Source organism: Achroia grisella, unplaced genomic scaffold, assembly GCF_030625045.1.
Source record: "Achroia grisella isolate CSIRO2021 unplaced genomic scaffold, CSIRO_AGI_Agris_v1 utg2671, whole genome shotgun sequence".
Classification (NCBI taxonomy): Eukaryota; Metazoa; Arthropoda; class Insecta; order Lepidoptera; family Pyralidae; genus Achroia; species Achroia grisella.
Genome location: NW_026712758.1, coordinates 864,211 through 993,649, shown reverse-complemented (window position 1 = coordinate 993,649; position 129,439 = coordinate 864,211). Strand labels below are relative to the sequence as shown.

Sequence of the window (129,439 nt, the reverse complement as noted above, 5' to 3'; positions counted from 1 at the left end):
TTAAGATAGTTAGGAGTAACAGGATTAAAAAGAATGGAGTAAAGAAGAGAGAGTATATGCCAGTCACGGCGAAGGCGAACAGGGAGCCACTTGAGCTGTGAACGATAATGTGAAACGTGGTCATATTTGCGTAGTCCAAATATAAACCTGATGCAGAAATTTTGAAGACGCTCAAGTTTGTTTAATTGGTCTTCGGTGAGGTCCAGATAGCAGATGTCAGCGTAATCAAGGATAGGAAGGAGTAGGGTATGCGCAAGCGTAATTTTGGTGCTGACCGGCAAAAGGTTGCCTAACCTCCTGAGTGATCCCGCGGCAGCAAAAATCTTGCGACTAACTTCAGCAATCTGAACAGACCAAGACAATGTCCTATCAAAGTAAATGCCTAGGTATTTAACACTATCACTATATTCAATGTAGGTACCATCTAACACTATTCGAGGTAGGGTGCACCAATTGATTCTACCAATATACCGTGGACTACCAATAATAATGGCCTGTGTTTTTGAGGCGTTCAGTGTTAAACTGAAGTTTTTGCACCAGTTGGATATGAGTTCCAGATCTGCAGTAATCGTATCTATGGCAATGTCAATATCATCTAATGAAGATTGCGAATAGATCTGGAGGTCATCTGCGTAAAGGTGGTAGGAGGAATGAAGTTGCATAGTAATGGAGTTAATAAATAACGCAAAAAGAAGCGGGGATAAGACGCCACCCTGAGGTACGCCGGCAGAAGTTTGTCACCACGAGGAATGGGTATTCTCAACGCGTATACGCTGCCGACGCCCATACAGGTAATTATGAAACCAGTCAGTTACCGTTGGAGATATGTTGATTGAACGCATGCGAGCCAATAGGACATCGATATCAACGGTGTTAAATGCATTACTCAAATCTAGGAATGCCAAAACTGTCACTTGCGAATTTTCCATACCATATCTAATATCGTCGGTGATTTTAAGTAGAGCGGTAGTCGTACTATGGCCAGCCCGAAAACCTGACTGGAAAGGGTTTAGGAGGTCATTTATGGAAAGGAATTTGTTCAGTTGATTATGAACAATTCTTTCAAGGGCTTTTGAAAGGAAAGGAAGAATGGAGATAGGTCGGTAATCAGAAAAGGAAGAAGGTTTACATTTTTTTGGAAGAGGAATAATATCAGCATCTTTCCATATAGAAGGGAAAACACTTGAAGACAATGAGTTATTGAAAATGAAGGTCATTGTTGGAAGGATCACATCAAGGATAGGAAGGACCATAGCACGACCAATGCCGTCAGTACCTAAAGCATCAGAATGTATTGATAGTAAGCTCTTCTCAACATCACAATCGGTAACTGGACTAAAATTGAAACATGGAATATTAAGGGTTGGTATGGTAGAAAGGAGATTTAGAGTATTTGTTTTAGTGTTGTTGTCAAAAACAGCGGAAGAACAGAAATGCCTATTAAGGTGGTCTATATCAATATTGAAAAAAATTGAATTGGAACTGTGACTTTTACCAACCCCTAGAGATTTAAGAAATTTCCAGACTTTAGCCGGATCACTATTTTCAACAGATGTATGAATGTGGCGACGTTGTGCCTCTCTACACACCTTATTACAGTAGTTTCTAGCCTTTATATATTGGTCACGGTATTTGTCAGGATCGGATTTATACTTTGCCCTAGCCTTGTTTTTCTTGGCTTGTATATCCTTTATTTCTTTCGTTAACCAAGGCGCAGGCAAGTGTTTTACACGAACAGGTCGAACAGGAGCATGGAGGTCATATAGCTCTGTGATTTTTTTATTAAATAAATTAATCTGCTCGTCTACAGAAGTCGCATTGTAAACGGAATCCCAATCAGCAGCCAGGGTATCTCTACGCAAGGAATCCAGGTCGATAGCGCCAAAATTACGCTGCATAATAATTTTATGTCTGTATTTGGGAGGGCGGATTTTAAATGAAAGGAAAATTAGGTCGTGAAAAGAAAACGCATCTGCAGTGTGCTGCCCATGACTCGCGACGTGATCAGGAGATGAAACAAGGATAAGATCAAGTAGTGACGGTTTGCAACTGGGAAAGTAGTGCGTAGCATGAAGAGGTAAAATGCTGAGGTTCCAAGCCTTAGTCACTGACCGGAGACTATTATTAATTTCATTTGTTTCTTTAGATGTGGATCATTGTGGAGTGGAAATCACTTCCGGGAGGGTATTTTGTATTTCAATGGCATCATTTGTGTCATCTGTACAGTGGCAATCTGTAATTTTATCTGAATATTTCTTCTCCGTTTGTTACAATTTTTACAAAATTTTTGTAACCGGCTGCGTTTTATTGACCGGCTTAAACAAGACGTATTGGTTTCCATACCCGATTCGCATGAAATTCTAACATAGTTAGAAGCCGGAGGGAGGAATCCCCCCGGGTCGGGGGAATCGTCCATAAAAATAAAAAAACGAAAAACTTACCAATAAAACAGCTAAGTATATATACATCATCATCTGCTTCATCCTTATCCCATTTATTTGGGGTCGGCGTAATATGTTTTTCGTTTCCATTCATCTCTGTTCGCAGTCATCGCGTTATTTACTTCCTTTCTTACCATATCATCTTTCACACAGTCCATCCATCTCTTTTTTGGCCTTCCTCTGCCCTTATAACCATCCACATTCATTTGTAACATCTTTCTTAAAATATTATCCTCGTTCCTACGCATTACATGTCCATACCATGATAGACGATTACTCTTCAACCTCTCTGACACCGGTGCCACTTTCATACTTCCTCTAATGTATTCATTCTTTATCTTATCCATTCTTGTCACACCACACATCCACCTCAACATTCTCATTTCAGTTGCATGCAGTCGTCTTTCATCCGTCGCCTTTACGGGCCAGCACTCTGATCCATACAAGACAGCAGGCCGGATCATGGTCTTGTAAATATATACAAACTATAATAAACAAATTAAATAATAGATATTCAACGTTCAATGTTTCCCGCCGCTGTTGCAATTAAATTAATATAATGAAATGTCATTGAGCCAAAGCGACATACCTTGTTCTACCCCACAATGAAAATCCTGAGATTTGTAGATTCATGGTAACACAAAACTACAGGGAATTATTGTACCTACATACTCATATTTGACAGAAATCACAGATCGAATATAATCGTAATTCAAAAAGAATTTTTATATTTTAAAATAAGAAAATTTTGATTTTTATTTTATTTAATATATTTTACGGCTCTGGATACAAGTCCTTTTTAGCCCAACTTATTACGTTATCTGGGTCACTATAGCTACCCTTCTTGTATGTATTAGATACTGCGTTGGGTGTTAGAAAACAAGCTAATTTGCCCTCAGATTTAACCATAGACTAAGGAAAAGTACTAAAATTGGAATACGTGAGTACGACAGTGTCATTTTGACGCATATACATTTTTTAGTTCATAATAAATTTAAACAGAAAATTTTGAGTAAAAATTTTACGAATATGGCAAGAGCTGCGAGAATAGCTCTTGACTTAGCGCTTGGTATGTAATAACGTAATTAAAAGAAACTGTAGCAAAACAAAAGTAGACCAACAGAAACTTTCGTCGTTTTAATTTTTTTTGCTGTAATTACAATTAGAAAAATTGAATTCGTAACCGAATTAATCTGATCTCCTTTGCGTTGTTGCAGTTTCTTTGAATATAGTACGGCCAACAGTTTCCAAAATATGGGATGTTGCTAAATCAGCGATCACAAATACATCAGCTAAACCATTAGTATGCAACAAAGTCGTTACACAGATTGAAATATCACTCGACAAAATAACAAGCACACTACTTTTTAAAATGAGGGCACTCAGAGACAGACAACTGCCAAAAGAAGAAAAATACTTGAAAGAAGAGTTAGAAAAAGTTAGAAGAAAAATTAATGGTGATAGTGACAATAGTTCACAGGGTGATGGAAGACGATACTGAAGCTCAAAGAGTGGAATTATCTGTTTTAATCTTTCAATACTTTCTATAATTTAAATTTAATTTTAAATAAAATTTCTTAAACATAAATTTTCTATATGTTTTAGCATCCAGTAAGGCACTGAGACCCACTTTGGGATATATTTGGCAATATGCTAAAACTGAAGTAGTGCCCCCAATGACCCTTAATTTCTTTCACGGTTCTGGGGGAAAATCTTTGGAAAATACCATATCAAAATTCGCGAACGGATTTATAGCCGGTATAGAGCGAAAAATTAAAGAAACGGATGCAGAACAATTGAGAGTTATAAAAGGAAGGGAGGCGGCTATTAAAGCACAACAGGATAAAACAAAAGCCGCAGCAAAAAGAAAAGAAGAAAAAAGGAAACGACAAGAGAAACAGAAAAAGAAAGAATTAGAAATAGCAGCACAAGTAAAGGCAAGAGAAGAAAACAAAACTAAACCAGAAAAAGAAACCCCAAAAAAAAACGACAAAAGAAGCTGAGAAGAGGGAACCTGTAAGGAACAAGAAGCCAAAAAAACATAGACGTGTTGAGAAAAAAAGGTCGTTTCCAATAAAAAATCACAAATGATACCATGTATTGTGATGTATGTTTATAAAATTGTGAGTTAAGCTACCTTGTCGGCGTCATCGAGGTTAAAAAAAATGTATATAAAATTAAATACCTATACTTATACTTTTTTTTATATTCGGTCACAATTTATACATAATATAAGCAAATCACGGCGTCTTACCACGATTTATTTATTTTTATTGAGTTCCCGATACTTCGTCAGTGGTAACTGCCGCCGTGGTCACGGGAAAACCGAAGTATCGGGAACTGAATAAAAATTAATATAACGTGGTAAGACCCTGTAATTTTCATAATTTTACTTTTAAAATATCTATTTGTCCTTTTCCAAAGCATTTCGTTACTTTTAATATAGAATCTCAAATTTATAACTTCTATCCGATTTCGTTAGCGTGATTATGATTAGCTGGAATAAAACACGGCATTGTGTTGTCGAAAGTTTACATATGTGACATTTCATTTGACGACCTTGGTGGTCCAGCTGTCTAGTACCGCTTTACGACGATGATCGCGGGTTCGATTCCTCGCACGGCACAAACATTTGTATTCATGAGTATGATTGTTTATATCGGTCTGGGTGTTTTCTATGTATAATATGTATGTATTTACAAAAAAAAATATCTATGTATATGTATCAGTTATCTAGTGCCCATAACACAAGCTTTTGCTAGCTTAACTTGGGTCTTGATGGCGCTGTGTGAATTGTCCTGACATTATTATTATTATTATATTGGTTGAGATGTTGATATCCATGAAATATATAATTTTTGGCATTTTTTTGGATCTAGAGGTATAAGTAGCAAACAAATCTTGCAAAAGCTATTGTACAATACAAGAGCGTGACATAGATACCTATATAGTAATTTTAGGACAATTCACACAGCGCCATCTAGACCCAGTTAAGCTAGCTAAAGCTTGTATTATGGGTACCAGATAACTGATACAAATACAGATATTTTTCTTAAATACATACACATTAGATATACATAGAAATATATAATACCAATACAAACAATCATACTCATGAATACAAATGTTTGTGCCGTGCTAGGAATCGAATCCGCGACCATCGGAAGTAAGGCGGTGTGGTAAACCACTAGGCCACCGATGTCATCACTTATGTTATTCTACCATTCTATTATTACGAGCAGATATAAATGTACTACATTATCGATATAGAGTGATCGTTCAAGATTGATAAATTCATTTTTCCATTTAAATTTTATTATCTCTATGTAGTCTTAAATAACAAGATAAGGATATTAACTAAAAACACTTTATTATTGTCGCCAAAGAAAATATAATTACAAGTACATAAAGTATTATATAAAAATTATATATAAAAAAAGATGTAAAGTTTCTTTACAATAACCAAGTTTCAAACTTCCATTACTTTAATATTCCAAACTAATAGCACTCGCATTAAGAAGGACTTTTAATCCCCTTGTCCGAAGAAGGAGAGTAAGTATTTATACTGCATAAAATGTCCCTTTTCGTTTACTCAAACTGTCGCATTCTGGATCTAGAATTCCAGAATGCGACAGTTTGAGTAAAGATAAATAATTGACGAGGTTATACCACTTTCTTTATATAGCTTCCTATATAACTCAATAACTGAGTACCTACATTATATTTTGTAACTTTGATGCAAGTGATAATATAGTTATCTAATCTTATTATTGTTTTTAAAGCATATCTACTATACCTACTCATAAATGAGTTCCTATTTTCATAAGTGCATAGTATATGTACTATGCACTTATGAAAATAGGAATTATTTATTATTTATATCTAAAAGTATAATTACATATGAGTGACTTATTTAATTTGACGTATACATAGGCATACCTACAAATGCATGAAATTATGTCTATGGTACCTGTGTGCAGAAAGGTACCGAATACGTCAAATTAAATTAGTCACTCATATGTAATTATACTTTTAGATATAAATAATAAATAATTGCGAAACAACATAAATAATATGAATAATGCTAAGCTATTGACTAATATGATACGTACGTATATTTCAATTAGGTACTCCGTTATAAATATTTTATACAATGTTAGATATCTACATTAATCGCGATTTCCAAAGACTTCATTACAATAAAATATATTAATATATAAATAATTTATTCAGTCTAGTAATACCATGGTTGAACCAATATAATCTGAAATACTGGTTTCAAGAAGATACCTAATATCTTGAGTTTTGTCATTTATTTGCAAAGGCTCAATCATGCTGTCATTCTGTCACGGAACTTTCTATTTGCTTATAGGATCTAGATCTGGAATATTTCAAAATATTAGCAAAATCTACCAAATTACTTTAACAAGGAAAGAGAAGATTGTAGATATAATAAAAGGTAATAAGGAATTAAATATATATATAGATATTTAGTCCATTGATAGTAATGGAGACTGTAATATTGCTAGGACATTCCTACAACCAAGCCTTCAGGCGGTATGCCCTGAAAACCATTGTGAATTTATTACATGTAAATTTATTAGGTACGCAGGGGAAACTAAATTCATGCTATTATTTTCTACTGGTATCACGCCAGCGTGCAGATACGCATGTATCCGTCAGGCAGGAGTTGACCTTCAGCCGCTCCATAAGTCCTTCCGCGGATTTGGAGTGCCATTTGCACTCGCCCCCTATCGTTCGGTGAAGCTGTACCGCCGGCCAGTTGCGAACAACAGCATTAGAGTAGTCTGAAAAAAAAACTGCGGATACGTCATTGCGGCTGCGTCGCAGACGCAAATACCCACGATTTTTTTAATAAGTAGGTATGGCAGGTGCCTTGATTATTCTCCAAGTGATAACATAAATCGGCCGATTCCCTGTCCCATTCTAACGGGGATCGAAATTAGAACGTCGTCACCCATAAGGCCTACCTCAATTTTAAACTTAATTTGAGAATAGTTAAAAAACAAGTGATACACTGATATTAAAAATAAATGAGTGATACTATTCGATACTGGAGTTACTAATTACAAGACATTGTCATATTTAATAGATATTAGCTACTTCTATTCATTGCCCTTTCTCTTATTGTGCTGTTTAGACAAAGCTGCACGGGCTTCCAAATCCAAATTGGCCAAAAAGATTCGGGTAGCCAAAGGATACTATAGTTTAGAAATGGCTCCACCAACGTTTAACGAAATACAGGTATTTCTTGTAATAAATAATTATTCCTATTCTCGTTTAGGGATGGCGTATGAGACTAAATGACGGAAGCACAATAGTACCGCATTTATTTTCCATTTCTTGCTCCGAGGTAGAGTTTGTATGAAGTCGTATTCTTGTACCTCTGTATTCCCTACTTCAGCTGCCAAGCAGTTTCGTCACTACATAGTATAAAACAAAGTCGCTGTCGCTATCTGTCCCTATATGTATGCTTAAATCTTTAAAACTACGCAACGGATTTTGAAGCGGTTTTTTAATAGATAGAGTGATTCAAGAAGGTTTATATATATATAATACACCTGTGCGAAGCCGGGGCGACTAGCTAGTACTTTATAAGATGTGTTTTCTTTGATGGAGAAGATATGTTAGTGAAATGACAGAACGCAGAGATATAACAATTAGTCCTCCAGAATTGAAATTCACGACGTCCACGAGTAGTCTCATGAGATAATTTTATTCAGTGCCTTTTTACAATATAAAAAAAAGATAAGATAAAAAAATATACCTGTATTTTTTTATGAATGATAATGAAATGGTGCAGTCGTCTGCGCTAACGGTTTAAGCTGTTGGGGCACCAGTGGAGGACGATAAGACGAATATGAGGTCAGGTCACTTAGCACATCGGACTAAATTACCGGCAATTTATCAAAATAGTTTCCAGGGGAACCGCGTGGAGGTCAACCTGACTGTACCATACATTGCTAGCAATAGCTTTATCAGTCCACATTACTAGCAATCCCTTTCCCTATACATCTATATTATCAAATCATAAGCATCTAATTTTTGCAAAAAGCATAAATCTTAAATAACCATTTCATTACAGAAACTGCGGACAGACTTGGCTGTGGTAAAAGAATTTCTTCAATCGGGTTGCTACAAATTCCTTACGGTGAAGCAGGCGTGGTTACTTACCCTAATCACCATTGAAGTGGCGTTATGGTTTTATTTGGGCGAAACTATTGGGAAAATGCATATTGTGGGTTATAAAGTATGAAAATAACTCACACTACTTATTTCTAAAATGACTAAATAATATATATAATTATATATATACATTCATTGTCAAATAAAAATATTCACTGATACTATTATAGAATACTTATCAAGATCTGTCTATTTTTTAACTTAGTAGCTTCAAATTAATTCAAAAATACAAAATTGTATTCAACGAAGTTTATTTATTTATTATTTAATTATTTTAAAATGCTTATTAAATTGTTGTAACAAATAAAAATTGTAAGTTACTTAACTACCCATTCTTACTCACTAATGCTTATTATGAATGCTAAACTAAAATGCTGGTCTGTCTGTTTGTACCAAACCCTTTTACGTCTAAGCGACTGAAGAATATTTGATGCGAAATTAGGTTTTATATTTGATACCGGACTTAGACTTTATCTAAAAAAATGGTTATAGGCGTGTATCTAAAAAAACAGACAAAGCCGCGGCAAACACCTAGTTTTATATAGATAATCAAGCAATAAGTGGTAGGTATTTCCATAGTAACAAGATGTGTAAAAATATGCATTCTAAATCATGCGTGTTATGAAGGAAGTATTTAACATTGAAGGTTGTAGCAACCCTGACCAAGTCTGATGAATTGTGTTTTTTATAAGTAACATGACGGCATTATATGTTGATAGGCAACTGTTGTAAGTAGTAGACATTATGGTAGTAATAAGCACATAGTGTAATAACTACGTATAACGCTTATTTTTTTTATGTACTTGGACTGCGCCAAACAGGCTGACATGTCCACCTAATTGTAAGCAGTGACAGTCGCCTATGTGAAAATTACGACGGATATTACGTTATCATGTGATACCACTCAAGTGATACTATTCTAGAGGACTTTGAAATAAGTAGGTACTTCTCGGTTCTGTGTGTGATCTACGATGTCCGAAACATATTTTACAAAGCTGCTGTTATCGCTACAGTACAGTAATTTCGAAGGTGTTTGGTAACAAACATCGCAATATGAGAGTTTAATGTATTAGATATATCCCTGGACATTTCACACAACGCCCTCTGATTCAAAGTTAGTGATTGACTGATATAAATATGTACTTAGATTTTTTTGTAAATAGACATAGAAAACACCCAGACCGACACAAACAACTCATGAGTAGGTACAAATGATTGTACCGTGCGAGGAATCGAAGTCGCGACCATCGGAAGAAAAAAGGATGTGCTAATCCGATGTACGAGGCCGTCCGTCGAAGAATTTGAGATTTAACGCCAAACTAATCTGTATAAAAGATAAAAATTATCAAATAAATACTTCTCTACGTACCTAATTACCATTCTTCATTTTATTTTTATTGATAATTATGCTTCATTTCAATTATAGGTGTTCAATGTTACAGACGTGTATTAATATTTTTCGCAATCAATTACTTATTTGTAATTTATCTGGCTAGTATTACATAAAAATACGTACAATTGCAAACTCAGACATCTTTTTTACCCTCAGTTTTGTTTCCTCATGCCGTACTTATATTTATTGAGTGACGAAATTAAAAAAATAAAATTTGACAACTCGTTCAATATGGCGGCAAAGGTGCAATGCGGTGTTTCCGCGGAAACACGAACCAAAGAATTATGATTCAAATGCCGTCAAAAACTTTTAAAAAATGATAGTGTGTGTATCTTGGTGGTGCTCGTAATAAATTAATTATTCCAATTTTTAACAGTGATTGTTTTAATAGTGTTTGTATCGTAATGTTGCGGCGAGTCAATTTTTATTCAATATGTTTCGCGTTCGGTCTCAGTGTTCTCTTAATCCTAGCTGGAAGTCGGTATACAGATAACACAATTTATCGTCCATCCTCTGAGAGCAGAAGGAATATAAAAAATTTTTTGAAAGTCGAGGATGGAGAAGACCATTTACTGCCTGTACCTACGAATCAATATGATGGATTAGCGGACACAGAAAAGTTGTTAGAAAACACTCGAAACAAAATCAAAACAGCGCTCATAAATTACAATTTCTCTTATTCTGGTGTACAAAAATTGGAAGATTTACTCATGGAACAAAATGGACAACCGCTTAGAAGTGTAATCGTTTCAACTTGGAGGTCAGGAACAACATTTCTTGGAGAAGTATTAAATGCTATGCCAGGTAATTATTACCATTATGAACCTCTTTTAAAATATGAGATTATACAGATAAGAGGTCCTCCTCATGCCGAAAAAGCTGTGAGCACTATCAAGAATATGTTAAAATGCAACTATGATGACATGGAGGACTACTTCAGCTATGGCAAAGGACATGTTTTTCAATTTAGCCATAACACAAGACTATGGGGCCACTGTAGATATAAGAGAGAGCTGTGTTTAGATTCAGAATTCACAGGAAGGTTTTGTAAATTGTTTCCCTTCCAGAGTATGAAACTTGTACGTTTGAGATTACGTCTCATTGAAGAGATTTTGGAGGACAAAGAGTGAGTATACTATAATTAAAGTTGATTCTTGACAGTCAATCCTAATAATCTAAATCTCTTTAAAGTTTAATTTTAATGTAATCATTTTCAATAATTATGGTATTATGATTCTTATTTTCTATAGAGTACACTCCTGAAAAACCTAATCTATGCAATGGTAATGGAAAGTTATATTTTATACATTTTGTTTAGAAAATAAATAATAATAATGTTCTATAAAATTTATTGTTCCACCAAGTTTGTATCAAGATTAAAGATGAGTAAATATTCAATTACTGCCTGCGACTCAGAAAAAAAAATCTTTTGGCACTTTCACATAGTAATAGAATCATATCCTATACTATCAATTTACTATCTTTATATGACATCTTAGATCACTATCTTTTAAAGAAAATAGTGATGTTATGAAATACATCCATAATAAATGATTATTTTTTAATTGTAATATACTAGATTACTTAGTGAACTTCTACTCTTTTTCTGTAACTGAAATTACCATGATACCCTTTGTATATTGCCATCCAAGAGAACAAAGACATTATGCCCCTGTACTGGGTAATATAATGGCCCTATCTTACTCTTCAAACAAACACTTAACCAAACAAGTTGCTTGGCAGCAGAATTATGTGGGACAGAGGTATATCACACAGGTGACTTAGTAGGAAGTTAATCATAGTATTCTATGTACTATAATAGACATGCGTATGATCATACACCCATACATTTAAATTATCTGAAACAATTAAAGATCTAAGAACACTGTTTGACCACAAGTAGAATATTAAAAGGTTTTCTTTAATTTTTTTCAGCGGTACTTAAAATTACTAGTTTACTTAGTGTTTTTTAGGGTGTTTTAACCCTTGTGTTATTGTAAACAAAAAAATAATCCAATTCGTGGTTTTTGAGTTTCAGTGAGACTAATAAACACCAATAGATTTTTGAAAATTAGGAATATTATATGATTATAAATTAGGATTATTATTTAATTATAGTTTAATCATGATTTATATCATTATAATCTAAATAAGATAACTACTAATTAATTGTATATCCTATCTAAAATGCAATATATAATGTATTTAGATAATACACATATATGAATATTTTATAGGTGCACTTGATTTTACTTTATCATATACCATTATCTAAATTAAAAATGGTAAGGTATGATATAAGTTTGATTGATATGATGTATAATATATGGTATTATATATGATACATAGATATATAATATGAATATGATATAAGTCCTCTGCGCTGGTACCTCGGTCTCATCTGTTTCGGCTGTCAATCTGCTTGCTTTTTGAGACAAGGCTGTCCAATCACCGGCAGGACATTTTAAGAGGCATGAAATTAGTTGTTATTATCGCAAACACTACTTGATAAAGTAATATTTGTAGTGCTAAGTAATATTTAGTGTTCATGTATGGAAGTGAGTGTTACCACTTACCGTCAAATGGGTCATTTGCCTGTTTGGTTTTATATAAAGTAACTTGTAACCTGACTTATTATTGTGGATTTATGTAATGGTTTTGTTAAATCCAATAATTGGATATTTGAATTTTTGCAGTAGATTAGTATAGTAAGTTCATGGTTTTTTTGATATGACGTGTAACCAGACAGAATGAGGTAAACATTCCACTCTATTAACAATCCTCTTCCCCCCTTAAATTCTTATTATGAAGGATCACTAAACCTTAGTTAGGTTAACTCAACCTTAAGATATAGATAAACTAATATATTGGTCTCCAATTTCAGACTTAATGTTAAAGTGATATTATTGATCCGCGATCCTCGTGGTGTGATGCAATCAAGACAACATCGTGACTTTTGTCAGCCCGCTCCAGACTGCTGGCGGCCGGAGCTCCTATGTGCTGACATGATTAGTGATTATGTAGCTGCTGGTAGGCTGCTTCCAAAGTATCCCGACAGACTAACGTGAGTTGTAATCCGAACTAAAATTATAAATGCGAATGTGAGTTTATTTCTAATCTGCTGAATTGATTATCATGATTTTTGGTATAGAGATATTGGATACTGGAAAAGAATTATAATTTTAAAATATTGGTGGTCGATTGGGGGCAATGTTTTAATATAAATTGCAAAAATCTTATATTATATAATCTTATCTAATATTAAAAGTCAACATGGAGTTTATAGTTTTATAATTATACAAAGTTATTTGATATTGAATTGAATTTATTAAATTTAAGTCAAAGTGTATCACTATCAAATCACTATATTATCATAAAAATGATTAATGTCTTCAATGTCCCTAAGTCATGCATTAATATGCAGAATAATATAAATGTAGTAGTAATATAAGTAGACAGATAGATTATCTAGAAAATTGGTAAGGCCAAGATGCCTTTCATATTAAAACTCTTTGGCGTGGACAGAAGTATTCAATAGAAAACTTACTGAACCTATTTGAACGAAATATTTATTTCGGCTGTTCTTTTAGGGTCCTACTATATTACATTGTAAATATATAAGTAAGTACATAGCATTAAGTATGTACCTACTTAAGGGGGTCTTCCTATGTGACGGCCTGTTTTTTAGGGATATTTTAGGATTTTTTTTTTTCTACGACCAGTAAATATTTAGAGCTTCAAGTTTTTTATCATTTATTAACACATATTTGGACAGTATAAATATAAAATTTCAGCTAAAAATATTCAGTCAAACTAGAGTTACAGCGCTCTGAACACCCCCGCCTCGAAAAAAAGAGCTCCCACTTCCTCCACGATTCCGGCTGATCGGCTTATCTGAAAAAAAAAAAACGGCGTTTTAATTTGTAGGCTTAAAAGCACGGAATGACCTATAATCAAATGAATATAAAAAAAATTGGATTTTTGATAGACATTTGAAATAAAAGTTGCAAATTAGGCGTTTTTTTTTTTGTTTTTTGCTATAAAAAAATCGAAGTTTTGAAAATTTTCGATTGATAATAGTTCATTCCATGCGTTTACATATATTGAGTGTGCCCTGTAAATTTCAAGTAATTCGGTCCAGCCGTTTCTGAGATACAATGGAGGAAAGTTTGAAAAACACAGTTTTGAGAAAAACGCGTTTAAAGTTTCAAGTCCGTTAAAAACTATTAAAATATCAACTTACTCTCAATCGGCGATGCCTGGTCCATAGAGTATTCCTTCCTCTTCCTCGTGAAACTCTTTTAAAGCAGATTGTTCAGCTCTTGAGTCAATCCTGGCTTGTTTAATGACATCACTTACGCGCCGCTCAGAGCGTAAGATTCGCTTTTCATCCCGTTTCTCAACATACGCTTGGGCTTCACGACCAACAGGGCATCCCATAATCGACATAACTTTTAAAATACCTTGAAAACCTTCATTAAAGATAATAACTGCTAAGTAGCTAACAATTTCAACAACTTTGGGACCAGAATGAAGATGTTTAGGAGCGAAAGTCCAAATCAAAGAATTCAAAGATTCGTTATTGTTTTGTGTCTCTGCTCCTAAACAACGAATAAATAATTCGTCTTTCGATAAATCTTCGAAAACCGGTTTGATAGCTTCTACTTGCGGAATTAGAGGTGGTTTATCGTGATGAAATTGGAACATTCATGTTCATGTTATTTTTAAGTTTTTTGGCCGAAGCTGATGTAAATACCGTATCATTTTGGTGGGTAAAACGGTTTCCACTAAACTTTCTTTTTTTACTACGACCAGGATGAACATTTCCACTCGTACTTCCTTTCCGTCCACTCATTATGAAAAAAAATAATTTGTAGCTGTTGCTCTCTTCGAAGTTCAACCAAGACTAAAATAACTTCGGTAAAATATTATAACAATAGAAATTTCTGTTTAAGTCTGTAGAAACGTGTCTAAACTTGTATAAACAAATATATTAATAAAAGGGAGGCCAGGTATAAAGCCGACGGTACACAATAGGCCCGGTCTCTAACTGCCAACTCACCGCTCCGAACCGCTATTTTTTACCCGCTGTATCTTTAAAACGACTTCGAATTTTCTAAAATCGCTTTACTACCGTATTCTAGACATGTTAAGGGAGCAATTTATGAAAAAAAAAATCGATTTTTTCAACCCATCACATAGGAAGACCCCCTTAAGATGCCTGTCATAATAAAAGTACTTTAGGAAGGCCAGAAGTATACAATAGAAAAATTACTGAACATATTTATAATTAAGTAATTATTAGTTCCACATAATAACTATAAAATATTTAATTAAAATTAGTTAAATAAAAACAGATAACAAGTTACAACTTGGACTCTCTCTTGTGAATAAATGACTTACTTACTTACTTACTTGTATGTAGGCACATAGAACTTAAAGGTGTTTCTAAATTGGATATACAACTGAGATTGGAGTTGGAATGCTATTAATAAAATAGTATTAGTTTTAGTTTGTAAACTAATAGAGATTTTGTATTTCTAGTGTGCAAAGGTATGAAGAGCTGGCGCTGAATCCGAACATGACCTCGTACAAACTGCTCAACTTCCTAGGTCTGAGTGTAAATCCGTCAATAGAAGAATTCCTGCACTCCCATACTAATGTAGAGGCGGGTGGTGTTAGTTCCACCTTTAGGGTTTCCCGTGATGTGCCTTTCAAATGGAAAAACGTGTTGGATTTTGATTATGTTGAAGAGATACAAGTGAGTTACTTTCTATTTTCTATGGTAAAGTATAGTCTACTACTTTATAGTTCATTCCTATAGAATATAACTTAGTAAAAAGGTAAACAAATAGGTGACTGACCTGCCCATAGACGATTAGTTTATTTGTTTATTTTGTTTGCAGATGTCGTGCAAGGAAGCGATGGACTTATGGGGTTACGAGTTGGCACAGAATGCTACACAAATGGCAAGCAAAGAATTTAATCCTCTGAAATCATACGAGATCATCCCGTGATATCACACCCTGTAGAAACAAATTTTATACTCGCAATGAAAAATGCGTGCTAATGCATTATGCATATACGGTACGTATAATAATATTGGAAGCCTTTATATTTACTTCGTTGGTTGGTAAAATTCTAAGTTACGTCACTGTTTTATCTGTTCGTTACAAAGTAGAAAATCTACTTATAATAAGTATTATATAAATCCTTGAAAAAAGTAAAAGGGTTTAATAACCGCGTTGTTTGATTATAACTACAACGGAAATAATGATTTCGGAATCCTTTGTTTTCTCCTCAAAAATCTGGACTAATCTGAATTATTTCTCCGGAAATATTAATATTTGATTTCAACATTTACATATACATATCAATACAACACAGCTGTGATACATTGGATCCGCACTTGACTTGGCGAACCTGTATCGCGGAAGTCCACAAAAGGAATGCTATTACAGATCAGAGAGTTACTATTCGAGTTCATTTGTACATTATATATGAGAATGGCTGTAATACAGAATGGCATTTGGCTATGGCTTTCTTTATTTATATTTTTAAATGTGTTTAGGAAACATGATTTTAACAGTTTGAACTAAGTAAATTTTGTGATATTGAAAATTATTAAAATAAACTACATAGGTATAAAAGAAAGTAACAACATTGGGCAATGCATTTTAATTTTTATGGAAAAAATATTCTAATGTTATTGTCCAGTGTGAAATAGGATATATACAAATGAGTATATCAAATACACAGGGTATGTTTCCACTTAAGCGACCATTCTTTAGTATCTAATCGAGTTATTAATTCAGTATATAATAGTCGACAATATATTTCTATTTTTATTGTTTCAGATGTTCCATAGTCTTACTTTATCGCATTGAAGATTCGTTGCCTTCTATGTAGAGTAAGTGATGCATTGCTATTGCAAGAATCAACACGGTACTTCCTGGAAAGTATTTATGATTTATTTTCATTTAATTTATGTATAAATTGAATTTACATTTATTATATATTTATTATATTAATAATTTATTAGTTAATAAGTTATCTTACATTGTAATTCTTTGAAGTAGTTGCTATGATTACTAATGTATGAATATTATTTATTTTACATTATAGTTATCGACAGGTGTACTTAAATTATGAAATTTCTCGGTATACGGTAAATATATTTACCGAACACAATGTATATATCTATGTATTTTAATATACATACAAAAGGGTGAGAAAACGTATACTTCAATATTAGTAAAAAATGCTATATGCTAATGAGATAAGAGTAAAAATATGCAGTCATTTTTCAAATTTTTACTCTTATCTCGCCCCAGATACTACTTCAAATAATTACAAAATTCAACCCTAATGAATGTGTATATTAATATATTGATTTAGTATTGTTGCTATGATTCTCCTTAGTAATTTGAGTACTTTTAGCCAAAGTAAGCCATGTTAAGGCTCACTATGAAATAATTGTATATTGTTCTAGGACTAGTAATTTGTTTCGACTGTTGACTTTATTTGACTTTCTGAAGACTGATCACAACTCCTGTTTAATAATTATTCTTCCATTAAATAAAGTATAAAAGTATTACAATAAACAAACACAAATGTTCGAATAAATTGTATGAGCTCGGGTTGTGCACTGCACCGGGAGTGTGTTAATATATCACATTGTAAAAGATGGACCATTAATTAGGTTAAATATGGGAATTGCTTGAGATAATAGAAATTATGCATAATCTAAAACGACGTGAAAGCGTTTATATATGCAATTCTCATTTTTATCGCTTGCGTTTTAATTATTAAGCTTAGGCAATTAATATTTTTAGCACTCACGGAATTGACGAATTGTTGATGCTTCCATTGTAAACGCGTTGATTGTAGTTGTACTGATTGTAATTTCAAATTTCAGAAATGTAACCAATTTTATCATTTGAATTGGGTCGTCACTTTTCAGCTAAATTCTTGAAAATCTTTTCTCTTCCATTTCAATTTTCATAGCACGACAATACATGTTTATGCGACAAATAAATGTTTTGTACTTGTATACCAATACTAATAACTAATATGTTTTATACATATCTATATAATTACACGTATGTAGGAAAAGTGGTATAAAGTAAAAATTGTAACTGTATAGTCACCTTATTTGACTTTAAAAATTAAAGACGTTTTCAATTTTATTCTATTTGTGTTATCTAGTGAGATATGTGAAATTCAGTATTTTTATTGATTCTAAAATTTTTATGATTTATATATTATATAATACTCTTGATCTGTAAGAATTTTATGACGACATAAGTATTTTTTTAAATTTCTAACCAAATATTAAATGTTATAGGAACATGTATTTTTTGGTTGTTCGTTTTTATTACACAACATGTATATATCAAGTGGATTATATAGTTGCCGATGGAAGTATCGAACGCTGATATATAATCCAATACGATAAATCAATACCCTTATCTGTGCAATAAAGAAGTAAATAGTTCTGCATTGCAATTACATAAACATAGAGCTCTCCATAGTTTGCAACTAGATGGCCTTCTGTGAATTGTACCGGGTGATTATTATTGGGGACTATATTCGGTAGGAATAGATATTACGAGTTGTATATATGCCCTACAATTACAACGGGCTATTCACTTGGTATATACTATTGTAGGTGGCTTAAAAGCTACAATTTTGCCTATTATTAGCAAATGCTATTGTAGTGCAATTAATCGGGGTGCTATATATGCACTATAGCCATATAAATATCTAATCGTCACATTAATACGAGTACAGGCCTAATTTTAGATAGATTACAGAATTCGAAGCTATTGCTCGATTTTGCACTAATTGGCATTGGAATGAAATTATAAAATAGAATAGTATTAGATATTGTACATTGAACAAACGTGCTCATTTTATGTTAAGTTTCAGATATAGGTAAAACAAATTGATTTTGTCACTCCGTCTTTACTTATTTGTAAAGCAACACATCACAGTATGCTGTGCATGTTTCCAATTGCTATAATACATGTAATTCACCTTTAATTGAATGCTATAGATGATTAATTCATATGATAAATGTATTTGAAATGTATCTAAATACCTGGGAGCACAGAAGCAAATATTATTTATTGAATATTTTGTCAAGTTACTTCGATCAATTATACTAGTAGATATCAGTCGACTAAGTGAACATTGAACTCTTTTTTTAAACAGATACAGTAAATAAGTAGGTCATTATAGTGGTTTGTATTTTTTGATTAATTATTTTTATTCTATTTTAATGCACTAGGCTTATTTTGACAACAAAAGAACACTATATTTTGTAGTTAAGGTTATATTGATACCGATGAATTGTTGTTTTGATAAGTTTCGTTATTTACAGTAAGTTCCTACAGTGAAATATTTAATGATGTTCCTTTGATGCCTTTTATTTATCTAATTGGTATTTTTGATCGAAGACTTTCTACAAATAAAACACCAAATCGAACACCAATTTATATATAAAAATAAGGTTTATAAGGTATCATTGAAATATATTTAATTGTTATTAAAATGTTGTACTTATAATAGTTCACGTGTCGCAAATTAAACATAATCGTGTTAGAAAGGAATAACTGTTAGGCAAATTGTTCTAGCTCCGTCCATAAGAATGTGCGATCTCGATATTTTAATATCTAAATATCGTAATAAGTGACAAGTTCCTGAAATGATATGTTTATTATAATTTATATGAAACAAACACAACAACACCTGCCGCTGACATTGCAAGCGCGTTTTTTATATTATTTTGTCATAATCTAATTCATCTATAACTACCATATGCAACCTGTAACAAAGTTCTATGCTAATATGCTATAGAGACTGAATTTTGTTATGATGAAGGTAAACTTCGCAACTACCGGTTAGATTTGAGAAATTCTTTTACTGTTAATTATATATACTAATATAATTAACAGCTCATAACAGTGAGTTTTGTATATGGTACTACTACCATATACAATACTCACTGTTATAAGCACCTCAAAATAGGGTAAGCTTCCGGGGCGAGCCTCTAAATAAATTAGAAAATATAGCTTATTTGCATGTTACGAAAAAAATACTTTAAATAAATAACTTTTACATTATTGCCGAAATATTTCTCGTAATTTTGCGTAAAAGGCGCTAGGAAAAGTATTATTTAAACAGCATTATCATTTTAGTGGCAGAATATTTGATTTTAAATTGTTGATACAGAACAGACTGCTCTTATAATTTAATAAAGTGCAATTCGCAAGTTTAGACTAAATGGCGTTACTCTAGTTTGGCCTAACTGGACTTCTTAATTTATGTTTAGAGCTGTGTAACGATTTGAGATAAAACATTCATTGATGTTGTTGTGGCTTCGCGTTCGTATAAAGGGCGGATTATTAAAACAATTTCCTTGTAACCACAAATTTACAAGTTTTGTAAACATTGAATGTTCTAATATCTACCATAATACATGGTTAAATTGAGCTTATAACTGCAATATAATACTAGATATAAGATAAACTTCCGCACAAGGGTGAGATTACATACAATATTGTATCTAATATATAAAAATAGATATATACTGTATATAAATAATTTCTTTTTCACGGCAGAAGATATTATGTTGAATAATAATTGCTTCGCGTTATTAAAATTGTATGTTATATTTGAAAGTCAATTCATGCTCAGTAAGGTAATGATATCATATCTTGACTAAAAGTGTATGCCTACATGCGTATACGTGAATGTATTGAAAAACAACGAATGCCCCATGTATATATAAAATTAGCATTTTTTCTAATAGTACAGGCAAAAGCTAGTTAGAGGATTACCTACTCTTTTAACAGCAAGATGAATGAAAGAGTTAGTTTACTTTATTGTCTATGATAAAAAAAATACGATGTATGTTATTTATTATGTAATGAGTGATCATTATTATGAAATTATGAAATTTCTGTATTCATATAAGAAATCAACGTAAATTGAATGTTTTCATTCGCTCTATTCAAATTGCCATTTTTTTTTTTGTTCCGTTTTCCCTTTTCAGGGAAAGGCAAAAGGTTTCAGCTCATACAGCCTCAAATTGCCATTCTTATACAATTCAACAGTCATTAAAATGACTGACATTTACTCATCTGTAAATGTTGTAACCAGAAAATAATGGCGGTACTTGACATACCTATATTAGGATTTATTATTTTGTCGTATGGGGCATTCATATTTGTAGATGTAAGTAGCCTAATCATAATTATTATAACCAATGGAACTATTAATGTAGTGAGAAATTAAGTGCACTTGATTCTAAGGTAGATTGGTAGGGGTAATGGTAAATACGATAATATAAGTATTTGAATGTATTAATTTTCTCGAAACTTCCAGTGGTGTTTGGTTTTGTAGTGTAGATAACTTCTTCAATACTTCAGTCACTCCTAGTGACTATAAAATGATATATACTCCGTAGGTTAAAATCTTATACTTTGAAAAAGTCATGCCATTGTATAATAACAGTTTCATGACTAACATATATTTATTAATTATATATTAAGTTATTAACCTATATTTATACAATGTAATCTTTTATTTGGACTCATAAAATATAGTCTTATTTATATAGTTAAATCATAAAAATAAATAATAATTTGGACTTTGTCTCTCTTTCTATAGATTAATTAGTTTTAACGTAACTATACAATGATGTCATTTACACATTAACGCAACATGGTAACTACCGTAAACTAATATTATTATTTTCAAATAGCCATCTCAAAGCTAACAATAACTGACACTGCAAATGTTATTATTTTCATTAAACAGCCAACTAACAACTAACAATTTCACAAAATTATTTTTATTTATGCGTCTACAGTAAACGATAATTTAGTTTTAATTAAATTATCTTAGAAAATTTAAAAACAACTATTTGTATTCGGTATTTTACTGCAATCAATTGTTAGCAGCAAATATTCCTATTGTACGTAAAAAAATGCCCTAACTTAATAGTGTTAGTTTAATTTCGTACATGCATTTTAGATTGAACGGATCTAGTCTATTTTTCATAAGAAACTTCCTAAACGGAAGAATAATAGTAAATAAAGAATAATAAAGCTATTATTATTCATGGTTCAATACGTAAATAAAAAAATTAACGGTCAATGTACTTGCGGGTATATTTTTTAAAACCGCTCTAGTCATTCGAAATACATATAACTGTGTTGCATTAGTGTGTAAGAATATAATTGAAAGCTTACAATGTACACGTATGTCAATAAAGCCATCAATTATTAATTATTAAGATAACATGCTTCCTGATAGATCGGACAATATAATATATTCAGTTATGCCTTAAAGTAATACTGGTAGTGATATAGGTAAGATTTATTATTGAATTGCATGTTAGTTATACATACATAATAATTATTTATACGTACTGGTGGCTGGCTGGACCCAGTGTAGATTTTTTATCATATCATAGCATATCATAAGTTATACACTATTGTAAGGTGTTTATTGAAAGCGTTATATTATAATAAAGTGCCAGAGGTTCCTATGAATGGGATTCATATATAATAATGAGATATAACAGACAACGAACGTCGAGAACTGGACGTCATATTATGACATTGACGAAAGGTTTTATTTGATCAAGTGTTTATTGTAATAATCCATCAAATACGTGCATAGCGTTCCTTTAAAGATGTTTTACCGTCACTTACACTATGCGGGTTCTAATGCGGGAAAGCTATGCACGAAATTGACAGAAAATTCATATTGTTCACGATCCTGAGATTAACCTTGTAAAAATAGATTTTTTTTCATAAAAATAAGTGTAGCAGATGTATTGTGTTTACGGATATGTCTTGTTATAAGTATTTTAGTGGAAAAAAATAACATTTTTGCATACATAAATATATTTTTACATGTCTCACAACATGTGTAGGAGAACAAAAAGATTTTTGGTAGTATTATGGCGTTAGACCTCGTTAAGTGAGACGCGGAACTTATTTCGAAACGCACATCGGACAAATTAAATATAATTATTGACTGCACGTAAAAAAGCGTTGACACGCTTTTAATTTTCGCGCATATTTTTTGTTTGCCGCGGATTTTATCTACAATAAGTAGATATAACGTTACACCAATGTCTCCGTGAACGAGGCCTTTTAAATTTCCATGCATTCTTCAACTGTTGTGCTTAAAAATACATTATATATACAGCTATATTTTATTTTTTGTTCTATGTGATATTTTTGCTATTGTTATTTTAGAAAACAAGTAGTTTTATTGTGTTATCGATCATATCAATTATTTATTTTCATCTATTTTATATGTACGTAGACATAGATTGTAGAAGTTTATTTTAAAATGTGACATATATAGTTTAAGTATTGATTTCAAATTTCTTAACGCCAAACACTTGTTAAAACGATTATTATTTAATAAGCCAAACACGAACAATATTTATGAGCAATATGTAATGTAATTCGCATTGGCCCATACATACGAATGACGTGGTAGAATTTAAGGGTAGCCTTACTAGTATAAGAGTTACGATTGAGCTAAAAGGAATGTTGAAACTTTACTTAGTCGATCATAGCACAGCCACCGTTATTATTGCAAACATTGTATCATCATTTTTTATTTGAAGTTGAATAAAGTTACAATAAATAAGCTGTGTTTATATTATACTATAATAATAATAATATTACGCTTACCGACGACCTACGTAGATCTTATTATATTTATTGTATATCTTTCGCATAATAAAATATGTACATTTAATTCTTCAAAGCTGATACTTGTCTCCTCAAGTAGCTACTTGGCTCATGTAGATTATTGTACTTCGCGATCAAATTTCGTCTACATAGGTCTTAACCTTAATTATAAAAATCACAACAATGCTCCACTATAAAAAAATATATATTGTATCCACATTATCATAAGACTATGATGTTTACAGATGATGTAATTATACATAAGTTATATAAACAACCATCAATTAATGGATTCATAGCTTACTCTTCCTAAATTGCAAATAGTAGGTTAGGGTAAGTAGAGTGGAAATATAAAAAAATACAAATAGCTTAAATATTGTCACTTACATTTTTTATTTAAGTTTATTTTAAATAAACTATATCTATAAAAGAAACCTAATATTCTCGTATTTGATAGTGCTATAACGGAAAAAGTAGGTACCTATGGTTCTGTCGAAATAACCTGCGTTGAGCAGTTTAAAATTTTTACCTATATATATTTTACTCAAGTACAGTTACTTGATTTTTAAATATACATAGAATTTTTTTTAATATGGTACATATATGTTATTAGTATTTGTTATTACATATCTAAGGAAATACAATTAATAAATTTTTACAAATATTGCAAACACAACAACAATGAAAATGCATACGCATATCGTCATAATAGACATATTGAAAATATTTCGTACGATACTGGAGTAATCTGGAGCAGAGTTAGTTGTTCGCCACGTGTCTGTACTAATCTCTTCGGGCAAGTTAGACTGAAATGCTGCAAAACACATTCAATATTATTTTAAAATATTTCCAGCCCAGTTTCTAGGATCACAAAAATTAAAAAAATAACAGGCCTATTTATACATGCTCTGTAGATAATTGAATAGTATAATAATCTAAATTACGCCTGCAGCCTGAACCGAGATTCATCTTTCTACTCCTAGCCGTACCCTCAGACTAAAGTCGTTTCCGTGAGGCTAGAGACCTTCAGCCGCTCCATAAGTCCTTCCGCGGGTTTGTAGTGCTATCTGCAGGGGGAAGGGGATTGTTAGTAAAGTGGACTCATGCCCACATTACTAGCAATGTACCATGCCAGGTTGACCTCCACGCGGTACCCCCTGGAAACCATCGTGATAAATTTCTGGTGAATTTGTCACGATGGGCTGACTGACCTGACCTCATGCTCATCTTATCATCCTCCATTGGTGCCCCGCCAGCGTAAACCGTTATCGCAGGCGGTGCAACAATACATTATCATCCTTAAAAAAAAAAGTGCTATCTGCATTCGCCCCCTATCTTTCGGTAAAGCTATAAATGTCAGCAGCGGCAAACGACATTAGAGTAATTCGAAAATTAAATTATGAAGGTAGACTTTACAAAAAGTTATCAGCTGTATAAATTGGGCGAAAGAAAAATGGTACGGAATCATGACATTGTTATCCTCCGTCCAGAAGTGTCAAATAATGATGTAATTGTATATATAGGCGACGATTATCACTTACTATTATATAGACCATCAACTTGCTTACCGTTCCATTTAAAAAAATAATCCATAAAACAAAATCAGTATCTATTATTAAAATTGACAATTAAAATTTTTGACCATTTAGATCAAAATATAAACATGAAAAGCTTTTTGTATAGACAACATAAACCGAATTTAATAAAATACAAACAGTTAACTAACCACCATTATTGGCGATGACCACTAAAATAACGAGCCATTGTAGTCTTTTCATTATTAATTGTGAGATATAATATTCCAACAGATACAATGCAATAAACCACAGATAAATGTGAAGTCTTGATAAATTATGATGGGAATTGGCACTAGACTGAGTTTTATCATTTTTATTAAGCTTATCAGCAGTTCTGTTATTGTTTTGTTTGTTATTTAAACCTGTAGCTTAGTAGTTATCAATAATACGGGAAAGTGGTACGGAAGTGAAGAGTTCGTCCGATATACGCAGATACGTAGGTATAACAGACTGATATTTCCCGCGCAGAACCATGGATCTTTCGTATCAGATTTTTTTTATTATAAATTATTACTTCACCGCTGGAGTTCGTACAAGTTTTCAGGTGTTTTAATCTCAACCTTTTACTAAGTTTCTTCATAGACAAACATTTTTTAAAGTATAATATATGTCGTAAAAAATATAATTTACTTTTATTTAGTACAAAAGACCTTATATTTCATAGAAATAAAACGTAAGTGACAAGGTTAGCCAACCTTTCGTCTCTTATTTCTGGGAAAAGAGGGTACTCCAAAAACAAATCGGGAATACTTACATCTTTGGTGACTAGCGATTTGGCGTGAAGATATTCTCCACAAAAAATCCTAAACTCATATTGGACTCGTATTTTCAGTAGTTATCGGCTTTGCCGCTAGTGGTAGGTACATCAGTCGTTAAATTAAGAAATTTAGAAATAAAATAACTTTTTTAAATAATGTTACTTTTACTTAAACATTATCATTGTATCGTAATCGTCCGAAATCCTTAAGGATATGTTTTTATATTTGTTAAAATAATCTAGTAATACTGGAGATATATTTGGCTCAGGAAATATAACATCTGAAAATATTTTAGACAATAAATTATTTCATTATATATATACTCTACCATTCTATAATAGGTACAATGATGAATTCAAGCTGATTGTGTTTTGATTAAAAAGGTGGGAGATAGGTAATGAAATTACTGGGTAGCTAATACTAGTTAAACTCAGGATGTCAATGAGCGATGCTACTGGCGTTTCGGCATATTTTCTATGTCGCAAGAACAGACATAGCAGAAATATAAAATATGTATGATAGAAGTTCTATTTTTAAAACCTTACGAGTTAGGACAATTCAAATAAACTGGTTTTATTGTAGTGTGCCTATACAAAGAAGTTCTAGAAATACATAATACTCTTCAGAGTATCAACTGAGGTGCATTTCACAGACGGTTGAACAAATTTGATGTCGTGATTTTTTGATAATTATACCGACATTGTTAATTAGAAAAATATAATATTATAAATTTATAAAGTTTATATTTTTGAACGAATTATGGATGGGATATAAATACACTATCATAATTCATTAGACCTGATCTTATTCTATGTCCGCCTTTTCATTCTTGGCATTTTGATCTTTTTATTTACCTTATTTTTTAATTGTACATTATTTTTGCTGTTTCCCCCATTTTATTGTAATAAATGTACAATAAAATGGGTAATTCTATGCAAATCGCTTCGCTTAAACATATTTTCATAAATAAATGATAATAAATTTACTTCCTTTTATGTATTATTAATTGTCATAATAATATTAACTAACTTAGAGCCCATAGGATGAGGGTCATCATAGTCAATATACATGCGATTACTCCAAGTATGTTTAATGCTAATAATATGTATGTCCGTAGTGAGCAGGCGCCTTCATTGCTGAAATAAAAATACTCTTTATATAATTTTAAACTTTCGTCCGGGTCTTAACATGAATTATTTTATGGCAAATAAAGGTATTTACCTCTCGTGAACTTTCGTTAAACAATCTAGTGACGGTAGATGACGAAAAAACTGCTGTCACCTATCTACATTGACATCGCTGTTACTCCAGTCATTAAGATATATCTTTATATAATTGTCTAAAATCCACGGTTCCACCGAGAATATTAAATATTCTCGTGGAAATATCATACTTGTGATATTATCACTTGTATGTCTTAGGTACATATTTCTTACCTTGTATAAAACTTATTATGAAAGCTTTAAATGTTAAAGTATTTTATAATTTTCTTTTGGTGAAAATAAACGAGATCGATATATTTGCCGTTTACTTAGTTTTGTGGTGCTCAAGAAAACCAAATTTAATATTAACAATATCAGTAACGACCCACAGGAAATAAAAAATAAAACTTATCAAAATCGATTAAGAATTGAAGCTCTTCAAGTCGATTTATAAAAAAAATATGCCTATAGTTTTAAATCTCCCACTATATGACATAGTATTCGGCCCGTTTAAAATAACAAGTTGCGGTTCATAGTTCACTATAAAATTTTACCAATGCAAAACTTTGGAATTTTAGTAGCCAGACTAGTAGGTACAATGTTTTCTTTTATTCTATTACATAAAATATATTAATAGGACGTCTAACATTCAAAGTAGGGTTTCAGTTAGGTTTACAAGGTCCAATCAATTTACTGGCCGATTCGTTTAGGTAGAGGTGATACACGTGTCAATGCATGTGACGGTAAAGGACTAATAGTTATTATTAATTTTGGGTCGGTGAGTATACCACTTATATGTCAAAGTGGTCTACTCTAGTTTCGTTAATGTGGTAAATGGCTCAGAGTATGCGCGATCCCATGTGCACGTTTCGTAAAAAATAATATTTATATCGTTAATATCCTCAGCGCGGCGCAAGTCGTGCTAGTCGATATTAAAACCATGTGTCCAACGTCAACGAGGACGACATCGCAAAGGCAAAAGTGCTGCTCTTCAAGTCCATTAACAAAGGCATTAGATGGTGTCTCGCAGACGTGACGGTAAACAGACCAGCTTGCAGAAAATAATAAGGCAGTTGACGACGTGCGTGCGTGACTCTGACGACGTGCCGACTTCTGCGGCAAGGAACCTAAATGAACTTCCTCCCGTCATATATCGAAAATGTCGAATATGACAGGAAAGAATGGCCGACGTGACGTTTCAATGCGTCCAAAGAAATTATTCGTGAGTTGCGCAAGGAGACACTGACGTCAACCGATTTCGTGTCACAGCGGGTCACTCGCAGCCCGCGAACTCTTGCATCGTTTCGCTTAAATGAACCAAAAACGGCATTGAATATTGATTTTATGCGTGCTGCCACTAGTATTCGCGAAGATGATGGCTTCATCGTGGTGCAAAAGAAGAGGGGCACAAAAAAGCCAATCGGAACCACTAGGGCACTGCACCCATTGGGCCCAACCTCTTGTTGCTTGATGCAACACCGACCACGGCAATGTACCTGTTCCGCCTATAGGCGGACGGCGTACATTATAGGAGGTGGATGGGACACCAGGATATTGTCGACTATATATGAGTAACCTGACATTGAGAGTGATGCAGCTGGAGTCGAATCACAACGAGAGTTTCGAGGCATGTATGGACCGGGTGTCCATCAACATATCTTCATGAAGGAGAACTACTGGCTAAAGGGGGTGGTATATAGGCGGTGTATTGAATTACAGATTATATTAAGCGTTTATTTTATTAGATAATAAAAATTATAAGAAACCAACTAATAAATAACGATCATATTGTATTTGCAGAATAAAAGATATTTATTAACCTCGTTACGATAGCTTGTTCCATTAGCGATGAAATTTATTAATATCCTTTACCCACATATACTTTACAATTTTTTTTGTTGTTTTTCTTTGTAATATTACTGATATTATTGGAAATACAATTATTAATTTCTTTAAAGAACACTATTTTTTATGGTCCTTTTTTATTTATTATGTTTTACGTCTCTGGACACAAGGCCTTTTGAAAACCTTATGAGTAAGTGGGTAATAAGTATGTCAATATAAACAACGTCTTTCTATTTATTGACGTGTATTCCATAAATAAATCCGTGCACATAATATTAATAATATTGAATAGCTATAAATATAATTAGTAATGAGACTAATGAGCTATTTAAACTAAATAATTTTCCATCTAAATTGTGTGAAGTACCTATGCTTATCTCTTAGAAATATGATTGACATATATTTAAGGTGTAAGATTTCAGGCCAATAAAATTAGGTACATGAAGTCTTTAAGTAATCTATCTTACAGTCAAAATTAATATACTTTTCCCCGTTTAAGTATGAAGAACTAACAAACAAAAAGACTTTCGAATTTGAATTCATCGTTATACCATATTAGGTGAGATCGTCAATAATACCATAACATAATACTGCCATCTGTAGAAATTAACGTCAGTTAGACGAGTCATCATCGTTGTCTTGCCTATTGTTTATTTAATTATACTTGTCTTCGAGCATTTGTAAAAATTAAATGGACTATAGGAAACTAAGGGTTTAATACGCAGCGGTAATAAATATAGCGAAATACAAAAGTAAAATACGTATATAATTGGAAAATTGAAAATTTACAAACTATAGAAGACACCGAATACATTTTCTAAATATAAAATTCTAATCACAATGTCTTCTATGTGACCAGTTATAAATTTATCAATAAAAGTTCTAGTAGAAACAGAGATATGAAGCAAATTAATTCATTACTAGTATAGTTTTTTTTATATTACAATCATCTCTCAGTACCACAAGTGTGTTTTTGCCGTACAAAATTGTGGAGCCAACCCCCTCTCATCCCCCAATCACCCCGTCGTTACTGTATGAAATAATTTTCATTGCCCAATTGTATATATTGTAAAAGTGTGGTTCTAAGTAGAGCTTTCTCAAGTAGCAGGAGATTTGAGTGGAGGCATGAGTGTTCATTAGCTTTTGTACTGATTTCGTTTCTGAAGATATAAGCAAGTACGTACTTGACCAGGTTAAAGAGCGGTTTGGATATGAAATGGACAATTCTGTGACAACAATCACTCGAAATTGGAAAATACTACTATGTAATAATAATACTAAGCTTATATAAATAGTTTGTATACCTTAACTTACACACATATTTACAAAAAAATGTACCTATGTTGTGATATAAACATAATTATTTTTATATAGGGTTCTGACTTTAAATTTCTTTAAAATAACAAACAATCCATAAACCGTTTATGCATAATCATATTTTAACAACATAATTTTGTTTAATAATTTTATATATAGTTAATACGATCACCTACTTTATATCCTTGCCTATGTTGAATTCTTGCGAAACATACTATAAATACAATATGTGTGTGCAGTAAATGTACCTTCATATAAGTCTAAATCTACAAAATGATTATGTCCTCGTACTTCGGACCGAAAGCTATGACATGACAAGAAATCTCGAAATATTATAACATCCCTACACTTAGCAGTTATGATACACCAATTATACTAGATGTAAATCATAATAGCAACTCGTCCATGACACTAGAAATAATATTCAGTAATATATTATAATCTGTTATAAATATGTCGGTCCCATTGTTCATTAACATATCATAATTTATATTGTACAAACACCTTATCAGTTATCATTAAAATTATACTCAACTAACACACCACTGGCCTTGCAGTATTACTAACCGATATGCTATGCTTAGCTAGAATGCTGTAAATAATAATCCCCAAGACAAATTCACATAAGGCTATATAATCTGTTTTGAGAGTCGATAGTCTAGAATAAGTTGTAAAAGGAGTTGGTACAACACTAGTCATGTCACAGACACTAGATTCACATTTCTAATCACGTCACAAGAACATAATAAATATAGAGTATCAATCATTAAGTATATAATTTATATTGGTCAAACCAATACATGATATCAGGTTTGGAGTCAAAATTAAACAGAGCTGCAAAAAAAAAATCAGAAAACACCCACTCCACAAAGAATCATAGTCATGATTGTATGGTGCGAGAATCGAACCCACAACCACTTTCAATATTATAGACATTCGTATTTCTATCATTTGTCACCACATCATTGTATATCACATCAAATACTCCAACCTACAATGGCCACACCAACCATGTAGATATTGGTCTATTAAAGACAGCACAAAATTATGAAAACAAAAATGTAAAACTTTCCTTATTTTGAACCAGATGGTGCTGTGTGAATTCTCATACAAGAAACAAAAAATATTAATGTAAAGAAGGAAAACTTGAAATAAAACCCAATATCTACATGGTTGGTGTGGCCATTGTAGGTTGGAGTATTTGAGGTGAGACCTGTATGAAAATGGGTCATCAAAAATTCCGAATGAACGATGTAGTGTTTACCATGACTGTAGTGTTAGGTTATGAATATACCTCTACAAGGTTTAGGTATCGACCAATATGTGACGAACTTATGACGAACACTGAATTTGTATAAATATGACAGTCGGCAGTACAATATTTACATATATTGTCACTGTAACAGTTGTAAAAATATAATTAGCTGTATATTTTTTGTATTAAACAAAACTAAATATTGTAATTGACGATTTTTTTAATCAACTATTCTTATGTTGTTGAGTATAGCTGGCCTTTGACCTACCTTGAACGAAAATGCAGATTGATATCCAAAGCCGCGGTTGATTACAAGGAGTGCCTAAAGACCAACTTATTCAGACGTAAGATACAACTTTGATCATAGAGCACCCGCTAGGAATTCGAATATCCCCTTAGGCTGCCGTAATTTTGATAGCAGTTAGTAAGGACACAGATAAGATAATATTACATATGATGGATTAGGGCATAAAAGTTCTACGCTTTTGAGACTTGGGTTAAGTTTACGTATTTACGTTTGAAACTGTATTATTACATACCTACTGTTAGTATTTGCTAACAATTTACAATTGTAACAGGTTTCAATTGAAAGATTTTTCGATTCTGTATGAATTTGAGAATCGCAGTCATAAGCCATTTTGAGCTGTTAAGTCTAAAATTAATTACAGGTATATAGTTTTTAATAGTAACTATTTTAATCAGCGACTAAAAAGTCGTACACGAATAAATGATTATTGATTTTTTTATGTTTCGAATGTTATTTATGTTAGGCATTAAGTTTTGGTTACCTACTTGATAGTTGGAACGTGTAAGAAGACACGCAGACAATAGCAGGACATAGGCTCTGTAGGATATAGGACAAATAAGGACGTTATTTGTCCGTTATTATCAAATTCTGTGTACTTACACTTAATACTAATGTAACTTAAACAATTCTCTATAAATATTTGTTATTATTTTCTGATAACATGAGAGCAATTCGATATCGATACCATGTCATTTATATCTATCTACTAATTTATATTATAGAATGTGCATGGCAATAGTATTTCATGCATGGGATTATGGATAGACACTTACATAAGTGCTAAATGTAAATAAAATGTCTTTAAAAATAATCTGTTGATTTTATCTGAACTAGACGGCAGGGAAAAAATAATAATACAAAAATTTGACGTTCATACACGGTTATAATGTCATACATGAATAAATTATTTTTGATTTGATTTGATTTGATTTGAGGAGTTTGTTTGGTTAACGCGCTAATTCTTACTAGACATTTTTTTACAGTTTACAACCCAACTCTTTAGCTTCCTCAAAAATTGAGCTTGTTGGGCTTAGAAACTATTAAACAGGCTAACCTAACCCTTAGTAACTGAAAGAAAATATCAAAAGAAATATTATGTAAAAACGAAATATGATGCTGAGAAGCGACGCATAGGACAATAGTAGTCACCATATCAATTTAATTAAACTGTAGGTAAAACCGCTACATTTGAATAGATATATCAATAATACTAAACTGACTTAAATGTGTAAACATTTGTTATTACTTGATAATATAAAAGCCATCAGTTATCCAATACCAGTTCATATTTTATATAGACTAGAACGGTCAAAGAGAACGGTCGCGCAGGCGTGATACCGTGATAGCTATAGCGCGCATTCCATTTACGAAGCACGTTACGTGCGCGCGCACGAATACGGCGCAATACTTTGTTTACAAACAAACATCTACTATTTAGTTCCATGATTGTTGTGATCATATAAAAGGTAAGTTAGACAATTTATGTGAAATCATATTTGCACTTTATAAATAATGTATGTGAATTGTTACACTATAAATTATATTACTGCATGCACTAAATACTGCATGAATTTGTCAATTCATTAAGTTACTGATGCATTGTTTACAATAACATTATTAAGAATTTTCTATTAGTTGCGTAGATTTATTGTACTTCATATTTTGTATTTTAGGAAATACGTATAACGTTATGAATTTGTTTTTATCGTCTAAATTGTTCTTCTATTTTTATCTTCTTATATAGTGTCCAGAATTAATATTTGATAGTGTAGTCTCTTTAACATTATTCAGTAATAGTTACAAAATAATTTATAAATTGTGAATAGTAAGAACTTTAATATAGTGATCGATTTAGAGTAAAAGTTTTGTTAGTCATATTTTCAAGCATAGCCAAGTTTTTGAATATAGCCCAGAACATAGAACCAGCCCACAAATTACAAGCTACCTAGACCTGCAATAGTTGAGAAGTTTGCAAGACAGCCAATCATAACAAAATTTCTTGCTAAATTAGTCCAACCAAGAATCAAACCTATCCTAGGTTTGATTCTTGGTTGGACTAATTTATCTCCGCCTCCATTCCACCGACAGCAGCAGTGGTTTTCATTGAAATTCGATATGTTAGACCGACGTAGTACCTACTTTAATTTTATTCATTTTAAGCATATTGTTACCTTATACCAGATAATTATTGTCTTTCTATTTATCATTTTGACCTTGAGATAACAATTAAGTTATTGACTCTATAATGTCGTGTTTAATTAAGTAGGTTCATTGCTATTAAAAACAAGTGCTGTTATAAATCAGCTGACGTCATTTTTATAGTTCCATGCAAGGAAATCGACTTTTCTGATAAATATAACGAAATGCAACAGAAACGCAACAGCCTTATAATAGGATTGCATACAAATAAGAATTTGTATGCAATCCTATTATTTATATTGTAAGCAAAATACAAAAATAAAGTAACAAAATATAAATATATAAATTATAAATAATTTCTCAATAAGTCTAATTCCAATTACTACAAAAGTAGTAGTACAAAATAATAATGGTTCATTAAAACCACGTTGTTTCAATCAGTCAGTTTTTATAACTACAGCTGTTAACACCATAGTATTTTATTTCAAATAACTTTATCAGAAAACAATAGAATGGAGTAGAAAAATTATTATTCAAATAAACTCAATGTAAACAGTTTTGAATAATTCTTTTTTTATATTATACCACTTACATAGGTAAGTGGTATCAATAGTGATACCATGACTATACTCCAGCTGACAAAAACTACACTAAATAAATTTTTGAAACATATTAGCTGAATTATGTAACTCTGTTATGGATGGGCTAGGGATAGGATTTGAGATTTACTAATGCAAGGTTGTACTATTCACAAATGCAACTATGAAAATGTTCATACACACCTATACAATTATAGGATTTTAAATCCCAAATGCTAAATTGTAAATATGTTTCAAATAAAATTGTTGTACTAGTATAATTAAACCTAATTAAAGTCAAAAGATTATTAAGCAGCTTCTATCACCTAGGGTACTGGCACCAGTAGTCACCTTTTAGTGGTAAGTCTCAAACCATATAAAAACAATTAAAAAAAAGAAAGTCTTTTGTATAATTTATTTGTTTATTAAAACAAAAATAACAAAAATTACAAATTTATCCTTTAATAACAGGTTTGAGATTTTCATCGGTAAAAACTTCTAACCATATATGCCACCAGTGATTATCTCTTCAATAGTTTCAAGCTAAAGATTAAGAACATTAATAAACAATTATTCCGGTCAAGGAACCTAAAAACTGTGCCCTAACAATCACATCAAATATCTATCTAACTTATATTTAAATCAGTCGAAAACTAGTAACATCAGTATTTAAAAAGATTTCAAGTTTTCTTCTTGTGTAACCGATTAACAATTTTTTTAGTTATCTTCCTTACAGGTTTCTGTGTCATTCAGTGAGATATTACTGAGATTTTTTTTATTTTGTTTTGATTTCCACCACATCTGTCTCAAATCATTCATAATTTTTCTTCTTTTAGTATCTCCTGTTTACTTTTGTAAATCTAGTCTTTTTTTTTTTTTTTGTATAAAAAACAAAAATATGGAAAATACTGGGTCTACTTTCCCAGTACTCAGCCATGTAACAAAACTGTAACTATTTAAAAATGTATTGGGTTTTTGACAAACAGCGTTAAAACCAGTAGTCAACCAGGGGTTTGATAAATAGATAATGTATATAAAAATGGAACTAATGATATTATTTAATAATGAAGAAAAAATGATACTTTTCATTGATTACAATGCCAAAACTCTTAATTAATGTAAATTTTAATACAATGTCCAAAAGGAACAAAAAAGCGAAATAAATTACCATTTCTGTGAACACTTCTCACTAATAAAAAAATGGCACGCAAGCCGCATGTCGCCTCGTCAGCCTATGACGTCGAAATAGATTTATATTTAATGTACTTCGCATCCACGTAGCTATTATGTTTGGATTTAATTCTAGCAATGAGAAGTCATAGAAGCAATTTAAAATAATTTTTTTTTTCTGTTATAGCGCTATTCCTATTGGTTTTAAACCGAAAAAGTGAGTCTGGTGCCCGACTACTGGATATCGTTATATTATAAACAACAACAAAAAAGATACTGTACGGCGCCATTTGTTATTAAAAAGGTCTCGGCATACCTTCGTAACAGGTTTGAGATATCGGTATTATGCTATTTTCTGATTATACTTATTATAAAACCAATGTAATACATTATTTTAAAAAATAATATTCTATGCTTAAACAGTCTACATAGTTCATGTTTTCGGGGTTTCCTCGTGTGTAACCGAACAGTGCTGATTTCTTGTATTGTGAGAACCGGATTGTTTTTACCACCACATCTGCTCAAATATTGGTCCTGATTTTAGTATCCTGTGTAAGCCGTCTTACCAGTTTCATGACAAAAATAGGAAAGATAGGCTGGGTATAGCAAAACTATAATATTATAAAAATATATAGGTATGTCATCTTTAATTTATGCATTCGTGATAAATATATTAAGGAGACTAATGATAGACAAATGAGAATAAAATCTGATCAGCCTAGAATCGATTACGCTAATCCAATATCCAAGAGGAATCCAAGAGGCACGCCATAAAGTCGACCTGATAGTGAACCTTCCTCCTTCTTTGGTAGGTATTCAGGAACTCGGTACCTAAGAACTGAGTTCGTGAATACTTTGCATAAAATTTTACAGCTTGTAGCAAACCAGTTTAAACAAGTTTTTTTTTACCTTGCAATAGCTCCTGCATACCGGAAGTGTCGAAACCTTGGATATCGTTATATGTAAAAAATATAATGGCTTATTATTAAATGTAAGAGGTAGACCTATTATGTATTTTCCGAAGTAATTATTATCTAATAATGAAAGATTTAGTTTTACAAAAAAAGTTCAGTTCAAACTGTAATGAATTTATATTAATATATAACAAGAGACCAAACACTAACGATTACTATGAAAAATGGTCAGCATAGTCTATATACACACGAACAGCGCCATAAGTATCGCTCCCTGAATCTTAGTAGGTATCAAGCAAAATATATTGTGACATCCGGTCTTTACTTCAAATCATATTAAAATCAGACATATCAAAACTAAATAATATTCAGATAAACGGCCATTACATTAATAAGAATAGGTAAATACAACAGGAACTTAATACGTAACTTAATACTAATCGTATAACGTATATAAACCTGAAACTTATATAAGATTCCGGTTTCATTAGGTACAGTGATAAACATTAAATTACCTACGGCTTGTTACAATTTCACGATTAAAGAGAACACGAAAACTTAAAGGATGGATTGTATATAATATTATTTTTACTAGATGTGCCCGCGGTTTCACCCGTATTACACTTCAATAAAAATATAACCTATATGTAATTCTGCATAAGGTATAAGTATTACTCTAAAGTTTCATCCGTCAAAATCAATAAAAATCCGTCCTACTGGACGTGAAATAGTAACAAACATCAAATTATTGAATTTGAAGTTGTCATCGTCGCCGTTATCGTCTACCTGTATTTTGAATTTGAAATTGATTAAGAATCATCACCTCGCATTGTTACCTTATGATATTATTAATATTATAAAAATGTGAGGTGATGATTGTGAAGTTTTAAATTAAGTCAATTGATAAAATCCAATCCATTAAATTAAATTAGTAATGTATACAATTATTATAATAATAGGTAACTCGATTAATTGATATTTATATATTACCTACTAATTAAATTCCATTAATTTGTAATTTTAAATTAATCACTATCATTCATTAATAAATTAATTCCTTTGTTATAATAAAGGTTATAGAGTGATATTTTAGCCTTATTTTCATTATTTGTCCAATTTGAATGATTTAAATTATTAGAGATGCAAAATTATCGTATACTTCGTTATTAAAATTCGTTTCTTTTTACGATATATGAATTTGTATAATTAAAAAATGTAGTATATATAGTTAATGTATAAAGATCTAACTTATATCAGCAGACATTTTCTGGAAAACGAGATGACCTTCTTATATACCTAAAGACCTTCGTATGACCTTTATGTGTGAACACAATTGTTCAATATTTTTACCCTGAAACGATTTGTACAATTCAGAAAAATAAGAACAAAAAAACTTAAATTATTCTTGACTATTGTCATTTTCTGAATTAAAGATGTAAATGGCTGTACTTAACCGCATCATTGGAATCAAGTAACCTAGTGGTTAGATATAGGGTGCGTAAAATATGAGCTGAGTTAGGTAGTATGTGGTCGTGCGTATTGCTTGATTGCTTGTACTAATAATGTATTTAGTAATACCACAGATAACATAATATTACATAGTAACTTTAATTTTTGTACAAATACATAATACAAATAGTTATACAAATTATCAACGTTATAATAACAAATCAATAAAACTTATTCGTTTTATACATCAATAAACTTGTATTTGTATACGTAATTGTTATGTGTGACGGAACTTGTTATTTATTTATGATAATAATAATGTTTGTCTTATTTACAAATTTTACATCTCCTAAGATGGCAACCTAAGTAAGAATACATATTAATACGAGTTCATTTAAATGGCGATATAAAATATTGAATTCGAATATTTTAATGATTAGAATAGGCATTAAGTTGTCCTAACAAAAAGTAGTAACCGTTGCACGTAGTCATAAGCATTATAGAGTACCTGTATTATAGTGCAAGTAAGATATTCAAACGTTTGTCATTACAGAGCACTAAACTATTATACGTCTCTATCCTGTCATATTTTGTTATTATCTACTAGGTATTATTATGTCAGTATTGGTGTAAAAATGATATACGATATATTATGTACATAATAATAAATAAATATAAGAAATTTCTCTGATGTGTGTGGTGCAGACAAGGTATTACAGTAAAATTACAGACTACGGTAAGATTACAGTGTAGTCCTTAGGATTGACCTCATGAATTAGAGACATATATTTACCAGAGGCAGAGGATGCTGTTCATGTATATAAGTTACGGTATGGTATATATACGTATAGTTGAGCCGTTAGGCAGCTTGTGATTTAAATTGCAAAAAAATCTCCGGTGTTACCAAATTAAATATTATCAGTATGATATCTACAGTTGTCAACCAGAATATTCAGCTGTGTAAAGTATAAATGACACGACCTTATTAATAGTTACTTGAATAAAATATTAAGTATGACGTTACTGTATATTTACATATTATGTACATGTATTATGTTATTACACTTACTTGTTTAATATCGAGAGATATATTATAAATATAGCTATGTTTCGATTGAAGGACTGTGAAATTACAAGATATGGATGATCATCTTCGTCCGGAAAGGCGACCCATAGGTACGGTATCACGAACATTAAGTATTACGACAGTTAGCACATACTTCACACACATAAGATGGGTCGTCATATTGTTTGCCATTCTAATTGTAAAAGAAATATTCATCATTAGACCCACTGAGTCTTCTGATGGTCATAGGCACGCCATTGGGAACAATCTTCAGCCTTTCTCTTCCAGTTTTTATCTGCAACGTATGTAACATATGGCGTCAACTCCATTTAGCCGCAGGGCGCCAACAATACGTTTTCCAATTTAAAAAAATATTGCACATTACTAAATCTGATCTTTAAATTCGTAGTAGTGAAGATTAGACGAGTATATATAACTCGTACAGGAACTGTTATTATTAGATTTAGGTAAATACGTAAGGTTGAATAGAAAAAATGCGAATAGAGTTCTTGAGTTACATACAAACCCCTCACACGCATGAAGATTCAACACTCAAACATTATTAGATCCCACAAGCTCACGAATATTCTTGATTACTAATCGAAAATAAAAGAGCTATTTGGTACTGGACGATATTGATAACAAATACGAATATAACATCAACTAACTGTTAGCTGCGACTTTGTCCACTTTTTATATAAAGGTCTTGTCTTTGTGCACGAGTTAAATATAATTCATCCATTAAGTCTCGTTTAGGCATGTAGTTGTGAAAAGGTTATAACATACAAATAGTTAGATGGAGCGATAGACACTTTAGAATTGATATGACGATATTACTTAATTATTATAGTGTAAATTACTTCTAGAAATCAAGCATCAGAGTCTCAGTAAGAAAATTATTTGTATTTTGTTTAATTTTACGTTCTGTAGAAGAGAATTAATACATTTATTATGATGTATATGTACAACTTATACGAACCAGTGCACCAATAAAATGGACCAGAAGGTATGATATTTTATTAAATATTGACTCATGTAGACTGGCACTGTCCAACAGCAGAGGTCACATTTGCCAAAATGTTGGCAAAGCGTTACTAATTCAACAAATAATATAACTGATTTAAGAAAAACAATATTGTGCCTAAAATAGATAACGTTTGACTTATATTACAGTCTATTATTAGGTTAGTAATACAGAGCTATTTATCATTGCACTGATAACCTATTATGATGTAAATGCACCCTGATACCTGATATTATAGTAATTCAGTTTAACTACTAGCATAAATATATTGATATATAATCCTTTATTTTTGTAGTTTAAAAAAAATATTGCATGGGATCATTATTTAAGTTTATAAGTGTTCGATACACTGACAAACTAGCCCTCCCCCCCCCCCCCCCTCCGTCACTGTTACCGTTGTTGATCTTGACATGTTTCCATTTTCGCTTGAAGTTGCGTTTCTCTCTGAAAACCGTCATGGTTAATTCCTAGTGAATTAACCACGATGGCCTACCTGACTTATCTTTATGTTTATCATCGTCCATATAGAAATTCAGTATCATCCTGTAATATCTCCCACATACAGATTTACTAACATCGTTATCACTTCATGCGGTGTTGGATGAGATGTGGTATAATACATAGTAATTACATGTAGCTACGTAACTATTTCTACTATAAAATAGTAAATAATTCTTTTCCTTGAGTGTTTAATAACAATAATAAATAAAATATTTTTAGCATAACAAAAATAAAATTGGTTTCTTGTATAATTAATTGTCCATCCATCCTTTGATGGAAAATATTGTTAGGTATACGCTAGATATGTTTCAAATTTTCAAAGAATTTTCCATTAATAATGGTGAAGACTAAAAAGACTAAGAAAGTGGAGACTTTTCTGCTCGTCATAATTGTATAAATCCATCGAGATCTGCAGTCAACTCATAACCAGTATGTTTACAACAGCGTCTAAATATTGGAATCTCTTATTAAATAATATTAAAATGGTAACACGTTCAAATAATGTGTACATTACATATGTAGGTACACATTTCAGTTAATATAGTTCTCCATCATCTGATTGGATACGAACAAAGAGACGTTGAATGAACTTTTGTCTAATGAATAGATCCAATAAAACTAGTAAAATCTGGTCTGCTGACAGTGTATGCTATAAAATCCGAACCAGACGATTGCACTGTCTGTTATGAAAGATAAATTAAGTTGAAAATGAAACTGTTGTTTTATTGAATTTGTATACCTTTAATTAAATATATAGGTACCTATAAATGTACATCCAATTTTAAACAAATATAGGTACCTAATAAATAAGAATAGAAATAACACCGAATGTTACCAATCTATAGATATGTTGCAGAGTTGGTTCATATACACAGAATGAAATCATGATGATTAAACTTGTTGTTTATATAAAATTAAAATGGGCCTAATTTAAAACAGCAACATTAGATACTCTCTTTACACAATAATTACGTAATAAAATTTTGATAATCGTTTTATATAATGTCAACCATAGTACAAAAGCACTAACAAAATCCTATACTATGTATCAATACCTATAAGTACTAACTTATTTCATTTGTATGAAGTTATTGTCAATAAGTACACAACAAATGCATGCGTATTTTCACATTAAGCGATTAACTTTAGAACTCCTCCCTTCCTAGTAGCAATATCTCTTTGTTTAATTAAACATATTTGCGTCCACAACGTCGACCCTCGCATACGAGTAGTTGCTCATACAATTAAGCAGAACTCAAACATTACTGTCGCGACTCTAACCCAAACCAACTTTCAATAGAAACACAAACATAGCCTTAATGATGTAACTTGGAACACAACAAAAATAGTCGAGTCAATTAAGATACAAATGAGAGAAATGTTGTATGCTATGACCCCAATGGAAATCTTTTATAATTATCACGAGTTTTAAATTTAGTAAGATTAACTATGTAAATTTGTATTTATGACTAGTCAATAGACAATGATAAATATTGTTAATAAACTCGATTAATTTTAGACCTATAGATACCTAAATGTTCTTGACTTGACTCGAAAATATTTTGATGTTTTGATATAGAAATACCCTGCATAACATGCCTTTTGCAACATTACCAAAAAACATAGTTGTAATCATATTATATTTTTAAATATAGTATGCCTCATAAGGGATAAGAAAATTGTATATGTAGATTTATTGAGGTTTTATAATAATACAAAACCTCACATTAAACCTGCTTGTTCTCAAACTTTTCAAATATTCTTCAGTATACCATATGTGACTGTTTCTTTTATACTTGCAATAATAAAAGTATACCTAAACAAAATCTAAATACGGTCGGTAGAAGTAGACGTTTTCGCTCTGCCCTCGCGCGACCCCTATGGAAACTTGAAACTACATTGTGTTATACAACCATAGAAGCTTCGTTTATAACAACTTCCTACACTTTCAGTTTTATTTTATTCTGAATCCAATAGTATACTTTATTGTAAAATTATTCTTTGGATTTTATGAAATTAGAATTGTAAACGATCTGACGGCTTCCCAAATACAAAGTGGTATGCTACACTATATACACTAGTAACACCACGTTATTTTGACTTCCGTGACTAGTCTCTGTTAACTCTCATGATTTCCTGAGGACTAAGTTTTTACTATTATAATTTCACTGTCACATATACGAAAGTCCCTACCTGACGAAAACCATCAAACATGAGTTGGATTGCAGACGCTACTTTCGCGGATTTAGATTGCCACATGCACTCGCCCCCCATCGTGACGTGTAAAGGCCAACAGCGGCCAACAGCATTAGATTAGTTAAAAAAAGCCCAATATTTCACTTCGATTCTAGAATTTCAAGCTACTTCGCGGCTGAATTAAATGACAAAGCGATATTATACTTATAACCTTAATACTCTTTACTTCAAGTGTTACTAAATATAATACAATACAAATAAACTTAACGAATCAACTTTATCAGGTACATTCGATTTCGACGGTGAATGACTTTAAAATGAATTATTAGGGTCTCCTACGTCTCTATTTGGAACGCTCTCTTTTTTATACAAATTATAAATTGTGGTAAGCAAATTATATTAAATGTTTTTTTTGCGTCGTAGTTAAGTAGATGAATTCGTAAAACATTAACTAACAGAAGAAATATTATATCAGGACTTAATTATGTATTTATAAACACGAAAACCTTTGAGGGTGGATGAATGTTTGTAGAATAATTTTCACATAAAAACTACAGTTTGTTTTTGATGGAAATTAGAACATGCTTAGATAAATTCCTCGCACGACACAAGCATTTGTATTAATGACCGTAATTGTTTTTGTTGATGAGGTTGTTTTCTATGAGTAGATTAGTGCTCATACAACAAGCTATATTTAGTTACTAGATGGCGCTGTGTAAATTATTATTATTAGGGTTAATTGTTATAATACAGGGTTATTATTGTTTTAAACTTATAAAAACTGTACATATATGCTTGTGCCACGGAACCTAAAAAACAATAAATATATCAACTGGATAATCTTGTACTAGAGAGTAGGTCGCGAAAGAAAATGTTGGAACATCAATTCCGTCACCAAAGATAAGATAACCGGAATTATATTGGTATATATGAAACAAAATGTAACTAATCGTGTTTTTAACTCTGAGTAAACAATTTGGATAGTGCTCTACATATTTACTGTTCTCACATACACTTATTAACGTTATTCAACAACTATATTTACGAATCTTTAATAATTAGAATATCAGCAATAAATTATCAAATTATAAACAAATTAATATACTGATTATTTGTACAAGAGACAATAACGAACAATGCTATTTGTGAAATTATTTAAAATTATCGTAAATAGAGTTAATATTTATTTTGACAGCATCGGAGCGATTTTGAAAATGGAAAAGGTAACTTTTTATAATTATTACTAGAGTGTGACTAATTTGCTATAAATGTTATTATTATTTATATGTGTTATTAATACATTTTTATTTTAATTATTATTTATTCGTTCAGTATCTGTAGTAGATATTTATGTTATCATAATCAGATTTAATTTTTTATCCCACGATTGGACACGAGTATCTCGGACTATTTAACCTATAGTTATTATTACTACGATCGCCAGGCGGATTGGTATGATCAATACCAAGATTAATTTTCTAGTGCGATATATTTTGTTCCCCTGGCTTATAAAAAGTAGTGAAGTGGCGTATAAAAAAGAATGGAGATATATTCTATTATGGATATTCTATTATCTTATATATAATATGGATTCACATATAGATAGCGACCTAATCATCACTTCACGGAACTGCATTTTTTAAATTTATAACACTTTTTTGCACCAATATTGAAATAATTTGAACATAAAATATTATTAAATAATAAAACTAAGTACACAAGGCAGTCTTATCGCTAATATAATCTCTTCTAGGTAAACTTTGGAAAGAGAATATTTCCAAAATGTAAAGTATGGCGCTTGGGTTGAAATAAATTAGGAAAATAAATTTAATTTAAATAAAATTAAGATACATACGTAAATAAAACAGGTATCAGTGAACGTACACAGGAATGGAATTAGAGAAATTAAGAATTAATATATAATATACACATATAAATATATTATATAATATACATAATCAAATAGTATAAATACACAGTAGAAAAAGGAACATACTATGTTAAATGTATTTTTTTGTAACCATTATAATGTAGTAACGTCACAGAACAATAGAGGATGATTGCAGGTGGCACTCCAAAACTGGAAAAATTTATGGAGCGGCTGGAAGCCAACTTATGCCAAACGGCTTTAGTCTGACGGCACCGATAGGGGTACGAACTTCCGCTTAGGCCGCCGTAATTTCGAACCCCGTTAGAATGGGACAGAAGATCAAACGAAAGAGATGGAAAACTACTACGGTTAAGACATTTACAATAGCAAGAACTAAATCAAAATACATTATTCTATAATATACATCAGTACAGAACGAAAGGCTGCAATGTCCTTTAGTCTCTTTATATTAAAAATTGAAGAGTGTAAATAATATTTCTAGTTATTTCAACAAAAAAAATAACACGTGTAAATAACATTTACTTCAGGCACCACAACTAGCAGAACAGAAGAGCAATATGTCTGATATATTGGAAACGATGGACTTTGAGAGAGAATATTCCCCCAGTATGTGGTCGGAACGATTCCCTACCGCTCAGGAGGTGCTCCGGCATCATGTACGGCGAGTAACTGAAGGTAAGTTTTTATAATATTTTTTGGTTATAACGTGTAAACTTAAAAATACTAAATCATTAAAAAAATGTTTTACACATACTATTTTTATTTGATTGGGTTGTATTTTATAATATAAAAAAATAGAGATACCTACAACTGGACCCATAATAAGTTGGAGCTGGTCTATTGGGCGTTAGCTTTACTGTAATATATACTATATTTATTATATCATTTTTTAACACTATATTTACAGTATTATAAAACTGCAAACATCAAATAAACTCGGGCTTAAAATATTGGATGAAATTTGATTTGACACAGATAGATCATAAAATTGAACTTTTATAGGTATATGTAGCTGCTAATATGCTGCTATAGCTGTAATCATTTTATTATTATTCACGTGCCTAATAATAGAATTTTGTTTACAGTTATAAAATATATTTGCTATACATATATAAAATTTCACGGATAAGTCGCATATACAAACATCTTACGTATTCAGAATACAAATAGGTACTACTTTAGTATTCAATATAAAAACATAATGAGTTTTCAAGAAAACGATGTAGCTATTAACTCATAATTTAAGTACCTATATACATATATGTGTAGATTTATTAATAATAAACACTCACCAAGAACCGTTATCGGTTAAAAACAAACTGACATAGTTGGTTTTTATATTATCAACCGTGTAAAAATAAATATATCTGTAATCATTATTTATTGATAATAATGTTATTTGACTAATACTAATAGGTAATTTCTAACAAGTGTCACTTACTGATCTTTACGTATCCGAAACTAATGAAGGTTATGTTAAGTAAATGTTAATAATTCTTAGAAGTGCAAAATGGGGTTCAATAATAATATTATATATATATATATATATATATATATATAAACACCTCTTTGGGCACTTTGTTGATCACGCCACAACCTACACACTTGCTGATTCCACCTTTTGCACTGAATAACTTGACTCCTATCGCGTATATCTCAGGCGGTATGGCAACGTCGCATTCTATTTTGCGATGCTGCCATATATATTCGTCGATAGTACGATATACTCTACACTTTTTTTACTAATAATTCGTGACTGAATGGCTCCGAACGGCTAAATTTTTGGTATACACAAAGACTTTTTGGCTCTGAATATATTCCAAAAATCAATTAATTATGTTGATCGCTTTATATACTCGTCCTTACTGCGATACTTACTTTCATCCGAATATATATAGATACCGTAACGGTCTATCAATTATGACTTTATTAATTTACTAATGTAGATATTTTATATTCGCAATGCTCCATACATGCAAGCTCAAGCAACGGTGGAGGCAGGGGGGAGCACCGTACACCGCACCCCGCGCACACAAACAAATTAGATATTTTTTGAATACACAAAGACTTTTTGGCTCTGTATATATATTTCAAAAATCAGTTAATTGTGTTGATCACTTTATATACTGGTCCTTACTGCGATACTTATTTTAATCCGAATATATATAGATACCGTAACGGTCTATCAATTATGAATTTACTAATGTAGATATTTTATATTCGCAATGCTCCATACAAGCAAAGCTCCAGCAACGGTGGAGGCAGGGGGGAGCACCGTACACCGCACCCCGCGCACATAAACAAATTAGAATAAATTAAATTCATAAGATTATTTATATATTTCGACTGCCTCGGTGGTCACACCGCTTTACATCCGATGGTCGCGGGTTCGACTTCTCGCACGATGCAAACATTTGTACTCATCGGTCATCGATTGTTTTCATCGGTCTGGGTGTTTTATATGTATATTATATATGTATTTACAAAATAAAAATATCTATTTATATCAGTTCAGTATCAGTCTGTGTTAATTGTCCAGGGTTATTTATTATATTTTTATAAACGGTTATCTTTTTCCATATATACCGCTCGCTATCGACAGTGAATTCATAGAAATGTCACTCTAAAAACAAAAATAGTTTTGTGTTTTGTATTTCAAATACTAAATGCAAAATAGGTATTTTCAAAATACTTTTTAAAAATTAAGTACCTTTTGAATTTTTGTCCAAACCTCAGATATTTTATTTATTTTAGGTATATCAATCATTACATAGTAATATAAAAACAAAGTCGCTGTCGCATCTAACAGTACATAAACAAAGAAAGAAGACTTTGGCTCTGATACCGTAACGGCCTATGAATTATGAATTTATTATACCTAATCTAGATATTTTATATTCGCAATGCTACGTACATTGTAATATCCGCCTCCATTCATTGTAACGGTGGAGGGACTAAATAGTTGAATAAAACTGAATAAGCAGTTGCTCCACTCTATAGGTACTGCGTCGTCGTCGTATGCTGTTCATTTTTTCACTCGTTTTGGCGCCAAGAGAGGGTCACATAGTCGTGGTCAAGTTAAGAACTTATAATTTAATTTTGATAACAATAGATACAAGTAAAAAGTAGGTATTATATTAATGTACGTAATACTGTACTTAAAAATATTTATTCTTTACTGTATGTACATTTGAAAAACTTAACACTTACTTGTACATATACACGTACATACTGCCATTTTCTCTTAAAGACATCCAGAGAAGCACTATTTATCAAATACGCGGGGTGCACCGACCTTTGACCTTATAACAGCTGATTCGCGCGTAACGAATTACATTGCTACTTTTTGGTATTTTATAGTGGATATGTCACTATAAAATATTATTATTTCTTTAGATTATGACATAATAACATAGTTTACATGATTTTAAGGGAAACATACGATAAAAAAAAATCCCGTAAAATGTAAAAGATAAAAAATGGTTATTGTTGGTTATCCTTAAGAGATAGACATATATATCACGGACTTTTTTGTTGACCTTATTTTGATACATCTCAAAGCACTAGACAACACGCATTTTCATTAAACAGTATTGTATTTTTTTATTTCTTTAACTTTAATGCACAAAAAAATTTGTACATGTGGCGGACTTAATATTTTGCCGCGTTATTTACCAGGCAACCATGAGTGGTGCAGCGAAAGATTATTGGCGGTGCACTAATATAAATAAGAAATGTCATTTATAAAGATAATAAAGATAAGCAAAATATACATTTCTATAAAAAAATAACAATATACATACATAAATATATATCTAAATATAACCCATAAATGTATAAATATTATATATAAGTAAATACATAATGATCCGATAATCAAATTATAAGTACAGTCTCAAATTGAAAGTAAGAAAATCAGAAAATATAGAGAGAACTATATGGATATAACAGAAAGATGTGAAAAAAGGAGAAGCACAGTAAAAAAGTTACAAATTTAAATAATGTTCCCGCAATTTCTGTTTAAATGAATTTATTACATTATTATATATATTGGGCATACGACTAGCCTTATGACTGTTACTTTTTTTTTAATCTATACATCTATACATGTAAATAAAATTGGAGTGTCTGTTTGTAATATTGAAATAACCGTTTTTTACTACTTGCATATGAATATAAATACGGTTACACCAAAATAACATATTTTACAAGTTTTGTCTGTCTGTCTGTCTGTTTGTTCCGGCTAATCTCTGAAATAGCTGGACCGATTTTGACGGGACTTTTTTTGGCAAGTAGCTGATGTAATAAGGAGTAACTTACGCTACTGTTATTTTAGAAAAATAAAATAAAATTTCACGCGGACGAAGTCGCTGGGGCCAGCTAGTCTATAGATATACCGAGAATTAATGTTTAAGTTGCTATTATGTTGTTGACAAAATTTTACTGTAATGTTATACTATTACGTTATCCTACACAATTTGTATTATTTTGGATGAATAAATAAATAAATAAATAATAATCTATACATCTATACATTTAATAAAAATTGGAGTGTCTGTTTGTAATATAGAAAAAACCGTTTTTTACTACATGCATATGAATATATATAAGGTACATATACCAAAATAACAATTTTTATAATTTTTGTCTGTCTGTCTGTCGGTCTGTTTGTTCCGGCTAATCTCTGAAATGGCTGGACCGATTTTGACGGTACTTTTTTTGGCAGGTAGCTGATTTATAAGGAGTAACTTAGGCTACTTTTATTTTAGAAAAATAAAGTTAATTCCACGCGGTCGAAGTCGCGGGGACAGCTTGTTTTTAATAAAAACTGTTTATTTGATAAAAAAACATCTTTTTTGTGGTACTTGAGAATGTTGAAGCCTGTTGTTTGTAATATTGAAATAACCGTTTTTTACTACAATATAAATACGGTACATACACCAAAATAACATATATATTTTTGTCTGTCTGTCTTCTGTTCCGGCTAATCTCTGAAATGGCTGGACCGATTTTGACGGGACTTTTTTGGCAGGTAGCTGATGTAATAAGGAGTAACTTAGGCTACTTTTATTTTAGAAAAATAAAGTTAAAAACCACGTGGACGAAGTCGCGGGAACAGCTAGAGTATAATATATTAGAGATACCTACGTGTTTTTTATTGATGACTAGCTGTACACGGGATTTCGTCCGTGTTAATTTAACTTTATTTTTCTAAAATATAAAAAATTCCACGCGGACGAAGTCGCGTGTACATTAGTCTAGCGATTTAGCTAGCACACTGCTTTGATTCCTGCTTGGTGGTCGAGGGTTCGATTCCTCGCACGCTGCAAACATTTGTATTCATGAGTATGATTGTTTGTAACGGTCTGGGTGTTTTCTATGTATAGATAATATATATGTATTTACGAAAAAAAAATCTTTGTATTTATATCAGTACCCATAACATAATCTTCAGCTAGCTTAACTTTGGTCTAGATGAAGCTGTGTGAATTGTCCTGAGATTACTATTATTACTATAATAAATCTTTTCAAATCAGCCGATGTTTATTTTTGCCATAATACGTGCTGTTACCATGTGATAATATTACGTACGTACTTATTAAACTATTAACTTATTATTAAATTGCTTGTAACGGTCTGGGTGTTTTCTATGTATAGATAATATATATGTATTTACGAAAAAAATCTTTGTATTTATATCAGTTGTCTAGTACCCATAACATAATCTTCAGCTAGCTTAACTTGGGTCTAGATGAAGCTATGTGAATTGTCCTGAGATTACTATTATTATTAATTGGTACACAGGTAAACTACTAACTAGGCCATATTGGTGTTGTTTGTTATGGTGAAAAAACTAGTAGGTATATATATAAGTTACACGTATATTTCTTGAAAACTACTGGCCATTCTGAAATAAAACTTTAGGGTTTGTATATGTAATGTTTGCATATAAAATATGATTAAAGGTGTATTTACACTTTTACTAAACAAACAGAGTTGTTTAATACTGAAAATATTGTGTGGAAGGCATCAATTACTTTCAGTGCATGTATAGCTTTTCTCTTTTCCTAATTATTATTATTATTAAGTTTAAAGTGGTTGAATTTTACGTAAGGGGTTTTTATACATTATTTCTAATGTACCATTTATTTTAAGTTTTTTAAACTCTATTCATCGAGACCTATCTAATGAGTCCAAACACGATATTTCTGCTGTAAGTTTTCGAAGAGTATGTTCATCATCTGATAATACTGGTGCCAGCATGAAGTCAAGGTTAACAGATAACTAATTACTTTTATTTCGTCAAAATCTTTAGATTACGTTTAAATTCATAATATCGCTACCTATTCAAATCAAAACAAGTATTAGGTACTTCATGTACTAGTATATAAATTCATCAACACACAAGTAAATGATTTTTAAATATATTCAGAGGCAAAAAATCTTTGTGCATTTAAAAAAAATGCCGATACGGATTCACTATTGCAGGAAATTGTTGAAAAAATATATATCGAGTATAAGTATCTACTACTATCGACGAATACATTTGGCAACAACGCATGGTCTCGGCCGGAACGGCAACATCGCATATTAGAATACAAAGATAGTGATAGAAAGAGAGAGACAGTGGATCAGCAATATCTACGGATCGTGGCTGGATCAAATTAGTGTGCAAGTTTATATAAATATATATATATATATATACATTTGTCTTTAATTCAAAGGAAATATAAATAATGAACGCATCACATTTAAAACAGTATAAATAGTTAATAATTTAATAATAAGTTAATAGTTTAATAAGTACGTACTTAATATTATCACATGGTAACAGCACGTATTATGGCAAAAATAAACATCGGCTGATTTGAAAAGATTTATTATAGTAATAATAGTAATCTCAGGACAATTCACACAGCTTCATCTAGACCAAAGTTAAGCTAGCTGATATGTTATGGGTACTGATATAAATACAAAGATTTTTTTTTCGTAAATACATATATATTATCTATACATTTACAAACAATCATAATGAATACAAATGTTTGCAGCGTTGAACACCACCAAGCAGGAATCAAAGCAGTTTTAAATCGCTAGACTAACAACTAGCTGTACACGCGACTTCGTCCGCGTGGAATTTAACTTCTTATATTTTAGAAAAAAAAAGTTAAATTCAACACGGACGAAATACAGCTAGTCATTAAAAAAACACGTAGGTTCTCTAATATATTATACACTAGCTGTTCCCGCGACTTCGTCCATAATATTTTTCTAAAATAAAAGTAGCCTAAGTTCATTACATCAGTATTTCAAAATCGGTCCAGCCATTTCAGAGATTTTGTAAAATATGTTATTTTGGTGTATGTACCGTATTTATATTCATATGCAAGTAGTAAAAAACGGTTATTTCAATATTACAAACAACAGGCTTCAACATTCTCAAGTACCACAAAAAAGATATATTTTTATATACTAGCTGTTCCCGCGACTTCGTCCGCGAGGAATTTAACTTTATTTTTCTAAAATAAAAGTAACCTAAGTTACTCCTTATAAATCAGCTACCTGCCAAAAAAAAGTACCGTCAAAATCGGTCCAGCCATTTCAGAGATTAGCCGGAACAAACAGACAGACAGACAGACAGACTAAAATTATAAAAATAGTTATTTTGGTATATGTACCTTATATATATTCATATGCATGTAGTAAAAAACGGTTTTTTCAATATTACAAACAGACACTCCAATTTTTATTAAATGTATAGATGTATAGATTATTATTTATTTATTTATTCATCCAAAATAATACAAATTGTGTAGGATAACGTAATAGTAACATTACAGTAAAATTTTCTCAACAACATAATAGCAACTTAAACATTAAATCTCGGTATATCTATAGACTAACTGGCCCCAGCGACTTCGTCCGCGTGAAATTTTATTTTATTTTTCTAAAATAACAGTAGCGTAAGTTACTCCTTATTACATCAGCTACTTGCCAAAAAAAGTCCCGTCAAAATCGGTCCAGCTATTTCAGAGATTACAGACAGACTGTACTATGCTATACTATGTATTGATTGATATAAAAATAAATATAATATCTGAGGTTTGAACAAAAACTCAAAGGGTAATTTATTTTGAAAAAGTATTTTGAAAATACCTATTTTGCTTTTAGTGTTATAGTACTTTAACTGTTATGTTTTAAGTAACAATGTTTAATTATAATTAATACTACTGCACCAACACTCCGATCGTGCAAAAAATTTAGCTGTTTCATTATTTTTTAGTTCAATTAGTGGTCTACCTAAGTCCTGAAGGGGGGGAACATACCCCCCATAACTCCCAAGACCTCCATGACGCTCCCCCTGGATCCGCCGTTACGTTTCTCTTCATTCGCTCAGTAACGTTGTTACAAAAGGAAAAATTCCCGTCCAAAAAATAACAAGTATTGAGGTTTGATCTGGAATCACGTTACTCCAGACTGATTTCTATAAATATTTAGATTAGGTAGACTATTATTTTTGAAATACTAGCTAGACATTATTAAGTTACTGTAGCCATAATGTAGTAGCCAAAACGTGCCAATGAGGAAGCCCTTGGCAAATGCTGCACCCTGATTGGCCCGTTTGAATTGGATCAAGAACTGCTCGTATGCCAAAAAGGTGGATTTGTATAAAATCGTGTATAAATCGCTTAATTATTATTATTACTCGTCGTGACAGTTGTGGCTCAAAACGGATCAACATTTATATATGGTCATCTGGCATTAGATCAACAAAAGGCCTCCGGATCAACAAGTGAAAAAGGATCAACAAAAAACTATCCGTTTTGAGCCACAAAGTGCCCAAGGGGATATTTATATATATATATATATATATATATATATATATATATATATATATATATATATATATTATTGAACCCCATATAACATTCGCAATTTTGGCAGTTACAATAATTAAAAACTTATATAGCCTGTTTCTAAAAACAATAAAAAAAATATTATAATCATTATATTATAATAATACATGAAGTAAAAATTTCGTAGGTACCCCTTTTTACGAAAGTTAAGCGGACGCAGAAGGATGAAATTTTGCACACTTACTTCACATAGAGAAGGAGTGCAGTTATATTTTCGCATCATGCTAATATTTTTTTAATAATGTATGCGAATACATTAAATCAATAAAAACCATTACACATACTATCATGTATTTGACACATACATGCTTAAGTACTTTTTCGTTTAATTATGGTTCGAAAATCTTTTGGTATTTTTTCTTATAGTCGAATTTCGACCACAATAGTTTCATATATATTTTGTTCTTTCTTCTTAACTCTTCCCGGTCTGCGAGGGTCATTAGTATGGTTCAATCATACATTACACATAATTTACATTATCATTGTAGGACTAAATCCGATCGGAAAAATACAGAATAGATATCGATACAATATAAGTACCTATGATAATTAAAAATACATTAGCCGAACCTTAATGAGACATTATTAAACATATCTATTAATTATGAACTCACATTTTTGTATCTATGCATAATATAGTTCAGAATATATTTGACAAAGTATACAATTATTTAATAATTGAGAAATTATAATGTTAAATAATGTTCGATTGCCTGTAAGAGACTGCTACGTGCACTTTATAATATACTGTACATATTCTTTATTTATTATCTGTGCGCAATAAAGAGTTATTGATATTATTGACTTTGTTCTTCTTTCAGCTAGTGAGACTGCTACAAACCAAATTCCACATAAGTTGGAAATTGAATATGGACCTACATCGGGACAGAAGTTAGATATTCTTGGTATAAATCTTCCAGATGGTATGTGGATTTTTTTTAATAATGTTATGTAAATCAAGGTAACATTGTTTTGATTATAGATAATTTATTAAAGGAATTTAATTTTGATAAATTTATTCTAAAACCTAATTATAAATTATTGACAAGTTTTTTATATATTATAAAATTTGAGATAGTCTTTTTTCATGAGATAATATTTGTTAACTTTCATAGTATTTCATAGTATTTCTTATCTGAGCTGCAACATAATTGTGATCGTTTTAATATGTAATAATATATGGATTATTATGACTTAGTACCAAAATTTTTATAGTGTTTTAGATAATACGAGCCTATAGTATACATAGATGGATAGACTGTTATTTTCATTATAAACACATCCTCCATTAGCACCTGTGATTTTAATAAAATAAATTCATAACGTTAATTTAAATTAACACATAGTCGAACTGAATTGAAAACTACATTTCAGTTCGTTGTTTAATTCAATACAAACTATCCTAAATAGTATTGAAACAATATTATTGATGACGTAGGTACATACGAGTAATGACAGAACGGCATACATTAAATTCCAAAATACAAATATTTACTATAGTAACATAATTAGGTATTGGCGCAAGTTTTAATTTTATTGTTTTTCATTATTCGGCGCAGGTATGTGTAGTAAACAATGGTTTACAATAATCGTAAACTTATAGCCAAATGACCGCCTTTGTAATTTTCTTTTTAACACTTTTTGTATATGCATTGTGCCCGCAACTAAAATTTCTATATTGTTAACTGTGTTATTACTAAATGCTTAAAAGATAAGGCGTAGGTATCTTGATTTACAACTATCCCTCTAATATCTAACGTGAAGCAGTAATTTATGAATGGCAAATTACAGTACCATTTGTGTTATGCTTTTGTTTAATATATGTGTATCGTCAAAAAAAACAGAGTAATAACAATAAATGTATAAAATGATAACTATTTAATAGTAATATAATTTAATCGTGTTTACATGTCAATTACATGACTTAAACCAAATGTAATTTACATATTTAATTTATTATTAAAATATTACATTTTAAGTTACTAACTAATTACAATTAAGAAACGAGTGACACCGTACGATGCTAGAACGAATGTACCCTAGAAGTCATAACATAACGCAAACCACAGTTGCTACAAGAACCTAGTTAACGTTTTACAGATTAAATATCAAATTAACAATATTCAAATTAAAACATTCCAACTAATATATTGAAATTGTGGCATAGTGGCCTCGTTCATTCCTCAGTGTATGTAATTTCAGCTTTTCAACAGTTTTGGATTGGAGTATGCACTGCATATGTAATATGTCATAGTTTTTATTCCATGTCGACTAATGTCATTTAATTACATTGTCGACTTATTTCACAGACTCACCAATACTCGTGTACGTACACGGAGGCTATTGGCAGGAGTTATCACGAGAAGTGTCAAGATATCCAGCTCTACCGTTGTACCAGGCTAAGATCAAAACAGTCGTAGTGGGCTACGATCTCTGTCCTATGGCAACACTCGCAGAAATTGTCAATCAAATAAAATCAGCGGCCAGATTCGTGTTTGAATATGCTGAAAAAATGGGTAGCAGGTGAAGAAAAAAATATATTTTTATTTTTATTATAATGTAATTGGAATACAGATACGCTTACGTGGTACCTCTTACGCGTTGTCATTCCGGGTAACTACCAATGGTCAAGCACCATTGTCTGTAATGTTTAGTACCTCGTAATGTCAGCCTCCATGCCTCACCCTTCAACCGAAACAGACTTTGGTTGTAGTAAGGCGGCTAAATAGCTGAGACCTATGAGGCAGATGATGGTGGACAAAGACTAACTATATTTAGGTTCATCAAGCAGTTTATTTGTCTAAAAAAAATAAAGTTATATAATATATATATACTTAACATGACAATAAAGTGTCAAGTTTTTACTACAACATGTTGCAAAAGTTAAGTCAGATTTCTACCACTTTAAATCGTTGCTAACTAATACTCTTTAATTCAAATTAGCAACTATTTGATATGGTAGTTGTTAAAAAATATATGCGTTTAACACATAAATTTTAGTCACGATTTGAGTCAAAGTTAAATCTTTTGCGTATATTTATAACAAAAACAAATTGGTGATGAGACGAACAACCGTAATCGACCTTATAGTATAGATTCCACCTAAGTAGGTAAGCGAAATAAATGTCGGTCTACTTTCCATATGTATGTATAAAAATCAAACGTTATATTTCCTACTTTTCATATGCATTGGTTTCAACTGACTGTGATATTGCGTAGACTATGAACCTACCTACGCTGCCTTCACGCATTTGAACGTCTATGGGTTATACATATATGTAATCTCATTGGTTACGGAATAAAATATATATATATATTACTTGCAAATAACGTGTGTTTAATAGGCAAAGGTTACCTACCATCAGATGACTCGAGAGGTGTGGTTGGCATTAAATAAAGTTGAGAAAAATATTATTTCTCTATGGGATACATATATGTATTGTACTCAAAAACTGTCCTAACACAATATCAGGTTAAAAATATACATTTATAAAAAACTAGCTACTCGCCCCGGCTTCGACCGGGTATTATATGTATTATACATATAAATCTTCCTCTTGAATCACTCTATCTATTAAAAGCCGTTTTAAAATCCGTTGCAACAGCGACTTTGTTTTATACTATTGTTCTTCTTTATCTATATTTGTTATTATTAATTTGTCATGAAACAAAAGTATGTTGGTTAGTAAATGAATAAAGGGAGAACCCTATATAGTAATGGTTGTCACAAATATTTACCAGCATACCTACATAATATCCCTGTTTATTTGCAGAGGAGTGTACTTCGCTGGCCATTCGGCGGGTGCTCATCTCGTAGCGAAGCTTCTATCAAACGCAGACTTTCTCGAGAGTACAGTGGGATCCTCTCGTCTTCAAGCAGCATTCCTAATATCTGGTATATATGATCTTCGGGAGGTAATCCACACGTCTGTCAATGACGCAATCCAGCTGCCGGACGAATGGGCCATCCCGATGTCACCCCAGTTCGACTGTTACACGCATCTACAAAGAAGAAGAACGCGCATTTATATTTTAGCTGGTCAAAACGATAGCCCCACATTCAAAAGACAGTCTAGAGAGTTTTATGAAGTATTGCACAATACTTGTCTAATGCAAAATATGTATTTAGAGATAAAGGATGATATGGATCATTTCGACATTGTGGAATGTTTTGCCAATGACAATAATTTTCTGAAGAATTTGCTAGTTCATGATATACGGAAACATTTGTGAATTTGTTTAAAATTATATAATTTCCTCTCGTATGTTTCAATGAATAAAATCGTTAGAAGTTAAATACATAAATAGGTAGGTATTACCTACCTATATATGTATTTAACTTAACTTAATTTACGTGTAGATGCGCTAGATGAGTTTTAATTAACATCATTTTAAGTCCATTTTTAACTAATGCCTAAATATATTAATATTATATATCGTGACACAAATTAAAATCGCTCGCTATTTTCTAGTGGAACTGTTTTGACTTGGGGCAACACATATTTACATATGAAATTTATTCTATTACAAATTGGGCGAGCAATATTATTTTAATGCCTCAGGACATAATTGATATAATATATAATTTGCAGTGTAAATTTGATTTGAAAACATATATGTTCTAACTGTAATGTGCATGATATTAAAATAAGTGATATAATTTTATAACATTATCTACTACCTATCAAGTTGTAGTATTAATTTTAAACTTCAGTGTATCAGAACAACTATACGATTAAATCCAATAAATAGTCCCGTCCGTAGTGTAATTAAATTACCAATAGGTTTATATGTATATTGATGATTTGTTTTGTGTATTTTAGATATTATTTATATGCTTGTTAGATAAAGAGTTAAAATACTTTGTTTTTTAAACTTATACGATTATTTTTCTGGCTCGTAGTCGCGAACTATATAATATTCTTTTATCTGTTCGAATATACTTTAAAATTTTAATTTTTTATTATATTATGGAATATATAGTTATAAATAATTAAAATTAGCGTATTGTAAACTTAAATTTAATGTGTTAAATTCAAAAGACTGATATTATGTATTTGCGGTAGTAAAATGACGATCATGAAGAATGCTTTATGTAGAAGTGCATTTCTATAATAAATATTAGAATGTTATAACCAAAATATACTTTTATTTTGAATAATCTTTCAAAATAATTTAACAGACGTTGATTAACAGATGTGATTTTTAAACTACAATACAATCATTTATGAAATCGAGTAATACAGTTTGTTTTAGCCTAGGTGTTTGTCTTGTATGTGCACTTATAGGAAATTATTAAAGTTTCCATCACTAACAATTCCTTCTTTTACTTCGTGCTTTGGTACTCTTGAAGTCTAAGTTATGGCAGTAGAGTTAAATGGAGCTAAAAACAAAATGGGCCACACAATAAATTGCATTATGTCTACTGCAGAGATGTAACTAAAAATATAACAACCAAATATCTAACATTTCATTTCGAACGGAACGGAAAATGAGCTCAGTAAATAATTCGAAATTCGATCCAGTAGAATTCTTTGTGTTGTTAGAAACAAATTAATGTATTTTGGATAAATTATTATATAAAGAATACTCTGTACCTACTTCAGTTTGTATTCATCTATCAATTGTTGTATATGGTGCAATAACTACGCAACTACTAACTATGGGCCCCATCAACAAGCTCAGAGTCACTCAGAGGGCAATGGAGAGGGCTTTATCGAATCAGAAATGAGGAGAACTACCGACATAGCCCGAAGAATTGCGACTTTGAAGTGGCAATGGGCAGGGCACATAGCTCGTAGGACAGATGGCCGTTGGGGCAGTAAAGTCCTCAAGTGGCGACCACGGACCGGAATACGCAGCGTGTTAAAAATCTTTGGGGGAGGCCTATGTCCAGCAGTGGACGTCTTCCAGGCTGCGATGATGATGATGATGAACTACGCAACCTATCGAATTTAAAACTAAATAGGGTTACGTTGTTAAAAATGGCTATTTATTATTAATTGCTGGGATGAACAAACCGACTTGAGATGTCTAATGCAGGCGTCTTTGTTTTCAGCTCAAAAGGTGTGGTATATAGTAGTGAAATTACAGTAGGTATGCAACATATGGCAACTTATGGAAAGTACTGAGTACATAATGACGCGATGTCTACCGCACTCTCCTTGTAGTATTTATTTAATGCTTTATATTATATTTATTTATTACATCAGAAGTCTATTACAAAAAATATAAATTAGAGTAATAGAAATAATCGCTTATCAATCAGTTCCAAACAATCTGCGTGTATAGGATAGAAGACAAAATGTAGTAGTAGGTGGCGCATGAATGGATAAGCTAGAGTAGAGTAAGGACGGCATCGATGATCTAATAGTTTTGCATACTACCTTACTTGCAATGGCCGCGACTTCAATCGAAGTGTAAATATCGTCTGGGTGTTTTCTATGTCTATTATGTATTTATAAAATATGTATCCATGTATTTATCCAGTTATCTAGTATCTATAACACAATCTCTTATTAATTTGGAACTAGATGGCACTGTGTGAATTGTCCAGGGTCATTATTCTTTGTCTAATATATACAATTTTCGTGTCTCAGTGTTTGTAAAAAAATATTGTGAAATAATGTATGTTAGACTTTATTTTCCGCATTTTGCCTCTCATGAGAACTTGTAGCGATCTCCATATATGTATATAGGCTACAGTTACCACTTGCTACCATCAGCTCGTATGTCATTCCAATTACTTTAAAACAGACGTGTACGACTTAGTACAACCTTCATCTTAAAAAGTAAGTTCTATTTTATTATTGATTTAAAAAAATAATGCACTAAACAGGTCTTTGTACCATCATCGATGTATTTTAGAGTCTTAATTGCGAAATTTATTTCTGTGCGAGAATTAAAGTGGCCCGTTAAATTTACGAGCGGTTACTGATTAACGATGGTATTAATTCTTATAAGCCATTAGCTTTCTTGTCCTAATTTGTATTTGAGTCGTAACTATAAATTTCAGAAGCAGGATAGAGGGCTGAAGTGATGGACCATGTGATGTTTAACATTTCATCCTCTATTTTAATTAATACACACATTCTAATAACAACATATATAAAACTTGTAATAAATACTCTACAAGTTTTGTACCTGAACAAAACTTTAACCGCGAGTTCATCCTTTTCGAGATTACCTAGGTCTTAATTTCATTAACATTCATTCAGTTTAGTCGTGAATAAGTAATAAATAGACAGACAGATAAAATGCATTTATAATGAGAAATACAGAATAACCGTCCAATATCAAATTCCATTACTCCTTAGTATAACTCCGTGTATAATCTAAATGTTAACATCTGACTGGATCATCGCACAAAATTATAGAAAATAGTACAAAAAGCATTTTGCATATTTTGCTTAATAAGTAAAAATAATGGGCTAAGAAAAAACTACGATATTGGGAAAAATAATAATAATAGAAATAATGTATGATTTTTTTTATGTATTTGAGCGACCAACAATATACACTATGAAGTTACAGTTATTATTAATTGCAAGAAGTTCAGGTATATAGTGTTGACTTAATTACTAATAGCATGTGTAAATATTTACAGAAGTTTTATGTTTGGTATCATTATTACATAGTATAAAACAAAGTCGCGGTCGCTGTCTGTCCGTCCCTGTGTATGCTTAAATCTTTAAAACTACGCAATGGAATAGATAGAGTGATTTAGAGCAAGTTTTATACGTATAATACATGTCAAATATTTTCTAATTCATTCATAATTATGAATGAATTGGAAAATATTTGACACATTTATATTTCGTATAGCTTCGTATACGTTTCTATGCAGCTACATTTATCGACAACGGTACTCTAATATTCTAATGATTACAAGTACCTACCGATTATTGCGCTGCTGTGTTAAAATTATCAATTAATTATTCATAAGCATGATTCCAATATGACACTAAAAGCATTTCGGGTTCAAGTCGAATAAAGCTATTATCTATGCTTACCTATCATACGCCTTCTCTTAGAAAAAGTAAAATTATTTATTATTAGTAAATAATATCGAACACAATATATTAGTACTTATCTGTTACTCGTGACTTTGTCTACTTTTATTGATATATAATATAATTAGTTATACTAATATTATAGACATTCGACCTCGTGATTCAATCCCGTCCGGGTTTCGCAGAGATACATTATACATATGTATAAACGTTCCTCTCAAATCACTTTATCTATTGCTGAAAACTGTTATAAAATAGTTGCGTAATTTCAAAGACATATAACAGAGAAGAAGACATAAGACAGACAATGCCAGCGACTTTATATTATGTAAATATTTTATTAAGATCTTTTCAGTCAGATATTTTTTGCCGTGAAAGGGTAACAAGCGGACAGACAGACGTACGTAATTTATATTATTAGTAGATAGATTTAAATTGTGCAAATGAGTTTTATAAAGACGACTTAACTGAAATCGGAGCTACATCTGTTGACTGGGCGAAACCATTTATATATGCACGAGCCTTCGCTCTCGTAACACATTGTACTCGTAATAATGGTAAACATGCCGTATTCGCTTAGCATGTTGGTACATCTATTCTATTCTTCTGTATGGCATTGAAAACACCCCTTACGGAAACGATGTGTAAAATAATACAAGTATTCACGATGTGAATATACCCCAGAATGTTGAAGATACCGTGGGACTAAGAGATAATTTGCGAAACGAGAATTTCGAATCGCGCAGAATATATAAAATACAGAATTTTTAAATAACTTAAAACCAGTTCTTGTATGTACATGTATAAGTCTAAGCCTAATTAAATATTTAAACGTCTCGGTAATTATACGTACATGTACCTAATATTATTAGTTGTAATCTGTAAGAGTTTGTACAAAGTAAGCAAGATATCTTCTAAAATATATCTACTAACATATGTGAATCTCCATTGCCTTTTTAAAAATATATGATTTTTTTCATCTCTGATGAGGTCTAGTCTACATACAGCATCACTAAACCTTACTATTTCATAAATATTTTAATTAGACATAACAAGAAAAATTCGTTCTCTGTATACCTCAAAGTTACGGTTCCTGTGTACTAAGATATTATACCTTATTACCCAGTGATTTCACAGCAACATATATCCTACCGTTTAAACTTAAATAAACACTCAAAATTAGTATAAAAGTTAGATATTTTTATACTACGGTGGTGGCAAACAAGCAAATGACCCATGTGATGGTAAACAATTATTATTATTGTAGCCTATGGGACTCCTGACAACCTGACACACCAGGGGTGTCACGTGCGCATTGGCAACCCATAAGAAACTTTAATAAATCCTTGTTGAAAAACCCCATAGTCCTCGAGGAGGATTTCGGCTGCTTAAAATTTCTCTTATCATTCTAAATGGCTGACCTAGTTTTCCTTCATGGTTCACGTCAAAATTAAGTTTTTGTGTAAAGGAACGTATTGTATCTTAAGTGTAAAATGTCAGATACGGGTCTTCAAACAGTTTTACTTGTTTTAGTCAACAAAAACTGTTTTTGTTGAGCCAAGTCCCTAAATTCCGGAATATAGGGTACGACACCCACGTTACATAACAATGATTATAAACTTTTTGTTTGACATTTTACCTTTATTCATTATTTACAAAAAGGCTGATAGTTTCACAGTTTTCTATGATATTGTTTAATCCTCTCCTGCATTTGTATCTGAAAGTGATTTTATTTCATTGTAAATGGACTAATCTATTTTATCTAATTTCCAATCATTGATACGTACAAGATATATTCTAGTTTAATGTATTTATAAGGTGTATATTTTATTCTTATCGAAGAAGTCAATTAGATAATAGCTTACGTTGTTCTGTACCACAATTAATTTCCAAAGCCATTTTTCAAATTACTTTTGTTAAAATCTAAGCAGAATTCTTGGTGTAAAAATCATATCTTACATTTCTGTCCGTATAACCTTCGTACAGAAAAGAATTGTGACTATTCTGATTCTATGACGCCGATTCCCCATTAACGAAATTACCAAGACACAATGTAAATTGGAATGAAATGAATACTTTCTTGCATGTAAAGAAACATTTACATTTTTAAATTTATAATCATAAAAGTTGAATATTTTTTAATTATATCTTGTATATCTCACTGGTATATCAATCATTACTGCTCTATAATCTGTTGTTTGGACTTTATCAAATTAGGTGCAGGAATTTGGTGTCCCTAAGTCTCATTTTTACATTCATATGATTACTGATGTGCATTGTGCAGTCGCAGTAAACAACTAGTCAACGTACAATGTTAACTAACAAATATATTTTTTAAATTATTTCCTACTATGTGACATTGACCTTTTACTCACAGTAAATTAGGGTTTTGAAGGTACTTAGGAAGCTTCCTTATTATTTTCTGTTCACTTATTAATGTACAAATGTCTTCAGAGTTGATGATTCGTTTCATATCTACAGCCTATATAAATAAATCCCGGTTGGCCTTTTCCCGTAAGCTTACCTTACGAGGGACGCTAGACGACAAACATAAAAGAATTTCAATAACGTTTCGGCGATATTTAGGTATTTTGGATATTATATTTGAATTTCAAACGAAGTGAAAGAACCTCAAAATAGATTAGATACATCACAGCGTATTTATCTTAATCTACCTACCTCCATTCGGAAAATAGGTAATCAATGTCGTAATATTCGTTCAATTTTAAAAGATGCTTCTCAATTTGACTTTATGTATCCTAATATGTATTTTATACAACATATATTCATGCTTGAGTATTTATTGTATGAAAAGTCTTGATAGCGCAATTAAAATATAGTATTATAATTCGTAGTTTAAATATGATTTTTTGGCAATTAATAAAAAACTAAACTACTTTTATTTTATAAAAATGAAGTTATTCTCTATTTAATTCCATGCGGACGAAGTCACGGGAACAGCTATCATTAATATATATTAATACATGAAAAACTATAAAACAACGGATGAATATGAAATTTCGCGTTTTATACAAAAATATATATATAAAAACATAAAATATTATTACCTTTATTTCACACACACACATGCATTTTATTCTTTGATATTGTTATCCATGATGGTAACTATAGTTTACTATATATTATAATATATAGTATAACTATAGTTGGCTAATATGTATATGAACAAGAAAGAACTGTACAAACTTTCCATTAATTTCCTTATACAAATTGCGAAGGTGGCAATATTTTGTAAATGAAAACGATCGAATCTAAATTACATTCATCGAATACACTATCGATGTATTTTACATCGCAGTGGCGTGTTATACCTCATACCTCATACGTATACTACATACTTTTGTATTACTAAGTTTTTCGGGAGGCTTTGTAAAGTTGTACTTGGTAGCGTACTACGAAGGCGGGCGGCGAACGGCAGACCACCGCGCGCCGCCGCCCTGTGTAGACTCTGCTACTTCGCAACATGTGAACCAAATATGCGATTTACGACGTTACAGAAACTTTATAAAAACATAAAAGCATTCAAACCAGAACTGTGAGGCTACAAAGCAATACAATCAAAATTATTTATAGTAACTTATTAAAAGTTTACGACGTGTATATTAAATGTCGAAGTAGTTTCTTGTGCTTATCGTCGAAATGGTAAAGGTAAGTTTACATTTTTTAATAAGTATAATAACTATTGCGATTTTTTACTATCTTTTGTACATTAAAAAATTATATTAATTTACCGATATACATATAGGTAGGCGGAGTACAATGAAGAGGGTAATTCATTGTACTCCTATTAGCTGATATTATTATTAGCTAAAATAAAAAACATTGATAAAGCTTTGTAATTTTATACAACGTATCTTTCCTGAAACACCCACATACATTAAATGATTTTAATTGTTTTAAGGAAAAGTCATACTTTTATGGTACCATTTTAAAAATAAAATATTCTGAATTATTTTGATGTACTTATAGGTATTATATTTTTATAATTGAGCCCCACATTTTACATCTAGAATAGATTATTTTTAATATAATTTACTGTCCTGCCTCTATAATATACTCTGTACTGTGGTAGTTAAAACTTATTTTTTTTAATAAAATAATATTAATTCATAATAAATAGCATTTATGAATGTTTATTTTCAGAAAGATTTTATTATTAATCAAATATTTTATAAAACCTTAATACATAAAGTCAAATTATGGGTGGTGTAGAGAAATGTTTTCATGAACTCTAGTCTTCATTTACTGAAATTATGATAGAGTTTTAATAGTTCCATAACATTAATTTAAGCCGTTCCGATGAATTTATACCCGCTCTCAGATTGAAAATGTATCCGTCAGGCAGAAGTTGATTGGAGTTCGAGTGCGTTGGCTTTTCAGTCGCTCCAAATTTTCTTTCATAGACTTCGAGTAGATTCTGCCACTTGCTTCCATTTTTGTTTGATAAAACTATAGAGCCAATCTACGATTAATTGTAGGGCTGTAAAAATAATGAGTAGTTTGAAAAAAGTTTTTCTATACAAGCCGTTGTCCATTCAGACATTCAATTAGAGTAAAGTTTTTCCCGCCTTTAGTATCTTACGTAAAATTTATCACGAGGTTTTATTAATTTGTATAGTAATTCAGAAACATAGTCTTTACCTATATTAACATTGTAAAATGGAATCTGTTTGTGTGTATATTTTAATATTTATAAAATATTTATTATATTTCTTAATGATATTATGTAACAAACGTCATGAATAAATAAATATTAATTATTCGTGATGTTTGATTATGACCAATAGGTGATTAATACTCATATCATAGACTAATTGTGAAACGCTCATGCAAAACAAATCTTATGCAGTTACTATATTAATATATCGCCACTATAATTAATATCTGGGTATCAAATGGTATTAGATATGGCTGATGCACGATCATGATATCAACTTGAGTATCTATGAGTTCTAGGTAGGTAGGTAGGAGTATCAACGAGCCAGCGCATGATTTGTAGAGCACTCTATATCAGTGATACATATGTGTGATACTCGATACTACTGATATCCTCCTGTTGCCGATACGAATCGTACCACACCAATATGAAGATATCGGTATGGTATATAGGTAATTAGGTATCTGTGATACGAGGATATTGACTCATATCTGCGATATTATTTATCATAATCATAAACAAAATATAAGATTAGTACAAATCAAGGGGATATTCAGTATACCCGTGAATGACCAAGTCAAATTAAAAAAAATGTAAAATGTACTAAAAAATTAACAAATTTATTCCTACTCTATGACATTTTCATTGTCTAAAAGTGACTACCACGTTCATCAAATGGACCGTCAATTTGTCATTGTTTCAGTAAAATAAAAACATTTAACCTTTTACGCCCTGAAAACCTATACTTTAATATTTATAAAGTAGAATAAAACATTCACCAAAGGAAAAACCTTTTCGTTTAATAAATGCAATATCGAAATCAGTTTGCAATTGACGAAGGTATCACTAAACATACATATTTAATAAATACAAATACAGTACCATCTTTGAATAATGACCCAGACTGTTACTAAAATTAAAGGCTCGATAAATTAGACGCATTTTCTAAATTAAGGTCTACTCTCTCTCCTTGAGAAGCCGTATCCCCGCGAGTTTACATTATTAAGCCGGTATGATTTGTAAATATTGGATTCTATGTAATATCTTTGCAATACATTATTTATAGCTATACTCATAATTTCAGAATACGACATATCAGAGACAAATAATCAAAAATTCAGCTATGAATTTTAAATTATATTATTATAGTAAATACCGTTTGTACACTGTATACAACTTGTACATAATCGTTTGCATGGGTCCCATTTATCATTTATCTAGTCGCCAAACAGTTTGCATTCTAAGACACATTTCACAATAAGTGTATGTCTACTGTGTGTGCAGCGTGTCGCGATCTTTTATTGGACAATCTAGTGACAGTAGTAGAAAAAACTGCTGGCAACTAGCGACATTGACATCGCTATACTCCAGTTAACTCGTAACCACAGCTAACGCAACCTAGTCGACCTTATAATTAATAAATACCTTTATTTGCCATAAAATTATTCCTATTGAGAACCGATTAACTATATTAATAATATTGACAAACTACCTGATAAAACGTAGCAAACGCCAGATCACACACACAGAGAAAATATAGTATATACATGGTAGTACATATTATGTCACGAAATATTATGTGACTTCAACGTTTCTCATTTCTGAGGATTCTGAAGATTAAAACAGTGTGTAGCTATGTCAAATAATTTCAATACCCTATTTCAACCTTCAATTCAATCACAGGCTACTAAAGTTTAGCGGTATCATATGTGAGTACCACCTCACCTCTTTTTCTCCAAAGTTCCTCTCTAGTATTATGTTACAATTTTTAATCTAAATTAAATTTGCATGGTATTGTTACCGGAACTTGAACAAATTGAGTCTGAAGCTCGTAATTTATTTCTAAATGCTGAGAAAACAAATGTAATTCGTCTACATTATTCATTTTGTCTCAGCTAACGAGTTGTAAGGATTTAGTGGAACAAATAAAGCGCGGCGACTTTATATACAATTACAATACAGTATTTGTAGGGACGACAGACAATTTAAAATGATAACGATAGTCAACTAACACTTGTTTTAATTAAGTTTCTAAGAATAATTTGATCTTTAAATTGCATTGTTTCCATTCGATCAATTTAGAATTAATTAATATATATTTTTAATTAATTAAATAATGATCAATGATACTTTTACCTAAGTATAATATAATATAGTTAGTAGTTGATACCCGCCCCGCGACTTTGTTTGTTTTTATAATATAAAAGACACTACTTTCATGCCTTTCATTTAGATCAATTCAGTCGTTTAGACGCGACCTTTCATTCATACCCATTCAGCCGTTTAGGCGTGAAATGTAAGAAACAGTCAGGCAGATAGACACACTATCTCATTTATAAAATTAATGTGAATTAAATTCCTATTATTCCATTAATGTACATAGATACAATAATGAAGCTAGCCGACCTGTCGTAATCATCACCACTATGACTCATCGTCATCAGTACTACCGTGTAGTCACAGGCATAAGTTAGTAAAGGTTTAGATCGATTCTATCATTGTTATGCTCATGAATCACTAAGTAATTAAGTTCACTATTAGAAATACTTTCAAAGAAACTGGTTAATGATTTTCTGAGAAAGGTAATAACGTATTGACTCATACAAAATTCAGTAGTCATCTAGTAATAAGCCGGTTGAACGTATTTACACAAAAAATTATACAACAATAATTACTCTAGCATTTACTTGTGAGTAAAATAATTACTGCTATCTTATTCGTATCGTATCTTATTCGATTTAGTTATAAACAAAATTTTATTTAAATACCATTTTAATAAATAATCAATAAACAAACCAGCTCAATAAATAATCAAAACAAGCAATTTTAACATAACTACTGAACCTCACCCAATAAGAGAAGTATATATAGCATATAATAATACATATAAAAACAGTTCACATAGTGCCAATTAGTCCCTATCAGCTAAGCAGAATTTGTATTATCGATACTAGACAACTGAAGGATACTGGGTGGATGATAATATATATATGTAGAATAGTTACACCCCAGACCTACTCATATACGTATAAAATTCTACTCATGAATGCAAATTATTACATGCTAGGAATCGAAACCGTTACCATCGGAAGCAAAGCAGTCTGCTAAACCTCATTTTAGGGATGATAATGATATGACTCAATGCGTCATATCATTGTCGAATATTTTGATTCCTTCCACAGACTTACCACTGACTATAAGGATATTTGGGAAAAAAAAATGACGCACTGTAATCTTACACTACGTTATCGTACAATACGTGCGTAAAATTTACTTTATATAAATAATAATATAAAAAGATTTCCGCTCCATTTTATTTTACGAAAAAAAGGAAACAAAGGTAAATCCGACATAATTACGTATAGGCTTTACTATGCGGGCGTCGTACATACAACGAATTGTGCTTAGTGGCAGATTACATTGTCAGAGTTTTCAGGCTAATTGCTCCCATGGTTTAACGTCTATTATCTTGCAATATCTCGAATTGAAAAGATGGCTGACGTGCCTCCTATAGAACGAATTAAATTAACATGTCAGTAACATAACAGTTTGATTTGTTACTATTAACGTAGTATTGTCATATTGTACTAATCTTACTTAATATTGCGATTGTTTGGCTTCAATATCATCTTTAATACCTTAAGAAATATATGATTTATCTATAATACATATGTCTAGTATAAACTTAAAGCAGGTAACTGCAATGAAGTTTGAATAAAAGACCTGAATACGAGAGTATTCTATACCTTAAATACAAACTCACATTTATAGACTTGTGTCAGTCCAGCTATTTTAATAATTATGTGATACAAATGATTTTGTACCTACGTATAAAGAATCTTGTAACAATAATAAGCAGTAGCTGGAGATTAATTTTATATTACTCTCCAGCTACTGCTTACTTATGGCTTTTATTGCAATTTGGTTTTTATTTAATATACACAAATTTAGTAATTGTATAGATATAGCTGTATATGAATATGAGCTACGAATAGTTTCTTTTAAGTATTGTAATTACATATGTGTAATTACATTTCAGAAAGAATTAATGATTTTTTTCAAATACATATTTGAAAAAAATCATGGTGTTAAAAATTAGGTTTTTTCATATATTTTCTGTAATATACTTACGTCTACATATCAGCTAATCTTTCACCTTAATTTGGTTTATTAATTCGCATCCTAAAAGTCTATCACAAATATAAATTGACGCATATTTTTTTCACATCAACCAAATTCGATCTCACAATTTTTTGGTCTAAGTGGCGGTAGTGCTTTACTACTGTCTCATATATTCTAAATAGATAGAAACAAGAGTTTGACATTTTGTGAGTTCTTATAAATAAATGAATTATTAGATTGAGTATTGATACAATTCTTGGGCAACTCTAAACTGGGACTAACATTAATTACTGTAAATTTGTTTCATTAAATCAATGTTTGTTGATGTCATTTCAAGACTCTTCATCTTTCTTCGAAAACATTATAAATAACCTTTCTGGTAAAATACCTAACTGACTAAGTGTATATCAATTAAGTAAATATATTAATTTTATTTATACGCTGAAATATTGTTTAGCACTTATTACAGAAAATATTCACGTTATTCTAGTATTTTCATAGATAGGCAAGTCAAATATTTAATAGTCGATGAAATTACAGGATAAGAGATATCTTAGTCCGATGCATGAGGCTAAGGTTAGGTATCACTTACCCAAAAGCGATACATCAGTTTGTTTGACATTACAATTACATTAAAACAATCGGCAGTAAAAGTTGACATAGTATTAATAGTTGATTTTACTTTTCTCATATCTTTAACACGTATTTTCGTAAGACTTTTTTCAATCATCAGAGTGTAGTCAAAATATAGAACACCTACTACTCTAAAATATTAAAAAGTTGTTTGAAACAATTACAATTTACTGTAAAATTTGGTGAAACACAGATGCCCAGCCCACGCAGATGCCTTTATCAATAGCCCCGGAAGGAAGGTTGCGATCACTAAATAAACACCAATAGTTATCATAATATGTGTACATCAAACTTGCAGTTTCTACTCTTTACGCAGATAACATATGCACAAAGTAAAAGCACACACTAACTGAATATAGAAAACTGTTTTATAAATATAAACCAGAGGTAGACTAAAAAGTCGACTACTTGCATATTTCCAAGTACCTCCGTCTCATCTGCCAAGCAGTTTGCTTTGTAAACTATATCTAAGACTAGTCATGACGTTTTAGTCCTCTGGAATGACAACACATAAGTGGTGATACAGGTGTCGCATAATAACATGATATCCCTAGCGTTGATTATGTATATAGGGGACGCTTACCATCAGATAGGCCTTCAGCTAGTTTGCCATTGAAATTCATAAAAAGTTACCGTAAAATGCAATTCATTTGATTGAGAAATTTTGAATTTCACTGTAAACATGGTCTGAACTATTATAGTTCAATGCAACAGCTACAATTAAATTAAAAGAATACTGACTCAAAAGCTATCACTATATAGTTACTTATATTATTCTCTGTGGTATTTATAGAGCAAAAACGTATATTTGTAAATATTCTAGCCAATTCCGCAAGACCTTTACATAAAATCTACTATGTAATAACAAGTCCATGAAACAGTTAAAGGGGGTACTTAAAACGTGTTTATGAAAGTACATTTCTCGAAGAAAATTCTAACAATAAACTGTAAGCTAGAAAGCAGCGGAAAGGATGCTTTATATCTATCGTGAACTGAGCCAAATTACAGTGCTTACCTTGTAAAATGAGGGATCCAACAGAAAATGACTCGTCAATCTACAAATTAACGAGCCACCAGGTTAAGAATGCTCCCTGAATTCCAAGACCAGCAATTAGTAAAGACTAATGACCGACAACAAATTGTTGAGGAAATAGCTCAAATTCTGATTCATTACTTTGTTAATGATTTCACACCACTTATTCAATATTAGATGGTTTATTTTTCAATGCGCAGTTCACTTCCGTTAATAAAAGGAAAGTACCTTTTATTTTTAACCGCCGACGAAAAAGTAGGGGTGTCGTCTGTGTATAACGTGCCTATATACCTATATATGTCTGTCTGCAGATTCATGGCTTTGAAACGAATTGATTTATTTTGATTTGTTGTCGTTAACTTTGTTTAAAGTTGACATGATTGAAATGGGTCTTAGTTATTATTTATGAAGTTCCGCTGAGCCTTTTAAATAGAAATATATAAATAATCTTTATGTAAATAAACTCAATAGAAGCGCTTTTGATTAGTCATATTTTTTAATCTACCACTCATTCGGAATGCAGGTTCATCCCAAGAAGAATGAGCAAGAATTAATTTTAAGACTACACAGTCATTTTTTAATTGACTAAAAGATTTATTTTGTTATAAATATATATAGTAGAGGCAGTTCATAGAACCCTCAAAGGAGGAACAAAGACCACTGAGTATAAAACCTTAATCCTTTGTCGACACACACAGATGCACTTAACAGTGAACAAAAGGGCGGACAGCAGGAAGCACATGATTTTTTTGATTTATTGCTAAAAATTGGTCATGGAATGTATAAGAAGATGGACAAATCTACTAAATCGATCTAAATTAAATTTGGTAAACAGATAGTTGAAACCCTGAGAGAGTACATAGGCTACTGTTTAGTACAAAAAAAGGCTTTAAGGCGTTGAAAACGGAGATTCAAGGTTGTATGAAAGTATCTTCATTTTTAAGTAGAACGATGAAACTTTTTTGGGCTATAATCTAACTAAATATATTTTCTTAATTTGTCAATTACACTATTCCAAGTGGACGAAGTCGCAGACATAGCTAGTATTAAATATATTCTTAAAAAATATATAATTTTGTAAATAAATTATAATTTAAAACCTAGGTAATAATTTAACTGTCAAATCCTTTTAATTAGAGAACTTTTCTTAATTTGTAAGACTATGACAAGACATTTCCAATTTTACTAACTATATATTTTGCACAACTTTGTAGGCCATAATATGTTTATAACAATATATAAGAGGTGGTTCGAATATTACGTCTGCAGTATTAGTATGAGATTGCTTAGAGAAACATATCACTCTACTTAAATCTTATATATTTAATGGAATAACTTAGACTACATTCCGTGGCCTAATAAATATGTATAAGACGGTACATCAACGTTCCCATAAAAATGTAAAACAAACAGCGTTACCTACTTACCTATCCATTGCAAATTCAGAGTAAATATTATCTACGTGTGTTTCAACGGAAAACAATGCAAAAATATATCTTTTAATATTAATATCATTATACAAATTCACATAAAATTGAGATTGAGATATCTATACAATAATTCTTATCCCAGGCAATTAATATTACGAGTATATACCGAATGCAGTCGTAGAGAAAATAAATTAATAATAAACAAGCAAACGACATTGTGAAGGATGGAGACTAAGACGACGACCAAAAAAAACACCGGTATAGTCGTAAAATATTGTGTAATAATGACTGATGTCATATAAAAACATTATAGTGTTTATAAAAAATACAGACAATAAAAATGTTTATAAAACAGTTTCCAACAGACATAGACAGGCACAACCATAGACTTCGTCATACTCTAAAAGTTGCAGTGGATGCTTTTGTTTGCCATATTATTACTTCGTAGGTCGCAAATGTTCATAATCATTTATCGGTATCTATAAGGCATACCAAGTTCTTATATGTAGAATAATATCACAGAACGCCTTATTTATTAATATATTGTCTGTTTAATAATGATTATATGATAACGTTTATTTAATATAGATAATAAAGAGGCAAGATGCAATTGCAAATTTGGTTTGTATCTGAAACCGTTAGATATACTTACAGAATCTCAAATATCTCAATTACAGTTTGTTTAAAATAAGAAACGATTTCGATAGCATTATGTAATCCAGCCCCACAGGAATTTGAGAAATTGTTTCTTAGTTGATGTCACGGTGGGAATTCACATTCAAAATGTCAAGTTCGAGTCCCAGTTGGGCGGTAAATTCAATCAGTCACAGTCAGAACAACTTTCCTATATTTATAAATATTTAAATACAATACGTTTTTTTTAATTCATAGTATTTTATTTTATTTTTTCATAGTCATAAAAATATTATATATGCGAAAGTGATCTGAAGCTGAACGGGTGTTAAACATATTTGAAATGAATATAAATTGTACCAAGAGTTTTTTTTTCTTTTTTTTTCGGACTACTCTAATGCTGTTGGCCGTAGCTGGCCTTTACAGCTTCACCAGACGTTAGGGGGCGAGTGCAGATGGCAGTCCAAACGGATACGACTTTAGTCTGAGGGCACCACTAGGGGTTCGAACCTCGGCTCAGTCCGTCGTAATTTCGATCCCCGTTTGAATTGGACGGGGGATCGATCGGAGGGGAGTACCAAGAGTGTGGATATAGACTATCTTTTATGTCAATAAATATTCCAGAAGAGACTGAAATAAGAGATTACAATGTGTGCAGGCAAAGTTGTGGATATCAGCTAGTAAATGTTAATTTTATACAAGAAAAATACGTCACTATGTAATTATGTAATTGACTGCATATTTTATTTAGGGTAATCTATCTACATGTCACATGTTAAAATATTTACAGTACCTACACACGAACATGGCCCACGCTTATATATACAATTTCCAGCATCTTAGTTCCTCAAGGGACGTGACATTTTCTTTTTATGGGTGTTTTGTATTTTCAAATATTCGGTCAAACCTACTACTATTTACTTGGTTAGGTAAATACGGTGTTTAAATTAATAAAGTCTAAATGATATATCGAGATAATCATCGTTTTCAGTTTTTATTGACGTCTATCTTTTCATTACATATCTCGCTTCGTCATATTAATATCCCATGAATAAATAATACGCGTCCGTCCCGGAATATATCAGAGTTATCTTATTCTTAGGTAACATGATAAAAAAATACCTAAAATTGATAACTGCTATTAAATGCTATTATATGTACTGTAATGGGTTAAAAAATATATAAATGAATTATGTATATTTTTTTATTTCAATGTCTTATTCTTCGCTGAATTTCCCCGAAAATAATTTTATTTTCCATTATTATAAATATAGTATACATTAAATAAATAGTTAATATTTGTAATTTTATATATTTTGAATATTTTAATGAAAAACTAACAAATTTTACATATACAACATTACAAGGGAAGAGACACTAAAAATTTAAAATAATTTAACGTATTTTGGGTTTATTAACAAAGCTCTCTACTCTGAAAAGGGAAATATGAATTGCATTAAATTAGAAGAGAAATATATCTAGTAAGGTAAAGAAGTAGTACTTACTGCTAATTATAAATTAGTGGTAACTTTCTACTAACGTAACCATATTCGCGTACTGCTTTGATTAAAATCAAAAGTCTTGTACACACAAGCCAGTGCATCGAACTTCGAGTTAAATGTATGTAAATACATCAGTGAGGACATCGCATTCTACGGCAGATATTGTTATAAACTCGTGAACAAATATATATATTTTTTAATTTGGAAAGGCAAACTACTTGATAATCCACCTTGTTTAATTTTATAATAAATGAAGCATAATAAACATCGTAGAATTTACATATCAAGATCACTAAGTTCATTTTATACTCAATTTCAAGATACTACTTAACGATTCTTAAGAGCTTAGGTATATATAGGCATAACATGTCTAAAACTTCACTACCCATCAAACAGAAATACAGCATTCAAATAAGGAGTTTACTGGCAATGAAACAAGCATTTGAGTAAACAATTTCGTACAAGCGCCCTCTGGTATAATTAATTATGTATTAAATCCTATCTAATTTCTCAAGACTACAAATTCCAGTGTGATCTTCGAAATTCTTGGCAAACGATTATTGATTATTCTACTCCACCCACAATAAGGAAAATAAAGTCTGAATCATAAAGTTAAAATATTCTCCTTCAATAATCAAAATATCAGAATGTTTTGTCATGTTTAGTTGTGTCTTATGATAACCAAGATTTAATTCAAGATTATATTACAATAATAAAATAAATTATTAATAAATAAGTTATATAACAATTGCGAAGCATTATTTTAATAAAATAAATTATTGGATTATGCTAAACAGTGAAGCATATATTAGGCTAAAGAAAAATTAATAATAAAAAGTAATTTAATCTTTTAACACAGTAATCTTTCATACTTTAGTCATATTTTTAGTTATACTCTGTATAAAATCATTTAAGTGGGTAGGTAGCTGTAGTCAGCTCTCTATATCTCTATCTATAAGGTCATAAGTCTATAAGGTCATTGCTTAGAAAACTGTATGCCAAAATTAATAAGTGATATATGTCATGAAAGTGAAAATAAAATGTTCGGAGATTGGATTCCGGAGTTATCGGTAATGTTAACGCATGATATGGACACGGGAGTTCCATTACGATGTGATGTCCTGAATACTCTAGTCTATTGGCAACGGTATCCACTTTTCATCAGATGATTCATCAGCTGGTTTGAAATATTCCAGTTACATTACAAAATATTAAAACATATTATATTAAACACAACTAAACTCAATAAATACAAATTAGTAATTAAACATCAACGGCAAAGTCGGCGTGCCTTCAATTTTGAGTTCAACAGATGAAGTTAAACATTGCAACTAGAAACGTATGTAGACATATGGAATAATGTTGGAACTTTGTTGGTTTTCATCAAAGTACATATAATTCCTCGCAATTAACAGCAAAGCTTCAGATATGAGAACATTCAACGGTGGCATGGAGGACTGCTAGGCGAAGATCTTCCTGTAACCACCTCGTAAATCAGGAACGTGTTATCTCGAAATGCGCAGAATGCCGCGGGCACAAGAGACAATACGCTCCCGGTTTTATCATTCAAAATTAAGCTTTTATAACCGTTAAGTTACACATTGTCAAAGCTTTTATCGGCGTCTTATATAATACGTTTTCTGTTTACTGACAAATTGTTCATTATTAAATCCTGTCTAAAGGCAAAAGACGCATATTACCATTTATTGTCAATAATTGGATCGCTCTTCACCTTTCTATATCTTCTTATAAATTGTCAATTGATATGGGGTTAAATAATAATTTATTTCATACCCGATTTATTCTATCTCAATTTATAAACTAATATGATAGGTAACTTATCCTCTTTATGCTTTTAAAATTATAAACTAGTATAAAACTTCATTTGAAAGATTAGTTTATATGTCGCTTACGTAAAACTCAAGCATGTTAAATATTCTATGATTTATATTAGAATTATAACTACTAATAACTCCTTACATAATATACCTACAACTAATCACGTTGTATGATCAACATGCACTCTGTATCCACAAAACAATTGTCCATATAATTATTTTTAAATTACATCCTATAAAAACAAAATTACACCCTTTTATACACCTAAACTTCGTCTACGTTTCATTTCCTCGCCTTTTACAATATTTTTCATTGCAGCTCCGCTCCAATTGGTCTTAGCGTAATGTCTTAAAACCTTCCTCGATAAATTGGCTATCCAAGATAAAAAAAATCAATTCAAACCAGTAGTTCCTGAGATTAGCGCATTCAAACAAACAAAGAAACTCTTCAGTTTTATAATATTAGTGTAGATCTATATCTAAGATAATACGAGTATGTATAATTCTATGAATTATATATACTCATATTATCTTTAGACCACATTTACCACCACTTATGATATTGATCTCTATTTATCTCTAGTTACGAGATAAAGTTATAAAACTTTTGTTTCTGAGGAAAAAACCGTTAACTTCACAATGAGTTTCTTAGAGGTGTTTACTTGTATTAAAAAGGGATCTGTAATTTTTTATACACAGCCTACTGTGTGATGTGGGTGTTTTATTTTGAACTCTGTAGAAATAACGTAATATATAGCTATTTGAAATGAACTGAGAAAGTTTTGTTATCTTCATATATTAGGTATATTTTGGTATCCGTAACATTTATAAAAATATATTATAATTATCTCTTACTAATTACTGAACTAATTCTTCATATATTGGATTAGTTCAGTAGTTGGCAAGGTGAGATACTTAAAGAAAAATAAAGAAAATAACTAGAAGAAACATTTTCTCATATATTTTTTTTTTATGAAAATGTAATTTCGTGTTACAATACTAGATTTTGTTGCCCCTACAATCCTTAATATTATAACTATTTCTGCTTTCGTAGATTCTTACTTTCTTCAAAGTATTTTTTTTAACATTCCCGTTCATCATTGTAGTTATTAAATAAAAAAGAGATTAAACCGTATTATATGTATTATTTTATGTGATAAAGAGTAATGTAGTTCATGTTTAAGTATAAGCGAAGGTTACCATTTACCATCAAATGGACAATCAGCTTGTTTTCCATTCCAGTTACATAAAAAATCATTAAGCGTTACGTTAATTGTTCAGCAGCCAATATATAATTACTCAAAAATAAAGAACAACAATAATATTATTACTTTACTTATTATTATACAATAAAATTATAATAAACATTTAATCTAGATACATACATATACACAAGCTTGATGCATTTGCCTTTGTTTGTACTGTTTAATTTCAGGATCTGCCTTTTTGGTTTTATTTTTAGCGTTATTTGATGGAATATGGGCAAGCTTCCGAAAAATTTACCTTATCCTAATAATACAATAAGAAGAATTCTAAAATTTCAAACTGGTAAAAACGAAGAAGAAAATTATTGTAAAGACGATTTTCCATTTTCCGACCTAATTATAATAATTAGCCGTATTGTACCGTGATTGTAGCCAGTTTTGAATTTCCAATATAATCTACCTGCCTAACATCTTTTACCTTATTTGAAATGATCCTTCTTATACCAATCAAATTATGTTAAGGCCCGATAATTGAATTACTTACCTTCTTATTTCTTATTCCGAACGTAAAGTTAATACAATTTAATTCAATAAGTGATATCTTAAGGACTACCTACTATCTCTATTTTCATTAAAATTTCATTGCAAAAGATCACTACTTTAAACTTTTATCTCATCCATTAACCTTCTGTCACTAATGATACAGAGAACTAACTTAAACACTACTTAGTCTGGAAAGTGGATAAACATTGTCAATATAAAAAAATGTTATGAATATCACCGCTCTGTAATTAAAAGGTAAAATTTATAGTACCTAATACTAATTATTATCGTATTTCTTTGCAAAAGATAAAATATACCAAAATTAACACTGACTACTAAACGCTTACGTATAATAACCCTAAGCTTAGAATTGAATCTGGACCTTAAATAAAATGTGCAATACTTTACTTAGACATATTTAGTAAGTTTTTTAGTATAATCAATCTATTAATCAAAAAGACTTTTTTTTAAAAAAAAATGTTTTTAGATAATATACTTTTTTGCTAACGTACTTTTTTAAGTTGCGTTCAAAAGACCTGTTATTTACATTATGCTTTAGGACTCTTGTATATTGTCTATAGTGTGTCTTTGAAATTTTAATAATGTATAGATTTTATTAATTATATATCGATTCATTATAATAACTTTGAAACAGAACGATTGCATTTTGTTTTGTTACAAAACCTACTTAGTATCGATGTTGAACTTAAAAGTCGTACTTAATTGAAAATTGTTTAATTAGTAAAACCTCAAATAAACTAACGAACGTTAATCTGACGGTTTTATTGAGTCTTTGTTAGTACAACTTAGAAAAGAGTTAAATGTAAGAGTAGCCGGTAATTTTTCTAAATAATTCACTTGTTTTTTTGTAAAAAAAATTATTTATCTTCGCATTATATTTCTCCTTTAAAATTAACTATAATGAATTTCAACATACTCGTAAGGCTAGATGCTACAATTGTATATATATGTACTTTTAAAATTACTACTACATAGGTCATAATATTAACTTAATTTAATTAAAATATAAATAGTAACATATCCTTAAATAACAGATACGTGCCATCTTTTTTTTTTGTAGGCCTTTGAAAGAAAAACTTTTCCATGATACATTGTTTTATTATATCACAGACGGATTAAGCGACGATTTTTATGAAAGTTTGCAGACAGCTTGATTTTTACCAACTTTTTCAATTCGCCATATTTCAATCAATTTACACGAAAAGTTAATGAATTATACATGTAGACATTTCTCAATACTCACTCTATTTCTTTTTTAACTTTCAAGTTGAATACACATTATTATTGTTAATCGGGTTAACACGAGCTAGTGCAGTCTTGCCGTAACGTCGAGAGAGGTAAATACCTTACTTATGCTAACACTAAATATATTTATAATGACTCCATTTATATATAAAAAACCACATAATATCTGTTCGCAGTAGGGGAGTTTGCTTTATAATACGTATAACTCAACACAAACAAAACGAATCTTAACCTGAACTTATGTACTAATAAAATGTTATTCTGCTTAAAAGCCTGCTGAGTCGGTATCCATCTGATGGGCATACAACTACGTTGCAGTGATAACATTAGGTACTATCTCATTTCTTCAAGATTGCTCCTAACTTCGTTCATTAAAATGATGCTCGCTTCAAGATATTTTTTCCAACTTCAAATATTCTACTATTAGGACAGACAGAAATGACAAACCAACTGATATATATACGTGAACATTATCAATAATACATATGCATACTAATAAGTAATTATAGTATGCATAATAATAATTATATTATATTATGAATAACATCAATGTATCTTTTTATTGGACCGATAAACTAGTACAAATTAACAGTACCTCATCATCGATCAACATCATTTACAAATTGAATGCTTGTACCGTTCATGCATTGTACCCTGCAACTTAATTTGGCATTTTGGCATTTCTCATGCTTGCGAGGCATTATTTCACAGCAGACATACTCATAGATTAAACAGAGGTACCTACCCAAGCTTAATAATAATTTTGAAAATAACATATCAGGCAGCAAATAAATAATACAAAATTGCCAAATCTGATGATAGTATATATGTATATGTTTATGGGTTCAGTGACTAACTACTACGAAATATTTCATTGTAATATTTTTCTTAGATAAATATATTTAATTAAAGATTAAGCTCTCAATCCCTTAGTAATATCATGTTGTGAGATGTTTGTGTCCTAAAAGAATATTATTTGGATGTTCGCTGCAGGTTTCTCGTCACTCAAGACCCTTGTTGTGGAGTACTTAGCTATGAAATTACTGGGGACGGTCGGGTCGAGTGCTGATCCATGCTGATAACCTATCAACTCAAAGGCTCTTTGCCCTATAGCCATACATCTCTATTGTAACAAAATGTTTGGAAATAGTTCCTATTACTTTCAAGAACAACTTTATCCCTGCACAACTCAATTAGTCAGATGATATTTAGGTATACTTTTTATAAGGTAAACTATAAACAAAATTAAGATTTATTCTGATGAAAATATCATATATTCAAACCTGATAATTGACATCTGTAAAATGTAACTAATTCAAATAAATATATGTAATTCTAACTTCAACGTTACACCTGACAATTTGTACAGAAATAAATCGCTATAATTTTATTTGCTAGTCTTATATTTTCTAATATTTAATAATATACGAGTATAGTATCTTCTAGAGAATTAATATTTGTAAATATTTTCATAATTTGATTGTGTAAGGAATTTACTTGAATAAAACTGCGAAAGTAGTTTAATTTAAAATAATAATGGACCTATTAACTTTAATTAATTGAAAATTAAATGATTAGTCATTCTATTACGCTGTTACTGTATCGTTTCATACTGTAATCTATAATAGATTATAGTATGAACATACATAACGATACATTCATAATTTGGTCCTTCGAGCCGGATCTATATTATATATAATGCTAGACTCACAATTAAGGACCTTGAGATCGATAGTGTAGCAGCGCATTAAATTTTTACAGTCGGCCGAGCACACGACCAGCGGCCGAACACCTCATGTTGTATCGATTCATATTAGATAAGTTGGACTTCTTTATAATTCATATGCACACTCACTCTTCCATAGTGTAGTTATGTACCGAATATATTCATGATATATAAAATTATGTCACTAATATATTCGGTACTAATTCATATAAAAATTATTTTATTCATTTTATGTTAAACTAATACGATATATTAACATATTTTCACTTATAATGTTTGTACTGTCAAAAAATACCGCATTATACGATTTCCGTCAAATGTACTATGTATGTATAAATATACTATATTAATTTGCAACTGCACCCTTCTTAATCCGTATATACCTATTAATATAGGAATTATATTCGAATCTATTACTTTTTGTGTCAAAAAGTAACAAACACTTATTCTCACAAACTTTCGAGCTTTTCCTAATACGAGTAATTGAATCATGCGTGTAATAGTAATCCTTTTTTTAATAAATTTATATCAAATTTTGTAACAGTGTTCGCCTTTAAGTAAAAGTATTTTTAAATTGTCCAATATATCCCCGAAGGATATTCAAAAAGTTGAAAATATTATAGAAATCCACTCACGATTTTCTATTAGGGCAATTATGTTTTTAAATGTATATAATGCAACAATGATATCGAATCCGTTATTTAGCATGATGGTTAGTTGAATGAAATAAAAAGAAGAGTAGCGTAAAATCGTAACAAATAAAAACTATTTATCTAATTAATCTGTACACTAAATGTTTCTACAGGCCTTTACTATATCCAACTGAAGTAATGGATTGTTAAAGGGATCCATTAGAAAAATTAGATTTAAAAAGTTAATCTGTATTTTTCACCATCACCTACAGTACATTCCTATTTTTTTTCTTGAAATGTCTATTTGTATTCGCCAACATGCCATTACAAAATAGGTTTCCGATAGCTGCAAATGTCTAATAGTTGTGTAAGTTTTTATTAAAAAATAAATATATTATATCCCAGTTACCTATTTTATTCCATGTTCTTTTAGAGATGCGCCGGCAATTTTTACAACAAACAAACACCAACTTTCTAACAAATTTACTAAACAAAAATAATATTACTAAAATATACTTCTACTTCTATATTATTATTCTTATGCTTTCATAAGGGATTCTCCATTTAACATTTTTTTTATGTATATATACATCTTCGATAAACTGATTTAATGATTTTTCGCAATCAATTTTTCCGCCTTGATGACGTCAAATATAAATTCACATTTTAAATACTACCTATAAATTTGTTTCTCAATTTGGTAATTCGTCAATTGAGACCGATTTAGATTATGACTGGCCTGTCATGTTTATCTAAACACTTTCAATTTGTAAATCCAACCGTAAATTGAATTTATCAGATGAAATTGAATTCCCGCGGTTTGAAATATCTAGGATTCCCTAATAATGGGATAAAATTAAATTATACTTTTGGTGGTAACGCTCATTCCTTGGCTCATATATTCACGCTCAATTACGACTCTTTCTACATAATAATATACATATCATAAACTACATGAAGGTACACTTTATAAAAAGTCGTTTGTGTGAGTATATTTCTGTCTCAGATATTTATTATTATTATATATTGATATTTAGTATTTAAGTTTGCTTTTTAAGATGTACTTTGGTTGAAATTACAGGATAAGAAGCATGGCATCTTAGCCCTATAGAATGAAAACGCATTAATAATACAACGTCCGTCACATAATGACGTGATACCCTTCGTGCTGTTCATATAAACAGTGGTTATCAATTGCCATCAGGTGGGGCGTAATTTTTTTTCATTAGGATTACATAAATAGATTATTCCCCTTTTTGTAAAATTTTCTTTTTTTTTTTGTAATGACAGCAGAAGCAGATTTTCATTATACATATATCAAGGAATTCTTTTTTTATCATCAAAGAAGGCAAAAGACAAATTTTCTAATATCCGGTTTTCTTTTTATACTTTGAGACCTCCTTCACGATATTTCTTATTATCGGTTATATTATCATATTTTTAAATTTGTTTATCCTGTTATATCTCTGCAGATTCAATACAAATGGCTTTGAATATGTCAGAGTGAGATGTAAATAAATATGTATATACCTACCTATAAATAATTATGTCTGTTTAACGCTGAAACAGGACTGACCCATGTCAACGTCAATGTACAGAGGAGGTTTTATAATTTTTGTTTAAATGATACCTACTAAAGCTACTCTTTTAATAAACATTAAATTTTACTTACGTTACGTGTAAGGTAAAAAGTAAATAAGGTATAGGTACTATTATTATATAATATTCTCTTCTTCTATTCGACAGCCTCGGTGATCTAGTGGTTTAGCATACCGCTTCACTATCCGATGGTCGCGAGTTTGATTCCTCGCACGGTACAAACATTTATATTCATCAGTATGATTGTTTGTATCGGTCTGGGTGTTTTCTATGTATAACATGTATTTATTTACAAAAAAACTGCATCCATGTATTTATATCAGTTGTTTAGTACCCATAACATAAGCTCTGCTTAGCTTGGGACTAGATGGCGTTGTGTGAATTGTCCTGAGATTGTATTATGTAATATTCTCTTATCTGTGCTAATACTGTCTAAGGGGAACTTTAGCGAACAAAAAAAGAAAATTAATTTTTGAAAATTAATGTTATAGATAGGTTTAAGGAATAATATTTAAATTAGTTGCACTGTACTTATTAAAGACGACGCATCACGAATATTAACGTCAGTGATCTAAATTTTTCTAAGCAATTACGAACAATTCGTGGCTGATATCTTTTTAACTTTTGTAGCAGAGAAAAAATCACATAATAAGTAGAATGATCTTTGAAAATATAGATTTACATTGTATAAGAAAACTGACTGGGACTGATTTCAAACTAAAATTGTTCAGTATATAATACATTGTACTAATTACACGTTTAATTAGTATGTATATAATCTTTATTTTAAAGTGTATCATACATCTCTACAATTTTTCTCAAATACTCGTAGCTAACTGAACTGGATAATAGGTATAATGATAAAAATGACTACGTGTATAAGTAGAAAAAATATCCTACCTGATTAAATTAATATAATTGCCTCATATCAGTATTATGTATTTTCATAAAGCAGAGAAGAGTTTTAATTTAGAGAGAGAGAGTAAGCGCCAAACACAGTTGTGCTTCGGTTTAATGAATAAGTTGTATACAATAGTTCTTTTTCGATTTTTCTAATGTTATTGGTCGTAACTTTGGCTATCATAGTTTCACCGCAAGAAAACAATTATGGTGAACACAGAAGGCGATACAAACCTGACTGACTGATACGGCTTATTGCAAAGCCGAGTAAAAGAAGTTGGTCTTCAATGAAATTATCTGACACTTAAACGACGGGTAGTCAGAAATTGCCTTACGTGTTAGTTACCCCGGACATTACGTTGTTTTTTCAAGAAAAATCTCGAAGGTGGATAACTGATCTGTCGATTCAACGCTTCATCGGTATTAACTTTGTTCTATTTTTATACATATAGAATATGCAAATGATAATCTACAATATCGCTTCTTAGATTAATACGATTAACTAAATCTGAACACAATAATCTCTTTAAATTTACAGGCTTTTCTGTCGTCTCGTACTTAATCACGTGATTGTATTAATTAAATCCCCGAATATTATTATGAAATTAATAAATCGTGTAAGTGCCTATTAATAATTATAATTAGAGACTAAGAAATACTGTAATTTCATAATAGCACAAAGGATATTAATATTTTATATTAATGTTTGTTAATAAAAGTAATAGCTTACTACTGTTGCATAAAATAAATATACCCTATTTGTATAGGGTCTATTTATTTTGTGCAAAAGAAATCTTAAGCCTTACTTTTTCTATCAAAATTAAGTACAATGAATGTTTGTATATGAGAAACTGAATTTAAAGAAATCTAACATATCTATAGTCGAAAAACATAGACAAGACTGAAATGGAAAAAGTTTCGTAAGAAACATAAAAGTTAATGGTTGATAGTAAATCCGAAATATGGATATAGTCATACCTGTACAGAATTTGAACTTCAGATACCTAGAGTACTCAAACATTATTAGTTATATTTTATTAGTTTAGGTTTATATACATATAAAAACTACATAGCAGAAACTGCGAGCAAAGTATGGAGTAAATTATCAAGAGGCAGAGACTATTGGAAACATTTAGAGGAAGTTTCTAAGACTAAAAGCGATTCTTGTTTTTAAAATATACATACGTATTTTTAATATTACAATACAGAAACAAGAAAAATACATTTTAATAAGTTAGAATCATTTTTTCAAAATAAAGCTATAAATAAATTAAATATGTAGAAACTAATAATTTAGCTCAGAATGCTATGATTTATACTCCTCGATATTATATGCCTCAATAAAGATTATATCTTATTTTTACCTTATAAATGTGGTAGAGACTTGTGGGTGAGTTTGTTGCGTTAGTTCTTTCTATCTTCTTTCTTTCGTTCTTCCTAGCAGATAACTGTTAAAACGGGTACAGTCTAGTAGTTAAATAAATAACAACATTAGGTCAGATCGGAAAACAATAGGTCCTTAAAGTATATAAATATATGTGAATGATTAAATGTATTTTATCATCTAATATTTATCATTTAATATAATCTTTTTCTGCTTCCGGTACTATAAATAAGCAAAGCTACAAATATTTAAGCTTTATTAACAACTTTAAGAATGATTCTCCAAATAAATTTCATATAGACACAATACCCTGAAATAAAAAAACAAAATGTTAAAGAAAACACGTTTAACTAGTATAATATAAATACCAAGTTTTAATGTCAGATTTACCGCCGATATATTGAAGGATAAATTGCATGGTATACGATGCGTGATGCCTGATACAAACCGAAAGCTATCAAGAATAAAACCACAGAACGAAAGTGAGTCAAGTTTATGTATAAAAGTACAGATACAATAACATTATATCGCCAACTCATACGTAGCACCCCTGTTGTTTCAGACGTTCATAGGCTACTTTAACCGTTTGTTTCGTATAAAAAAGCTACCATATAAAATTTAATGTCGAAACACCAAACTCTGGATCATATTGCTAAAATATACATAATAAATATTTTTTTAGAAATATATACTTTATTTGCATTATACAATGCAAGAAGATGACATTAACTTTAGGATAACAGTTAAGTAATATAAATAACAAGGAAAATAATGTAAGAATAAGAATTTAATTGTAGACGAAATTGTACAAATAAATAAAATACATTTTTATATCAATTGCCGATGCAATGAAGAGTGCATTGCATGCAATAATACCAAAATGAATATTACAAGTCAATCCTTTTTCAAGATAGAATCGTATAGTACCAATTTAACTTCACAGTACTTACATCGTGACTATTATCATTTCTCATCAAGTAGGCCGTCATTATCAACTCATGTACCCTTTCGAGTACTGAATTCATATACCTACTCGTAGAAAGGCGACGGTGGAGAGTGCGACCTTTAACCTGTTTGCTATTCCCATTTTAAAAAACAATGCAGAAATTCTACTAAACCTAGAAAACATTCGCGGATATAGTTTCGATAATATATACTCAGAAGTATGGGATGGCATTCAACATTAATACAATTAAATGTATGCTCGGAAAAGTCGAGTAGAGCAAAACTACCATTAGTATAACTTATAGCTAGTTCAAGCTTATAGGATTAAGTAGGTCACCTCGTATACTTGGTATTTGCGTTGGTTTCATAACTCTTTACACATTGTGAACTAGAATAATCTATACTCGTGCATATAATAAAGTTGTATCAGCATTAGGTACATTATCTATTGATTGAAAATAAATATAAAGAAAAAGATAGAAGAAAGAAAATATGTTTATTTGATATACGTAAAATAGACAACAAAAAATTTACCATTTGGATCATTAATTCTGGTACAAAATACGCCTCCGCTCAGTATATATAGTGACGAGGTGCCTCGACGCTGGTATTCTGCGGATACCTTCACACATATAAACATACAAAATATATATAAAACAAAGATAAATGTTTTTAGAGCAAGATATGCTAAATCAACAGTATTTTTAATATTTATCTGTCTATCAGTTTGTATGTTTGTGCACACACAAAAACTATTTTGCATATACAGAATGGAAATAGAATTGATTGCAGTTTTCATTTATGTGTTTCTAGAGATATACCTAAAATATAGGCTTCAATTTACTGCAAGTTATTTGACAAAATATTTTATTACGTTATCGCAAGAGCAGGCCATTAGTTAAAAATAATAAAGAAATATTTATGTTTTTAAATGATTTAAAAAGGGTAATACAATAGGTAGTAATGATGCCAATTTCAAATTCAAATTAAAAACAAAGTCAATATAAATATTCGATTTCTAAACAACTATTAAAATTATTTTTTCAGTCTTCCGTTGTATTAGATATATTGTAGTTTTAAAGCACTGATTGACCACAAAACTACCATGAATTTTAGTAAACCCAATAAAACATACTATGGTAGGTAATTGTGCTTATACAAGCTTCTTCTATTGACGAGAAACCCATGCTCATCAGAATGATATTGGGGTGAAATAATGTTGAAGATGATATAATAGGGTAAAGCATGACAGAGATGTTTTATCGACGAGGCCTCTAAATTTTTATTTCCATTGCGGTTAGTATTTATAGATATGTATCTAACTACCAATTTATTTGGAAAGGGTGATTTTCCGCCATTACTTCGGTCTTTAACTGAGAATTGTCTTCTAAATCGATGATTACACATAATCGTACAGTTAGAAAAATCTGATGCAAAATAAAAAAAAATGTAAATTGTATTTCTTTGATCTTAAATTTTCTTACGCGAGATAAATTAATTATAAATATACGTAAAGTAATACGTACTTTTCGTTTAGATTATGACTGTACGTAGCTAATATAGACGTTAGAGATAAATAAAATATTACAATTATCTCGATTTGCATAAGAGACTAAAATGTGCTACATGAATAAATGTATTTTTTTTATTTGAATGAACACGAACACAATTTTAGTGATGTTCTTTAGTAATGTAGCTTAACTATTTATGATTTAACAGTAATTTTTAATGGATAATTTTTACATATAATAATATTCAAAAATTGTAAAAAAGCGAAATTCATCTGTTTATCTGTTCATCTGTTTCACGAAAATATTTTTCGTATTTTAAGCTTTCACTTAAAAACGGCTGAATGATGACATTTTCTCAAAGTATGTTTTTAAGTATGTACACATGGGTCAACATGTAACCTAAAGAAATCTAAGAAAATAACCCGCCCTCCCCCCCTCCTCCCTAAAGGTTTCAAATAATTAATCTTATAAGTAATTTCAATACACCAATCACACAATAAGATAGATACATATGATTTTTTTACAATTATATTACAAATCCTGTCATATATATGTTTTATTCAATATTGTCCGTGATTTGTCATTAATGAATGGCGTCTATCACTGTAAACATGTACAAAGTCGCAGGCTCCACTAGTTAAGTATAATATCTAACATATAAAAACTCCATTTTAGACAATGTAGTTGTCACTTATAACAAGGGTCAGCTGATCAGAATAAATAGGGTCAAGTGATCGACCTATAGAGAAAAATTACCAGACGTAAAAATACCGACTAGGTTATTTTTGGTATCATTTACTTGGTACAAAAATACAATAGTTTTTTATAGCAGTGATTCCTTAACTGTGAGATTCGACGCCCCGGGGTGTCACGTCACTATTTAAGGGTCGCGTACCCTCAGAGCCTCGACTTGATAAGTAAATCTCGCAAGCGAATCCTTCTCATTAAGTGTACTTAATGTTGCTAGTTATAAATAATATTTGCGTAGTTATTGAAAATAGTAGGATTCTATATCTCTTGGAGTTTTAGTAGTAGAAAATAATCTAAGTACATGCAAGTATCTTAATTAGCGTGGATACATTAAATTTTATATTTGATTGGGAACCACTGAACATTATAGATTAAGTTCGTATGTAAATTTATCCATCACACTAGTCATACAATGTTGTTGACACATAATCTTCCAATCATTCCCAGAAAATGTTATTTTCTAATAGGCGATAATGAAATGGAGCATCCGCATAATAAGATGAACCTGAGGTCAGGTCAGGTCAGGCAGCCCATCGTGGCAAATTTGTAATAGGGGAATTTATATTTCCAGGGCAACTATTACTAACAATCCCCCTTCCCCAGAATATTATAGGAGGCCATTAATTGGCACTAAGCAAACAACAATGTAGCAAAATAATTAATACTATATTTTTATGTAACTAGCACTACTACGACGACCATCTAGTGATAAGTGGTAACCGTCGTCTAAGTACATAACTAACACCATGGACATCACGCAGTCATAGTGACAGCCCTAGTAACCCTTATATATTGCCTTTGCAAAGAACTAAAGTTAAGCCATCAAAATCTGGAATTTCTGCTACTACTAAAAACTAGGTACATCTCACTCTTTTTTTATTTTTTCGTCTTCCCGTCTTTATTCCAATATTGTTGTTGACGGTTTTGTTATATTATATTATTAAAATATAATATCATCATCATATCATCTATCATACTTTCAATAATAGTTTTTTTGTATCGGGACTCTAAACGCTTGTGTTTTTTTTTTATATCACAAGGGACAAATGAGCATGCGGCTCACCTGATGGTAAGTGATTACCGCCGCCCATGAGCATCCGCAATACCAGGGGAATTGCAAGTACGTCGTCGGCCTTTTAAAAAGGAATAAGCTCTTTTCTTGAAGGTTTCAATATCGTATTGGTTCGGAAATACCATTGCTGGAAGGTGATTCCACAATGTGGTTGTGCGAGGCAAAAAGTTTCTAGAAAACCGCACTGTGGAAGACCGCCATTCATCCAGATGATCAGGATGGTATTTCAGTTTCTGGCGGGTGGTACGGTGGTGAAACTCAGAAGCTGGTATTAATCCGAATAATTCCTCAGAACACTCCCCGTGATATATGCGGTAGAAAATGCACAGAGATGCAATATCTCGCCGCAAATGGGTCGAGTCTGTCACATAGACGTTGATTACCAATGATTCTGGCTGCTCGGCTCTGAATGCAGTCAAATGGAAGTAGCTGGTATTGTGGTGCTCCCGCACAGAGATGAGAACAGTATTCCATGTGTGGCCGGATCTGCGTCTTATATAATTGCAAGCGATGGGCCGACGTGAAATACCGTCTCACTCTACTGAGCACACCAAGCTTTTTTGAGGCTATTTTGGCCTTATTTTACACACAACAAACCAAATACCATCAATAGTTAATTGCTTTACCCAGGGAAAGTCAAGGGTAGTAAAAATTCCTCCAAAAATAATTTTGACCAAAGTCCTTAGATAATTATTAAAGAATTCCTCTAACTTAGATCCTTAGACCTAATTCATACTAACAATATAAATACTTTGATACAAAGATAGATTGTATCACGATAAAGGACAAAGATTATACATATTTTGTATAAAAAAAGAGTAACATTCTGAATTCAACTCTGGTATTAGCTAGTATGATGTAAGTTGGTAGAACTCGCAACAAATACTTTTTATTCCACAAGCAGTACATACAAATAAATTATTAATAGGGAGTGGTAGCACAAATAAGATAATATTGTGATAGTAACAAGTAAAATCTAATTAAATCGAAAAACATCAATTTCAATTCTTTTATATTGTTGCTTCTTTAAATATGTAAGTGCTGTAACATACCAAATAACTTAATACCCACCAATACAAATGGCAAATTATCTATTCCAAAAACAGTTGTTATATTCTCTTAAAAAAATATAGTTGAATTATGAACCTCCTTTTCGCAGTTGCTAGAAAAAAAACCTGCCTCTCACTACACCCGCTTGTTCACAAGTGTCGCGTCGTTCAATGGACTTGATCGAATAATGTTGGGCTAAGTGGGTTTTAAACACTATTGAGTTACGTCGCCTAAAAGGATTGAGATCGATAGATCCTACGTAATATGTGATAGCTACGTCCACTGATACAAAATTATCGTACGTATATATAGATCGAATTTTAATTTAACGATTTCAAGCTTTATTTTATTTTTTATATTACTAGCGTAGGCATTACGAAACTTTAAATTTCTTGGCTTCCACTATACTACTGCATGTATATTATAATACATTTAAATTTTTAATTATACCTACATTTAAAATTAGTAATTCGTTTTATGGAAATTGCGTAAGGTTTTACAACAAACTCCCAGAAACTGTACTCAATTTGCCAGAAAAAAAATCAAATGTGTCATAAAATATTTTCTTTGTAAATTCAAGAATTTATAAATGATAATAATGTTTTTGTAGAAAATATCTAACTTAAAATCCATAGCGCTGACAATGTTATCTGATTGAACAGAGATTAAGTGCGTAGCGATTTCTATGTTGATGGTCGCATGCCTAATCCTTGTTGTTAATTAAATATAAGTAAATCAATATTCATTTAAAACAGCAATACGCAAGTTTCTTGTTTATTCTTCTTGTGATGAGTCTGCATTCCGAATAAGCGGTAGAATAAAAAAACTTGACTATTCAAAAGTGCTTATATTAAGTTTATTTAAATAAAGATTATTTCTATTTTCTCTTGAGATACTGTATCTATTAAAAAGTATATAAAAATCCGTTGCTGACTGACAGATATGATTTTTTTCTTGTTCTAGATGTTTTATTTTTATTTCAAAGGATATAATATTTTTATATTTTATTATAGTTCTTTATTCTATATAAAACTACGTTACCGGCCAATACACATATGTCATGTATGATAATAGTGTAATAACCCCTTTATATAAGGCCAGAAGGGATCTATAGCCGCATCACCCGAGTGAAACCCGATTTCTTACGTTCCTATGGGAATTTCCAAAAATCCGTTCTTATTGGCTGCATAAATAAGGTGTAGTTATCCCCTAAGGTTTCTGAAATACGTGATAAGTCAGTAAGGTGTATTTTCCTTTACAATTGATTTCAACCAGGAGATACTTTTTCTGAGTACATTTTTTGAGTAATGCCATTTTTCCTCAATATTGAATGAATTTTGATAGATTTATACCCGTATTGTCCAAAAGTTGCTCATTTAATATGAAGTCTGTAATAAATTATAAAAACTTGTAAAACGAACCAAAGTTTCCATCTAAGACACATTTATAATTAATATACAGCTAAGATCCCATTCATTCTTCTGGAATACTCCTATTTCATTTCAGATTTTCATCTAGATAAAACAAATAACGTACAGTCGCACTGATTGATGGATGTGACGTCAACGGAGACTGAGATCTATACGGTTAAACTGTAAGAAATCATAAGAATCGTATTTCTGTCCTGAGGAATCGTTCGTATTTAGTACCATTGTACGATACTAGAAATTAAAAAACTATACTTATCACCTGGATGAATGACGCTTCTCCACAATGCATTCTTCAGAAACTTTCTGCCACAGAACTGTGGTGCAATTGTGTCTTATAGCATTATACCTAACATATACACAGCATTATACCTAAGTATGTATACTACATTGACACGAGCTTCTCTATATACTCTTGTTCTCATGGGCCGTTATGTCAGAGAAGTAGATACTATAGTCGTTGAATATTGTCGATATATTCATATATACATACATTTTATTTTTCCAAAATTGAATTGGAGAATATCTGAGTAGTGCATAATTTGAGTAATGCACTACTACGTACTATGTTTTGAATGAATTATTCTAGATTCGATGAGTAAAATATATTGCACTGACCCTAAATGATATGGAATGGAAGAAAGTTAAAGCCTGTCTCTAAGAAAGATCTCCACAAGAAGAAAAAAGAAGTCGTTTTTTGCAATGTATAATCAAAAGAGAGTCGAATAGAAATAGAAATAAAAAAATGTATTGAGCTAAAAGTAGCTTACATCTTTCTGCCTTAGACATATTAATGGATGTATAAAAAATATATAATAAAAGGTTGAGGCCCAATGACGTATCTAACAAAACCACTTAGACCTTTTTGATATCAGTAAAAATAGCAATGATTTCGTACAACTACAGAATAAATAATACATAAAACACTGTTACGACCAATTCCATAATTTATATAACAACCTATTGCGTGATCCATCGCGGCTTTTTGGACAATCTAAAAAGTCTACAATCTCATTAGAAATAATTATCTAAGTATACAGTCCATATACATATAATTATGTTTATAATACATAATTATTAATTTAATATAATAAATTAACATAAGTTTGTCCCAGTAGTTTCCATCAGACACAATGTGACTGGAGTGGGAACACTACAAGTATTTATTAGAAATCTATAATAAATTTATATGCATGTATAATTTCCACAAAGGCTCACAAAGGGTCAAAAGTGACATATAAAAAAAGACTTATCAAAATAATTTAATTATTTATACAAAAAATGGTAGACAAGGTATGATAATGGTAGGCAACATTCTTTTTAAATATTTACTAACACTTCTTCAATTACTGCACTCATTCTTCGACTATTATTACTCCTAGGCTGTTCATCTATTATTACACTCCTTGGCTGTTGAGTAATTTAAAAATAGAACTAGTTATTACATACGGAATGTTCAACTTAATTTATAAGTAACAGATATGGCGAATGTTTTCGTAAACACATTTAATACATTTTCCTCGGTTATTAAAAACAAAAATCAAGACTTAAGTTGATTTCCATCCTGTTATGTTGGCATATAAATACAAAATTCTATAAACGTACAACAAATTATAAAATGTTGTTAAATTCTCTCGAGGAAACTTTCCAATATACACATTCGTAATCTATTTGTTAATTTGTAAACATATTCTAACAAAATTAATTATAATAGGGCTGTGGTTTTACACTCAAGTCGATAGGTACAATCGGGTTCATAAATATATTACATGCATATCAACGACCTTCATAATGTAGAAATTATACACACTGTTTCACACTCTGGTGGTCAGGTATTCGATGCCCGTACAACCCAGACATTTGTATATTCATGTGTGCTAGGTATTTTCCTATGATACAAAACCAGGTATTTAAACAAATTAATTTATTACCTACTGGCCTTAATAGAAGCTCATAAAAAAGTATATTTATTATTAAGACTTTGTATAAACTAATCGGCCTAAGTACAGGTAACTCAGCTAGTTCAGTCACCAAACATAAAAAACATAAACTATCTAATATATAGGTATTCTAAAATTGACATTGATTTAAAGTTATTACATTTGTAGTAAATACGAAAAACGTCACTCGATAGACCAATTTTATACTACATTACTGAACTCTAATAAAACAAAGATAATAGAGTCTGTGAATCAAGATGATAAAGTATATATAGGTGCAACTAAAATGTGTGTTATTGAAAATGCAAACAAATTACAAACATTCAAAATAACAAACATTATTCACAGCGATCTTAAAATGGCAATATTTAATTTACAGTAATATAAAACATTTTTACCTTTGACAATTCTTTAAAAAGATCTAAAGTAAATGTTTCTTTTATAAGTAAACACTTATTTCAGCAGTCATTTGTCACTTTGTACTAAAGAACACGTCACTTTGTATTCTACATTCCTAATCTGTTGTAGAGACATTACAAAAATTAATTGAGCTGAATCGTAAATCTTCAAGACAATGTATATTTACTCGTCATCTCAAATACACAATATATTTATTTTATTTCAATATAATACAATATTAGTGTAATAAAGCATTTATTGTGATATAGATTTTTTTCCACTTATGCACGTTTTTTTATTATATCTAACTATTTTTAAGAGACTGTATAATCGAGTAGCATATTTACGTTAAAATGAAGATTTGTGTTAATTACCAAGCTATAATCGATTAATGAATCTGAATATGTAGATATACAAATAGAACAAAATATAAACAAACTAGAATTTTTGCATACACTGATAAAAAATGTATAATAGTTAAAAATAGTTTAGAAATAACCATAGTCTAATAAGAAATAACATTTTTTAATTATATTCACGAAATTGAGATATTAAATACCTACTTTTAATTGCTACTAGTTTGTAGATATGTTGCTAGTTTTCCGTAAATATGTACAATATAATGGTACTTGTTACTAATGAGTATTTTTTTCAATCATTATTTCAGTGTCTATATACAAACACTACAAAAGATATTGTATATAATGATATAAGATATGCTTAATATAAAGTAGGTAATCTAAAATTTTTTTAATAAAATCTGAAAAGTTTGTAATAAAAACACATTTCAGAATTTCTTTCATACCCGCTGTAATCGAGTATTATAATAAGACGAACTAAAACGATAAAAATCACAGTATACTTTTCAACCGGCTTCAAAGCAAAGGACATTTCTAATGAGACTTTATTTTATGTTTATAAATATGATTATGTAAAACTTCGCGTAATATTAATCTATTTAGTAGATCTTTTTTGACAAGACCATAGTAGTTGTTATGGGTACTGAACAATTGATATAAATACTTAAATACACTTTTTTGTAAATATATACATAATATACATTGAAAATATCCAAATCAATACAAATGATCATCATAATTATGAATACAAATATTCTCACGATGCGAGGAATCAAACTCGCGACCACCGGAAATAAGAAAGTAAAATTGTAGAAAAATAGGATTATAAGAAACCAATAATATAAAAGAACTTTAGGTAAGTGTGTGTGGTGAAAAAATTGAATAAAAAACTTAACACAGGATTTTAGTTTCATTATATCTTTTTCATACTTTAATTATAAAATAGAAATATCTTATAAAATTATAATGTAATATTATTTAACTAATTAAAACAATATCCGAAATAATCTGAATTGAACATTCATTTTTTTGTAATTTAATGTCTGATTAAAGTAATCTACTTTACTCAGATTTTCACAACAATTATTAAAAATTTACAATTTTGTATACGTCGATATTATCTCATCCGTTTTCTTTCAACACAACAGTCGGCAAGTACACCAGCCGATACCATAAATTGGTATTGGTAAATTTCACTCAGTAAATGTACAGTAAATGTACAGCAAGAGAAGCGATACTTAAAAGCTTTTGAAATGTATAAGTCATAAAACGTTTAGTACTCTGAATTACATTTATTTTACGATCTTTGCTGCGAACAATACCGTAAAATTGACCGTCGAGGAAAGAATGGTTTGATGACGATTAGATTCTTTAAACCAAGTCTCGTCTTTGTCGGTGTTTGACTTTATTACACCTACTACTAGTCCGCCACAGCTTTCAACATAATTTTGTTAGTTTTGTGTATATATTATTAACATCATATGTAGTACTTAGCTGTTACCTGCGACTTCTTCTACTATTCTTTATACATCCGATATCCTTGTTTTTCGTGATATAACCTTTTTTTCATTCCCCAATATTCTTTAGGATCTTTTCAACTATTATTAGTTAAACGGTAATAAAGAGCAGCCTTTATATTAGAGATGTGCAGAATACAGAAATAAGTAAAAATTATTTGAACACTTCGCAAATATTGTCATACTCAGAACTAGTTCAAATACAACAAGCGAAAGTATCTTATCCGTACAACACTCGTGTTTCCGGCGAACGAGTGGGGTACTAGGTAGGTAAGTAGTAGCACAGATAACATAATATTACATACAGATACCCCATCCCATACAAGAAAATGGTTCCTTTCTAACTCGGGCTATTCTTCGGGCTATTTTATTTCGCCGCCGTAGCCGCTAGATGTCTCTAGATCTGAAGCAGTTCGGATTACTAGTGGGTGCTTAGTAACAAAGCACGAAAATAGATGGCAGTCAATTCAGTCTACATGACATCTGTTTTACAAAGATAGGTATATAATAGATATGTAGGTAACTGTATCATGTACCTCATTAGGGACGATTCAAGACTCAATGTAAATGTGTAGGTATAATATCGTTAGCCGACACCCTGCAGATATGGCTTATGTGCCAATGTATATATTATGTTATAGTTTATTCTACATTCCATGCCTATTTTTTTCTCTCGACGAAGATGTTGTAACGCGTCTGCGCTATACGTATAGCCCGATTTTGATACGTTTATACTCGTACGTATCAAAATCGGGCTATATTATTTCAATCGTTATGTGTAAGAGACTGGTTTTAGCAACAATGAATTTACTGGTATATACCTCATGTATTCTACGATGTACCCCTCTTTTCCCTAATGAGAATTCCGCTATATCTTATATATAAATTTCGTATCACAGTGTTAGTTGCCATATTTCTCCCACATTTTGAAGTAATTTGATATGTATACTTGCTAGATCTGAGGTAGGGTTGTTATCTATTTTTTATACCCCTAAGTCATAGGGGTGGCCTACCCTGAAATTTTTTTTTTGTATTATGGACAATTTTTTATTTATTTATAATGTTACATACACGCCTAAATTTTGGCTCGTCTTTCACCAACCCCTATTTTTAATAGCGATATTCTTACAAATATTATAAATGCTAAAGTAACTCTGTCTGTTTGTCTCGCTTTCACGCCAAAACTACTGAACTTATTTAACTGAAATTTGGTACACAGTTAATGTAGACCGTGAGAAAGGCTACTTTTTAATGCGAAAAAGGGTTGAAAGGGGAAATGAAAGGCTATATGAAAATATCGTCATTTTTAAAGTCAGATCTTGTAAGCTAAAGCTTTAATTTATAATCTTATAATTTTATTACAAATATTTTTCAGGCTGCTGACTAAATATAAATAAATATGACATTCTAAGTATGTAAAATGTTATCCTTAAGAGGGTAAAATGAAATATAAGATGAAAGTTGAAGATGATGAAAAAATTCGTCATTTTCAAAATTAGTACGATGAAACTTTTTTCTTTAGATTTTTCGAGTTACATTATTAAATATTTATTATTTATTTGATAAAGGTCACTAGTCCACACGGACGAAGGCGCGGGTACAGCTAGTTAATTTATAAAGCAAAACAAGGTTTGCCGGGTCAGTTAATTTATTTCTATAATAAAATGAAATTCGGTTTCAAAAGAAGGAATATTAATTAAGCTAAATAGCAAAACTTCAATCCTAGATGAAGTGAACAGGGTCGATCTAGGTTTTTCATTAATTATAGAAATGTGTAACGGGGGAACACGTTACTTAGTACGAAATTGTGTATATTACAATAAAACTTAACGAGAAAATATTATAATGATGTCACTGGTAGTAGTAAATACCTGCTCTATTGAAAATTAGGAAGTTTCTCCGGAAACCCATGAGGCTGTTTTAACATATTTTTTTTTTCGGAAACTTATTTGTATCTGTGTGTTGAATTCTTTTATATTTATATATTCGGCAGGCAATAAAAAGGAATGTATATGATAGGATATGTCTATACATAAAGATTTACTCAAATAAGTTTTCATGTGATTGGAAGAAAATAAAATTGGTACAAAACCATTTTAGGTTAACCATTCTATTTATTTCAAGTATATGGTATTCCTTTGAAAACCGATTATTACAAATATTAGACTCAGAAAAGAACGCGCATTAATAAAAAAATATACTTCGTTGCCATGATCCTAATCTTTCTATGTTAAACAGAAATTGAGAGGAAGTGCTAAATTGAAAATCAGTTACAGAAAGATATTCTTATTGTAGCTTTGAAAAACGGTAGTTGAAAAGGTACAAAGAGACCGATAACTCATTGATATAACAATGTTACATGGCGCCATTCTAATATAAAATGTGGTAACGTACATACATATAACATAGATATTTCAAAAGCTAAATATAAGAGTTCCTTCTGAGTAGATTGAAATATTTCGCATGAATTTACCGTAGATTTTACGCCTGATTTGATATGATTAAGTGGCGTATAAATAGAAGTGCGTAGATCATGTGTGTTATAGACATATAATGTTTAGGTGTACCTTTAGAAGGTCTGTATTTGTAATGATACCATATAGAAACAGGTCGTGGAAAAAATAAATACGCCTATTTTTATTTTTTTCCCAGTGCAACTACGTTCTATTAAGCTACATGTCCATTGACTTAATAGAATGAATAAATTATTTTCTATAAATTTTAGATGTATACATAATGAAAGAATAATGAATAGCGTTAAACCACCTATGTTGCATGTTTCATTGAAGAGCCGAATTACATACTTATTTTAATATATTTATCAGGGATGTTATGGATATGAAATTTAGGATACAGATATGTTTCGGATATAGGAAAGATTATTATACCGGATACAGATACGGATGGGGATATGAAATTATTTTGGATTATCCGTTAGTTTCGGATAATTTCAGTTCCGGATATTAATGTTTTAAGGAATTTCAAAAGTAAAATACAAATGGCTAATAAAACGGTTACATAACATGTCTCAATTAGGCCCCGCCCCTATCCGATATTGTCCGAAACTTTTATTTCGGCTTCGGTTACGGTTACGGATATTTTTTTATATCGGTTACGGTTACGGAGCTCCTTAATATCCCTGATATTTATATAGTTCATTATCATACATACATTGTTTTCTTGTCCATCCATATAAGAAAACAACAATACAATCATTGTATTGTTGTTTTCTCTCTTATATATCATAATAATATAATTTCTGATGATAATTATTTAAGGAATTACAAGAAAATCGAGCCTATTTTACTACTCTAATATTAGGATTCCAAAGTAGAGCATGCATCCGAAAAGAGCAAAACTATATAAATCTAAATAAGTATGTCTATTTATGAAAAGCTTTTCCCAGACTAACTGCCTTATCAATCAACACATGACCTACTCTACTAAACTACTGTGCCTACAATCCCGCAATGTTTTAATTTCTTGTTTTCAAAAGAAAGAAATACATGACTACAATTAATCTATCCCGATTTCTAATTTTAGCAGTTTCACAAAATGTGTGTAGGTAGGTACATACTTGACTCAAACCGCTTAATTTCACGCTGACTTTTAACGGGATCAAATTGAAATCGCATCCAATAGGGAGCATATTATCTATATCGACGGAGCATTTTATTATATATCCCACATATATTTTTCTTACATTAATTACATATACATACTTCTAAATCGTGGAATTAACTGACTCCTACATTATATTTAGTCCTATCAACTCTTATATATTATAATAAAAATAAACTTCACAAAAATATCACGAATGCTATCTATTTTGAGTGGTGGCTCCACTGAAAATCTGAACTGCAGTGACACACTACACCAGCTGAGTGGATGCCCTTTCAGCTTATTGCACACTAGCTGACCCGCACAGCTTCGTTTACATCACACTTCTTGACATTTATTATCATTATATGTCACCCAATTGACATAAACAAAAATAGTAGTTTTTTTTTACAATTCCACATTTAAAACCGTTTGCCGGGTCAGCTAGTTATTATTATATTATTTTAAATAAATTATATTGGATTTTCCAATTATTAATATTCTACATACCATCTTGTAACTTCACTTCAATTTAATTGCCGCTTAGTCACCATAGACATAGACTAGAAATGATTTTGCTTACGATGAGTTGCCGCATCATTCCATGTAAAATCGCCAATTTCCAATGACGAAATGGAAACCAAATCGTCTATCGGTCACAGGAACATACGACCGACGTAATAAACCACAAAGCTTCCTACACATTGTTTATCTAAATGTTGTTGGTACTGCGACCCCAAAATAACAGAAAGCAGCATTAAGTATGGAGAAACAGCCATATGTACATAGTAACATTTTTCTTTCTTTTACGATACTTCAGAAATAGTTGTAATTAGATACGGAGTGTGACAGATAAACAAAAGGAAAGACAATGTTTATTCTCAATTGTAAATTAGTATTTAAATTGTCTGCTCAAGTCTATAACTAAAGATTTTAGTAAACAGTTAAAAATGAATAATAACCATAGACAATACACGCAGCACCATCTAGTAAGCAGAGCTTGTGTTATACCAACTAGACAACTCATATAAATACTTAAATACATATATAGTAACTGAGGAAACGCCCAGATCTATACAAGCAATCATACTCACGAATTCGAATGTTTATTCCCTGCAAGGCATCGATCCCACTACGGAAGTAAGCGGTGCGGTATGCTAAACCGCTAGACTACTGGGGCCGTCAAATTTTGATAATATTTGGGGAAACATGTAATAATGTAAAAACAATATAGTATATTATATATATCTTAACCGTGCTTATACTTTTTTACGTGAACGGCCTAAATGGTATTTATATATTTTTATTGTTAAAGATACAAAGAGTTATTGTACCTACCTATAATGGAACAATGCTAAACCTCCAAACTTCGATAATTTATTCAGCGTTTAAATAATTTTCTCTTTCACAGTTTCTATTCAGTTGAACTTATAATACATAAATCAGTATTTCAATGAACTCCAATTAGACTAAGGAACAGAAAATAATAGCCAAGCCAAGATTGAAAACACTACAGAAGCTAAAAAAAACGATTGTGGGTTTCCTCTTTTTTATATTTCAGTACAATAAATAATAATATTTAAAAAGATATATGTCCAGAGTATATGTTATTATTATAGACGATTACGTAATGTATTTATTGGTTCTGCCGCAAAATCATTTGCTAAGAAAAAAACAAAATACGATAATTCTAGAACTCTATTACAAAGTAATATCCTGTATATCATATAAACGTATTAATTATACCTACCTATATAATATAACATATAAATTGTATAAGATGGTTTTTAGGTCCTCACTAATAAAAAAAAATAAGTCCGAGAATCGAAATCAGCCCTATTTATATAAACGGTATCATCGGTTAGTAAATATCTAATCACTTTAATAATTACCAAAATCCAATATACTTTACTTGCTAACGTAATAATAAAAAATATGCATAGGTATATACTTTTAATTATGAACCAATCAGAATGTCCATGGAAATGTCAATGTCATACGTCGTGTTCTGTCTATCCCTGGGTTCACTTCACATTTTATATCTACAAAAATATAATCTCCATCTCTAAAACTTGACACCAAACGGACAGCGCAAATGGGTGCCTCATTTTACAGCGAATCCCAACTTAATGAAATACCACAGATATTGTACCAAATGTCTACTGCTGTAATGACAAAATGTTTTAATTAAGTCAAAGAATTCCCAACAAAATTCTTACACTGATAACGTATAAACTCGTCTCTTAATTATTTTCAACATTGTATATTTGCTATGTAAAATCAAACTAAAATGTTCAGGATTTAGAAGTTCACAGTGTATTCACATTGAAAAATTATATAAAAGAAGTTCTAGTACTACATCCGTACTCTATAGAAGTAATTCATCTTACAGATTAATTAATTTTACTCTAAATGAAATTAATTTAATTAGATAAGAAACAAAACTTTATGTCGCCTTTAACTGATATGAAATTTAAGAGATTTCAATTCCACTATACTTTATTATATGTATGTGAACTGTTCTATATACCTATAGGTAATCTTTACTTAAATTGATTATTTTCTGTGAATACTTTTTCATTAAATATTGTATGCCCATGTATATAATGTTATCTGTGCCCATGTTATGTGATTTTCTCCCCTATTCCGAAACAAAAATATGAACTGTTAATTAATTACTACGTCTCAATGAAGGCGTTAACTGAATAGAAATAATCCGTAATTGACAAGATTATTCAAACAAATTCATAGATATTAAGAGTAATGACTTATGAACTTCAATATTATGCGGGATACTACCTACCTAATATTTACCATATAAATCTTGATGGATATTTGTATCTGCGCATACCTAAACAAACATCGCAACGGTAATATTCCGCAATCATTTTACATGTACAGTATATTCCTCTTTGAATATCACCAATTGAAAATTATATTCTTTTATCATACTTATATTATAAATAAGTAATATATTATGTAGCGCCACCTCATTACAATATATATACGATACAGTGAGGATAATCACAGAGCTACAGTAACATTGTCTTATGTAATGATATTGATCATGTATAGCGAGAACTGAATTTGTCATTTTGATTGTCATTTAGTTAATTATTCTTTACGATATTTTATATATATACATATGTATTAAAAATTCTATAGTATATATTATATAGAAAATATAGAGAGTGATATAAATTATATGTGTCAAAATATTCCGCTAAAAATTAAACAGTTACAGAATGTAGGATGTACAGAGGAATCCTATGATACAATTATGTCTGCAGTTTATTGCATTTAATTATATAATGAATATCATCACATAAAAAAATATACGAGTACAATAAAGCACATAGCGAAAAAACGGATGGAATAGCTAAGATAGCGCCTCAATTGATCGAGAACACGTTTACTCTATACTGTCTTCTGTAGATAATATAAAAAATGTCCTGTCCGCGACTCGAAGCTTATTTAACTTGCTACTTTTAAAGCATGCACTTCTAGGTTAGGTTTAAGTGAGAAATTTGTTTATGATGTTAATGCATAGGTAACTACTACGTTTAACCCGCAAGTTCGCTCGCATTGTATCATTTTTTTTAAATAAAAATATCATATGTTTTTGCGTGAAAGCATAATAAACATCCCTACTTTCGTATTTATAATATTATTAAGGAATAAGGATTATAAAATTAATGAATAAATACAGGCAATATAGCCGTTATTACAAAAAAGACTAATCCAAACTATTTATATGAAGTTTATTTGAATAATATTATTTCTATTTTTAACTAGATTATTAAAAAATGTCGAACTTGAACGTATCATATCCGTGTCAATCACAATAATAATGTCTAAAATTTAAAATATCTTGAACACTATACAATGACACTATACATTGACAATATACCTAAAGGTATTTAAAGTAAAATTCAATTTATATTATAGACAGTATATTATTATACAGTTTTCATATAAAAAAACCTTCATTAAATATTTTTTTAAATGTTTAATTCCTTGTAATTCTACTGTCATGTTCGAATCAACGAATTAGACTAGAAGAATGAGCAAGAAACTAAAAAAATACCTTTAATCGATCGATTTAAATAACACGTAGTATTTTTTTTTATTTGTAGTAGCAGTAATAAATCTAATTAATTAATTTTTATAATTTTCTCACAAAACCTTTTAATTCAATCTGCATATTTCTACTCCCTACCTATTCCTACTTTGTTACTAGCTTCAGATATCCACCTTAGGCGTTATCTTTAGTTTCAATTATATAAGGACAGTGCCCTCTGGCGTCAGGGATTTTCAGGCCTTCTTTGTTATAAACAAAAGCTTTAGTTATCGCTTGTAGGAAGCTTTGTGTATTTTCCGTTGTATGAAGCAATATCATTTTAAATGATTAAAATCCTAATTTACACACTTAATTAAAAAACAAATACTTATAATTATATGACTTCATGTTTCAACCATACAATATTATCTTGTCATTTATTAACATACAATATATACAAAGTACAATTAACATATATTAAAATTGGTTAACTATGTTATGTATAACCTATCACAAAAATCAGAACAATAGCTTCTGCATTTTTTAATACATTTTTTTATTTAATTAAAATATTAAGCAAGCTGGACTAACTGGCAACAGCTGGTTATCTTAAATAAATAAATGTAGTACATGACAACACCTCGTTATAATCACGTGATAATCCTCATGCATTAAAAGTCAGGATAACTCAAGATGCTTCCCTACGATACACCCTAACTGCTCTTCTATATTATCTCAATATTATATTAAATAGTATATATTAAATCAATATTTCAGAATTATTAGTATTTAAAACTCAACTAATACTTTTACTTTTTATTAATGTCAATATGGAAAGTGAAAACTATTATTTACTGAAAACTGTAGTAATATAAAATTGTATGTTGACATAATTTAAGAATAATAAGCTAATAATTATGTGGAGCCTACATCACAAACGAACAACGGTGGGTTCTCATTAATTACTGACACTTCAGGGTTCAGAGATCCATTAACAACCTTTATTGCTTCCTACCCCATTACTTCGCCTGATGTTTGCTGAAACAAAATGAAGTCAATAACTTGCACAATACGTTTGTCTATTCCCCACGTATTTTGAGTTTTCCTTTTCTGTCATCGCTTATATTTATGGTTTACCTTTTCATCACCACCATATTATTGAGATGAAAATTAATGACGTCATCTTTTAGTCTATCACTATGCGAAGTCTTATTGTGTAACAACTTAATAGATATATCTATATTTGTTGTAATTTAGAAATATTAATTGGGTATTTACAATTTACGACTGTCACGAACATATATTACGTAAAAATAAAACTTTATACTAGTCATATGTACATTCAAATAAGCAATTCAATTTATTGAATATTTTACTAAATCGAAAATTAAATAGAAAAATAATATTCTTGAATATTAAATTACCTTCAAAAGTTGAGAAGTTCGTTATCTGTTTCGAGGTACCTATAAAGCGTGAATGTTCTATCTAAACTCAACACTACGAAAATATGCAAATTACAAATCCGAATAACTTACCCCTACCCTCATTAAACCAGCTAATCTCAGAATATTACTTACTACAATAGGACCGATTTATTTCATTAATACATTAGAAAAATAGTCCTATTAAAACTAAATTTATAAACCCAAAAGTTTGTGAGGATCATTGTATGTATGTTTTGAATGTCCGTTGCTCTTGGAAGTAAAAGTACAGGACATATATAGAGCAAATATTAGATTAACACGTAGAATCCTTTTTACCCAAATACATACGCAATAATACAGCAATGCGATGTATAAACCAGCATAATATGAATGAGATTGCTGTAATAGTAATCAATTTTAAACAGGTTTATAGCACAGAATAGTTTAACTCATTTTCTAAGGTATAAAGAAATAATTTATACGTCATATAGACATGTAATTGCAAAGTAATTTTTCCATTGTTTCAGATGCGCCAATTTCTGGTTCCTGTAATACTACTCGCAATAATAGCGCTTTCTTCAAGCAATGTAATTCCAATTATGTCTTTATATCAACATAAAACAGAGCCATTCCATTATAGCAGCCAAGATGACAATATCCTTAGTAATAAGTTTCATAATAGAAATATCTTGAATGAAATATTTTATAATCAGCCAATGAGAATAATGGATAAAGAGAAATATCTAAAAGTCCGTAAACTACCATTACTGAAGTATTCCCAATGGGATAATAATGAAGACCATACCGATCTTAATATTATAAAGAAAGACGATAGTTATAATGGAGAAGGATATCGAAAAGAACAGTGGCACAACTATCCAAGACAACTAGATCGTCTTCACAAATACTTACTTAATAATGTTGATAAACGAAATTCGAATTCTGATGATACTGCAGACTACATTTCTGAAATTGACCCGAAAACCCTTGATAGAAGTAATGATTTGACAACCAACGAATTTCTTGTATATAATAATAACGATGACTCGCCAAATATATATGATACAGCCGTAGCAACTACTAACCCCTTTCTAATTCTTAAAATACGATTAGCATGTTTGAATAATAAACTAGAAAATACTGACTTTACTAGAGACATCGGCACTATATTGTCCGAAGCTCCTCAAAGTATTGACAAAAAAGAAGAAGAAAAAATACTTACAAATGACTTAAACCCCTCTATTGATGCAGTCAAGGTAAAACGTGAAAATTTAAATGAATCAAGAGAAAAAGAACTTACAGGTAAGTTTATTATGTATTTACGATAAATTAAATTTAAAAAAAGACAATGGTTAAGCATTGAGACAAATTAATAATTAATAATACCTTATTATTTTTAAATAATGAAGTCATACAAGCAAAAGCACATGCCACAAGAACATTACATAAAAGTACAATGTAAGACCTTATTTCACATCAATATAGGTATATCTCGTCGCCACTCATATTCAATCTAATACTAAATGGCTCAGATAACAGGGATGACGGAATGAGTAAAACAAATCGTCTATTACATCTATGTACAAAATTTGCAGCGTCGATATTTTTCTATTCGTTAAAAAACCTTATCATTATATTTAATCTTGAAGTACTTCTTTACATTAAACTATTTGTAAATAAAAAATATATTCATTTATGTAACTGGAATGGCAAACTGACCGACACTTCACCTGATGGTAAATGGTAACCGATATCTATACATTATCATATAGAGCAAGTTTCTTGGCGGATAAAATAGGTGAGACTGAGGTATTGACTCTTGACGACTTTGCACAAAGAGTACCTCGATAAAATCTGCATATTAATTATGTAACCTGCTTTTTTTCAGATAATGCTTTAAATGGAAAAAGGTCAGTAAAAAAGAGAATATTTTCACTTTGGAGTCGTCTACAAAGTCTCAGTCCCAAGGGCCATGAACTACATCATCGTCGGCATTTACAGGCTCTGTACGGCTTACCAAATGGTGATGGAAGTGGGATCATATCGGCGGAAACCAGAGCGACTTTAATGCGACCTCCAGGATCTCCCTTAAGATGGGGTTAAACTTGCTTTATTGGGTTGTTATTACTGATTATGTTCATAGTTTATTCTATACTTATATATAAACGGAGAAACAAATATCAGTTCAATGATTAATTTATGAATGCTTTATTTTATGTAAGATTAAGAAATTTCTTCTACAAATGAGCTCCTAAGACTAAAGTCTGAAGTTAATGATATTCATAAATCTTGCTTTGTTTACGAACAACGTGTGAAATGATAATAGAGGAATATATGAGAGACTACGCTTACTAAGATCTAATTATAATTATTTGCATATATATTTACTTACGTATTTCTCTTTTTTTAAAGGTGATGTAAAGGTTTGGAGTGTAATAATAAATATGTATTTTTTGTGATAATTTGTAGGTATGCATTTTTTGCTAAACTTTGATACCTCAGAAGTTCGTTACTTATTAAATACATAATAAATAGTTTATTTATTTGAAAGCATATTTTTACTTTCTGGGTGATTTCATAGAATTTTGATCGATATCAGACAGTAATTTGTTTCTTAAAGCGTAATATGGTATTAATTTAAAATATACTAATTCTATTACAATTTATTATATCATTTATATAAATACAATAAAAACTGTAATCATAATAATAATAAATATATGACTAAACAAGATAATACTCTAAAAATATGAATACCTTCTGAATGAGCATACCCATCTTCGTATATATTTGTTTTTGTTTCTCCGTTATTTCAAATAAATAATTTATTATTGGCTATGAGAAGTCAATAATAGCGGTATAATAATGTAATCCACGAGTGGATTTCATTAAGCTGAATAGTACAATAATATGACCAAACATGTTTATTGAATGTGTGTTTGGTATTAGTACACTTGTGACATATAATTGTATCGACTGTTTTTACAATAGGTACCATACAAATAGTAGATATAGTATTAATTATGATGCAAAATAATATTTACATAATAATCTAGTGAACGATAGATTTGTAAGTATTAATTTGACTGTGGAATTTTAGATAGATTAGATTATATTTTAATGTGCATTTAAATACTAATGCTTAGTGTAATATACATATATACCGGATGATTTTTTTTTACAATTCAACAATTCAGATAAAATTATAGCATATAATATAAAAGTAGGTTCAAAATAAGAAATTAGATTTTCTCTAAAAGTTCAGTAAATCCTTACGCACTCAACGAATTGTTTTTATTATTGCGACTATATTAACTTAAAGAAAAGTACAAATAAGTTTCCAAAATTTGGATAATTTTTAAAAATAATGTAGTATGACATTATATTTTTTTTTTAAAACACTGATTGTAAAATTAATTCTTGAGTAACTAAATAGCCTTCTGTAGAATAAATAACGTATCAAATAAATGTTTTTGCAATTTATTTATAAAAAATATTACGATTTATACCATGACACAGTCTTTTCAGCAAAGTAAAGAAAAGTCATCCGGTATTTATAATTAAAGTTCCATAGAAACTTTACTTCCACGCCTATTATATCTAAACGTAGTCGAGATATTTTAATAACTCTCATAATTATAATAATAATGAAATAATTACGTATATTATCATCATATATGTAAATAAATACCATGTATATCAGCTTTCCTGTTTTATTTCATAAATTCACAACAAATATAAACAATTTTATTTCTGTCATACCGTTTTGCTACTAGAGACATCTCTCTGTATAAGTAGGAACTTACAAGACTAGATCAATGAACTTGTCTGCAAACGTCAAACTGATAAAAATGACATTGTTGTCACTAAGAACATTCTGTTATCGCAAAAAACAGAATTTATATTGAAAACACCGCTAAGAACATATAGTATACTTTTTTGTTCAGTTAATAGATTCATCAAAATAAATCTTAAATAATGGTTGTAAGTATAAAGATATTTTTTTTGTATTTGTCATATAAATAAACTAAGTCAATCTTTACAAAATTTGTAATAAACAACTTAATGCAAGGAATTAATACAGTTAAGAAAACTATGTCTACTTAAATGGGGTCCTCAACAATCGTTAAAACATTTATAATGTTTTATAAATCTAATTCTAACCTCAAAGATATCTTTCAAATGTAGAATAGGGTTGTCAAATACTTTTGAAGATATTGTAAGTTTATAATATGTTTTATTATAATTAATGGTTAATAAGTTAATGAATAATAGAGTGTCTATTTATTTTGTGATAAAAAGCTTAATACCTATATGGTCATGGTTTAATTATCACTTAAGAGTTTATACACTTTATACACATTCCTAAATAGTTTTCCATAACTGAAATAAGGTTACACACAATAATATTAGTAGTAGATCTCGTAAGAATATACTCGTATTTAGCAGATCATATCGGGACGGAGACCTTGTTATTGAAAGTAATCTCTTATCGCTTATCGTATATCGTTTATTAACAATAAGAAATAACTACTAGGGTGAGAATCGAGCAATCCTGTATGGCTATTGGCTGTCTTCGTGTTCCTGGCGAGTCCGGGCTGCCTTGAATTTGAAAAACATTATATTCGAAGAACAAAACGTGGATATTGTAAAGGATCAGTCCCAACTCACTAATGAATATAAGACAATCAATCCTGCACAAAAAGTACCTGCACTGGTTATTGGTAAGCACTTTAACGTAACACTATACAATAAGGGGTTATATAATAATAATATAGGGGATTGTTAGTAATGTGGTCTGATGATCCTATTGACCTCCACTCGGTTCCCCTTAGAAATTTGTCATTTTTGAAGTTAGAACGATATACTTTTTCTTTGGCTTTTTTGGGTTAGTTTATTAAAAACCTTACTAATATTATAAATGTGAAAGTAATTCTGTTTGTCTATTTGTCTTGCTTACCTACACACCAAAACTACTTATCCGATTTAAATAAAATTTGGTACACAGATAATCCAAACCCTGAGAAAGGATATACTTTACTTTTTAATGTGAAAGAGTTATAAGGGGTTGAAAGGGTAGGTGCAAGGTTGTATGGGAGATACGTTATTTTTAAAGCTAGAATCTTGAAACTTATCTTTAGGCTGTTGATTAAATATAAATAAAGAAAATTATTGTAAAGGGTTGAAAGCAGAGGTGAAAGGTTGTATGGAAGTGTCGTCATTTTCAACGCTAGATGCTTGAAACTTATTTTTTAGGCTGTTCATTGAGTTGTATAGAATTCTGTATCGTCATTTTTGAAGCTAAGATGATAAAACTTTTCATTTGGCTTTTATTGGGTTAGGTCATTAAATATTTTTTTCATTATTTGGTCACTATTTTACGCGGACGAAGTCGCGGGTATAGCTACATATAATACGCCCAGACCTATAAGCAATCATACTCATGAATACAAATGATTGGACCGTGCGAGAAATCGAACCCACGACCATCGAAAGTAAAGCGGTGTGCTGTGTGGTTTACACCGGGGCCGTCATAATTAATAAATTTACCAATTAGGTTAATTATTGATCTGTCAAATGCAATGTCTGAAATAAGTTATTTAAATTATTTTGCCAGAGCTGCTTGGGTTTTGCTTATAATAATAAAGATTGTGGGTCCGGTATATTCCGGTTACGGCTGCTGATTAAATAATTTGTTTTTGACAAACATGCAATGCCAAATATGCGTATATAGTAATACTGATGATCCCATTGCTAGCAATCTACCATGTCAGGTTGACCTCCACGCGGTTCCCCTTAGAAACCATCGTGATAAATTCCTGGTGAATTTACCACGATGGGCTAACTGACCTGACCTCATGCTCATCCTATCATCCTCCACTGGTGCCCCACCAGCGTAAACCGTTAGCGTAAGCGGGTGAACCATACCATTATCATCAATTAAAAAATATATATACATTATTATGCAGGTGGTCACTACATTCTCCTTATTTATATTAAACAAGCAACTATATTTTTAGTGATATAAGTACGCTACGAGCTTATTTGAAAAGAGTAATAGTTGAGTTTCTTGTCATTTCTTCTTAGCTGAGAGCAGTCCGAACTGATGATGGTATAATTGACTTACATGAATAAAGATATTTTGATTCGATTTGAATATTCACGCACATGTATCTATATTTTATATCTTTTAAAATAGACATATGTAACCACGAATGTAACACGTGCCTAAGCGACGTAAAGGCAACCCATAACAATAAAATAGAAATGAGCCTCGCCTAGATTTATGAATAGCCTTTGCGCATAAAAGCCACCGAAAACAGATATATCATTGTATTAGTAGTATACTGAATATTTTATTTTATATCAATACTAAGAGTAATGTATATTAAAAGCCTATAATTCATCTCAGTTATTGTTGTAAACGACATATGTATAGATGAATAAATAACTCTGATCAATTAACGCAGTGCCATCTAGTCTCACGGTAAGCAGAGCTTGTGTTATGGATACTAGACAACTAATATACATATATTTTTTGTAAATCATACATAATATACCTACATAAAAAACACCCAGACCTATGCAAACAATCATACTCGTGAATACAAATGTTTGCACCGTGCGAGGAATCGAACCCATGACCATCGGAGTAAATCGATGTTCTAAACCGCTAGACCACCGAGGCCGTCAAAAATGTAGTAAGTAACAGTAGTAATCCGTTTAGAATTGTCAACAGTCGACGTCGTGGCGGAACACTTTAAATGGCCACATTTCGCTGGATATATTTGAATATATAATAACAGGGAGCGACTCTACAGTCGTCTCTTTATTTGAAATTGTTATCAGTATTTCCGTCAATCAGAAATAATGTAGAATTATACTGTGTGCATTGTAGCTTGGTGCGGTTGACAGTTACTAATTTTACATTTAGCAATTGCTACATTTACCTAAATTAATACAATTATTAATGATTTAATGTATAACGAATGGGGTACAGCTGAAATACTAAGTCATAATTTGTAAATGGCGGCAACTTTTAAGAATGAAACGAAACATTAATAAAACTGTCACCCACACCATGCTACAACACACATGGTATAGGTGTCGGCCTGGTTTGAGTTCAAGAACTTAATCTATGTCATGGTAGTAATCACTAGGCCCGGACGCATTTTAAATCTGTGTATATATGATTTAATTTTATATCTATACACTCGTAGTAAACAGTCAACATATTCCAGAGGATTATCTGCCTGTTTCCTAACTCCGAAAACCGATAACCAATAGGGGGAAAGGTTCGTAAGCAAAATGTCATGGCAGCAATAGATAAAGGACGATAGAATACTTTTTATACAATTTTTTACACTACAAACGCGGCAAACAAATTATCATAGCTCTGTAGTACAACAACTACAACTGATAGAAATCAGTTACATTTCATATTGTCAATATTATATACAGGTAAATTAATTTATGGAAAATTATTAATGAGATTAGAATGGCGAATTAGTTGGCGGTCCAGTGAAACGCAAAACGGTGGGGTGAAGTAAGTAATACGAAGGAGGCAAATAGAATAAAGGAATCTTATATTTAACTGAACTAAAGATATTTTAAAAAATATATTGACCAATAAACGCGTTACTGTAGCAAAGAGTTACAAATTGCAATATGCTTAAGAAAGGATTTAAATTTAAAAAATAGAACCTAGTATATAACTATTTCTATTTTTATATTTACTATTTAAAATTTAAAGTATATATGTAGTATATATGTATAGTATGTATATATATTTTTTAGAACGAAAAGGAAAAAAAATATTGTCCTTTTTTTGGAGTTTTAGGAACATTTTGATCTCGAATTTCACACGAAACCGGATGATGGCTTAATGGATTTTCGCGGCGGTTGTAGCCGTGGGAAACAGCCAGTAATATAATAATAATATGTGGGAGGAGGATGTACGTGTATATGATTTAAAATTTCGCACACAAATTTCCCCACATGCTTTGAATATAAAGAAAAAATCGTAAAAGGATCAAAAAATAAATTTCCCCCGACAAAAAACAACATCCCCTTTACGAACAGATTCTATTCTTTGAGATAATATCAATAGATATTACGAACGTACAAATGAAATTTGCTTCTGATACTGTCAGGCACACATTTTCAGCGTTGCAAAATTATATATGGCGTTAGATAACACCTTTATATGTTCATATATTGAAAAGCTTTTAATATACCAATATAGCTTTGATTTTCACAAATGGGTTCAATACATTCTCGTACCACTTCTCAAATACAGGGGATGTTTTTACATATATAACTACCAAGGTCGAGTGTGTAAAAAGTCCGCTGCGTGTGTACTTCAGTGTCACCTATTTCAGCCGCCAAGCTTTGTAAGCTATGTTACAGTTGTAGGTTGAAATTAGGCAGTGAAATTACAGAATAAGCATCATGGTATCGTTTCTTATACCTCTGGAATGGCACTATTACATGCGTCACATGATATCCGTAGCGCTGTTCATGTGTATAGATGAACGTTACCACTTACCGTCAGGTGAGCCGACAGCTTGTTTGCCAGATTTGGAGAATAAAATAAATAAACTTTTGAACATATTCAGCACAGTTGTGAAAAGAGCACGTAAAGACGTCAAAAAAAGGTAAAAAGTCTTTAGACTGAAGTTACGAGTTCAATTTATTATTATGTAGCGATCTCATAGTAGAGATCAAATGTTTTCAAAGTAGAACACCTAACTAAGCAAGCATATTATTGTAGTCTCGTTTGTCGTTGCGTTATTCATTTATTAGTTAGGTATATAAGTACACAATTATCTCTCAAAATAGATCACAAGAAATATACATATAATAAGCTCCTACAAACTAAACAAAACGAATGGTTTAAAGTGCAGAAATCCAAATATATAAATATTATTTTGTAGTGAATTCTATAATCAACCTATATATAATGTCAACAGATTCCGGGGTTTACTCTTTTGGAAAGTCAAAGAATAAAACGTGAATAAGGACTGCCTGAGGCACACAGGCGAAGTTAGGAGTTTACAACTAATGAGGGCCTATTGACTGGAGAAAGTTTGCGTGTTAGCAGAACAAAAATCTCTCCGGTATTAATATTGTTCTTTTCTTGTCTATTGGCGAGAAATTATATATACATATATGAATGTAGAATGTAATGGGCTAATAGAAAAATATAAACAGTATTCAGTTGCTATATTATTGAACATATGTTGTATTTTTCTAAATTCTCCACATATGAAAATAAAACATAATGATAATAATAATAAAGCGTAAATAAATATGCGTAAAAGCTGTGAAAATGAGACCACAATAATAATAATAACTGTGGACAATTGACTAGGTAGCACTATGTGAATTATCCTGGGTTATTATAAACAGTATATCGTTTCTAAACAATTTAGACTCGCCAATGACGTCAACATTATTTATATTTGCATAGATATGTTAGGTATATAAACAAACTGGGAAATGATGCCAACGTTACATCCAATTTGGGTGTGCAATGTGCACATATTGAACTCAATAATCGCTGATGTCATCGCTGAGAACAGCCCATCGTTCGCAACAAAAGGCCCTTGTTGCGATGGAGAGCACACTCAAACAGCTTCCCCAATAACCAAATCGTTAGCGCATTGAATTGACGCCTACCATATAATTATATTATTATTACACATTTCGAAATATTTATCAATCATTTGTCATCATTTTCTATCGTTATAATAATTAAATAAAACACTTATAACACAACATTGTAACTTTAAAAAAAAGTGTATCAAATTTTCCGTTAATTTTTTTATTATATATTTACATTACATTTTTATAGATTTACATTCACACATTTCACACTGTCGTATCCGTCTTACCCTTTAATTATTTTCATATTGGAACTCTATTCTATTACACTCTTAAAACTTTCAGAAACCTCTCACTCACTCCATTTTAGTTACATTCCATACCACCAAATTTTAGTAATAAAAATTCACAAATTGATCACTAGGTAGATCCAGAAAAAATATATAACTAAAGAATTGTTGCTTATTATTAGAGTAACTCATCTATCTATTGATAATTTATTTTTAATGTAGTAACTAGTTTGCGTTGATCTATTGACCATATTTGAGAAAAGTTGTTGCTTTTGCGATTTCAAATGCTACGTATATGTATGCTGCATTACAAACATCAATATATTTTATACTTTATAAAAATATACTCATTTTCCCAATCATAATATTAAATTAGGATATATCATCATATTCCGATGGATCTCCTATCCCATTCTAACAGGAATCACAGTTACGGGGACCTGTGTCAACATCAAACCGCTTGCGATTACTCATGCAATCAATCTGAAGTCTTCTCATCAGACAGTAGTTGGCCATCAGCCACTCCATATATGCCTCCAAAATTGAAGTGCCCTCGACACTAGCCCCAGTTTACATCCGGTGAGGCTGTAAAGGTCAGGTACGCTCAGTAAAATATATTATATAAAATCATATTTACTGAGCAACGCCTATTACTCACTAAACTCATATGGGCTACATAAATAAATGATTTTTTAATTTTAATTTGAATCTGAATGATTACTTGAAATTATAATGTAAAAAATTTGATTCATATCTAACATGAACATAAACGATTTTTTAATTAGAATTTCTATTTAATATCACAATTGAAATAATTATAAAATAACAGTAATTGTACATTGAAGAGTCACTATTAAAATGGCTCTTTAAAAAAACATACAAAGCGGCTATGTGCGTAAGACCATTTTACAAAACAGGTTAAAATTGCAACAAGTAGGTATATATATAGAAAAGACCACTTCATTATTTATATTTTAGGTTAATTATTATTTACTAGCTGTGGCTGCAGTTTCATCCGCCTGAAATTCATGGGCTATATGTTATTTTGATGTATAACTTATATTATTGTAAAGTTTCATTAAAAATCTTTCAGTTGTTTTTGCGTGAACATCCATCCATATTCACTAACTTCCGCGTTTGATTTTACTAATATAATATTAGTGAAATTAGAAAGTTAAGTACTTCATTATGAATGACCACTTAAAACTTTACAAATCGATATCCAAATGTAAATGTCGTGCCTACATTGATACTCCGTTATCAGGACAATGAAATATTATCCATTAGAGCTTTAATGGCATGATTTTGTTAAAAATTCAGCGATAATGCTGCGTTTAAAGGAAGCGACGAAGACTTCACCTCACTTTCCATTAATCTCAATCAGTAACTTTCCTTTACTTATAAACAGTTAGTTTAAAATCTTTTAGCCAACTCCAGGATAAAGGGTTATAACATAATTCTGATAAAGTATTATATATATAGCAGTACATATAAAATTTTCTTATCACAATTACGATACTCCTCCGAAACGTCTTGACCGACTTTTATAAAATTTTATGTGCATATTCAGTAGATTTGAGAATCGGCTATTTATTTTTTATGCCCCTAAGAGATAAGGGTTGTCAACCCTAACATTAATTTTTGTTTTATTATTAGCACAACTCTTTTTTTTATTTTTTATAATGTTGAATTAAATTAAAAAAAATAAAAATAAAATAAAAAAAATATACTTACAACCCTAAATTTTCACCCTTTTATCACCAATCCCTATTTTTTAATAGCGATTTTAATTTATATGGCAAAACAACGTTTTGGGATCAGTTAGTAGGTATAGTATAAATACGACGTTTTTTGAAGTATCTTTTGAATACCCTTTACTAGACGATCGCTAAAAGATATATGAGTATAATAAAGAATATAAACTGGAGGTACATTTTAAATTAATATTCAACTGCCACTTCAATTCTAGCGTCAAGATCATCATAAAATCTCATAAACGCAATGCGTCTGCTTCGTCAATCAAATGTAGTTTAAGTTTAGACAAACGTTCTATTAAAAAGTCAGGTCAACAACATCACAGATAGCTAGTTATTGGACGTGTCGCCATACAATAAAGATCATACGATGAAAAAGTTCATATGAATTGGGAACTATTTGGGTCATTGAATCGTGTGGACGCTAGTTAACCATCTATGATTTTAAGGCACACATATATACGTACTATACATGTAATTGATTATATTTAGCATGACTATGCAGCATTTCATGATAGTTACGACAAAATTCTGAAGGGAGTAAATGAATGCAACAGCGCGCCGAAGTGCATTTTTTATGATCACATATCGAATGTCATACTATGCGACTACTTTACTACCAATGCAGTTTTATCCAACAAGATCTTACAAGAAACTTGACTTCTTATTCTTCGATTCTTTTTATATTAGCATCTGTATTCGAAATTGTAATTATTGAGTATTGCAGTTATGTGTGTGTGAGCATATCACGTTGTATCATGTCTGTTTTCTATGTGATCATCATTAATTATCTTGCCCTTCTATCATAATTTATTTGAATGAGCGCAGTGTACTTCTTGTTCCACATTTCCTATCAGGCGTTACATGTGAGTTTACTCTCCTTCAATAAATATCATCTTTCACATAGATCGTCTCACTTTTCTACGGTCTTACTCTCTACTTTACGTCTTACGATTTCAGAAATTTGAGTGATGCTGTTTATATTCTTAGATAGATAAAGCTTGCCTTTTATCAAGTAGGTTGCCAGTTTATTTAAGATTGCAATTGCAGAAAAGAAATTGTATATATTTAAGTATCACTTGTGTTAAGTCTATCAGTTGTCTAATACTATTTATGCTTAGGTATTTAGAAATGATATGGCTTCATCCATGTCTAATTTTGTTATTAATTAATGCTTAATATTTAAATGTGTGTAGATAATGCTGTACATAATATGAGAAGTAATATTATCTATTATTCACGATAACAGTAGAATAACCTCTTCCTAACGATAATGGAAGCGCATCTACGTGTTTATGCGGTAGAGTGATCAAAGTCTTTACTAGGGGACGCATAGTTGGTACATAAAAATATCTGGATACAACAACTAAAGCTTACTCGAATTTTCGTATATTAACATTGCCAGCACTGTAATAGTCTCCAACAGGACTGGCAATGTTATTAAATATACAACCCACACCGCAATTTACTTGATTAATATCTAATCTAAGAATTGGTAATACAAGTTATTTATTCAGCAGTGTAATCTATAGACAGTTTAGATATTACGTTAGACAAGTGGCATGCACACAAGTTTTCTAGATGTTACTATATATTATTAAATTTTAAAGACTTTAAATAGTTTACATAATGTGCAATATGAGCGTAAAATTTAGAGGATTTGAATTTAGAATACTATATAATTATATGGAATTCCAAACTTAAATATTGCAATTGTTTTTTTTAGCGGACGGAACAGAAGGAGACTCCTTTTTATCTAAGAGCTAACATATTCCCCCGAAGCATACGACCGAAAATATTGTATGTTGACACTATTCTTGAGTGGATTGTGAAGTTTCTTCCTTACTGTTTGAATCTTAAAAATGGATTTGTCATGCAATCTTGCTTGTAAATACATATATACATAAAATCTATATAACATAAACATTTGTACTTCATGGTATTCTACGTATTCAAGAATCTTTCACTTTAATAATTATGCAAATATATTGTGATTGACAAATATGTGACTGTATTCTTTAATATATTATGTACAATAATAAATAATTAACAAAAATATTAACGAATATTTGTTAATTATTTATAATAAATAATTAACATTTATTATAAATATTTGTTAATTATTTATAATAAATAATTAACAAATAGATTAACGAATACAATCATATATAAAAAAATATAAAATGTGAGAAATAAATGAGCACTTATGTATTTGATCTTACGAATCGATGGTACCTTAGATTACCTAGATAACTTTGTGATAAATTTGAGTAATTTTAGTTTGAAACAAACTTGGAGTAATATTACCTATATCATAGTAAAACAAATATGCCTGCCTATCTTTTGACATAAATTTCCTTCGCTACCCCTTTGGAAGTTAGAACATTAAAGTAGGTGCCAACACTGGAATTTGGGTGATAATTGATTGCCTCTTTGCAATTGATAATATTGTTATAGGATAATCAAGTAGAAAATCTGTTATTACATATATAATACATACATATATTATAATTACAAATAAAATGTTATATTTGAAAGTGGATTAAACTAGATGCGTGTACAGCTATACTATACTAAATTCTCTCTTCCTATCTTACAATAGACTTACAGATACATTTATTAGTACAGATGTATTGAATGAAAATAGCAGCACAGTGGCTATCTATATAAATAAAGTACTTACTATAAATGATTAGCAATCTTAAAATCGTATACAGAATTCGTTTACTCTGTTTTGCATAAAATTGCTTTTCTGATTTCAAATATTATTTCATTAATATTTCGTAACGAAACTTTTTAATCATATGTCTATTTTAACGAAAGTCAAAAATTTTTTCTATCTTCTAATATATAAAATTCTCGTGTCAGTGTTAGTTGCCATACTTCTCCGAAACAGCTTAACCGATTTTGATGAAGTTCTGTGCTATACCATATATTTTATACCCCAAAGTAATGAGATCAGCGTAAAAAAAAAATTCTGATGTTGCAATTAAAAGGAGTGTATATATATATATATATTCCTAAATTTTCACCCATTATACCACCAACCCCTATTTTTGTAGCAATATTAGTACTTTATTTTATGTGGCAAAAACTCATATATCGGGTCAACCAGTTTTGTATATATGTGCCCGAATATATTAGCGTATCTACTTATTGTTTCAAAATTACAAAATATTTTGAAATGTAGAAAAAGTAATTATTTTAAAACATACGCAGATCTCTTTTTTTAACAAAGGTTTTCATATATTTATTTTAATTTAACACCACACAAACCTCGCTCTTAAATTATGCTACAAAATAGAATAAAACACAGTCATAATCCATGTTTGTGCTTGTATTTATCCGCTTACTTCTTTTAAATTATTCCAATAATTTTAATTAAATCTTTTCCGTTCAAATAACAGAATATATTTGCGGAAAATGTACAAATACAATTATCTCTAATTACATTTATAAATAGCAGAGAAAAGTCGACGTCCTGTAAGTCACGTCAATATATACCTATCAGTAATAAAAAAAATTTTTTTAAATATTTTTATATTTTCTATGTTTATATTTTATATTTTAAGACACTAAATAAAATGAGTTGTGTGCATGGCATACACATGCGAAGTTAGTACCCATGCGAGATAGGGACACGGTGCTAGTCATGTTATATTTTACAGATGGGGAAACTTTAGTGGAATCAATGGCAATACTTCAATATCTTGAAGATACACGTCCTGAACCTCGCTTGGCGCCCAATGATCCATTACAGAAAGCGCGTATGAGGGAAATATGTGAGGTAAGATATAATACGCAAAGTGAAATTACAAATCAATGTTAAACGGTACAATATTATTATATCATTTATTTATCAATCCCGAATTTCATGCTTTATTTAAATATTCGATTTAGATGTAAGAGATAAGGAAACGAGGATTTTTCCTGTGTTTCAAAGTGAGTTAAATATGAAATTTAAGTTAAGATTGTACTTTACTTGCTTAGACATAGGCACGCATACCTCTATTTTGAAAATGTAATAAATTAACCTAAAATTAAAGACTAGCCTATCATCATCACCGTCAGCCTACTGCGACCACTGCTGGACATTGGCCTCCCCCAAGGCACGCCACTGGTCATTGCCATGTAATCATTTCACCTAAAATTAAAAGTATTGCCCATACGAGCACGAAATGGTTACTTAAATAACAAAATAAATAGTCATAATCTACGTTTATCAGACCCATTATGAATAGCTTCATATGGCTAATTAAACACTCATTTACCCGCCGTAGTGGGTACTCCATCGCTGTATTTCGACGATGCATTAACACCTAATATGCAAGTTTATTGAAGTGGATCGATATGTACCTATACAGATAATTTTGTAGTTTATTTTAAAATTTCACAATCGGTATACATATATTAAAAAATTAAAATGAGATACATTCAAGGCAGAAAAATAACTACCAAGCTGTTTATAATGTTTATTAACGTTTTTAGTAGGTAGTAATGATAGGTATAGGTTTCTATAAATTTATATTTTTTAATTAGACTACTTTATTTTATATTATCATCATAGTTAAATATTTCCTTAAGGAAACTCATTGTAGCTTCGAAAATATCTACAATTACAAAGATACAAAGAACAAGCAATATTGTTCTGTGCTTGAAATTTTAATTACTTATTAACTTTTTCTAATAATCTAATTTATGTGTTATCCAGAGACTCATAAAATTGGTAGAATTAAAATAAATATATTAGGCGGCGGGTGGCTAGCGGTTTAGCACACAGCTTTACTTACGATGGTCGCGGGTTTTATTCCCGGACGGTGCAAACTTTTGTATTCATGAGTATGACTTGTGGTATGGGAGTGGGTGTTTTCAAAAAAATACAAAAAATAATATCTAAGTGTTTGTAATAGTTGTCTAGTAAGTACCCATAACACAAGCTCTGCTTACCGTGGAATAGGTGGCGTTGTCTTATTTGTCCAGGGTTATTTATTTATTTATTATTATAGATACTATACATACATATAAATTAATAATGAATATTCGACCTTTCAAAACAATCCAATGAAACTTGAACCCTCATCTCTTAGCTATCCGGGTTGAGTGCGTACCTAATATAATTATTTGAAATTCCCTAATGCGGGGTTACGCATAAATAAAAGGAATATGTTAGAAACTTTTTCCAAGTCTAGCCATATATCGACATTGCCTTGATTTTGAATATCCTGACCTGTTTTACTCTAAATAGATGGTTTTTCGTTTCAAAACAAAGTTGCCATATTTTATATATTTACTCTAAAACTTTTATTTTCAACTAGCTGTTGTGAAATAGCCTATTTTTGTCCTTGTGATACAATTATACATACCTATGTTTATAGAACACCATTGTTATTTTTATTATATTGACAAATTGTAACAGATTTACTGACAGTCACTTTCGCGTTTAATTAAATATGGAATTATGGATGTTTGTTATGTTACTTATGGAGTCGATACTAGGAATTGCTAATAAATTGACGGCATGACTGATCTCATATCTATTGATATATCGTTGTATTCGTTCAAATGAATATCAAACATCTGTATTCATTATCATATTTATAAGGTCTCATAAATTAAGAGTTCATGGCGTCGTATTTGTTGCCCATGTTATTACAATATTATTTTTAGTACTTACCGTCCGCCAATTTAAATATAATGTTTCATTTGTTAGAAATATCCGGATTATTTCACTCCTAACTACATAATAATAATAAGAGAACACTGACTCATGAAAAACAGGTATTTCGTATATCTATCTAAGGCACGATGATAGCTAAAGAGAGCTTCTGTTATCGGTTAACTATTAGATCTAATTTCATTAGGTCTTAACTATTATAAATACTTCAATTTATATGTTTTTTGTACATAATATACAAATTAAAAACATAAAATACGCTGATATTTATAAATCAATTGTGTCAGAGACTGTAAAGTCCTACCGGGTGAGGATCTGATATCACAACATAGACTACTAGTACTTGATACAAAAATTAGGGTTCAGTATATTAAAAACAAAAACCGACCGCCCCCAAAAATAAGATGGCACATGCTCGAAAGGGATGAGAATGCAATGAAATTTAGAGAACAACTGAATGATATGATGATAGATATGAATAATATGGAAGGAAAATCTGTTAACGAATGTTGGAATGTAATAGCGAATGAAATGAGAGGTATAGCAAAACATATTGTTGGCGAAACAAAAGGGACGAGAATGATAGAGAAAGATACTTGGTGGTGGAATGAAAGTGTGCAACAAATACTGAAAAAGAAGAAAAGAGCGTTTAAAAAGAGCTGTAAAGAGAAGGATAATACAAAAGACGAAAAAAAGGAAGTATATTTAGGATGCGAAAAGAGGGCAAAGAAAGCTGTTGCAACGGCAAGAGCTGAATTCCAAGATAAACTCTACGCCTCATTAGATACTTCCGAAGGCCAAAAGCAGCTCTTCTGACTAGCAAAAATGAGAGATAAGAATACAAACAATGGAGTATATGTAATATGTATAAAAGATGATAAAGGAAAGGTTCTAATGAAAGAAGATGATATAAAAGATCGATGGAGAAATTACTTTGAAAACTTAATGAATGAAGAAAATTCATGGAATAAATCGATAGGAGAGGAAAGAGTGAATGTGGGTTTAGTAGTTTTAGGTTTAGTTGAGAAGTAAGAATGGAAGAAGTAAAACAAGCTATGCGAAGTATGAAAAGCACTAAAGCCGTAGGACCAGATGGAATACCAGTGGAAGTATGGAAGTTATTGGGTGAAAATGGATATAAGTGGCTCACTTTATTCTTCAGTAAGTTGTTGCATGAAGAAACTATTCCTGAAGAATGGTGCCAAAGCATATTGGTGCCTATCTTCAAGATTAAGGGTGATGTTCAAGACTGCAGCAATTATCGAGGAATAAAGCTTATGTCACATACTATGAAAGTGTGGGAGAATATGATAGAGAGACGCTTGCGAGAGGAGTGTGATATTTCACAAAATCAATTCGGTTTTATGCCTGGTCGAGGCACCACGGATGCCATTTTTGCACTACGCCAGCTGTGCGAAAAATACCGGAGTGTAAATAAAAATTTGCACATGGTATTTGTCGATCTCGAAAAGGCATACGACCGAATTCCCCGTCTAGTTTTGTGGTGGGCCCTAAAGAAGAAAGGTGTGCCAGGGAAGTATGTAGATCTAATACGTAAGTAAGTATGTAGATGCCATGTACATCCGGTCTAACACATACGTCCGATCGGCGGTAGGTGCGTTCGACAAGTTCAGTGTGGCGGTAGGCTTACACCAGGGTTCGGCTCTAAGCCCTTACCTCTTCCTCATTGTAATGGTTGCTCTGACATCGGACATTCAGGACGAGGTACCCTGGTGTATGCTGTTTGCCGACGATATTGTGCTTGTTAGTGAGGATGGAATCGAGGTCCAGAGTGGACTAGATAGATGGCAAGAAAAACTGGAGAGTGTTGGCTTAAAGATCAGCAGAACTAAAACTGAATACCTATTCTGCGATTTCGGCGGTCTCTCCAGTTTCAAGCCCATCTGCCTAAACGGTGTAATGCTTCCGGTCTGTTCCGATTTTCGGTACCTCGGTTCAGTTATTCAGAACAATGCCGACATAGACCGCGATGTAAGGCACAGAATTAGTGCGGGATGGATGAAATGGCGACAGGTCTCGGAAACGATATGCGACCCCCGAATGCCCTTGAAACTAAAGGGTAAAGTTTATAAATCTATCATAAGACCTGTCATTTTGTATGAATCTGAATATTGGGCCGTAAAGGGGATGGACGAAAGGCGTATGCATGTGGCAGAAATGCGAATGTTAAGATAGATGTGTGGGGTTACCAGGAATGACAGATATAAGGAATGTGTATATACGAGGAAGTTTGAAAGTTGCGCCGGTTATAGAAAAGTTGCGAGGTAACAGATTGAGCTGGTATGGGCATGTTATGCGGAGGAATGAGGACCATGTCTTATGGAAAGTGTATAATATGAATGTGGATGGATGTAAAGGGAGGGGACGCCCTAAGAAAAGATGGATGGGTTGTGTGAAAGATGATATAAATAAAAGAAGAGTATGTTCAGATATGACGACCGATAGAGAGCAGTGGAAGAGAATGACATACTGCGCCGACCCCAAATAATGGGATAAAGGCAAGACAATGATAACTCTGATATATATAAACAATCATGCTCATGAATACAAATATTTGCATCGTACGAGGAATTGAACCCGCGACCATCGGAAATAATAAACCGCTATAAGACCAAAGACTTTCTATTAAAATACTTTCATCGGACATACTCATTTGTCTAAAACTAATATCTGCTTTTTCAGATAATAGTATCGGGAATCCAACCCCTGCAGAACGTTGGCCTGAAATCTCATTTTAAGACAGACCAGCAATACCAGGAATTTACAAAGTACTGGTGCAATCGTGGTCTGCAAACTCTAGAAGATCTTTTAAGGAATTGCACTGGCCCGTATTGCGTTGGAAATCAAATCACCATGGCCGACCTTTGCCTAGTTCCCCAGTTATACAATGCAACAAATAGGTAAGTTTATATACGAATGAATAATTAATTTCAGGAACTTCAAAAGCAACAAAGCATTAAAATAAAGTTGAAGACCTTTTCATTTCCGAATCTGTAGCAACTTTGATGACGCAAACAAAAGGGATAAGAAAAAAGTGCGTTATTAAATTGTAAAAAACAAGAAATCAAAATATATTTTACACTATGAACTTTCTTTATTTTTGTAGGTCTATTACAGACTCCTATGATATGTTAAATTATAAAAATTGTTCTTCTGTCGATATAATAAATATCTACAAAAAGTGATACCACTCCATTTTTTTCTATCGAGATTTTCATGCCATATAAGATGTTTACTTGTAAACTCCAATCACGCACCATGTACTTCATGTTTACATTTCACAGTCCCTACATTATCGTCGAAATTACATTTGTCTATACATTAATGTATTAATATACATATTCGCATTATGCTTCGATCCAATTTGCATGGGTGCACTGTTACAGTTCATACACACATGCTACATTGGTCACCTTTGTATGTACAGCTACCTAGTTTTACGCTTGAATATATTGTATGGCTATTTGTTTTTTTACCTACATTTCGTTGAGTGTTCAAGGTATGATAACGTATCTGTCGTATATGTCGAATACCTATTTCATGCACTACTGGTTTATAGGATGGTTCCCGATATTTAGGGATAGTGTTTTTCAAATTGATCACCTTAAATGAAATATCATTAGATACTATATTGATATATAAAGTTGAAGAGTCTGTTTGTGTGCTTGTATATTTGTTTGATTGAATGCGCTAATCTCGTGAATTTAACAATTCTTGTAGTATTTATCGATGAATTTAACATATACCGAACTCTTAAAATAGTAAAAATTTATTCGAAAATAGAATAAAAGATTTTTGAATTTGAATTTTAGCAACGAAAAATTTTATCAACACGGGAAAACGGATGACGCGAACAAAGTTGGACCAATCAGCTAGTTAATAAAGAGATTGAGACCATTTCTAACTTCTATATTAATAACGTTTGACCAAAGATTTATTTGTATATAAAAGTTCATGAAGAACTATTGGGGCCATGTGTTCAACACAATAAAAATAAATAAAATGTGGTAAGTTCCTGCGATTTTTCCTAATTGTACGTATAATATATATAATGCATATTTATTTGCAGGTTAGAGCTTACACTGGATAAATACCCGACCTTGTCAAGATTGTATGGTACACTACTCAAAGAAAAAGTGTTCAAAGTAACTCACCCAAAAGCTATTAGACCACAAAACGTAGTGTCCCGTCTATAAGTCATTGTTTTATTAATCTTAATATTAATAGTTTATTAAGAATTAAGCAAGTATGTTAACTTTAATATAATCTACCTTATATTACTGCATAAAAATATTTATACATTATTTATAAGCATATATGGATATCGAATAAAAAATATTTTATATACTATTTTTAATTTTTTGGTTCCTATATATTTTTTTAGAATATTATCGTGATTTGTGTTATAGGTACACTCAAATTCTAGAAGATACAGGATAAGAGAGATTCAGGATATGCGATACTAAAAATAAAGTGATCTATGTATATCAAAAGCATCTAATTTCAAAAGTATACGTGCACCCTTTATACGTCATCCTGCTCGTAAAAGTAGCGCCGCCTTCCGGGTCCAATTGTATTTTCAAACCAACCATTTAGGCATCCGTTTAAATTTTGTTTTTAAAATTTCTTCCCAATCAGTGTAGCTGTTAAGAAGCAGTTAGATGAGATAGAGAATACATACATACGTATATATATATACATGTTTATATAATTCTTCTACTATATAAGTGTAATGTGTGATGTATATTTATATAATACAATTTAGACTTTACGAATGTAGAGAACAACATGTAGAAATTTTTACAATATCAACTATTATAGTTTCCTTTATTCTATAGCCAATATTTATAATATTCGATATCTGACGGTTTTTATAAACTAACAGCTATTGGCCAAAATCAATATATTTTAAAAAACTGACACGAAAATCTAGATGTCATTGCGATGAAACTAGGTCCATAACTATGCTTCAGAGATTCGTATCTAGCAGTTCAGTAAGTCAAGGTTGCTTGAATTTAGGGCAAATACCCGT

At 30.8% G+C, this 129,439-nt stretch overlaps 6 protein-coding genes across 7 annotated transcripts; all 6 read left to right on the top strand.

Annotated features, from left to right (window-relative positions):
- The first annotated feature begins 3,413 nt into the window (after positions 1 to 3,413).
- Positions 3,414 to 4,636, top strand: LOC131842935 (uncharacterized). Its single transcript, XM_059191509.1, has 2 exons — positions 3,414 to 3,510; positions 4,047 to 4,636. Exons 1-2 carry the CDS (start codon positions 3,471 to 3,473, stop codon positions 4,442 to 4,444), a joined length of 438 nt encoding a protein of 145 aa, XP_059047492.1. The 5' UTR covers positions 3,414 to 3,470; the 3' UTR covers positions 4,445 to 4,636.
- A 1,799-nt stretch (positions 4,637 to 6,435) lies between these two features.
- Positions 6,436 to 8,754, top strand: LOC131842936 (ATP synthase subunit g, mitochondrial-like). Its single transcript, XM_059191510.1, has 4 exons — positions 6,436 to 6,549; positions 6,814 to 6,900; positions 7,603 to 7,706; positions 8,548 to 8,754. The coding sequence occupies exons 1-4, from the start codon at positions 6,516 to 6,518 to the stop codon at positions 8,716 to 8,718; spliced, it is 396 nt and encodes a 131-aa protein (XP_059047493.1). The 5' UTR covers positions 6,436 to 6,515; the 3' UTR covers positions 8,719 to 8,754.
- Positions 8,755 to 10,285: 1,531 nt separating this feature from the next.
- LOC131842932 (carbohydrate sulfotransferase 4-like) lies at positions 10,286 to 16,992 on the top strand. The gene is made up of 5 exons (XM_059191505.1): positions 10,286 to 11,167; positions 12,926 to 13,105; positions 15,586 to 15,802; positions 15,948 to 16,128; positions 16,899 to 16,992. Exons 1-4 carry the CDS (start codon positions 10,446 to 10,448, stop codon positions 16,056 to 16,058), a joined length of 1,230 nt encoding a protein of 409 aa, XP_059047488.1. The 5' UTR covers positions 10,286 to 10,445; the 3' UTR covers positions 16,059 to 16,128; positions 16,899 to 16,992.
- Positions 16,993 to 33,337: 16,345 nt separating this feature from the next.
- On the top strand, positions 33,338 to 59,144 carry LOC131842914 (kynurenine formamidase). 2 transcript variants are annotated; one of them, XM_059191488.1, is made up of 5 exons: positions 33,338 to 33,492; positions 45,482 to 45,629; positions 54,694 to 54,795; positions 56,182 to 56,395; positions 57,646 to 59,144. In XM_059191488.1, the coding sequence occupies exons 2-5, from the start codon at positions 45,512 to 45,514 to the stop codon at positions 58,103 to 58,105; spliced, it is 894 nt and encodes a 297-aa protein (XP_059047471.1). In that variant the 5' UTR covers positions 33,338 to 33,492; positions 45,482 to 45,511; the 3' UTR covers positions 58,106 to 59,144. The 2 variants fall into 2 exon arrangements, with proteins under 2 accessions (XP_059047471.1, XP_059047469.1); XM_059191486.1 differs by lacking the exon at positions 33,338 to 33,492 and adding an exon at positions 44,177 to 44,286.
- Positions 59,145 to 65,470: 6,326 nt separating this feature from the next.
- Positions 65,471 to 109,655, top strand: LOC131842944 (uncharacterized). Its single transcript, XM_059191516.1, has 3 exons — positions 65,471 to 65,553; positions 107,590 to 108,364; positions 108,951 to 109,655. The coding sequence occupies exons 1-3, from the start codon at positions 65,545 to 65,547 to the stop codon at positions 109,163 to 109,165; spliced, it is 999 nt and encodes a 332-aa protein (XP_059047499.1). The 5' UTR covers positions 65,471 to 65,544; the 3' UTR covers positions 109,166 to 109,655.
- A 1,243-nt stretch (positions 109,656 to 110,898) lies between these two features.
- LOC131842922 (probable maleylacetoacetate isomerase 1) lies at positions 110,899 to 129,078 on the top strand. The gene is made up of 5 exons (XM_059191494.1): positions 110,899 to 111,046; positions 111,600 to 111,786; positions 122,381 to 122,499; positions 127,090 to 127,307; positions 128,477 to 129,078. The coding sequence occupies exons 1-5, from the start codon at positions 111,041 to 111,043 to the stop codon at positions 128,601 to 128,603; spliced, it is 657 nt and encodes a 218-aa protein (XP_059047477.1). The 5' UTR covers positions 110,899 to 111,040; the 3' UTR covers positions 128,604 to 129,078.
- Positions 129,079 to 129,439: the final 361 nt, after the last annotated feature.

Excerpts from the sequence above, each read along its gene's own strand:
- LOC131842935 (XM_059191509.1), top strand. The coding sequence starts at position 3,471 with ATGGCAAGAGCTGCGAGAATAGCTCTTGACTTAGCGCTTG. Across the intron at positions 3,511-4,046 it reads AGCTCTTGACTTAGCGCTTG|CATCCAGTAAGGCACTGAGA; the intron begins GTATGTAATAAC and ends TATATGTTTTAG.
- LOC131842936 (XM_059191510.1), top strand. The coding sequence starts at position 6,516 with ATGAATAATGCTAAGCTATTGACTAATATGATAC. Across the intron at positions 6,550-6,813 it reads GCTATTGACTAATATGATAC|GATCTAGATCTGGAATATTT; the intron begins GTACGTATATTT and ends ATTTGCTTATAG. Across the intron at positions 6,901-7,602 it reads GATTGTAGATATAATAAAAG|ACAAAGCTGCACGGGCTTCC; the intron begins GTAATAAGGAAT and ends TGTGCTGTTTAG.
- LOC131842932 (XM_059191505.1), top strand. The coding sequence starts at position 10,446 with ATGTTGCGGCGAGTCAATTTTTATTCAATATGTTTCGCGTTCGGTCTC. Across the intron at positions 11,168-12,925 it reads GAGATTTTGGAGGACAAAGA|ACTTAATGTTAAAGTGATAT; the intron begins GTGAGTATACTA and ends CTCCAATTTCAG. Across the intron at positions 13,106-15,585 it reads AAGTATCCCGACAGACTAAC|TGTGCAAAGGTATGAAGAGC; the intron begins GTGAGTTGTAAT and ends TTGTATTTCTAG.
- LOC131842914 (XM_059191486.1), top strand. The coding sequence starts at position 44,200 with ATGCTATTTGTGAAATTATTTAAAATTATCGTAAATAGAGTTAATATT. Across the intron at positions 44,287-45,481 it reads CGATTTTGAAAATGGAAAAG|GCACCACAACTAGCAGAACA; the intron begins GTAACTTTTTAT and ends CATTTACTTCAG. Across the intron at positions 56,396-57,645 it reads GCTGAAAAAATGGGTAGCAG|AGGAGTGTACTTCGCTGGCC; the intron begins GTGAAGAAAAAA and ends GTTTATTTGCAG.
- LOC131842944 (XM_059191516.1), top strand. Across the intron at positions 108,365-108,950 it reads AAGAGAAAAAGAACTTACAG|ATAATGCTTTAAATGGAAAA; the intron begins GTAAGTTTATTA and ends GCTTTTTTTCAG.
- LOC131842922 (XM_059191494.1), top strand. Across the intron at positions 122,500-127,089 it reads GTATGAGGGAAATATGTGAG|ATAATAGTATCGGGAATCCA; the intron begins GTAAGATATAAT and ends CTGCTTTTTCAG. Across the intron at positions 127,308-128,476 it reads TTATACAATGCAACAAATAG|GTTAGAGCTTACACTGGATA; the intron begins GTAAGTTTATAT and ends ATTTATTTGCAG.